Source organism: Malania oleifera, chromosome 12 (assembly GCF_029873635.1).
Source record: "Malania oleifera isolate guangnan ecotype guangnan chromosome 12, ASM2987363v1, whole genome shotgun sequence".
NCBI lineage: Eukaryota > Viridiplantae > Streptophyta > Magnoliopsida > Santalales > Ximeniaceae > Malania > Malania oleifera.
The window spans coordinates 79,617,190-79,761,368 of NC_080428.1; the positions used below are offsets into that span (position 1 = coordinate 79,617,190).

At 36.1% G+C, this 144,179-nt stretch overlaps 9 protein-coding genes across 18 annotated transcripts in view; 2 read left to right on the plus strand and 7 right to left on the minus strand.

Moving 5' to 3' along the window:
- Window positions 1-9,213: 9,213 nt before the first annotated feature.
- On the minus strand, window positions 9,214-13,740 carry LOC131144271 (GDSL esterase/lipase At3g26430-like). The gene is made up of 5 exons (XM_058092812.1): window positions 12,988-13,740; window positions 12,536-12,745; window positions 11,326-11,495; window positions 10,552-10,822; window positions 9,214-9,626 (listed from the first exon to the last, which is right to left on the minus strand). Exons 1-5 carry the CDS (start codon window positions 13,226-13,228, stop codon window positions 9,301-9,303), a joined length of 1,218 nt encoding a protein of 405 aa, XP_057948795.1. The 5' UTR covers window positions 13,229-13,740; the 3' UTR covers window positions 9,214-9,300.
- Window positions 13,741-13,777: 37 nt separating this feature from the next.
- LOC131144270 (GDSL esterase/lipase At5g14450-like) lies at window positions 13,778-20,460 on the minus strand. 4 transcript variants are annotated; one of them, XM_058092809.1, is made up of 6 exons: window positions 19,883-20,216; window positions 16,334-16,543; window positions 16,020-16,192; window positions 15,225-15,495; window positions 14,314-14,615; window positions 13,778-14,169 (listed from the first exon to the last, which is right to left on the minus strand). In XM_058092809.1, the coding sequence occupies exons 1-5, from the start codon at window positions 20,214-20,216 to the stop codon at window positions 14,356-14,358; spliced, it is 1,248 nt and encodes a 415-aa protein (XP_057948792.1). In that variant the 3' UTR covers window positions 13,778-14,169; window positions 14,314-14,355. The 4 variants fall into 4 exon arrangements, with proteins under 4 accessions (XP_057948792.1, XP_057948793.1, XP_057948791.1 ...); XM_058092810.1 differs by having other exon boundaries at window positions 13,778-14,199; XM_058092808.1 differs by having other exon boundaries at window positions 13,778-14,207.
- On the minus strand, window positions 13,778-31,067 carry LOC131144269 (eukaryotic translation initiation factor 4B2-like). 2 transcript variants are annotated; one of them, XM_058092807.1, is made up of 3 exons: window positions 29,730-31,067; window positions 23,809-24,246; window positions 22,377-22,912 (listed from the first exon to the last, which is right to left on the minus strand). In XM_058092807.1, exons 1-3 carry the CDS (start codon window positions 30,827-30,829, stop codon window positions 22,888-22,890), a joined length of 1,563 nt encoding a protein of 520 aa, XP_057948790.1. In that variant the 5' UTR covers window positions 30,830-31,067; the 3' UTR covers window positions 22,377-22,887. The 2 variants fall into 2 exon arrangements, with proteins under 2 accessions (XP_057948789.1, XP_057948790.1); XM_058092806.1 differs by having other exon boundaries at window positions 13,778-24,246; window positions 29,730-31,061.
- Window positions 31,068-48,583: 17,516 nt separating this feature from the next.
- Window positions 48,584-64,325, minus strand: LOC131144273 (sufE-like protein 2, chloroplastic). 2 transcript variants are annotated; one of them, XM_058092814.1, is made up of 3 exons: window positions 63,435-64,325; window positions 50,093-50,327; window positions 48,584-48,978 (listed from the first exon to the last, which is right to left on the minus strand). In XM_058092814.1, exon 1 carries the CDS (start codon window positions 64,157-64,159, stop codon window positions 63,464-63,466), a length of 696 nt encoding a protein of 231 aa, XP_057948797.1. In that variant the 5' UTR covers window positions 64,160-64,325; the 3' UTR covers window positions 48,584-48,978; window positions 50,093-50,327; window positions 63,435-63,463. The 2 variants fall into 2 exon arrangements, with proteins under 2 accessions (XP_057948797.1, XP_057948796.1); XM_058092813.1 differs by having other exon boundaries at window positions 48,584-48,943; window positions 63,435-64,322.
- A 9,628-nt stretch (window positions 64,326-73,953) lies between these two features.
- On the minus strand, window positions 73,954-81,053 carry LOC131144274 (uncharacterized). Its single transcript, XM_058092815.1, has 14 exons — window positions 80,590-81,053; window positions 79,439-79,598; window positions 79,062-79,319; window positions 78,221-78,395; window positions 77,771-77,832; window positions 77,482-77,645; window positions 77,205-77,302; window positions 76,390-76,448; window positions 76,168-76,302; window positions 75,835-76,082; window positions 75,559-75,718; window positions 74,958-75,033; window positions 74,802-74,852; window positions 73,954-74,456 (listed from the first exon to the last, which is right to left on the minus strand). The coding sequence occupies exons 1-14, from the start codon at window positions 80,643-80,645 to the stop codon at window positions 74,236-74,238; spliced, it is 1,923 nt and encodes a 640-aa protein (XP_057948798.1). The 5' UTR covers window positions 80,646-81,053; the 3' UTR covers window positions 73,954-74,235.
- A 660-nt stretch (window positions 81,054-81,713) lies between these two features.
- On the minus strand, window positions 81,714-91,884 carry LOC131144275 (protein PECTIC ARABINOGALACTAN SYNTHESIS-RELATED). 2 transcript variants are annotated; one of them, XM_058092817.1, is made up of 11 exons: window positions 91,452-91,884; window positions 90,434-90,484; window positions 90,240-90,339; window positions 88,608-88,684; window positions 87,552-87,640; window positions 86,713-86,832; window positions 83,781-83,897; window positions 83,530-83,673; window positions 83,309-83,432; window positions 83,001-83,192; window positions 81,714-82,551 (listed from the first exon to the last, which is right to left on the minus strand). In XM_058092817.1, exons 1-11 carry the CDS (start codon window positions 91,761-91,763, stop codon window positions 82,192-82,194), a joined length of 1,686 nt encoding a protein of 561 aa, XP_057948800.1. In that variant the 5' UTR covers window positions 91,764-91,884; the 3' UTR covers window positions 81,714-82,191. The 2 variants fall into 2 exon arrangements, with proteins under 2 accessions (XP_057948800.1, XP_057948801.1); XM_058092818.1 differs by having other exon boundaries at window positions 90,249-90,339; window positions 91,452-91,855.
- A 6,075-nt stretch (window positions 91,885-97,959) lies between these two features.
- Window positions 97,960-112,250, plus strand: LOC131144276 (uncharacterized). 4 transcript variants are annotated; one of them, XM_058092821.1, is made up of 3 exons: window positions 97,960-98,327; window positions 110,361-110,780; window positions 112,044-112,250. In XM_058092821.1, the coding sequence occupies exons 2-3, from the start codon at window positions 110,455-110,457 to the stop codon at window positions 112,069-112,071; spliced, it is 354 nt and encodes a 117-aa protein (XP_057948804.1). In that variant the 5' UTR covers window positions 97,960-98,327; window positions 110,361-110,454; the 3' UTR covers window positions 112,072-112,250. The 4 variants fall into 4 exon arrangements, with proteins under 4 accessions (XP_057948804.1, XP_057948805.1, XP_057948802.1 ...); XM_058092822.1 differs by having other exon boundaries at window positions 97,966-98,327; window positions 110,406-110,780; XM_058092819.1 differs by having other exon boundaries at window positions 97,976-98,327; window positions 111,036-112,250.
- Window positions 112,251-115,582: 3,332 nt separating this feature from the next.
- On the plus strand, window positions 115,583-139,767 carry LOC131144277 (coilin). The gene is made up of 13 exons (XM_058092823.1): window positions 115,583-115,936; window positions 116,270-116,334; window positions 116,444-116,719; window positions 117,249-117,449; window positions 118,325-118,394; window positions 118,888-118,965; window positions 119,150-119,330; window positions 135,296-135,327; window positions 136,913-137,116; window positions 137,388-137,459; window positions 137,885-138,034; window positions 138,947-139,229; window positions 139,338-139,767. The coding sequence occupies exons 1-13, from the start codon at window positions 115,739-115,741 to the stop codon at window positions 139,517-139,519; spliced, it is 1,992 nt and encodes a 663-aa protein (XP_057948806.1). The 5' UTR covers window positions 115,583-115,738; the 3' UTR covers window positions 139,520-139,767.
- A 333-nt stretch (window positions 139,768-140,100) lies between these two features.
- Window positions 140,101-144,179, minus strand: part of LOC131144278 (protein-tyrosine-phosphatase MKP1-like) — a 5,466-nt gene continuing 1,387 nt past the window's right edge. The window contains exons 1-2 of the mRNA XM_058092824.1: window positions 142,423-144,179; window positions 140,101-140,596 (exon numbers count right to left, since the gene is read on the minus strand). The exon at window positions 142,423-144,179 is cut by the window's right edge and continues 1,387 nt beyond it. Of these exons, the coding sequence (XP_057948807.1) occupies window positions 140,525-140,596; window positions 142,423-144,179 (1,829 nt within the window). The 3' untranslated portion in view covers window positions 140,101-140,524. The remainder of the gene's footprint in view (window positions 140,597-142,422) is intronic.

Genomic DNA, 144,179 nt, shown 5'->3' on the forward strand with positions numbered 1-144,179 from the left:
ATTTAATAAATTAAGTTGGACAAGTTGATCGGCTAATTATAATATATTTTGAAAATTAAACTTACAAGTGATTTGAACATTCATGGACTAAGTTGAATCATTTAGTTGACATAAGGTGTAATGATCCCAAAGAAAAATAATACTGAAATAAATAAATAAATAAATATATATATATATATATATATATATATATATATATATATATATATATATATATATATATTGAGAAGTAGACATGTGGAGGACACATGACACCTTGCATACTTTAAAAGATGATAAGGAAACATATGTCCCTTGGTTGAGGGATGGGAGACACATGCCCTCTCGTTAATGTGTCTTATTCTCTCATTAATGTGTATTATCCCTTCACCAATGTGCATTATTCCCTCATTAATGTGTCTTATCCCCTCAGTAATATGTCCTATCCCCTCAACAATGTGGCTTATCCCCTCAATAATATGTCTTATCCCCTCAGTACTATGTCCTATCCCCTCACCAATATGTGTAACGACCCAGAAAATATTCATATTCAAATATTAAAGAGAGAGGAAAATAGATACAGAAACAGAAGGAGGCCGTAGACTTAACATTGCATTTTGGAGATAATATTAAATAAAAATAATTTTAGAAAGTTGCTAAACTTCGTTGACAAACACAGGGTCTCGTCGACGAAGGTCTTCAGAATTTCGTCGACGAACACAAGGTTTTGTCGACGAGAAAATACCGAGAGCGGTTCTGAGGCAGCCTGAATTTCGTCGATGAATATAGCGTCTCGTCGACGAAATCCCCTATTATATATATAAACGGAATCCAGAATTCATTTCATTTTAAAAAGTCTTTCTCTCTCCTCTCTCTCTCCCTACGACTTTCTCTCCCTTCTCTCTTCGTTTCCGGCCCCACCAGTCACCAGATCGACGATCCGAGATTACCACGACGCTCCTGGTGAAATTCCCTACAAGTTTGCCAGAGCGGATCATCGAGAAAACGAAGTTGGATTTCATCCCAAATTCTAGGTAAGGTCTTTTGTTGAGTTTTTGGATTTATGGTAGTTATAAGAAATGGCGTAAGCAAAAAAATAATAATATTTTGTTCTAAGATATTGTGTTTTCAGGAGGTTGATCTAGGAATCCTGCGGGTATAGAGCCAGATTTTTATAGGGGCTTTTTAAAGTTGAGGTAAGGGAAATATGCTATGCTAGGAGTTTTAATAGAGTTAATAGAGATTTCATAAGCATATTTTTATGTCAGTTTATTATACTGTTTTTATAGAAAATGAGCATAAATGTTTGTGTGGCCTAAATAGACTTTTCATGTGAAGAATGAATTTATACAGTTGTTATGAAACATCATACTATACTAAATACAAAGATATAGATAATATATACATTTGATATGTTTTTCCAGCATATGAGATTATACAGAGATAGATTTATATTCGCAGAGAAATGTACATGCATATACAGTTTTATATGAATAGTTCATGAAACGGTTATATACATATATCCAAATACATGTATCCAGATGCTTAGATCAGTATTTTATATTACAGTTTATTACAGAACGGTATATACATATATATAGTGTTATAACATGCTATGTTTTTCCTATTACCATAACATACAGAACACAGATAGAGTATATATACAGAATACACAGATAGATATACAGAGGTAGCATCAAGATGTTTACAGTACAGAAAGACAGAGTTATAGTAATTTTGGGAACACGATGAAAACAGTAAAAGAGTATATATATGTATATAGTATCAGATCCCTAAGGAAAGTTACACAGACAGATATAGATTACAGAGCACGGTACCATTGCTAGATACAAATAGAGTGAACCACATAACTCAGATAGCATGTGGGTACCGTCAGCCGTGCTCAGAGAGTATACAGCTCCCCAGTACACTGGGTTGAGGAGGCCTGTTTGACGAGGTAGTAGCCAGTCCCGAGCTTAGGAGAGGATGCAGTTTGGCCGGGCTAAGGCAGTGTAGAGTATGATGACCTATCTGGAGGGCCGACCAGATAGAGTCCCGCCTACTGGCCGCACAACCCTGTTATGAGGGGTTAAATAATAACGTACAAAGTCCTAGGGATAAAGTACAGATATTTATATATTTACAATTTTACAGTATAGTATGATATTACCAGCATGAAAAGTAGAAAACAAATGATACAATATGTTTTAAATAAAGAAAGAAAGATATGCTTGAAAGATATGATTTATAGATGATTTATTGCATTACAGTTCAGTCATTATTTTAAAAGTATTCTTAACTTAGTTGCCACACACTAGTAATAGCATATTTCCACTTACTGAGCGTCAACTCACCCCTTTATTCTAACATTTTTCAGGTGAGCCAGATAGGTGAGCAGATCAGGCTCGCGGATAGAGAGAGTGTTTGGTCACCCTGGTTATAGGGTGAGTTTTTGGCAGAATTGTATATGTTTTTGGGATAAATGATACTAGAGTGGCATTTTTGTATGGTCTGTATATTCTAAAATCTGGTATTGTACAGTTTATGTATAAATGGTTTCATGATATATGTTTCCGCTGCGTAGGAATGTTTACTGTATATAATATATATATATGATAAGAATTTTGAGGTCGTTACAATATGTCTTATCCCCTCATTAATGTGTCTTATCCTCTCAGTAATGTGTCCTATCCCCTCACTAATATGTCTTATCCCCTTATTAATGTATCTTATTTCCTCAATAATGTGCCCTATCCCCTCACCAATAAGCATTATTCCCTCATTAATGTGTCTTAACCCCTTATTAATGTGTCTTATTCTCTCATTTATGTGCCATAACACATTTTTATATAAAGGGGAGAGGGAAGTCATATGTAGAAATTGCAAGAGGGAGAGAAGGAGAAGGAGAGAAAGTAAGGGAGAAAGAGAGGAAAAGAAGGAAAAAGTGAGAGAAAATAAGAGAGTCTAGAATTTTGAGGATTAGAATTTTGGGTCTCGAGAAATTGTAGCGTGAAGGGTTAAATCAAAGTATGTTTCTATATAAAATTTTAGTGGCATACTTTGATTTTTATTATGGTATAAGTGTTGGGGATCTAGAAGCAACAATCACACCACAAGCAAAAATAAACACTAAGATTTAACGTGGTTTGGTCTAAATTGACCTATGTCCATGGAGCACACCGAATTTCACTGAAATTGGGAGAAAAATACAAAAGAAAGAGGAGGCTCCTGCACTCCACTCAACTCAACTCACTATTTCTCACACCTCTCTCTCTCTCTCTCTCTCTCTCTCTCTCTCTCTCTCTCTCACCTTCAACTTAATTACACTCACATTTTATTTTACACACACACATCTGCATTTATACAGATGGATAGGGATGAATATAAATAGAAGCTGATAATGAGGTTCAATGAGGTAATTTAATGAGATGAGTTGAGATTAGCACCGACACTACAACACATCAAAGTTGGCTCTCCACAACTCATCAAAGTTGTCTCTCTACAACTCATCAAAACTGGCTCTCATTAAGGCTCTTGTTGACTCTATGAGTCTGATCCTGTTTTGCTTATGACAAAATCAATGTTTCTCACCTATGCACTGAACTAAGAGGGGAGGACTTACCAATTTGATCAAAAACTTCCTAGGTGGTCACCCATCCCAAGATTGCTCCAAGCCAAGCATACTTAACTATGGAGTTCTTATGGGAAAGCTCCCAAAAAGAAAGGTGCACTTTGTTGATATGAGTAGTAACATCTAATATTTTAAGTCTTTCATCCATGGGGTATCACATTCTTCCCCACTTATGGAACGCAACCTCCTCATTGCGAACCCACATTTCCAAACCCAGGCGATGTGAATCTCATCACACTTCCAGTTGGGTGTTGGCTCTGATACCATTTGTAACGCCCCAACTTGGGTCTATCAGGGACCACTGCATCTCTCCCCCTCCACTTGGACTAGACAACAGGGGGGCAGGCCTTATCGGACTAATGACTGGCCCCACAAACCAACACGTGTCCTTTTCAGTGTGTTTTGTCCTCACTCACACACTTCTTGAGAAAACTTCCCAGGTGGTTACCCATCCCAAGATTTCTCCAAGCCAAGCACGCTTAACTATGGAGTTCTTATGGGAAAGCTTCCAAAAAGAAAGGTGCACCTTGTTGATATAGGTAGTAACATCTAATTTTTTAAGTCTTTCATCCATAGGGTATCACATATGGTCTGTGATAATGCATTTGCATGCATAATAGGATTTAATGCTGAACAAGACCATAGGGACCGAATGACCTTAGGGCACCCTTTGGTCGACCGACGTTAGGTTTTTGGGCGCACTTGAAAAGATCTTAGGTCCCAACACATATGCACTAATAAATCTCTATTATCATTCAAAATCAGGGGATCAAAATTGAGATAAAATGGACTTAAATTGAAAAGGTTAAGAGGGTTCGGGTGATCGAACCCAAGCCGTGTAAAAAGGCTCGGGTGACCGAACAAATCAACATGTTGACTTGGATTCGGGCGGCCGAACATATTTGACCTCATCTTCCACGGGCAACTAAATCCCTGACCTAACACCTTTTCACCAATCCGGGCGATCGAATTGGCAAGTTTGGGCTACCGAACTTAGCTTCAGGCACCCAAACTGCGGGCAGAAACATTCTGTCTTTTGTTCAGCTGACCGACCCTTACTTCGGGCACCCGAACCTTTAAAAAGTGAATTTTTGAGTTTGTCTATTCGGGCACCCGAACCTCAGACTGGGCACCCGAATCTCGCGAGGTATATTAATTTTTACTAAAAAATTAAAGGCGTTAAACAAGGTTAAAATGTTAAATTTATTTAAAATCTTTTTAATAATGCCCATTGAGTCCCCAACGGTCATCATTTTGCTATTGCCTACATATATCTTCTCATTTGAAAAATTAAGGGTTGATTAGCAAGATCATTAAGGAAAAACTCTCAAATTTTTAAATCTCATTTAGCCCATACTACTTTCATACACTCTTTATTTTGCTATTCCCTTGATAGATCAAGTTCCCATGACTTTATTGAGTGTTTTACATTACTAAAACTATCCTTGCTTATTGATTGCTTATTTTCATTGAGAGTTCTTAGTTAGGGTTTTCCTCCCGATTTAAACAATAAATTTTTGAACGGGAATATCCTTATAGCTAGTGAGTCCTTGTATCTTGATTGCAAGATTCATCAAGCTTGTGAATTTTGATTTGTAAATATATTATTTTACACAAGCTTGCATATTATCTTTGATATTGTTTTTTCCAGTTTCAATCCAAAATATCTATTGTGCTATACATTTAGAATATCCTTGAGATATTTGATTTGGATTGTGTTAAACTTCCTTTGATTATTTGTGTGTTGAATATCTTATCTTGAATCAAAGGTTGAACTCTCACATATACATACACTCACACATCTTAGAGAATTTACATATTGGATCTCACATGAACATTGAATCCATATCATTTGTGAGTGCATATTTGTTTGTGTTGTATATTGAGTACATATCTGTTTTACATGAAAGCATAATCACTGTACCAATCTTATTAAGAAAAATACTGTTGTATTCCAAGCATGGCCTGAGGGGGCGGTAATCCAGTCCGGTAAGGATTGTTTGTAAAGGTTAAGGTCAGCCATGTGCTAATTGACCTGGTTGTTTAGGTGCCGCTCCACTCGTTAAGTGAGCCTTAATGTAATCCTTGTGCAGGTGTGCCAAGGCGGGGAGGTAGGCAGGATTAGCCAAAGCCCGATATCATATTCGGTGTCACTTCTACATTTCCTACATTATATTCTGTTGTCTGCTTGATTTAATTTCCTTACTGAATATACTGCGTATCTAATAGACACAAAATTGCATTGAGTTGAGAAATACTGAAATTGCGTTGTATGCTTTAAATATTGGTAAATATTTCATATCTGCAATTTCATATATATTTAGATTGTCCCTAAGTTGTGTAATTTTGCTGCTAGACTGATTGACTTAGGAAAGAATTTTTAAAATATCAATTTACCCCCGTCTTGGGATTACACCAAAGCTAACAGCTCCGTTTCCATTACAGCTCAATAATAAGCATTATCATAGTGTTCAATTTCTGAATTTTAGAGGTATCCTAAAATGATCTTTTATAATTTTCGAGATTTATATTTTGAACCTTATCGGAATATTGAGTGTCTAAAAGATGAGGATTTCTTTGGAGCCGAGGTTATACTAAAAAATTTTGAAACTTGGTGGACTGCTAGTTAATATATTAATATTCTTGAGAATTAAATTTCAGAATTTTCTAAAATCATTTGATATGGTTTTTGATTTTTTGAAACTACAATTGGTATGTTGTAAGTATGATGTTAGAGTTACAACCACACTTAGGTTCCAAATTTATTTTACAACTTCTACTTCAAATCTGACTACAAAATTTGGTAGGCTGAAATATAACATATATAGGAACGAATGGATTTAATTTGGTGATTTTTGAAACTTGAGAAGATGACTTTTTGATTTTTTAAAGTAAGTGTTGAATTCTGGTATGCCCAGTTCAATTAGCATAACTAAAAGTCAACTTCAAGAAAATCAAGTTTAGTGACCAAACGATGTTGTATGGATACAAAATTTGTCTCTAAATTCTAAGGATAAAAAGAAGATCATTTTGAGATAAGTCTCATACTTTTCTGAATAGCGGTTTATTAAATACAATCGATTTTAGAATTAGACCTTTGGGCAGGTTCAAAGCAAAATTATAATTCATTTTCTAAATCATGGATTTGTGGTTATTTTGCGATAAGTTAAAGATTTAATAGAAAGTTTTCAAATCCAGAGGAGATTAAGGTAAGTAGGTTTGATTATGTCAGTTTTTTATAAAATATACCTGAATTTATTTTTTAAAAAAATATTTTAATTCTTTCGGGTAATTTACAACATTATGATGTTCTATTAAAAATAAATACTTTCAGCACAAAAATCGTGTGACATGAGCTTATTTTTATTAAAGTGCATTACATGTTTTATGAAACAATGAACAATGATGATATTTTTATGATACTATTTTTATTACACGATTTATATATTAGTATATTTTAAAACACTTATGGCTTAGAGATTATAAAGTTACAAATGCTCAATACCGTAACTTACAGTTTACATTTAGAGAGAGTGCGCACACACTATTCTACAAAGTGATTTTCAGAGCAGTGGATTTCTCTCGAGTGCACGCCTGGTTCCGAACCAGAACTTAATAGGGAAAATCTCCCTTGCAGTTTACAGTTAAAGTTTGACTTAGTTTGGTTGGCCGTCGGCTAAGTTTGGTCTTCGGATTGCACAATCTTGTCATGGGGGGAAACATGATCCACATTTTACAGGCCTAAGAGATATTTTACAAAACAAGTATCTAAGAAAGTATATATATAAGTATTACAATTATATTTTATTGTTTTAAAAAGCAGTTACAGTTTACAGCTAATAGTACAGTATACAGTTACAAATGTTATAACTATAGCTTGATGGGAATAATTTCATGCATAAATTTATAAATATTTTAGAGCTTTACAAATGTAGTTTTAAAACTATAATATTAAATGTTAACTGTACAGTAAAATTCATCATAACTACACACTGATATAATCTTTCATACTTACTTATCGTTGTCTCACCCAATTATTCTCCTACCTTACGGAAACTTTGAGGAGCGTATTGAGAATTAAGTTTAGCAAGCACATGGGCGGGATTAGAAAGAGTAGTTTAGAATAAATACTAGTATAGTACTAGCTGGAAAGACTTTTATGTTTTGGTATTTTGGAGAATGTTAATTTTGACGTTGGAGATACTACTATAATGCAATTATTTAGTACTCTGGTATAAAAGTTTATAAGTTTTTATTTACTTCCGCTATTTCTATTTCTTATGTCACTTGTGCAATTATTATAGGAAGTCGCACCTTAGATTCTATAGGTTTGGGGTGTGACATAAGCATACCAATATAATTAAATTATTATTTTAAAAAAATTAAAAATTATGAAAAATAAATAATACAAATAATTCAAAAAATACTTAAATAACTATATTGTTACAAAATATTTGCTACATACATTTCATGAAAATAAAATGACTAAATATATCCTTAACAAACCAAACATAGTTTAAAAGGTTGATTTGCTATAATATAACAATTTGAATAAAATCATGAAAATTTAGGTAAATTGTCTCATACAATGGTCAACCAATCAATATAAATTTGAGTTTTTTTTTTTAATCCATTTAACATTCTTATTTTACACGTAAAAGAACTAACATCCCATTTTATTTATAAGGAATGAGTTTTGAAGTTTTATTTTATATTCTTTTAACACTATGTTTAATAAGTTACTTGAATTTAAAAATATTGAACTATGTTTTTTACTTATTTTACGATTTGTTTAATCATTAATTTTTTTTATAGAAATTACATCTAATAAATATTTTGTAACATTATAATTACTAGGTATTTTTATGATTTATTAGTAATTTTTATTTTTTCATATATTGTTTAAAAATTTAAAATAATGATTTTTTTTTTTTTTTACTATGATAATGTCAATTGGTTGATTTAAAGTGATTGGATTGGATATACCAGTTAATTTCAGAATCAATTAGGTATTCAAATCGTTTAGTTAGTTTTCAAGATATTATGCTGATCAATTTTTAAAAATTTAATTTATTGAATATGTTTCATTTTTAAAATATCATTTTATTGAGGTTAAAGTTATTTTTTTTCACATATAAATAACAGTTGACTAACAGATAACTAATAAAAGGTTCATTATGTCAATAAAATTAAATCTTAGGGGATTCTTTGATAGTTTGTGAAAACACAAGGGGCGGAGTGTCATTTTGAGAAAACTGGAAAGTTGTTGCTGGATTTTTCCTTATCTCAAATCATGAGATTTTTGGCATAAAATTATAAAATTCTATTAAACAAAATAAAAATATTTAAGTCTTTAAGATAAGGTATCAGCTCATTTTATAAATTCCGAGACGATTGTTAGTAATAAGTAAATCCTAAAATGGAATTGAGGCTAATGGTTAGGAAAATAAAATCATTAGATGTGGTGTGTTATTTAATTGACTGTGTATTTACTTATTGACAAAATGCGTATTAAATGGTGAAAAAAAATATCATAATGTGCAAATTTCTCAATGTGAAAGTTAAAATCATAGTAGTATTAAATGGATGACAACACAAAATTATTTTTAATAGAATTCAAGTGTTGAATTTTATTAGGAATGCTTTTACGGATCCATTAAATCAAACTTGAGGTTATTTTCTGAATTTGGTCAAACCCTAGACATGGTGGGTATGGGTTGGGTATGGGTATGGGTATGGGTATGGGTATGGGTATGGGAATGGGCATGGCAGGCCATGTTCAATGGGATTGGAGGGTCCGAATAGGAGCCGCCCGCTATTTGATGGAAGATCCATTTGTTGGCGGCCTGGGTGAAATGGACCCCATCCCAGATAATCTTGACGGACGGATCCTTGCAGGATTTACCCACCATCACTTCTTTCCCACGCACTTTCAACTTCCCGCCGCACCCCACGTGCCTGTTGTAATTGTACTTCCCCCCGTGCCCGCAACATGCCACCAAGGGTTCCTTAAACCCTGTTCCCAAACAATCCAACCAACCAACATATTATAGTTAATAAAATTAAGATTTATGTCTGCAGATTTTAAATCTTACATTGGAATTTCCACAGTAAATAAAGTCTGAACAAATATAAATTTAAAGTTTGATCTTTAAACTATAATAGTTATATTCAAACCTTTGAGAAGTGAATAAAAGGGTAGAAGGACGAACTAATTATTCTTGTGAATTAATCTATTGCACAAAGAACTTAGAACGCTATTATTTAAAAAATAATAATAATTGTATTGGAGAGTATGAGTTTCAAGTTTTAAATTTGTATTTTTATAGATTTTAAAAAAACTTAATACATTTATACAAAATTATGTAAATTTAAAGTTAAAATTTATAAGTTTGTACATCTAATGACCTCTATTAAGGTTTCAAAATATTCAAGAACCCGTTGACTTTCCCTCAGGCTTGGTAAAAAGACATTAATCACCTTCCTTAAGGTTTCAAGGATCTCTCCTTAGGTTTTGAGAATTTCAAGGACTTATTTTGAAGTTTGTCAAAAAGACACAAATCTTCTTTTGTATTTTTTTAAAAAATAATTTTTTTTTAGAAAAGGTCTATGTCTTTTTGACAAATTTCAAGGAAGGTATTGGACATTTTTGAAACCTCAGGAGTCTCTGTCTTTTTGTCAAATCTCAGAAGAGGTGAATGTTTTTTATCATTTGAATTTATACTATTTTAAACATAATAAAATGCGTATCAAATTTTTTATTTTAGAAAAATATAAGTATAATATTTAAATGTATAATTATTAAAATTATAATTACTTAAAAACTTTAATAAACACGGCATAATATAAGAAAATTTCCTAAGCATTTTGGAGTAATTTTCTAAAAAAAAAAAATAAGAAGGATTAATAAGGAGAAAGAGCCCAAGAGTAAGAGGGCATACCGAACTTCTTGGCTTTGCTAATGAGGGAGTACTTGACGGAATAAACATCGACGTACGTGATCGCAACCCGAGGGAGTTCCTTCCGCAGATGCTCCACTGTCTTCTTCAATCTACTGTTAAAGTATTGTGCCACATCATTGAATGGGCTCGCACATCCTACAGCATCCACTTGTCCTGCTGTGATTGGAAAACGGTCCAAAACATACGGTAGGCACCCGACAGGGCCCGTGTTGTGCATCCAGAAGAATCTACCTCCTTGATCATAGATGAACTGTTCCACCAACCAAACCCCGCGTGATTCTTTTAAGTGATTGAGTGATTAGGGTTAATAAAATTAATTGATTTCCCCAAATCTTGTATCAAGTATCCGGGAATCGACCCTAATGAGAAAAAAATTAAGTCCTCCGTCCTCCCATTCAATGAAAGTAAATTGAACACTAGGTCCTATCCCAGTATTTATGAGGCTTATCATATTACATATCATTATTTACTGTATTTTCATTATATGAGAGGATAAGACAACATTAGTTCTTATGGAAGGCCTATTTTTTTCTTGTCCCCAACATGCACATTTTTCTAAAATTAGGAGCTCCTCTTGGGATGCAAAATATCAAAATTTTAAGATATGTTTGATATATAAGAAAAAATAATAGAACAAAATCGTGCAAAATGAAATGAATTTAATCATTTAATTTTTTCAAATTCTTTATTTAAAATTTGATCTCATTATGTTTCGTTTTACAAATTAAATATGGTTTAGAATTAGTGCCTCACCTTAATGATGGTTGAGAACTGATCCAATACATCAGGGACGTATGCTTTAACTTCATTGGTCGACATGTTGAGTTTATACCCAGCTGTGAGATCGTTTTGGCCTATGTCAAAGGTGTATAAGGCACCAGAGAAATCTTCCTTCTTAGGCAAGAGTTCCCGAAACACTCCCCCTATCATTTAATTCCATGGAAAAAAGGAAAAAAATCAGAGCCGTTGATATGTAAGATCATGGTAGATGACGAAATGGGCTAAAATAGGTATATCGTAGGTCAATAATGTATATCAAACTTTAACATTCTTCTGCTGGACCTCCTATTAACCAGCTCTAATAACATGATAGTATGTATATCAAACTTTAATAACATTAATTGTTTGAAAAAATAATTTTATTTTTTTATTTAACTTTTAAAATAATTATAAAAAATATCAAAGGAGTGCACTCATTTAATGCATCCTCAATTTGGGTTTGAATTAAAGAAATATGTTAACTCTATAATCAGAGAGGTTTTGGACTTGGAGTTTTATTAAATTTGGATACAGATATAATATAAAGTTGTACTGAAATTTTTCTAAATTCATATAAATTTAAATTCAAAGTCAGAAATCATGCTCTGTAGTGTAATTTTTTTAAAATTTATTAAAAATTAAATTTTAAAAAAATAAAAAAAAATGTTCTAAAATTAAATGGACTTATGATGATATTTAAGTAAATTCCACACTAAAATTTAGATTTATATATAAAAAACGTAGTTTTAGTAATATTATTGTGTATTACAACTTTAAATATTAAATATAATATTTGATAAAAATAATTATCTTTTCTGAGATTTGACAAAAAGGTACGATCTTAATATTTTTTATAAAATTTCTTTAAAGTTTTAAAAGTTTATTTCTTTAAAAAAAATTGTTAAAAATATATAGACTATTTTTATATTTTATAAGAAGACAAATTTTTTAAGGAGGTGTAAGAATTTTAAAAATTAAATATTAAAAAAAAATTATGCGAAACTTAAAATTTCAAAAAAGCCTATAAAAATTTTAAAATCTTAACAAAGATTTTTTTTTGGGGGTCAAATCTCAAAAAGAAAGTAAATACCTTTTATACTTTTAATATTTTATAATTTGTAAATCCAAAATCTTACATTCCTTTTCAAATATTTCTCAGTGTAAAAAGTGAGATGAAATATTTGATAGGTGAGATGAATGTTACCTCGGGATCGGACGATCTGAGATCGGCGGTGGAAGTCGTTGAACTGGTTGAACTGGACGTTGAGGGAGATTGGGCTGAAACCGCTCTGAGAGAGGGTGGTGTTTTGGGGTCGGACGGTGGAGCCGGCGGTGGCGAAGTTGGCGCCGTGGCTGAAGTTGGAGCCCACCGCATCCAGGAACGCGCTCAGGTACGGCAGTCCTAGGTTTTCCGCTGATCAAATCAGAATCATTTTATCAATGGACGGTCAGATGAGGTTGTCGGTAAAGCGGGTCCACAGCGCAGCTGTGGTTGTTACTATAAAATTATTATTTCAAAATAAACAATATTATAATCTCCAATGATAATTAATATGGATAATTTTAGAAAACAGATATTTTTACTTCAACCAAAATATATAAAGCTGTCAATATATTTTAATTATTGAGAGGATCAATTAAGAGGGGAGGACTTACCAATGAAGTCAATAATGAGACGGCCATCGGAGTAGCGGCCGGCGGGCCCATGGAAGAAAGACTCTCCGTTGGGCGGAGGCGCCTGGCCGAAAGCCGCAGACAAGCCGCCAGTGTCGGAATTTGAGTCCCCGAAGTTGAATATCGCCGGAAATTCACACCGTCCGCCGCCTACTGTAGTACTCGTGGCTAAAGCTGCCGAAACTAATACCGTTAACGCCGTCAGAACCCACCGGGACTCCATGGTTAGCGTCAGACTCCAGAGAGCGAGAGAAAGAAACTGTGAAGAGAGAAGAGCGAGAGCCTTGGCGAGTTACGTTAGTAGGGGGAGAAGAAGCCCCAAAATGGTAATGTGACGTGGCAAGTCTACCTTAAAGCATGTGCTAGGAGTCTAAAATTCAAACTTCCAATTTCAATTTATTTGAATTTCAATCAAATATAAAAGTATAGTATAAAATATATACACTTTACCTTAAATTTGGGGGGAAAAAAAACTTGAAAATTGTACAGCCTGTCCTTAAATTTGGCAAAAAGACTTAATCTTATAATAAGGTTACATTAACATAGACAATTTACTTAAGGCGGAGAATGAAAATGGAAGTAAATTGTCAAAAGAAAATAATCAATTTTGTAATACTTAATCTAGTATAACAAAATTAGTGTTTTGCGAATCATAGGACATTATTTGTTGGATCCAAGGTCATGGATCATGGGGAATTCTTGGGCCTCACAGCCCAGTAGACAAGGCCTTAGTCGTTCTGTAATTTTGCTTACAAAATATTTATGCATGCAATTTTGGTAAGCACAGAATTCAAAAATATTTCCTAAGTTTTCAGAATGTGACATAGCAGTGTTTAAGTTTGTAACAATTACCAAAAAGGGAAAAATCCCCTAAATGATTCGTAATTGTGTATAGTGGAGGAGGGTTATTTTTGTTGATACATTATAATATTATAATAGTGGAGGATCTCCATCAATTTCTCTTCCTTCACAAAGACGTGATTCTTCCTAAAACCACACTAGTTTTGGCCATGTCTTGAACTCCAAGACAAGACCGCACTCTGAAATGTCCGCCACCAGTTAGTTCTTCATTTAGGCAACCACTCATTCTTCTTCTCTTCCTTCTCGCCCTTGCTCCATAAAAGTGTTTTCTGCCTTCAGCTATTACCGACTGGTACCCTTCCCCTGGTGTAGTCGTTCGAAGGATCAGAAATACTGTCCGTCTTAAAGGCGCAAAATAAATTTAAACAGAGTTGATTAGGGGAAAAAATAACTACTTGATCAGTGAATGCCAACCAAAATTAGATGACACAATAGTTAGTTACTAACACAAAAGAAGAATTCTTGTCTTTTGAGTTGATCTTTTTGAGGTCATGAGTGTGTATGAACAGAGATTTGACATGCTCTAGAGATGGAAACAGGAGGATCAGAGAGTGACCCATTCACGATGAGGTTGGCTACCCAGCGGTTTGCAGCCTCAGTGTAGTGAACGCCATCCCAGCTTATGTATTCCCCAGGATTACTGCAACCAGCCCCATAAACCTCACTGCCATTAACCATTGTCTTCTTCCCACAGTCCACGTTGTAGTCCCCATGGTGCCCACAACAGTACCCAAGAGGATCAACAAAACCTGAGAGAGAGAGAGAGAGAGTAAAAACACATCAGACAGAGATTCTAAATGAAGATAACATCCTGAATATTGAATTAGTCTACCACATTTTGCATTGCATCTAACCCTCACAGAGGTATTCCAGTGCTCCATTTAGGTCAATGTTTTGCAAGAGAGAAGGAAAGCAGAAAATAATGAGGAAATAACTTTTTCACTGTATTTTGTCTCCATCTCAATTGTATGAAGAATGCAAACGTATTCAAATATGACTAAAAAGTAAGAAGAGTTGAAAGTGACCGACATCATTGATTTACTATATATACAATCAAACAAAAAACAAAGTAGTCTCCTTTTTATTCTTCTTTCATTTCCTTTGTATTTTCTAATGTTCCAAATGGAGCCAAAATGAAGATATAATCATACATCCATAATCATACTACTGAAACCTATGCCACTTACTCAAATCCCATATGCCTGAAACACTGAATGAGACCAGAGAAAAGCAAATGCAGTCAATAACAGAAGGAATCCACTTCAGAAAGCTCTGAAAAACAATTGCCTTTCAAATGCATTCCTTAACCTTTCGTGCGCACCTTAAACAAGATGACAAGTGGTGGATGCAAAACTTACCATATTTCTTTGCATTGGAAATCAGAGAATATTTAGCCGAGAAGATGTCGACATAAGTAATCACCGCATCTTGTAGTTTGGTCCTCAGTTGGAACACCCTCTCCTTGAGTTGCCTGTTGAACTCCTGAGCCACCTCATTGTAGGACTTGATGCATCCACTTTGGTCCATATTGTCTGGCTTTGGAGGATCATTTACAATGCAGTAAGGCAAGCAGCCAATGGGACCGGTATTTTGTACCCAAAATGTTCTTGCTCCATGTTCGTAGAGTTGCTGAACCACCAACAAGGATCAAAAGCCAAAAAAGAAAAAGAAAAAAGAAGCAGTTAAAAGTATAAACTTGAACAAGAAGTACAAATATAGTGATGAGTTGTAACTCATGCTCAAAAAGAAAAAAAAAAATTTGTGGTACAATGATGCATTTGAAGTTCATAAATAAGTAGGAGGGTTTGTGTGGAGGGTGAGTAGCCCAAAAGGCCCTGAGAATGCAGATATTTTGTGTACTTTGGAGTTTTCACATAAGGCTAACATATAAACATACATCTACGAGTTGGGTTCCCTGAAAGTAGGCACACTGCAGAATCACAAACGTGTTGTATTCTTTTCATTTTTATTTTGTTCTCTTTCTTTTCAATTTGATTAATGTTAGTGCCTAACCCCTTGCCATATTCACATCACAGAGTGTAAGAGGACTCCTTAGGCAATTGCATGCATATGTCATAGTTGGGAGGAGTACAAACGAACTGAGGGTACAAGGTTGTTTACATAACATTAGGAAGAGAGGAGGTTGTAGCTACCTGCAGTGCCAGAGCCGACTGATTGATCAAGAGAGGAATTGAGGCCTTCATTTCGTCCTCAGCCATTGACAGAAACCCAGCATGGAGATCGTTCTGTCCAGCATCCATGGTGTAGAGGGCCTTTGAGAAGTCCTCTGGTCTTGGGAATGTGCTGCTTTTGGTTTGGGAGATTTCTGCGGAAAACCCAAATGAATCGAACCCATCAGAAAACTTCTCTTTTGCAAATTAGAAAAGAAAGATCACATTACTTTTAAAAATCTGTTCTGCCAGAATGATTTCTTTTGGGCGCTTGGAAGGAATGTTTCTAATCTAACCTCGGTTGTATAGCTCATGAGTGCGCTCCTTGAACTGTATGAACTGCAAGAGCTGTATGTTAAGCGAGATGGGGTTAAAACCATAGTCAAATAGTTTGCCATTTGCCGGCTGAATCGTAGATCCACTTGCTGCAAAGTTTGCTCCATGTTGGAAATTTGTTCCAATGGAGTCAAGATATGAACTCAAATGTGGTAATCCCAACTCCTCAGCTACACAAATTGCCAAGCAAAATGAGTACCTCCCAGAACAAAAGGCAACCAAGACCAACACCAGAGAGAGTGAGATGCTAAGAACTGAATTCAACTAAAAAATTTGAATATCAAACTTCAAACTTGACCTGCATTTGATTAACTGAATCCAAACTCAACTCAGAATTCTTAAAAAGAACTTTATTTGTTAAGGCGTGGCTTGAGTTTAAAAGGATTATTCCAGGTTTCGCACAAAACGCACCAAACTCATAAGAATTCTTAGTATCCTAAAATGATAATATTTTTTGTTGACAAATGGTGGAGATTTTGACCGAGGCTTGGTAAGTACTAAAAAAATATACACAGTTAAATTATGTAAATCACTCTATCCTTTTTTAAAAAAATTATTTTCAAAACACAACTGCATTTTGTTTAATTATAAAATATGAAATAATCCATATAAGGTACTATCTTGGGCATATGTGTGTGCTCTTTTTCCTTTGAATGTCTTCATATTTAGAACAGATGAAAATTTGTAAAGATTTTTTCCTCATGTTTGGAGTGGTCTTGAATTTGGAATTGAATTAGATTTCAATAAAGTGTAATATAAAATTGTACTGAAATTTATTTAAATCCATCCAAATCCAAGTTTAAGATATAAAATTCATACTCCCAACACAGTGTTTATGAATTCAAAATTTTATTTTATCAATACCTCATTTTTAGAATGGGAAAAGTGTATATAATTTGAAGAGTACTAAAGAAGAGTTTTTCAAAAATATTACTAATGAAAAATCATAACTAAATCTATATTAAAAATTTTAATTAATAATAGAAATAATTTTTTTACATAATATAAATATAACTTAACAAAAACTCGATTTAAAAAAAAAAAACAAATAGGCTTGTTTCTATATTACAATTTTTGCTTTGTATGCTTTATCATAGTGCTCATACTTTCAACAAGGAGAAATTAGCTCTCTTTTTGTCCAACAAGATCAACATTTTTAGAAGAAAGGGGCTTTTAAGATTGACAGGTTTCCGAAAGGAAATTTTCCAACGATGTACCTTGGGGCTCCTTTGATTTCTAGTCGCCTTACTGTTAGAATGCTTGATCTATTGGTCTCAAAAATTTGAAATAAGGTGGTGAGCTGGAAGATGAGGTTGCTGTCTCAGGGAAGTCGTCTCATCCTTATTCGGCATGTTTTATCATGCATGGCAACACATACGTTAGCAGTTCTCTCAATTCCTTTGGTAGTGATCAAAAATATTAACTCCATTCTCTCTTCTTATCTTTGGGGGAAGAGTAATGGTTGGGCGAAAATGAAATGGTGTGTTTGGTCAAAGGTTTGTTAACCCCTAGATCAAGGGGGCGTTGGCGTAAGGGACCGTAATGACGTTCAAAGATCTTTTCACATGAAGTTTGCTTGGAGATTGATGACGGTAAATAATCTTTGGACCCGATTCTTTAAGGCTAAATACGTTAAATCAGGTCACATGACTTCAATCAATTATACTCCTACGGACTCTTGGTTTTGGAAGACAATCTTAAAGGTCTTTCTAGAGGTCTATGAGAATGTTTATCTGAAGGTTAGAAAAGAAAAAGTTTCCTTTTGGTTTGATAAGTGCTTGAGCAGTGGTCCCCCCATGGAGTGTTCTTACACAATCCAGCATCCTGAGCTTAAAATTCAAGATTTCTGCGAGTCTAAGAATTGAGATATGGATATGCTGAAAGATTTGGTATGGGTCCCCAAAACGGATGAGATTTTTCTGTCGTCTATAAAGTACATATTGGGGCTTAATGTGTTTATTTGGAAGCTTTCCATTAATGGAAAAATTTTCAATTGCCTCGTCTTGGGAGGTGATAAGAATTAAAGGGGAGTAGTACCTGTGGATAGAGTGGATCTAACATAAACTATTACCTAAGAAAGTATCCATGTGTATGTGGAAAGCCATGTTCCAATGAGTTAATATGGTCTCATGTTGCAACTTTTGCGTGGATAAAAAAGAGGAATCTCTCAATCATGATCTAAGTACAGGAGCCATTGCAAGTATAGTTTGGAAGAGAGCAGAGTTTGTCTTGAGAATTCTAAATTTTGATGATGAACCTTGGAGGGTAAAAATTAGTAGATGGTTCAGATGTACCAAAAAGTCAACCCACAAAGGTATGTTCATCGGTTGGTTACCTACTATAATTTCTTGGAGACTATGGCTCAGACATTGTAAAGCCCGCATGGAAGATAAGTATTGAATCAGGGAATGCAGTTTGGTTATTAGTGAGGTTTTGGCTCGCAAAAATTGTAAAAGGCGTGAAGGGTTCCTTGCCTGCTATTGATGAGAATTTATTGGAAGAGTTCCAAGTGAAAACGATAACTTCCAAAGTTAGAACTTCTCAAAAAGTAGTTTGGGAAAAACCTCCTGTAGGTTGGTTGAAACTAAATATAGATGGCTCTTGTAAAGAAAATCTGGGTTCTTGTGGTGGTAGTGGTATCTTCCGTGACTCATCAGATGATATTAAGGTCGCTTTCTTTGAAAAATTTAAGTCAGGTACTAACAATGGAGTGGAGTTGCAGACTCTTACTAGTGGTGTTCGGTTCTATAAAGAGTTGGGATATAAAATATTTGTATTGAAACTTGAAAGCGACTCAAAATTGGTGGTGGGTTGGATCACATCTGGAATTTGCTCTTCTTGGTACTTATGAGACTTTTGGAAATTGTTAGAGGAGGAGCTACAAGGCCATCAATTTTCTATAAAGCACCAATTTAGAGAAGATAACCAGGTCGTGGATTACTTGGCTCAATGGCTCGTCAAGGCGAGGGAGGCAACAGGAGGAGATAATTTGTAGGTGATGAGATGCCGAGTAAAATGAGAGGTCTAATTTGTATGAATAAGATGAATATTCCAAGCATTTGTCTTTAATTGTCATAGTTTGGCTCTCCTATGTTTTCCTTGGATTTTTGTTTCGCAGTATTTGTCTTTAGTTTGCAAATAATTTGTTTTTGTTTGTGTTTCTTTGTCATGAATTCATTTGAGCATGTTTAGTTTGTTTTAGTTGGTTAATGATACGGGGTCTGATACGCTTGATTTGGTTTTGGTGCCTGGGCTGGTTTTGTTAATTATTTGTAAAGCCCTTGTGACATATTTGTAACTACAGTCCGCCATAAGTGAAAACAATCAATAAAGTTGGGTTTTTTTGTTAAAAAAAAAAAAGTACTTTCACAATAAATATCAAATTCAAATTGGATTAGTAAATAATTCAACTCAAGGAAACTCAATTAAGTTTCTAAGGTAAATATAAATTAAGTGGCCTCAATAAGAGGCGAGTGGATTCGACTTCTATTAATAAGTGCACAACATACCCATGAAGTCAATGATCAAACGGCCATCGCTGTACCGGCCGGAGGGTTTGCCGAAGAAGGTGTCGCCGTTGGGAGAAGGGACCCTACAGAACACCGCTGAATCGCTGCCGGTGTCGGAATTTGAATCGCCGAAGTTGAAAATCGCCCGGAAATCGCAATCGGAACCCATCGATTGACCGAGAGCCCGCCGTCGTCCAAAGGTCACGAAAATTGAGAACGAAACGCCCAAAAAAACCCCAATTGCCACTGCCTCCGTACACTTCCTCAGAGCCCAAGAACCACCCTTCCATCTCCGTCTAGTTAAGCTACTGGTACTGAGTCTTCCCCACTCCATAAGTTCAAGACCTTGGATGGCAATTGCTCATCAATTTCATGCAAATGAATCGATCAAGCTTGCCCTAGAACCCCGCAGTTTCTGAAAAAAATTCGAAATTGGCTGATTCTTTTTCCATTATCATCATAAATTTGAAAATGATACAGCGCGAGGGCCATTTCTTGCCCCATTCAAACTCAGAAGCTCTCCACCGGGTAATTTAATTTTTTAAAAGAAAAAAGAGAGCAGGTGAATGGTCCACATCATTGATGCTGAAAGCCCAATATTTATATTTGTAGTTAGTTTATTTTAATATTTTAATATTATTAATTTATATATTATGTTGAAAAAAAAACATCAACGACATGGAATTGAATTATTGATTGATGTCTTTAATAAATTCAGAATATTAATTATATGAGTGTATCTTGAATTTAGGAATTTATCTATTTTTTTTATAAATACATTCAATTATTAAGTACATATATAATAAAAGATTTTTTTTTAATGCAGCTTTGGACATTATTGTATATTTAAAATTGAACAGAATCATTTAAATTGAATTGTTGTATCCTAGGGTTGACAAGTCAAGTAGAATGTTGTTGTATCGACTAGTTCATGGATTAAGTCAAAAATCACAAAGGGCTTAAATATATTTAAAGAGAGTAGGATACTTGTATCTCGAACTAATTATAAATCATCTTTTTATTTTTGATTTGTGTTTAATTTTATTGTTATATTTGTACAAAATTTTCAACAATACATATATGTGTGTGTGTGTGTGTGTAATAATTAATCATGAATTTTGACCTAGTGAATAAACTCCTTTTAATATTGATTTTGGCTTGGCTGGAGGTTAGATTTGGAGTTGGAGAAAACTATGCATCACATCTTGGGAGAGGGTTGATCGAGAAAGGTTGATTCAACATTTTTCGAGTAGGAAGAGAAAATGTCATTTGCACAAATGACCTCTAATTAACTTTATCATAACTTATTGAACATTTATTACTACTATTTTATTGGTGAATCCGCCAATCCTTAGGCATTCAATCAATGAATAAAGGTAAGTATATATATTAATAGTGTGTTTTTTTTATCTCTTGTAGTCAAAATTGAAATAAGATCCAAAGGTCCATTCTATGAAATGATGAAGATTAAATGAGAGTATAGGACAAAGTAATAGAAATAACGATTCTTATTTCTTATATTGTCGAATGACTAATTTTGAAAAAGAGGGGAGATGACCAACGAGGGGCTGCAAATGCTTGGAGAACATTACCTTAATCCTTAACTAAATAAATAAATATGAATTATCATCATTATTAAGTGACAGAACAATGCATCTAATAATATCATCGGCCCACCAAGAATAAAATGTATATACTGTTTGTGATGGCTATGTCTAAATATGGCAAAATGGGTTTTAAGGATGTAGAGAATTTTTTGTTCATCCTACCGGCTTTATTGATCCTATCTACAAGAAAGAGATGCCCATTGCTTTCCAATTCCTCAATGAGGCGAGGAGGACAAACATAGTAAAGAATCATATCATATGGTAGAACATAATTGATTGCAAGAGTAGTTTAAAATGATTATAAAAAAAATAAATCCAATATAATTATAAGAGGATTTTGAATTATTATGAAAAATTACAAGAGTGTTTTAAAATAATTGTGTATAGATATAGAAATAAATTTGAAATTTGTGAACAAAAAGAGTAATTTTATGTTCTAAAATACCTTTGTTATACTTCTTGCTTTTTCTACTTGGGTAAAAGTTTAAAACATTTCCAAAATTGTTCCAAATAATTTTCCAAAAGATTTTTATTTTCATGTTTTTTAAGAATCAATTTAAATCAGGAAATTTGTTTCAAAATTACTCATTTTCATTATATTTCATAATTATATTAAATACAATTAAAACTAGTTTTTAATATAATTAAAAGTTTAAATTTTAAATATTTATAATATGCAACTTGATTGAGTTTTTATTTCCTAAACAAGAAGAATACAATATTATCACGTTCAGTATGATCTAATCTTACAAGATTCAAAGGCCCCAACTCATATTTCCATACACAAACTCAAAACAATTGCACTCTTCAAGTTCAAATGAAATTCAAAATACACAACAAAATATCAAGTTCAAGCCTTGTAAATCCACAGACCTCAACAACAGGAATACAAGCCACCAAAACAAGAAACGCTTTTATTTTTTTGGTGGGGGTTAAGATTTCACTCTCCACAAATGTTACAATACATTAATTGAAGGATTAACACATTCAACAAAAGCGTGCGATAAGAATAAAGCGAATAAAGCTAATGAGGGGGAAGGGAGAGGAGGTGGGGGGAGCCATAAGGTTCAAGATATGAATATGGGGAAGAAAGTACAATTAAAAAGGCATCTATCTGGCCTCAACACACCACCCAAAAAATTGCAATTTTACACAGTTCCAACCTTTCGGGATGTAACAATAAGATTAACACCAAAAGTTTTTCCCAATTCACCCCCTCCCCATCCCCTCCAATAATTCTAAGCTCCAACTTCTCAGACCAAATCAGAGATCAACAATTTAAAATTTCAAAAAAAAAACAAAAAAAGTGAGGAACACAAAAATATTATTTTGTGCTGGTTTTGTCAAAAGAAGAGAGATCTAATGAATGCCTTCTCCGCCTTCTCTGTCTCACCAGGTTCACCATCTGTCCCTTGACTGTGACCTGCCAATCCCCCCACCCAAAAAAAAAAAAAACGAGTGCACACATTTAAGTAACAGTTACACTAATAAACAGCAAATAATACAGGGATACCATGCAATGCACATAAAATCAGGAAAATGGGAGAGTGGTAGGGCATGATTTTATTGTTATTTATTAGTCTTTTCATATATATATTTATTTAAGGAAAGTCAAAAGTATGATGCAAGGATAATACAAATTTCGAAATCTTTTAAAGGCATTATCCAATTATTTAATTTTCTTTTTTTTCTATGTAGATGTTGCTTGCTGGCACCAACTACAAGCAGAACCACACCCCAAAATCAACTCTGAGAAAAAGGACATACACCCAACGGTGAGTATATCCAAACCTAAAGGAGGATCACTACCTGTTGCATATTCCACTCCAACTAGAAAGTTGGTGCAAAGACGTGCTTAATCCATGACCATGGGTATCAGTTTAGCAAACACCAAACTATGATTTTCATGACCTATTGGAGACGCATCCTTAAGCACAGGGGTTTTGATGAAGTGATTAACAGCTGCAATTAACCCAGCCCCAGTTCTTCCACCCAAGTTATGTGACAAGATTTTATAACGACAAGATTTCATAACATTCTTCCAAAGAGAGTGGTCAATTGTTGACAGCAAGCAACCACCTCTGAACATTTATGTTATGCAGACAGTTCCAGAATTTCAGCTCTAAATTGGTTCCAATATTTTCTACATATTCACGTATATTTGGAAGAATTTGAACTTCTAAAATTTTGTTTCTACCTATCCAGAATATACCAAAACTGATCCCAAAAGGCATGTTAAATTCTCTGATTTTGCCAAGAAAAGTCATGGAACAGAAAAACGGAAAGAAATAAAAGAGTGTAATTGAGATGCTTCTATACCTGTCTGTCCTGGCCATTTCTCTGTTGCCAAGGAATCCTCCATCCCTGCCACCTAGAAAAGTTCTTCTGTCGTCACTAGGCCTTGTCCACACATCTCCTGTACCACGTGACCGTGGCCTCTCCATGAACTCCATACTTCTTGATTCCTCAAATGACCCAGACTGGGAAGGAGGTCTCTCAGGAAATCCAGTAGACCTGCCTGCTCCAGAGCCAGGTCTTTCAGTGGTTTTTGAACCAAAACGAACTTTGTCATCCAAATCAAGAATCAGCTGTTCTAATTCCCTTTCTTTGCAAAGTAATATATCATGTATATTGCTTTGGTCTCCACCAGAACCTTGTAGAGATTGCTGGTTTGTATTTACCAAATTATTGTTTGCAATCTCCTTCTTCAGTTGCTCTATTTCCTCTTTCAAAATCTTCTCTGCCTCAGTCTCGGACCTGAAACATTTTTTCCCATTTTGGAAGTTAAGACATCTCTAGTTTACCTATAAGCATCAATAAGATATATGATGCAGGAAACTTACAAGCTGTGTATCAGAATGATAACAACAAACAAATCAACATGCAAGCAGGTGCATCAATTAAATCTTGCGGAGGCATCATGAATCGATCAATAGAACAAACACTACACAGACAACGCTGATGATACCCTTAATGAAAGCTCAGTTTTAGCCTTTCCTAAAAGTTTGTCGGTGAAGGACAACAATAAAATTAAAGAGCAATTGTTGAATAATGATCACACAGGAACTCAGCATCAGGCTGGGTGAATAATCCTAGATTTATCAAATACAATATTGATAGCAAAAGCTAAACAGGTTTAGCTGAAGTTGTTGCAGCCACATGGTATTTCCAAATAAGTAAGAAAATATAGATAATATAGATGGGTTACATCAGTTTTGATAAGGAAAAAAGAAAATGCCAAGGGACTACCAAATTAATAAAAGAGAAGTGTGGGTCCTCTTTGTTTGGAACACAGACTAAAAGGGCATAAGGGGGGTCCTCTTCACAACACCCTAAAATGGGACAACAAAAAAAAGGGGTTATGAAAGCAACTTAAGAGTAATGAAAATGTTGATGATTCACTATAATTTCGACCTTCTAAGCTCAGGGACCAAGTCAGATATTTCTTGTTCTGTATCTAATAGTGTGCTGTCAAAGCTTTCATAACAATCAAGCAGAGAATTTTTCCTCAAAAGGGCCTACACAAATGCACAAACCCACCACAAAAGTTGACAACCTCACTATTGCCCACATGCAGGTTGGATGGCTGTTCAAAGCCCTGCAGCGAAAGAATTCCCCACCAAAGACCAAGTCCAAGCAAGAAAAACACATCAATGCCATCCCAACAAGAGTAACAAGACATGTCAATAATTTGGGTCTAACTGCCTAAATATATCTTCAAGCCCATCTAAAAATCCATCTTCTAAACTCAGTAATATATCAAGTCAAATAGCTCCACCACATTCGAAGTAAATCAGCTTTTCCAAAACCCAAAGTGCCATCAGCCTTTTAGGAGGGCAGCCCCAAACAAAGCTACATTCAAAGCCTATGATCAGAACCAAGAGCTTATCTAGGCAGACCTTCCTACTCCAGTCCAAGTCACTCACATGAAAGAATAAAATCAATAAATCAATTACTTGCCAACACCAGTAACTCTCTCTCCTAGGGCTTATCTTGCCTTAAAGCCCCCCAAAAAAAACAGTAGGTGCACATTTAGTATCCCGATTGAACAAGTGAAGCATTTCAAAATCAATATCTCCTATTCAGGTTATGCCTCAATAATTCAATACTAAAATAATTAATGGTATGATAGACTTGGTATCCCACTAATAACAATCATACTAAGCAATGAATATCATGATATATTATGAAACTTAAAAACCTATTTAAACTACTCAAATCAAGACAAGTGTGACAGAAGTGCCAAGCAACATACTTCTAGCACATAGCATATTAACCAGTTAAATCAAAGAACAAAATTACATATGATTAAATTTAATATAAAACCATTCAAGTTGTAAAATCAAAAGCAATATAAGGTTTCAATTAGATGGAGGCATACATTCTCCACAAATATAGCTGCAGCTGTACCAAGCTAATATGTCTTAAGACATCCAGCGAGAGACTTCTTCAAAAAGTTAAATGAGAGCCTGGAAAATAGTCAGAGCTTGGACAAGCTGAAATATGAAATAATAAACAGAGACATGACTGGCTACAAATAAGTAAAATAAGAAAGAAAATCCCAAATTCATTGAACTTGTAGAGACTGCTATAAATAATGCAGCATGCACATTTTCATGACCAAGCTTATCAACCATATAATATTTTTAGAACTCTGCAACTTCCATATAAGTTGCAATACTACCCTGACCAACCTCCTGCTCTATTTATGCTTTATAAACTAATAGAAAATCACATTAAAATATAGTAGATGATGAAATTGGTATTAAGAAGGATTAAATTATTCTTTGGTGTTTTGTTCTAATGATGGTAATCAGTAGACACGCTGAATCAATGTGACACAACAGAATGACATGTTATGATAATCTCTCAAATTGGATGATTATTATTGTTTATTAATGGAATTTAAAATGGTAAATAATTCAGATGTGATGGTAGCAAAATCGTCTTTTATTTCATGCATCCACATTGCAATAGAATAAATTACAGCCATCTGGTGAGGTGTACATAATCATCCTAGTGCATAAAGTTTTGGGTCAAGAGGAATCTTTGTCAGTAGAATGCTACAATATTCCTTTGCTTACAATTAAAGAGGAGCGTGCGGAGCTAGACAGATAGTACGCCATAAACACCAGTAAATTAGAAACTTTTAGTCAAAATAAATTAGGGCAACATGATGCGTGATTTCCACAGGAAAAAATATGGTCTTAAACTTGATCTACACAACAAGATTTGTACTGATGATCAATGTTATTTACAAATGTGGAATGTTTCAGTTTGTGAAACAGGAATCAATCACAGTACAACACATGCTTTAAAATGCGGAACTTTGAGAGTCTGCCTAGTACCTACATAGATATATTGGTCAAAACTCAAAACCTTGTAACGGCATTTGTACATTTTGAAGAGGACGTTGAGGTGTTTTTAAATTTAGAGAGAGTTTCTTTTGTGAAATAGATTAATAACGACCGAAAACAAAATTACAATGCAATTAGACCCCACTTTATCAAATGAAAAAAAAAAAAAAAAAGCCACGTCAAAACATTGGATTAAAACTTTGGGTTGTTAGAATTAGCATTTTGGAATGAAAAGTTATGTTTCGAAACATTTTGGAGTGTTATCATTTTCTGATAACTATGGGACTGATACATCACACAGTATAGATGAAACACACCGCCAACATATTATATATAATATCCCAAATTAAGCAATATTAGCATTTGAATCTACATTCAACTCTGTGAATCTACTGTTTGAAAAATTATCAGATATAACAGCGACTGACTGACTGGGACTCCAGTACTCCACACCATAAAACTGAATTAAAAACTAGAATATCCCCCATCAAGAACTGATGCACTGATCAGGCATCCGTAACAGTAAAGGAAAGCAACCTGTCAACTAAACACCTACCCCAGAAAATCCTACTTAACCTACTCCGTCGACCGACTCAACTTCCCACCTGGGAAAGAATAATACTCAACATGCTGATATTGCTCCTTGATCCATCAAATAATCTGTAAAGGATTTCTTACCACATTTCTCAATTTGCTCCATAATCCATCCAATGATCCATAAAAGGTTTTCTCCCCTTAACTGGCTATGTTTATTATTAAATAATGCAACCGTGATTCTTAATTCAAAAAAGTACCACGCTTTTGGGTTGATAGACTTGGCAACCTTGCCAAACCTAAATTGGTTGCTTTCTTTGGCTTTTGTATGCACAAATGCATCCACATATGAAGAGTTCCCAAAAAATTAAAATTAGTAAAAATTTTAGAAAGTGAAGAAAAATAGAGAAAAAACATGGGCAAGAGAAATAAAAGAAACAAGAAAACCAAAAATCTACAAAGCCACATGAAGATGTGTTCTATTATGGAACATCCCAGGAAAAAATTGCTTCTTCAAAAGGAAAAAAAACCCACCACTGCCACAAACAACAAGAAGTGTAAGATTTTCTTTTCTCATGAGATAGCCACCAAAAATCCATCTTCAAATCTTTCACAAGCCCACCAATAGTGACGAAGACCCTGCTTTAGTAGGAGCCTCACTCATTGAGCTGTCATTTTTAACAATTTTATTTTACCAAGCCATCATGACTCAAAGCAAAAGGGAGAATTGAAAAGGAAAATGAAATCCAGCATTTTACAAGAAAAATAAATCAACTTCTTCCTAATTCAGTGGGTCACCAATGTAAATCAGTATCATTGATCTCGAATGGATATGTTCTATAAAGGCTGGGCTCACAAATTGGTGTAGGGCGCATGAGCCTTTTTCTTCTTCTTTTTCGTCTTCATTTAGACTTGTATTAAAAAGGAAAATGAAAAATAATTTTAAAATTTGAATTGATGACTCATTAGTGACATAAGAGCTGAATGACTTCGTCCATTTGAGAATTTAACAAGAGACAAGCCCTTAGAGAGAGGTTGATGAATATATAAATGCATACTAATCCTGGAAAAAAAATGGAAAAAACACATGCATGCATTTCTCATGTGCATGTGTGTGCGTGTGTTTGTATGGGCACAAAAATTATGCTAAGTACAATGTGCAGCATCCCTGTAAGAAAAATCCTCGATATTAGACTGGAAACAAAGAAATGTAGGGCAACTCCTCATTCCCTATCAGGTAGATTGTAGCATATCTGAGTATCATGACAGTGCAGACTCAGACTGACCAAACAGGTAGCCATCAGTCTCTTGAAAATGCCCATGAATTCTTTTCATTAAATTAATCAAATCTGAAATCCCTTCAAAACATAAAGTGCAAAGTAGCAACACAAACCCAACTTAGCCATAAACCTACACCCCTATAGTAATACTTTCAAACAGAGCTCCTGAAATAACATAAAGGGTGTAGGTAGCTATGAAACTGGAAAGGAGAAAAGGAAAGAAAATATCAAGAACAATGTTTAAAAGAGTGCACCTGCAAACCCATTGTGCTTCCAAAGCTACAACTAATGGTTCAAATTACCATCCCCCACACTCCCAAAACTTGAAACAAATAAATATTGCCACCAAGATATAGAAACAGACAAACTGGGAATCTGTTTCACAAAAAATAGAGCATAGAGGACATCACCATGTGTCTACATTTGTTGCCGCTTAGTTATATTGGACTCCAAATACGAACCATGGCAGCAAAATTTTAGTTTTCAAATGTCTTTGCCATTGTTTACACATTCAATATAAAGTGAGGAGAGGAGAGGAGACTAGCCATTTTTAGTAAAAGAATACGAATGCACTTTAACAGGCACATGTGATTTATGTAACCAAAATGAATACAAAATACAGTCCATCCGCAGCACTGGAATACAATTTCTGGAGTGTTCATGAACTGTAAAGCAGGTTTACAAGTTAAACGGTCAAGGCCATTTTGACATATCATAAATTAAAATGAAATTAAAATATTTTAACAGCCTCAAGGCCCTTCCATGAAATATGAATTAATGTTCCAACACATTCAACGAACATAACCCAAACCAAAAAGATCTAGAATTTAAGAAACCATCAAAGAAAGCCACAAGCAGGGGTAGATGTCATTAAAGCATTTGCTAACCCTCTATAGGCATAAAGCCATGAAGAAAACTTACCAAAATTGATTTTCTTTTTAATATACCACAATGAATTTCAAGTAGCTTCAATAGTATCAGCTACATTCATAATAAGATAAAGCCCAGTGCAGAAAACATAAACCCAAAATTGACTATTGCAAATAATAGAAACTGTTGGGATACAAACCTGTCCACAGCGCGATGCTCCAACTCCAAATCGATCTTCCGCCAATCCTTACCTTTCTCCTCCAGCAAAACCTCCCGAGGCTTCGCATCCCCAAAAGGGTTAACCTTTGGCCGTGGCTTTGCCCCTCCTTCTAGCCCCTCCGACCGGCTCGACTGCGCACTTGAAGGCCTGCTAGAGTGCGAGCTCGTTGGCCTACTAGTCTTCTTAGCCTCAATTTCTGAGTCCAGCTTCTTCCAGTCTAACCCCTTCCCGGCCAAAACCTCTTCCCTCGGCCTCGCTGCCCCAAATGGACTCGGCCTATTTGTCTTCAGTGGTTCATTCACAACGGGCTCACCTCGCGGCGGATCTAATACTAGTCGCGGCCGCTCACGCTCAATCTCACGCAATCCTCCTCCCCTAGTCCATCGATCGGGTTCCGGACCCGAATCACGGAACCCTGAACCAAAGGTGTTCGATTTCACAGGAAGATTCCTTTTCCCAACTGCCCAGTTATCTACCTCGTCAGCCCTAGACCCACCGCCAAGCGAACCGTACCGATTCTGCCGACCGGAATCGGGCGTAAGAGACGGAAGAGATTTCTTGCCCATCGCCCAATTGTCGACTTCGTCTGCCCTCGACGGCTGATCAAAATCTGAAACCCTAGGAGGAGCCCTACGATCCTCATCAAACCCGCCGTACGATCTCCTGCTCCCACCCCACGAAGAATCGTTATCCCCGTCGCGCATGCGCGGAGGACCCCCGGAGCGGCCGTACGACGAGAACCCGCCACCGAGCCGGGAGGACTGCATTTCCTCGGCGGTCCGCTCCTTGGGACCGGTGGGGAGCCGCAGCATCTCGTCGGGAGTGAGGCCCTTGTAGTCGAATGCCGAGTCGCGCCGGGCAGCACCTCCGGGACCGACGTAGGCGCCGGTGGTGAACTCCGACAAGGTCATCTTCTTCTTCTTAGTCTTGGTGCTGACGGCTTCCTTGAGGCTAGGGAAACTCTGGGACGCCGCGGCAGCGGACTCGTCGGCGGCAGCGGCGGCGGCCTCGCGCTCCTCGGCCTCCGCAGCCTCGGCCTCGGCGGCCCAGGCGCCTATTGTTCCCCAAGGCTTCGACATTTCTTTCGGCAGCAGAAGCAAATCAAATCAAAGCAAAGATCCGAACGCAGCGAATCGAAAAAAAGGAAAACAAATGGAAGTGTTCGTATTTTGAGGTGGTCGGGTAAAGAGAGCTAGGGCTCCGTTAAGGGGAGCCGGAGCTCCGAGAACATGCGGAGAAGATAGAGGGTTACAGTTGTTGTGTGTAGCTGTGTGGCGAAATGAGGCTAGACGAATGTACACATCGCCTCTCTTCCCCTCATATTGCTTCTCTCTTTTTCCTTTTTAAATTATAGAAAATGATAATAATTAAATAAGATCTATTTTATGAATTTTATTTTTCAGCCCACGCGCGAGCGAGGAGTTTGGGGCGACGCTCGCTTCACGGGAGGAAAACATGCATATGTAGTGGAGTGAGGCCCACCTGCCATGTCAGTCTTGGACTCGGTTGGACAACGGATGATGGCATGCTTCTTGGTTTTTCTTTTTCTTTTTTTCTTTTTTCGCGAAATGAAAATAGGGGGCGAGTTGTTTTCCTTAAAAAAAAAACTAGAAATTAAAATCACATGTCTATTATAAAATAATACATGAATTAATAATAAAAAAACAGAAATAAGTAGAAAGTAATGGAGACAAGCACAAAAATAAATAAGAAGTGAAACCAGATTTACATGATTCGACTTATACCTACTCCACGGATAGATAGAATTAGAAATCCACCATGTTAAGAGGAATTACAACATATACCTAACTTTTATACAAATATCTCACCTTCTAACCTTACAAAATATCTCACTTTCTCTTTTCTCTCCTACTTCTTTCTTCTCTATTTTCTGCACGTTCTTTTCTTTCTGCGTTTTACGCTCAGTATTCTACACTTCTTATTTTACACTCTACACTCTTAGTTTTTCCTCGCCTTATCTCAATCAATTGATTCCCTTTATATAATCGTGGGAGGAGCAAGTAATATATTTACTTATTCTTTTATAATTGAAAGGGCAAGTAGGTTTGTTTGATAATAATAATAATGAATTCACATGGGAAACATTAGGGAGATTGGAGATGGGGCACGTGTGTTGAAGACATTTATGGGGATGGTGACATCCACCATTTATTTTACAACACCCCCCATTGGATGTCACCCATATATTAACTTTTCTAGTTAAGATCTTTAAGATGTCTCATTTCGATAAGATGAACCAGTCTCTTGAATGTTGTAGTTGAAAAAACCTTGGTGAATAAATTTACTAGATTATCACTTGATCGGATCTGTTGTACATCTATATCACCATTCTTCTTTTGGAGAGATATGTTTTGTCCTGTCACCTTTTATGTATCCTCCTCTCAGTTGAGCTATACATGCCGCGTTGTCTTCATACAAAATTGTTGGAATATCCTTGATTGATTGAAGACTACAATTTTCTTAGATATGAGAAATCATTGATCTGAGCCACACGCATTCTCTACTAGCTTCATGAATAGCTAGTATTTCAAAATGATTGGAGGATGTTGTTGTAATCGTCTGCTTCACTGATTTCCAAGATGTAGTAGTTTTTCCAAAAAAAACATACATATCCAGTTTGAGATTTAGTATTGTGAGGATCAGATAGATATCCAGCATCTGCATATCCTACTAGTTGAGATTTTGAATCAAACGAGTAAAATAAACACAAATCAGATGTACCTCTCAAATAACGTAGAATGTATTTAATTTCATTCTAGTGTCGTTGAGTAGGAGCAGAGTTATATCTTGCTAGTAGATTCACAGTAAATGCAATGTCAGGTCTTGCACAATTTTTCAGATACATCAAAGAACCGATAATACTTAAATATGGTACTTCAAGATCAAATAATTCCTCCCCCTCATCACGATGTCGAAATGGATCTTTCTTAACATCAAGTGATCGCACCATCATTGGAGATCCCAGAGGATGAACTTTATCCATATAGAATTGCCTCAAGACTTTTTCGATATATTTAGATTAATGAACAAGAATTCCGCCATTTAAATGTTCAATTTGTAGACCAAGACAATATCTTGTCTTTACTAAATCTTTCATCTCAAATTCTATCATTAAATAATTAGCATCTTTAATGAGCTCTTCAAGAGTCCCAACTAAATTCAAATCATAAACATAAACAGCAATTATAACAAATCCGGATTCTGATCTTTTAATAAAAATGCATGGAAAAATTGGTTTGTTTATGAATCCTTTTTTTCACTAGGTACTCACTTAATCGATTGTACCACATGCGTCCAGATTACTTTAATTCATATAAGGAACGTTGGAGTTTGACTAAATATAAATTACTAGGTTTTGCTTCAGGCAATTCAAATCTTTCAGGAATTTTCATATAAATTTCACTATCCAACAATCCATATAGGTATGTTGTTACTACGTCCATAAGAGGCATGCTCAATCGTTCAACGACTGGTAGCCCAATTAGGAATCTAAAAAGTGATTTCATCCATTTCAAGAAAATATGTCTCCTTATAATCAATTCTGAGTTTTTGCGAGAAACCTTGTGCCACAAGCCTTACTTTATATATATCGAGTAATTTCATTATTTTCATTTCGCTTGCGCACAAATACCCATTTGTATCCAACGGATTGGACATCTTTTAGTGTCTGGATTACAGGTCCAAAAACTTTTCTTTTTAAAAGAGAGTTTATTTATTATGTGATAGCCTCTTTTCATTTTGATCAATCACTTCTATATCGACATTCATCCACAGATTTAGATTCATGATCCTCATTACTTCTAGTAATGTTAGTAGTTACTGCATATGCAAATGTGTTATTGACAATAACTTTATTTTTATCCCACATTTCTTCTGTGTAATGTATTGAAATCTCATTATTAGTTCCAAGTACCTGTCCCTTTTCAAGTTATGTCTTTTCAGGAGTTTTCTCTTCAAGAGGAGATTTCTCTTCAAAAGATTCTATGAAAGGGATTTCATTTTCAAGAGAAATGGGCTTGTGAATGTCAATTCAATTACTTACCTTTGTAACCTCTTCTGAAGCGTTTACAGATTTCAATTTTCTCGTTCTGGGAGTCTTATCTTTTGCACTAACAGGCCTTCCACGTTTAACCTGCGGCTTAGATTTATTAGCCGGCTGTTGTGCTTCAGGGACATCAATACGTGCTGAAATATTTGTAGCAGGTATTGCCTTGGTATCTGCAAAAGAATCAGGTAACTAATTTGCAATCCCTTGCAAATGTATAATCTTTTGAACTTCAAGTTCACATTGATTTGTATAAGAATCTAAATGAGATAAACTCATGGCATTTCATGTGATTTCATGTTGTGCTTCAGGTACTAATTTTGCTGCTCCTAATGCAAGGAATATCGTTTCATCAAAATGAAAATCTTGAAACTGTGCTTTAAACAAATCACCCGTTAAAGGTTCAAGATATCTAATAATAGAAGGAGAATCAAAATCAACATAAATACCAAGCTTACGTTGAGGACCCATTTTAGTTCTTTGAGGAGAGGCAATAGAAACATATATTGTACAACCAAAAATTCTTAAATAAGAAATATCAGGTTGTTGCCCAGAGACTAATTGCATAGGTGAAAGATTAGTGTAAGTAGTTGATCTAATACGAACTAAACATGCAGCATGAAGAATAGCATGTCCCCAAACAGATATGGGCAATTTGGTTCTTATAATCATAGGTCTAGCAATTAGTTGAAATTTCTTAATAAAATATTTGGCTAAACCATTTTGTGTATGGGTATGAGCAATAGAATATTCAACATCTATTCCAAGTGACATGCAATAGTTATCAAAAGTTTGGGATGTAAACTCACCAGCATTATCCATACGAATCGATTTAATTGGATAATTAGGAAAATGAGCTCGTAATCTAATCAGTTGAGAAAGAAGTCTAGTAAAAGCAACATTTCGAGTAGAAAGCAGAGAAACATGTGACCATCTAGTGGATGCATCAATTAAAACCATAAAATATCTAGATGGTCTAGATGATAGATGTATTGGTCCGCATATATCACTATGAATTCTTTGTAATAAACTGGGTGACTCAAAATTTACTTTCTAAACATATGGTTTGACAATTAATTTCCCTTGAGAGCAAGCAGTACACATGAAATCTCTAGACAAAAGAATCTTCTGGTTCTTTAGTGGATGACCATATGAGTTCTCAATGATTCTTCGCATCATTACATCTTCAGGATGTCCAAGACAATCATGCCAAAGTGTAAATAACTTTGGGTCATTGCACTTCTAGTGCAAGACATTATATGATTCAACTGCTTTAATCTTTGTATAATATAGTTCGGAAGATAAGGTTGACAGCTTTTCTAAAATTTGTTTCTTCCCATAAATAATGGAAGTAATGTAAAGAAATTCTTTACTACCTTCATTTGTGGTTTCAATATGATACTCATTGAGTCTTAAATCTTTAAAGCTTAACATATTTCTTCTAGATCTTCTAGAATATAAAGTTTCATTAATTTGTAATAAAGTACCAATGGGTAACTTTATATTAGCTCTTCCGGAGCCTTCAATCAAATTTGTAGACCCAGATATTGTATTAACATACGTTGATGATATTTTCAAATAATGGAAATATTTTCTATCTCGGAGAATTGTGTGTGTTTGTAGTGCCCCGACCCTTTACTCGAGCCCAGAGTGCTGCTAAAACATAACATACACCTTTCTCTGATACAATAAATAATACAACCCGCCCTAACAAGGGAAAATGGGTGTTCCATCCTGATCATCATATACATACACAGCGGAAAAATTTCTAATACATCAAACACTTACCAGAGTTTCTAACTGTTCCCAACTACATACCAAATCCATATCATAATATTACAAACCCCAAAAGTATAAAAACTACTATCTATGTCTCACCAACTCTGACAATATCTAACAATTGTCTATCACCAACCCGGCAGTACGCTAGACTCGATTCCTCGAAGGACCTGAAATATGATTTGTATGATAGGGTGAGACACCTCTCAGTAAGATGGATTATATTATTATCAGTGTGTGGCTAACATGAGTTGTCGTGTACACATATTACTGTTAACATTTAAATACATTTAACTGACATTTTACAACTGTACTGAACTGTATATCTATAAATACATAATTTATGAGTAATCTACTACTGGCTCAATATAGCCCATTATATAGTAAATATGCTCATATATGCCTAGAAGATACAACCTGAACTACTGAATTAGCATCGTCACACGTTCACATACTACTACGACATACTTCCCCCCATGACGGGTTGTGCGGTATGTAGGCTGGACCTAGCATATATTCGGCCAACTATACTTAAGTCAAACTAAGTAGTAAGTACGAATGAGCTTACCCTATACCCGAAATTCTGCATCGGAGGGTCACTCGAAATTGTACATCGAATGGGGCCCCAAAATTCTACATTGGGGAGTACTCCCCAGGACTCCAATCGACTATCCAATACCAACGCTCTCTCTAAGACGTGTGGTTACACTATCTCCCAACATATAGTTACGGTACCGTACTCATAACATAACATTATATTTATAGGGCTCTAAAATCATATATGACAATTTACCTCATAAAACTGAAATCATAATTCATTTTCATAAAACTGTATTAAACATAAACTATTTGTAATTCTGTGGAATATTTGTCATATGTTGTTTACTCACATTGGCCCCCGACCGTCAATCATAACCTGCCTCCCGGTCGTCATATCTAATTTCGGCTCATAGTCGTTACAATTCAATATTACACAAAACCTGTTCATTCATGCTAATTGAAACGTTACTCATGCCACACAACTTTTCACCTGGTAAATCATAAATAAAAAAACTGTTTGAGAAAATAGACACTGTGCTGAAAACAGGAGCATGAGTATCTCCAAGTTGTTATTTTACTAAAAATATAGATACGTAGGTAAGTACAGAAAAAACGGAGATAATCAACCCTACTGCCTTTGATTCGTATTAAAACACGCCCGAGGTTTGAAATCACAAATTCCAACTGATGAAAACGTTCAGAAAGCCCAGTACTTTAATCTAAAAATATCATATTCGAATTTAATCAGTTGGTTTTGAAAATAACATTGGTCAACCGAACCTGTAGCGCCCTGACCCTCTAGGCGGGCCCGGAGTGCTACTATACATACATAACATGCATATCTCTTATACCATATACATGCTACCTACTTAAATAAGGGAAATCGAGTGTTTCATACTGAACTTCACATTCATACACAGCAGAAAACATAAACATACATTATCTAATAAAACTTACCAGAGTTTCTAATTGTTTCCTCACATACATCCATACAAACTAAAAACATAACCTGCTATTTACAAACCCTAAAAGACATCTCGACCAAAGCCCAGTACATATACAAGAACTTACATAAACTAAAAAAAACTCTACGCTCCAGAGTCCCTCTAGAAGTCTAGGACCGGTTTCCTATAGGACCTTAAATAAGATTTGTATATTGTGGTGAGACACTTCTCAGTAAGGTAGATCATATTACATCAGTGTGTGACTACATGAGTTTATTCCAATAGAAAATAGTTACACATTTAAATCATTCACAAACCTATAATATAGAAGATATATATAATATAATATATATATATATATATATATATATACATATATATGTAATTCCTGCATAAGATAATTCGGCTCATTACAAGCGAAAGTCCCCGAGGTTGGGGTAGGGTACAGGCCTATACACTTACAATCCCTTGGCTCAGTACTCAAAGTTGTAACTTTACTCATTTTATTTTTAAATCATGTATATGCCTAATGAACTTATCTCAACTTTGAAACATCATATCAACACCATTTACTTCCCCCATGGTACGGGTTGTGCGTTTATAATGCTCTGATCTAGACCTAGGGGCACCAGGTTAGTCACGCTACTCTCTCCAGTCCGACTTGCCCTACACCACACTAGTCCGTGATCAACCAGTGGCCCTTCTTACCAAGTCAACTAGTTCGATACCCACACTTAAGAACTACGTGTGGTTGCACTGTATCTCTCATGCTAGCAACGGTACCGTGCTTTCCTTGTTAACAAGCTTTCTCAAGCGGTTCATATATCATATATACAATTTATATCGAAAGCACAGTAACTTGTTTTCATTCATAAAGCATTTAAGCAGTTCCAGTATTTTTCACAATTCATTCATTCGTTCAATCATTCATTCTTTCATTCATTGGTATAAACCGGAACGCAACTCTCGGTTTAACCCTGAAACATACATCTCTCGGTATTTAACCAACATCTCATTTCTTCATTTCCTGATAACAATTTGGAACTCCAGTTCCCATATCTCATAATCATATTTCTCAATTCAGTATATTTCCATTTAACATCTCATGATACACTCATTTGGTTTAAAAAGCATTAGCATAGCATATGGTTCGAAAACATAATTTAAATCGAAAACAAGGGTTTCAAGCACCTCCTACTTTAGGTTTAATACAAAGAAATGAGTTTTAGGAAAAATGAAGGTCATACCCCAAAACCCTAGTTTTTACCAAAATCGTAAAATCGAAAAACCGGCAATTCTATCCATTGAAATTTTCCAAATAAGTAGTCATATCATACATAATATCATAACCTATAGTTCTAACATTTTAGATTTTGAAAATAACTTATGTAAACAAAATTCCTTACCTATTTATGGAAAAATGAACCCGAGCGGCTCGAAATTGCAAAATCTTAGAACTTCTAATTGGTGAAAACACGTATATTTGCTAGACGATGGATAATAGAGACAACTGGGAAGCAAAGATGAGCTCGGAAAGGCTTCGTGAAAAAGTTCCAAAACCCTAGGAGAGAGAAGAGAGAGAATTGAGATTCTCTAAAAAAATGACCTTAAACTTATTTATAGATGAGCAAGCCCAGAGGAAAATCGACGCTGGTTTCCCCTGTATCCACAAAATCGTCGCCAGTTCTATGGTTGACTAGCCTAGCTAACCCAAAACCATGGTCGTTTTTCTTCGGACTCACAAAACCATCACCGGTTTGGGTCCCCACTTTTCAAATTTCTTCTTTTTCTTTTATTTTCTTTTATTTCTCTCTTTTGTATTCATTTTCTTTTATTTTTTGGGTTCGGGTTCCTATAGAACCCTAGGCTCGGAAACCCTAAAAAAAAAGGTCGTGACTATATACATATAAGCATATCCAGTATTTCAATCAGTTAAAACTTGTAAAAGTAACTGACATAATATAATTCCCTTACCTGTTTCCCGAAAAATGACCCGAAACGCTCGAAAATCGAAACCCTAACTTTTCCCAAATAGGTCGAAAACAAGCTCCTACGAGTCGGAATGAAAGAACCACGCCCGGAGCGTATGCACGTACTCTGAGTAGCCTAGTTGACTGAAAACTGTCGACGGTTTTTCTCACACTCTGTGAAACCGTCGACTGTTTGGGCTCTACCAAACCAAAATCCTTCCTTTTCTTTGATTTTCCTTTATTTCTTTATTTTGTATTTATTTCCTTTTATTTTTCGAGTTCGGGTTACTACAATCTCCCCTCCTTACAAAAATTTCGTCCTCGAAATTTTCTAACTGTTTCTATCACATCCACTATTCTATAACTTGAATGATTGAAAGTTATATCTTTATGTTTTATGTCTTGATCATATTGGACTGTTTAAGTTAAGTAGTTGTGGATAAACTATTAATTAAAAAAAAAAACTCAATCAGGTCATTTTTATACAGGTATTTTTAGGAAAATGTCCTATTTTCAAACGGCATATTGCCGAAATTTCTAAAAACTTTCCCAAATCTATCTTGTATCTAAATGTATCATACCCAATGTCTATGGCTACATGGTTCATATATTACATAACCTTTTTGCTGTTGCCAAAAGGGGGAGAAGAGGCAAAAATTGGGTACTTGAAAAATGTTTTGCATTGACAAATCTTTAACATTATGCATATTACCAAGGGGAGTCTTTCAAGCTTATACCCACCTTTTTTATGGTGTATTTGTCATCATCAAAAAAGGGGAGAATGTTGACCTCATAGGTCATACTCGGTTTTGATAATGACAAATACTCAAGTATTTGATGTTTATCGAGTTTGTGTGCAGTATATATAAACAGATTAATTAATGACACATAAAGACTCAAAGTATAAAGACCCTGGAGTTTTCTTTTGTTGTAATTTATATTATTGCTCAATTCGGGTCTGTAATAGTAAATATAGGAAAATGTCTATAACAATCTCTGCATGTCATGCATGTAGGTAATTGTAAACTCATAGACCTTAGAAAGTCCTTAGGTCCCCACACAAACACATAAAATAGTCTCCATAATCATTTGCATTATCGGGGGAATCAATTAAAATGAATAGGACTTAATAGGCAAAAATTGTGAGAGGTCGGACGACCGAACCCTTAGTGTTCAAAACACTTCGGGCGATCAAACCATTGACCGCTCACAATGTTGAATTGGTTTTGGGCGGCTGAACTTAAATGATCGCATCATCCTCGGGCAACCGAACCATAACTCTGACCTTTCCCACCAACTCGGCAGCCTGAACTTCACGTTCAAAATAGCATCGGGCGACCGAACACATGAGTTCGGTCAACCGAACTCTTGACTAGGCGACCAAAACGCGAATAGAATGGAAATCGCCTTGGTTCAACAAACCAAGCCTACTCGAGCACCCGAACGTCCAAAAATAACTTTTTGAACTAAGTCTGTTCGGGCTACTGAACCGTGGATCGGGCACCCGAAAACTCTCGGGTTGTTTTATTTGTACTACGGTTAAGCACAATTAATCAGGGTTAATTTTGTTAAATGATTTTAGAACAATTTTAATAATATCATAAATGTCCTTAACGGTTATAATTTGCCCTACTTCTATATATGGGGGCTCATTTGTGAAAATTAGCATAAGATTAGTAAGATCATTAGTGAAAAATCCTCTCAATTTTAAAAAGCCTATTTTGCCTATACTTCCTCCAAATACTCTCATATACTCATTTACTTGATCATTCAAGCATTGTGAGAGTTCCTAAATGTGCTAGTGCTTTACATTGTTTAAAACTCTCATCTTTATGGTTGTTAATTGCTTGATTTTTGAGAGTTAAGTAAGAGTGTTTCCCACAAATTTAACTTGATAAATCTTGTGTTGGGAAAAACTCATTAGCTTGAGGATCTTAACATTGTTATTGCAAGATTCCTTTAAGCAATAATTTTTGTGTGCAAAGTTTTTACAAGCTATATTTCAAACAACCCTTGTGCTTATTTCATTGAGGAAAATATTTTTGAATATTGTTAGCAGCATCTTTGAGACCCTAATTTAATATTGAGATTTGTTATATCTTGTTTCAAAGAAGTAGTTTGTTTGTACACTCTTGAGCATATTTGAGATTATACATTATTGAGTGTTGTTTGCTCAAAATCACATCATCGAGCTTACAATTCTTATACTGTTGATGTGTGGTTGATTATCATTGGTACATATTTGCTTGTTGAGAAGCATATTTCCTTGTGCGCAAAATTTATATACATTTGTTGTATTCTAGGCTTGGGCCTGAAGAGGGAGACTAGCCCCATGGAATAGTCCCGGATTGACTTAGACCCGATTAGGAAAGTTAGGTGCACCATCCTGGTAAGATGTAGGTTGAGGTCAGCCCCACTAATTGACCTGGTTGTAAATAGTATCGCTCCACCCATTAAGTGAGCCATAGTGAAATCTTTGTGCTAGTGAGCCAAGGCGGGGACATAGGCACTTTGGCTGAACCCCGATAACATATCTAGTGCCAATTTATTTTCCGCACTTTATTTTCTGCACCTGTATGTTTATGCTTATTAGTTAAATATCTATTTGAACTTGAAATTATTTATACTGCCCCTAAGTTGCGTAATACTGATTGTTGGATTAGATAAACTTAGGCATAAATTTTAAATCTCCAATTCACCCTCCTCTTGGGATTGCACCAAAGCTAATAGAAACATAAGGGAGATTGGAGATGGGGTAGTGTGTTGAAAACATTTATAGGGATGATGACATCCACCATTCATGTCACGCCCCGAACCCCGTAATGGGGCCCAGGGGTGAAAATGTAACATAACCTGTCCCTGTATCATACAAATCATCACAAATACAGTACAATGGATGAGGGTTCGACCCCGTGGGGTTCACAGACACCCTAAACATATCCAACCACAATCATATACGCAGTAAAAAAAGTCATTCTATATCAACATATGCAGTACCATACCAGAGTCTATACAAGAGCAGAACATGGCTCTAGCAAAACATACAAACTGGGTGCCCAAATACAACTCAAAATGGTAACCCAACAAACTACAGTCCTAGCACTTACCCAAGTGCTAACGCAGTACACCAGCCACTACACTCCCTACACCAGGACGCTAGTTCTGGTTACTCGAAGGACCTGTAAAAATGTACGTACAACAAGGGTGAGACACCTCTCAGTAAGGAAGAACATAGGTTATATCGGTGTATAACATTTGAGTGTTATCATGATACAACATACACGCAGTTGAATGCAATCCAGTACTAATTCACACAGTGCATACACGCACACATACGACGGCCATTTATACGCAGCCCCGTCACAATACACACACATGATCAGTAATACACAGTGTCATCACACTCATCGGCCCGAAGCCGGTCCGACATTCCGGCGTTGGCCTGTAGCCAACCCGCGAAGCACGACGCCACTGGTACATGGCTAGTCCTCGACTCCCATGGCATCATATCGGTGCTAACTGGTGGATCCACACCCTTTGGCCTGATCTGCCGGAATAGGCTCACCCCCTCGGATATAGAGCCAGACACTCTCAGTACATGGAATCATTTTGGAACCGCGTTCCTATAAGCAATTCCGCATATCACACACATATGCATGCTCATATAACCAAACAAACCACACTCATTTGGTAATCTAAATCATGGTTTTCCAAAAAAAAAATACAGTTTAAACAAAGTCAAAGCACGACCATCCCATTATCACAATATAAATCACATATATACTCAATTTTCAACAAAACCCAGGATTCAGCCCGTCGCCCCTTTTTTCCCAAAACTGCAATAATGAAAAACCCATAGTTTTCCCCGTTAGATCCCCCCAAATGAGTAAACAAAACACACACAGGACCGTGGACCACAGTTCCACCGAGTCCGATTTCGAAAAGAACCAATATAAACATAGTTCCCTTTACCTTAACCCCGTATACCAAATCCCGAACTCTAAGGCTCCTAAACAGCGAACCGAGTTCCAAAACCTACAATCAACAGTATAGAATATACTCACAAAACCATCCTCTACAAAACTACTAGATCAGAAATGAAAACCGAGCCTTACCTCGATTTTTCGCCAAAACCCGAAAACCTCCGAAACGAGATTCCGATCCATAGACGTTGTAGAGATTCCTTTCACGATCCTCGTGGTAACTTCTGTTTCCCAATTCTATCAACGATCGGCGAAGAAATCTAGAGAGAGAGAGAGTAGGGAGAGGTTTAGAGAGAGAGATAAGTTTGAGATTTCTTAATGAAGAAGTAATGAGAATTTCCTTTTATAGCCCTTTGACCCGGCGCAATTTCGTTGACAAAATGGTGCCTTCGTCGACGAATCTTTCACTGGCTTCGTTGACGAATCGGTGGCCTCGTCGACGAATCTGAGATCGTTGATTTTTTCGAGACCCCTCGGCTTCTCCTCGTCGACGAGTCTCTGAATTTTATTGACGAGAAGAACACAGGCTTCGTCGACAAAATCCGGCTTCATCGACGAATCTGCTCTTTTACCAAAATGTCCCTCTCTTTATATATATGAACCCATTATCACGGTTCGAGTTCTTACAATTCATTTCACAACAATGTCAATTAATTTAATTAATTAACAATAAAGTTGTGGCTCATGGAGGTGTGACATAAGAATTGAATATTGTTGTTGAATTTATTAAATATGACCATGGTATGATAGTTGTAGTAACCTTAAAAATGATTATGTAAGATTAGTGGAGTAATTTCAAAAAAATAAAAAAATAAAAAAAATAATTAATTAATTAATATTAATTTAATAATATAATTTAATATAATAATATATTAATATAATATTATATAATTTAATAATAATATAAGATTATTATATATATATATATAACATCTTTTGAAGCCTCTAAAATTCATGCAGAGAATGCCCCCCTTTGGCCTCTCACGCTCTCTTTCTCTTTCCTCGTTCTCTCTCCCTCTCAATTTTTTGGCAAATATTCGGCCAATCGAAAATCAAAAAATATCATTGAACTCTATTCTCGACCATCAACATTTCTACCGAAGCGGATTTATCGTAGGAGCGACGTAGGCATACCCCCTGGGATAAGGTAAATTCTCACTCTTACCTCAATTTTTCTTAAATCCTAAGACAAATGGACGATAGGACACCACCATGAGAATCTAGGAATGATTCTCTACAAGTCTAGCGGAGCGGATTTCTCGTGGGGTCGTCGTAGGCATAGCCTCAAAATTAGGATAAGGGGGTTATTTAGAGATTAATTGTTATTTAATTATTGTAGATTTGGAAATGCTAAAATATTGAGTATTCTGGGGTTAAACTGAGTAAGTAGAGTTTTTGGAATTCAGGATTCGAGTGAGCGCTGCAGGTAAATTTCAGGATCCCTGCAGGCGTAGTTCAGGAAACCATGTAAGGGGAATGAATTATTACAGTTATTTTGAGAACTACTGATCTAGTTAATACGTGAAAATGAGTATATGATATTTTGCCTAAAATTATTATGATATGAATATCAGATAAAGTTGTGTGGCATATGATTTATATTGAATTGTGGTGTTTTGGTTTTCGAAATACAAAAGGTGATAAAAAGTGATAAATATATTGATGAGTATTTTCTGAGAAATACTAATATGTGAAACATTGATATGTTTACGAGAAAATGATCATGAAATAAAGATATGCTTTATTGAGAAATGATGAAACACGTGAAACATGATATATATATATATATACTATTATGAGATGATGAAATGTGCACAGAATATGATGAGAGTTACGTAAATGTGAGTTTTGAAATGTGAATATGAAAATGCGTATATTGCAATATAAATTCTACAATATGAATATTGAAATATGTTTTCTGAAACATAAATACTGAATTAAGAATGATGAATGTAAATACTGGGAAATGTGAACATTGCAAAGTGCGAAAGCTACAATGGGATCATTGAAATGTAAATGATGAAATGCCAGTACTGTATAATGATTGCGGGTATGTGGTAATTATAACCCTGACGAACGTCTATGGAAACCCTAATGATGGGTTGTGATATTGAGCACAATACCGTTACTAGTGAGGTGTTAGTGCAACCACACGGTCTCATGGAGAGTGTGGTGTGGGCAGTCGACTGAACCGTTTAGTAGAGTTGTTGTGTTCCCTAAGTCCGGATCAAGACTATAGGCCGGTCAGTCATACTATAGACGCATGGATGAATTTCTATTTTGATCTAACCAGGTAGGCCAACTACGGTTAGATCCAGCCTTCAGGCCGCACAACTCTAACCATAGGGGGAAGCATGGCTTGGAAAAGAGACCCTCAAGGCAGCCATGAGTTATAGACACGATGTTGGTACTAGTACCAAGGATACTTATGTGCTGGATAGTGAAATGGAAATGGATATGTGTGAGTTAATAACATAAATAATTTAGGCGAAGTAAAACTCTTTGCCTGAGAGTTTACTGAGTAAGGTAAGTGCATTGATAAGTATGAGTTGTGGCCACACGCAAACTATTTGGGTAAGGTTACAAACGATATTAGGGCAGAGGGAAGCTACTTGTATGAGCGGGTAATCTTCCCTATTCTCGGGAACTTCATTGGTAAACATAGGATGCATGCGAATGAGTAGAAAATGAAATTAAAAGCTTATAAAAGTTTATGTTTTATATCTATATGATTATGAGCATATATATCAGTGTATTTTCTCAGATGAATTAATGATTTGAAAAGTAAAATGTGTTATAACTGAACTCATATTGTTACACACTATAAATAATTTATTTCGTCTTACTGAGATGTATCTCACCCAAATTATCTAAACTTTTCAGCGAACAGAATCAGACTAGGTGATAGAGCTCCGTGTTAGTAGGGAGCTGAGACCTTGATATATAGAGTGAGTTTTTTGGACTAGGGAGGTGTGATTTCCCTAGGGTTGTATTGTTGCTGAGTATGAGATAGAAATGTATGTATATGGATATTGATACTCTGGGTATTGTATTCTGGATGATATGTACATTATGTCTTCCGTTGTTAGGTTAATATAAATAAAATGTTTGTTTACTTGGTACCCAATGTGAGTCGGGTCATGTGAGTGGTATTAGAATAATTGACGTGGCCGATGTGATGTTTGATATGTATGATTTAATTATTATTGATGATTTATGGAAAAAAAAATTGTATGAAAAATCGAGGCATCATAATAGTGATTTATAAATTAAAATATATAAATAATTGATAAAAAAATTTTTAATTATTGTTTTTAGTTGTTATGTAGAAATATTAAAATTGTCTTGATTAATTTTTTTAAAGATTTAACTTATTAAATTTGTAACATTAATTCACTTATATATGATTTCAATAAATACTTTAATACCAAGGTATCGAATTTGAATCCATCATCCTCAATTGAGTTTACAAGGAGATAAATTTTTTAAAATTTCCTCCCTATGTTTACAACCATCCTTATACTTATTACTTTGATTCTATTTGCTGTTTTGAAGTTATTGTTGAGAATTTCACTTAAAAGTTTGTCCCATATTGAAAAAATTCAGTGGATAATGGGTGCAAATGCATGGCTTGGCTCAAGACCCAATAAACTTAAGTTTTTTGGTCAAGTTGATGTTCAACTTTGTGTATCAAGCTCACTCATAGACTCTTACATTGTTAACTGTTATTAATAAAATAAAGTAATCATTTTTGACTGATGCATCAATGTACTCCTTTGCTAATTTTAACTTGCAGATTTCAGCTTATGCAGCCCCATCCATCCAACCTCTCCCTCTACTACCCAATTCTATTTGGAATGTCCATTTAAATTGTGTTTTTTGGTATTGCACTAAGCAAAAAGGAAAAAACATAATTTAGTTAGTCTATTGAGTTTGTTAGCCTTCTCATTAGTTACGAGGAACATGGCTTATTTTTTTTTTCTAGGGAGTGTCCCTCCTACGACGAGCAAGATATTTGATTTGTTCATTGCATGAAAATATTTTTATTTGATTCATATTTAAGAATTTTAAGAATATTCGTAAGATGCATACGTCAATGTTTAGGAAATTAGAATCTTGATAAACATTTGTGGTGTGATTACCTATGTTATAACTTTGACCTACGTCTGGAACTATAAATAGCATATGAAGAATAGCCATATTTCAACAAAATAAAAAAAAATTAAAAATATTATTATTTCTATTTAAATTAGAATTTTTTTCTATTATTACAATAAATTATAATTATCGTGTGTAATAATACTATACTATGGAGCATTCTTCCCTAAGCACTCGTCATATAAGATTTGTCAAAAAAAAAAAAAATGGAAATTGAACACTAAGGACATTAGGTTCTCTAACAAAATTAGAGCATGTTTAATTGTGAAATACAATTTTTATTTTCCATTTTAGTATTGTAAGGAATTACAAAGAAAAAAAAATCTATATTTTTTTTCAATTTTAAATCATTTATATAAAATTAATGAACAACAATAAAAATAAAATTGACACTTTTGCTCATGGAAATAATTGTATTTTGCATTTATAATTTTTTAAATAATTACAAAAATATCACCTTATTTTTTAATATTTTAAATTTATTTAAGAAAATTTGGATAATATCTTTTTATTATTTTCTAGATTTTTAACTTCTTATTTTACGTATGGGAATATGGAAATTGAACATTAGACCTTAATTTGAAATCTAGAAATAAAAAATAAAAAATAAAAAAACATTTGCACATCAAAACGAACTTTTCATTAATAAAAGACTTTGAAAATTTAAAAATAAGTAAAATGTTGCATAATTTTTTAAAAATAAATAAATAAATAATTTTACAACTAAATGATCATTTACTTTTTGTTAAGAGAGTGCTAAAAGTTATTTGAAATAGGATTCTAACTTAGAAGTATCTTTGTAATCATAGTATTTGTTAATATTAGAAATCCTTCAAATATTAAAAAATAGTTAGAAATAAATGTTCAAATAATTAGAAAATTGGTTGGTTGGTTGGTTGTTTGGCAGCCTGTCAATTTCAGAGAAACCCCAAACCTTGCTTCAAAGTGCTAGTCAAAGCTTATTACAGCCTAGCCAAACACGGCTACTAAATTTTAAAAAAATTTAATGGCCTGACCACATTTACAATTTGTTGAAGAAATGTTTTTATAAAACTATATTAACTACGTTAAAACAGTATTTTAACCAGTTAATTATGATCTATTTAATATTTGTGTTAAATAACTTTAATAATGTCAAGCCTACCAAGCGAAATTCAGATAGACATTTCACATTCGAGTTGCAAAAAAATGAAATAAATTAATAAAAATTAAACTAATAATATTAAAAATAAGTAAAAAAATAATTTCATTTAATTCTTACGTACCACGTATAGACTTTATTCGATCAATAACAATCTTAATCTTACCTTCATATTGCAGGCTGGATATTCCTGTCTGCCAAGCAAGCAATTTATGAGCATTATGAGTCAGTTATTGGCATAAATGATCAATAATGTTAAGGCATTCCTAGAATGACTTGTAAAAATAACTATCATTATATAATTTGACTCAAAAATTTTTTACATTTTTAATAGTGTTATGTTTGTTTTAACTTACAGAGTTGGGAGTAATTAAAAAACCAAACATCCACAGCATGAGTAAACAGAACAGGTGCATAATGCACTCTCTTTCACTTCCAATGAGCCTATCCCGATCTGCGTCGAGTAAACTTGGCTCGCATCCAGAACTGCAAATGGGTATTTGAGATGGAGTTCGAACTTCAAAATGTGATGTTATGAATGTGTGAAAGTAAATTTCCTTTATCCTGTCCACAAATTTGGAATCGAAGAGGTCGTGCGGTGCACATGCCATCCTGATACGAGAAGTTCACACCATGAACAATTGCACCTGTGGAATACAAAAACACCCTAAACTTCAAATAGAAACAAGATAGCCTGTCATAGGCATAACATCCTAGTTTGTGTAGTGAATGCACCAACTAAAGTAAAATAGAAGAGGAGATCCCTAGCTAGGAAGTCAACCTAACTGGGAAAGGAGCAGATCATTTGTTGAAATGGCCACTAGTGAATCACTGCGCTGGAGCAAAAACAAGCTCAAGGTATCCCTCTTGCTTCCAATTCAGATGGTAACATACAGTGCCTCAAACCAAAGACTATTTTCATATTAACTGCTGTCTGTCAACACAAATTGTTTGATTTTTTTTTTAAAAAAACAACAGATTAAAAGAAATGCTGGCCGAGTGTGCTCGATCACTCGAAATGTGTGAAGTAACCAGACGCCATTCTGCATTCTCCAAGATCTGTGCTTAAACCACTCTCCCAGCAGTCGCTCCCTGCTTTGGAACCTTGATGGGTATCAAGACGGGGAAAAAATACAAAAGAGCAGCAATCGTCAATTCACCAAGAACTTGTATTGATCTTATTGATGTGAATATGATGGCTCGATCATGGTCAGTGAAAGTTCATAGATATTATCCATGATCTGCATGGACGTACTCCGCATAGCGTAAATAACACTTCCATGGCCCCTCTAAGATTTTATCCAACATAAAGAATGTAGAGGTTTTAATAATTGTCTTTGTATTAGCCATTTAAGGTTGCAACGTAGGCCATTTAGGACAAAACCATGCCCTACCTGCCCCATAAAATAAAAAAATTAGACATCTGCAAGGCCAATCATCAAAGAAACTCACAAAACCCACATAGATTATTATCACAAAAGTTGGGACCCGCAGTCCTGCTAATCTATTAAAAAACTTGAGTGCAATTGATGATTCCATCATGTAATTCAATTTCTTCTTGAGATTTGACTTTAGAAGACATAATGTCAAAATGCAAGACACCACTACAGGACAGTGCAACAGTTTGAATATAGGACGCCGAGGTGGAGATTTCAGCATCCAAGAATTAAAAGGTTGATTTGTCAAGCATTTCTATTTTCAAGCAGTAACCACATAAAAATAAATCTGAACGTGTTAGTAACGGCAGAGACATGGAAATACCTTTCCAAATCCAGCATGACCAAGTATTGTCTGAACATTTTCTGACATGAAACCATTCTTAGGAGAGTCATGAACCCGAATCCTGCTTTTGGCCATCCAAAGCTTCTATGAAGTTGCTAAAACACCCCGGCTGGACTTACGAATGCATACAAAAAAGGGCAACAGCGCCAATTTTCTTCTCCTTCAGTAAGCTGACTAGTTCTGATCCCACACTATCAGGGAGCAGGAACATAACCTGCAATAAGAACATGGAATTACCAGGAATTATGTGAAAAAAGAGGATAATTATGGTGGCTGCTTTCAATGAAGAGAAGAAAAAAGTAAGAGATATTTTCCTATTATATTGCATGGAAATTTTTTTAACATTTTGAAAAATCTATGAAAAGGCTGGTTTTTTTTTTTCATATTATGCTTTTGGAGGCATTTTTTAATTAAGAAGTACCGCATGGGGGCCATTTGGTATCACTGTCAAAAATTAGATAAGCAAAAACTAAAAATCAAAAATAGAAACTAAACTAGGTACCAACAACCTATTTGGTTAACATTTATAAAACTAATACAACTAAAAAACTTAATTAAAAATGCTCATTTTCATCTTTAAATCAAAATATTATAAAAATATGATTAAAATAATAAAATTACAGATAATACACATTAAAAATTACTATAATAAAAATAAAAATTATTACAATTATTTTACGTAATTGTTCTACTTTCAAAATTTACTTTACAATAAAAGTTTTATTGAACAAGATAATTGAAAAATAGTAAATGTATTTTGTAATTGGATTAATTATTATTTTTAAAATTTATGTATATTTTTATTTTAATTATATTTAAATCATATGATCGTTCAATTTTGATTTTAATTTAAAAGTGTATAAAATGATGAACTTAATCCAAAAATAATAATTCTGAATATTAAAATTCCTGGCAATAGGTGATAAAATAACTGAAAATCATAAAATATGATTTTCATTTTTTTGGCAAACAGTTGAAAACCGACAATAGAAATAGAAAACTGACAACAGAAACAAACGCGTTTTTATAATATATTTTTCCACTATAGAGAAACAAAAACAAAAAACAAAAAACCACAACGATACCAAATAGACCCTTAGAAAGTCTAAAAGCACTTTATATATATTTGCCTCCTTTTGTATCTTGGTTTGTTTTGGGCTCATAATGGATGTCCAAAACAACATACACATGCTTGTGTGCACAGTGCTGCACAGCTTTGGCAAGGTGGGGCTCGTGTGTGTGGTGCAGGTGTGCAACCTATTGACCTTCCTTTCTTTCCAAGCTGACTTATTGCAAGGATTTAAACATAACACAAGAATATATCCTCTTCTTCTAATATAATTTCCCATTATTATTTGCATCTCTTGATTTTGCCCTAACAAATATATCAATCCTCTTGTTCTCTGTGAATTACCACCACTCTACTGTTTTAGGAGACCGAACTGTTGTCTTCTTCCCTAGCAAGTGCAAGCTAACTGGAGTTGTTCAGTGTATGTTCAGTTTGCACATTGGTTATTAGGGCAGTGGATTCTTCAATCATGCCATGGTTATAGATCAGCTCATTCGTTCACTGTTCATATCCAATTCTATCTTTTATTTCAAACAAACTAAAAACCAATCATCATCTTTAAGCATGTATGTCAAGGCTGAAATGTCCAAATTGGAACCAAAATGTGGCAAGAACCATGGAAGAGTGGCAGAACCCATGTTGTTCTCCCTTGAAAAAATTGACAGGTAAACCCCCAAACAAACTAAGTTGTTCAATTACCAAAACAAACCCACCCTAATGAGCTTACAACACTTCTAAAGACACAATACTTTGTTAAAAATTAATAAGTGAAAAAAGATAAAGCAAATTAAACTAAAATTATAATCTTCATATAAATGAGGACCCTGACCTATCTGTCCTGACAGGCAGTAAGATTTTTGACAACGTGCTGTGGCATGCTTTCGCACCATATAAGTAAGTCCATGTTTGACTCATACTGTAAGTTTAAATCTGCTGGAAAATTTGGGGAAGCCCAAGAAAAAAAAATAGGACATGGATGATGCTGGCTTGAAAAAAATATGTTGTGAATAAATAGTTGGTTTTAAATGGTTGATGATCAACCAATTGTTGACCAACTGCATGAACATGAAAATTTAATGATTGATGATAAACCAATGTTGACCAAGTGCATGAAACTGAAAACTAGTCTCCCAAGTAATATATGAGGGTATTGATATGTGTGAATACTTGCAATCCAATGTCCTCATTAAAAGATTAGCAGTTTGGAAATAATAAAAAAATAAAAAGCATACAAAAAACATAACCAAAGATAAAGGTCTAAACCAGCCAGATTTTTCTGAAGCTAACTTTGGTGGAACAAAACCATTCATACAATTATAACATGTTCAAGAATCAAAGGAAGAAAGCAAGAGCATCCAACTGCAAACAAGACAATTGATTCCAGAGGCACAACAATATTAAAAAAAAAAAATACAAGGAACCATGCTTTGTCTGTGAGAAGAATGGAGGTTCAGATTTGAGAAGGAGAGATTGAAACAAGACACTAGACTTTAAGACAACCTTGCAGGAGTTGAGATCACTGTTTCTATGGTCTCAAAAAAATAAACTCGGTTGGAGACATTGTCAAGTGGTAGTTGCCGTTGGAGCCAAAAGGAATATATGCACAAACAAAGACATGTTTCAACATCCAAGAATACGAGATGGTGGCAAAGGAGAAATGTGTCTACATGGCAACTCCAATGCTGTCGTAGTCCTTGGTAAAGGGAAGATTCTTCTGAAGCTCACTTTTAGTTGAAAAGGGGGGGGGGGGGAGGGGTGCCTGGGTTACTTAGGAGCCTTTTTACAGGACATGGAAGATGAATACAACTCTGCAACACTCAAGAACCAAGATATATTGTGAATAACATTGCATAATACAAGAATCGATCACAAAAAAGAATCGCTTAAAGAAAAAATAAAACAGTAGAAGACAAGATGAATGCAATGCCTCAAGTTTTGGGGAAATTTGAGGAGAAGCCATCTTGTCTGCCTGCTACGTGATGAATAGATTCCCCGCTAGAAACTTGACAAAACCCCATGATCTCAGAAAGGGAAACACACCTAACCTAAAAAACCTAAAAGTGTGGGGATGCATAGCCAGATAAGGTTTATCAGACTTTAAAAGGAATAAGATTAGACCCAAAACAATCAATTCCATTTTTATTGGTTATGCTAGCAATAGTGCTGCTTATATATTTTTGCTCACAAATGAAAACAATTTGTAGCACTATTGAATGTATAGTCCTTGAACATATAACCTTTAAAAGCTTCCCATATACAGAACTCCCAATCCGTCTTTAGACCCACCTAACACTACTACGCTAGTACCAAGATAAAAAACCTAGGAGTAAGAAACCTAGGGTTGAGATTAGCTTGAACTTGACTTTGTTTTAGCTTTTAAAATTGGAAACTACTTAACTGTTGAAGAGTATATAAAATGGAATAAGATCCAAAAAGTCATGAAGAAGCTACAAGACCAGTTGATGCTAATTATGGAAAGAAACAGCGAATAGTGAACTTATATCAATTTTGTGCAACCACATATACAAGATTGTAGACTTACCAAGAAATTGCAAACCAAGAGGGTGTAAATAGTTGTTTAGGGAGTCACCAAGGCAGATGGAACCATCAGTTAATTCAAGGCAGGATTGGCAGCAAAGGGCCTCATACAAAAAAATAGCATCAATTACATTGACACAAATTCACCAGTAACGAAAATTACTGACGTTAGAGTGCTAATTGCACCTGGGTCACTCCACCCAGCATTGTTGTACATCAAATGGATGTCAAAATTTGCATTTCTCAAAAATTGAACTGTGTAAACTAATAAAATTGTTATACCATATGAAACAAGCTCCAATAGAGTGGCACAAAAAAAAATTGACAGCGCATTAGTCTCAATTGGTTTCTCAGTGAATGATGCGGATGAATTTGTGTGCTCTAAATTGATGCAAGTTGTCATGTTATTATTTGCTTATACGTAGATGATATTTCTTTTTCGGTCCCAAACCATGATGTCAACAACCACTACACTTCTTGTATTCCCATGTTGATGATAGAAAAGGTCCAGCTGAAGCAGATATATCTTATCAGTAAAATTAAAGAGACCTGAAAGCCTATCATAAAATCAGTTCCACTATGGAAATATTCTTAAAAGATTTAACCACTATGACGTAGACCTTGTAAGGACACCTTATCATCCCATCATACACCTAAGGGAAAAAATAAATGATCTTCCGTAGCAAATTTCATCAGTAGTGTGATGGATTTAACACATTATACAAAGAGCCAACGTTGCATATGCAGTTAATAGGTTGAGTAGATACAGACAGCCTCAACAAGAACATTGGAATGTTGTGAGTGACTTGTGTTTACCTTGATACCTTGAGGTACCACAAACTGGAGTTCATACTGATAAATTTCAAACTTGATAAATTTCTAGGTTTATTAGGACATTGTGATCTAACTGGTAATAGGCAATGATGTGTTGAGTTTGCAGGTGTAGAGTCGCCGACAGCCGCACCAGCCCAGCCGCCAACTTGGACGTTGAAGACCGGCGGCCACCTACTCTGCAGACATTGCTGAAACAGCAGCCACCTTCTCTGAATTTTGCTCCCCCATCCTGTATATATATATATGTGGGTTGTAGTGAGGTGAAGTGTGTGAGTGTATGGAACTGTGAGCTGGGTGAGTATTGTATTGCAGTGTGCTAAGAGTGCAGAGAGAAGTGCAGAGAGCAGAGAGTTGTGGTGAGAGAGAGTTGAGCAGTGGCTCCTCCTTGTATTATTTCTCTCAGTTTATAGTGCAGTGGTGTGTGCTCCCGTGGACGTAGGTCAGTTTGAACCGAACCACGTAAATCCGGTGTTCCAGTGTGGATGTGCTTGTATTTTTTCTTCGTGTGTGATTGTTGCTCCAGGATTATTCCCCAACAATTGGTATCAAAGCTTGGTTGGAGTAAAATCGCCAGATCAAGAAAAATTCCAGATTTTGACCCTCTGTCTAGTAGCTCGAAATTTGATTTTGAGGCTACCATCAAACTCCTCTCGATGAGACGAAGCCTACAACTGTAACCGAAGTTCGAACAGAGCTCGTAAACCCCCGCACGAGCCACCACGGGCCAAGCCGGAGAAAGACGCCTCCGCACGCGCCGATAACGCGCCGATGTCTACTTGTCACGCGCCGCACGCGCGCCCATGCGTCTTCCTCGCCCGGACAGACACAACTCGACCCGGACTCTACCCGACCCGACCCGAAGAAGCTCTCAGTCCGGATCAACCCAAACCATTCCAGACCCGGAGCCACGTCAGCGCCACGTCGCCAGTCCACGTCAGCGCCTAGCTAGACACCACGTCAGCACCACGTGGCGCCAAGTAAGCGGCCAGCAAGCTGCCGCGTCACCGCCACGTCAGCATCCGAGAAGGCCCCACGTCATCCGAGTCCCACGCCACGTCAACGCCACGTCATCAGTGGGCCCCACAGTCACTCGCCAGTGTGTGGGCCCCACGTGCCACGTCACAGACTGTCCCACTGCCACGTCAGCAGGGTTGACCAATTTTGACCAAGTTTGACCAAAAGTTTGACTAGGCTTTTCAAAGCCATTTCGGATCCGTTTTTCGAGCGACTTAAGCCATTTCTAGGCTTTTCGGCTGTTCCGGATCCAACCGTGCGGTCTGATTGAGCTAATTCCATCTCTAGATCAGCAAATCAAGATGTCGAACGAAAAGAGCTCTCACATCAAGATGTTTGACGGCACGAACTTCGGTTTCTGGAAAATGCAAATCGAGGACTTCTTGTTTGGTAAGGAGTTGCACTTACCACTGATGGAGAAGCCAGAATCCATGAAGGAGAGCGAGTGGGAGTTGCTTGACCGAAAAGCCCTCGGAGCCGTGAGGATGACGTTGGCAAAGTCTGTTGCCTTTAACATCAAGCACTTGACAACCACCAAGTCCCTTATGGATGCGCTATCTAACATGTACGAGCAGCCATCAGCCGCAAATAAGTTACATCTAATGAAGAGATTGTTTACCATGAGCATGTCAACAGGTGAAAGCTTTAGCAGACACTTAAATAATTTCAACGAGTCGTCGGATCAACTCGCCTCGGTCGGGATTACCTTTGACAGTGAGATCCGTGCCCTATTAATTCTCAATCAGCTGCCTGAGAGTTGGAAAGGTATTGTCACTGCGATTAGTAGCTCTGCAGGAAAATCGAAGCTGAAATACGACAAGGTTATCAGCATGATTTTGACAGAGGAGATCAGAATGCAGTCGAACAATGACTCCACTTCAAGTTCAGCTTTGAATGTGGAAAGCCGAGGAAAGGGAAGCGGGCATGGACGATCTAACAATCGTGGTAGATCCAGGACCAAGCGGTCCAAATCCAGAGATTCCAGAGATACTCATGACACAGGTTCTCAGAGCAGAAAAGTTATTGAGTGCTGGAACTGTGGAAAGACTGATCATTACAAGAACCAGTGTAGAAGTCAAAAAAAAGAGACGAGGGCAAAAACAGAAGCAAATATTGCTTCCGAAATTGATGATTTGTTGATCTGCTCTTTGGAGAGCAAAAAGGAGTCTTAGGTGTTAGACTCTGGAGCTTCATTCCACGCCACTTGTAGCAGAAATTGCCTGGAGGAGTATACATCAGGTAATTTCGGTAAAGTATATATGGGCAATGATCAAACTTGCGACATTGCCGGTAAGGGGACAGTGAAGATCAAAATGAACGGGTCAGTATGGAAGCTGAAGGATGTCAGACATATTCCAGACCTGAGGAAGAATTTGATCTCAGTCGGTCAATTGGCAGATGAAGGTTATAACACATCTTTCATTGGTGATGAATGGAAGATTTCGAAGGGTGCATTGACAATTGCTCGAGGTAAGAAAAGTGGTACTCTTTATGTAACTCCTGATACATGTATGTCTATTACAGTTACTACAAGAAATGATGATAGCAACCTATGGCATCAACGACTCGGACACCTGAGTGAGAAGGGACTCAGGGTGATGCACTCAAAGGGTAAGTTGAGTGATTTACAGTCAGTGAAGATCGACACATGTGAGGATTGCATATTTGGAAAACAGAAGAGAGTCAGTTTCTAGACAAACCTCAGTACCCCAAAGAAGGAGAGACTTGAGCTAGTCCATTCAGATGTATGGGAACCAACAACCATTTCGTCTACAGGAGGAAAACATTACTTCGTCACGTTTATCGATGATCATTCACGGAAGGTATGGGTTTACTTCCTGAAGTATAAATCTAATGTTTTTGATGCTTTTAAAAATTGGAAAGCGATGGTAGAAAACGAAACTGGTTTGAAAATCAAAAGGCTGAGAACTAATAACGGTGGAGAATATGTTGACACCGAGTTTAAGATATTCTGCTATGAGCATGGTATCAGAATGGAAAGGACTGTGCCAGGTACGCCTCAACACAACAGCGTAGCCGAGCGGATGAACAGAACGTTGACAGAAAAAGCCAGAAGCATGCGTATGCAGTCAGGCTTGCCAAAGATGTTTTGGGCAAATGCAGTCAACACAGCAGCTTATTTGATTAATAGAAGTCCTTCGGTACCATTGAACTATTGCCTACCAGAAGAAGTTTGGAGTAACAAAGAGGTAAGACTTTCACATTTGAAAGTTTTTGATTGTGTTGCATATGTACATATCAATGATCATGTCAGGGATAAGCTGGATCCGAAATCCCGGAAATGCACTTTCATCGGTTATGGTGGAGATGAATTTGGATACCGCATTTGGGATGATGAAAATAAAAAGGTGATCAGAAGCAGAGATGTGATTTTTGATGAAAAGGTGATGTACAAAGACAGGCACACAACAGAATTCACCAAACTAGTTCAGAGAGAATCAACCCATGTAAATATGGATGATGTCTCAGAATGTGTCGAGACACAACAACAGAATGCCGAGAATCCTCAGGCGGAGGAACCAGTGGAGCAGATTGTCGCACCACCACCTCCTACTCCAGCTCCGGAACCTAGGAGATCTACTCGGCCCCATGTACCAAACAGAAGGTATATAGATTATTTACTTCTTATAGATGGAGGAGAGCCCGAATGCTATGATGAAGCATGTCAGGCAGGAGATGCGAGCAAGTGGGAGCTTGGGATGAAGGACGAGATGAAGTCCCTCACCTCCAACAGAACGTGGGAACTAGCTGAGTTACCCAAAGGTAAGAAGGCCCTTCACAATAAGTGGGTATATAGAATCAAAGAGGAGCATGACGGCTCCAAGAGATACAAGGCTCGGTTGGTAGTTAAAGGCTTCGAGTAGAATGAAGGAATTGACTACACCGATATTTTTGCACCAGTTGTGAAATTGACAACCATCAGATCTGTTCTGAGTATTGTTGTCTCAGAGGGTTTACATCTTGAGCAATTAGATGTGAAGACGACGTTTCTTCACGGTGAACTTGATGAAAAAATCTACATGCATCAACCAGAAGAATTCTCAGAGAAATGTAAAGAGAATCTGGTGTGCAGGTTAAAGAAGAGCTTGTATGGTCTTAAACAAGCTCCCAGACAATGGTACCAAAAATTTGACGGCTTTATGCACAGGAATGATTTTATAAAGTGTAATGTCGACCACTGCTACTACTTCAAAAGGTATCAGTCTAGCTATATCATTCTGTTGTTATATGTGGATGACATGTTGATCGCAGGACCAAATATAGAAGAGATCAGGAAATTGAAGCAACAATTGTCAATGGAATTTGACATGAAGGACTTAGGCTCAGCGAAGCAGATACTTGGGATGCGGATCTCCAGAGATAAGCGACGGGGAACATTACAGTTATCTCAGTCGGAGTACATTAGTCGTGTTCTACAGAGGTTTAACATGAGCAACGCCAAAGCAGTAAATACACCTTTGGCAAGACACTTTCGCCTCTCCAAGGATCAGGTTCCCCAGACAGATGAAGAGAAGGACTTCATGGCTAAGGTACCTTACGCCTCAGCCATTAGAAGTCTCATGTACGCCATGGTTTGTACCAGACCAGATATTGGTCAGGCAGTGGGAGCAGTCAGTAGATTCATGTCTAATCCAGGAAAGACTCACTGGGAAGCAGTGAAGTGGATCTTCAGGTACCTCAGAGGCATTATTGATAAGTGCTTATGTTTCGGCAAAGAAGACTTGAAAGTCAAAGGGTATGTAGATGCTGATTTTGCTAGTGAAATTGATCACTGTAGGAGCACCACCGGATACGTGTTCACTGTTGGCACAACAGCTGTTAGTTGGATGTCGCAGATACAAAAGATTGTTGCCCTATCCACTACAGAAGCTGAGTATGTAGCAGTGATAGAAGCCAGCAAAGAGATGATTTGGCTTCAGGATTTGTTGACAGAGCTTGGGTTAAAGCAGAAGAGGAATGTTTTGTAAAGCGACAGTCAGAGTGCGATACATCTGGCAAAGAACTCTGCATTTCATTCTAGAACCAAACATATCGGATTGCGTTATCACTTCATCAGATTTCTACTAGAGGATGGAGTACTGACACTTGAAAAGATTCAAGGTAACAGAAATCCAGCTGACATGTTGACAAAGGTGGTGACTACAGAGAAGCTGAAGTTGTGCTCAACTTCAGTTGGTCTTCATCCTTGAAGACAGACATGAGCACATCATTTGCCTATATACTGGTTGAGATGCTGTCTTTGTCTCCAAGTGGGAGATTGTTGAGTTTGCAGGCGTGGAATCCCCGACAGCCGCACCAGCCCAGCCGCCAACTTGGACGTTAAAGACCGGCGACCACCTACTCTGCAGACATTGCTGAAACAGCAGCCACCTTCTCTGAATTTTGCTCCCCCCTCCTGTATATATATATGTGGGTTGTAGTGAAGTGAAGTGTGCGAGTGTATGGAGCTGTGAGCTGCATGAGTATTGTATTGCAATGTGCTGAGAGTGCAGAGAGAAGTGCAGAGAGCAGAGAGTTGTGGTGAGAGAGAGTTGAGTAGTGGCTCCTCCTTGTATTATTTCTTCCAATTTATAGTGCAGTGGTGTGCTCCCGTGGACGTAGGTCAGTTTGGACCGAACCACGTAAATCCGGTGTTCCAGTGTAGATGTGCTTGTATTTTTTCTTCGTGTGTGATTGTTGCTCCAGGATTATTCCCCAACATGATGAAATTAAGTTAATAAATGCAACTAGTGCCTTTGCATTCACCTCAACTAGCTGGAGGAACCATTTCTTCAAAATCGTCCCAAGCAGGCTTATATAGCAAAATCATAAATGGGATTTGAGTTCATTGCTCTTGAGTTGGGAGCTCATGCAGAAGAATGCTGAGAAATCTTGTCAAAGACATATCATTGTAGGGGAAGGAAAGGAAGTCTATTTGAATCTCAACATTGTCTCTCAAGTGAGACTCTCATGCAATGACAGCCACAAACGGAGTATACAACAAGTGAGACATATCCACGTGAGGCATAACATTTTGAAAGAGCTGTTAAAAAATGGAGTGATGTGACTGGTCTATTTGAACTCAGAGAGGAACTCTGCAGATCCTCTCACCCAAATGACTTTGCAGGAGAATAGTATTGAAAATATCAGAATGGATGGGACTAAAGCCTGCTTATGATGAATACCTATCCTGAATTTGCTCAAGTTCAACTGCTTCTAGTGGAACAATGCAGTGATTCTAAGTTTAGCAATACATGATCCATCCCTATGCTGTTAAGGCGATGAGGGGCATGGGCAGCACACACTTCATGAGTTCACCTACTTGGATGTGGAGGTAGAGCTGTCTCCAATGAAATTTTCACCAAGGGAGCATTTGGTTTGCAGCATCTTTAGACATTTCTAGAATGTGATGTCCATGGCATCATATTCCATGTTTGTTTTGGGTCTTAACCCCACTATTTCAGCTACTTGGAATTTGATGCCCATATAATATGTCATTATTACACGTTTTATTAAATTTTTTAATAAATTATTATAATAACAAAAATGGAAAACAATAAAAAAATAATGTTATTATGTTACAATAAAATTATAATATAATAATTGAAATTTCAAAACTATATCACCCCCAATTTCTGGATTAATTAGATTATTATGGGTTAAATTATTTTTATTTATGATGGTAGTAATTTTTAGGAGATGAATTTAGTTTGTAACGTATTCTCAATAGGTATTTGTGCTATAAACATGTTTTTTTTCATATATGGTTCATACGTAGGTCAAGGGTATAATGGTAATATTTTTTAAATGCAGGATTTCCTTATCTAATCAACACGTAACACAAACCAAACAAAAATATTCCCATTAATTGACATTCCATTCCCAGGATTGAGATTCCCAAGAATGTCAATCCATGGGAATATTTTTTACTCCATTAACCAAATGCCCCCAAAATTTCTGGAGTCTAGAGAACTCATAAGAGTCCAAGTGAGGCACATGGCCATAATGCACAAATTGCAGGATACGCCTTGGCGCTAAAGAAGTGCATGCAGTATCAATACCTCATGAACCCTTTTCAAGTTCAAGTTATTTTACTTACCAAATAAGTTATGAAGTACAAACCTGTGGTACTTAGTGTAGATTTAAGTGCACAAGACATCAACACTCATGCATTGATCTCCTCATCACCTAGAAAGTCCGCAGTCTCACTGTTCTCTTAATTTGATTTATACAGGGGATTGTTGTTGATTGAATCAAAATTTTTGTACACTTATCTTTTCTTGCCTTGTTCACCATCCCTCATTGAAAGAAACAAGCACCACATACAAAGCTTAGAGACTCTTGAAGCACTTTACATATGTTTTCCTCGTATATATAAGGCCCACATTGGGCCTAAGCTACACAATGAGAGGTAACCTATCTCCATTCCATACCCTTCTCACCCTCACAAGGTTAGAATCCTGCCTTGCATGTGGTGCGGCTTCGAGCTACTTTGTGCCTCCACAATATCCTTTCTGAAACTAAAATATCACTTTTCTTTCTATTACCCGATTTAATTTCTTTTTAGGCTAATTTTTGTTGAGAAGTCCACATGTAAATTTGTCCCATATTGGAAAAATATTGTGGAAGATGGATGATTATATGCATGGTTGGGCCCAAAATAAGCTTTTAAATCAAGTTATTGCTGACTCATGTATATCAAGCCTATACTAAGACTCCATCTATCCTAACAAGTGGTACAAGCGTCGATGGTTTGTAACTTTAGAAAATCGTATCAAGGTCTAATAATAAAGTCTCCTGATATGCTAATAGTTGGAGAATCAAGTGTATGACGAAGGCCAATAAAGATCATATTATTGGAGAAGCCAGCATACAGTTCAAATTGGGCTCAAGTGTTCATGCATGCATGTGTCTTGTGGATGTTGAACCCATAATAGAGGAGCGACAAATCCTATGGATGCTAAACCTATAGATGAGTGGACCATCATGGTTTTGTGCCTTTTCCTATAGTTGAGTTATGGCTCCTAGTTGATTTCATGACACTGAGTGAACAAGAATAACTTTTGTTTAGGGGGAAGTGGTTGGAACTTACAAGTGAGGGGGAGATTGTTGAGAAATCTACTTGCGAGTTTATCCTATATTGGAAAAATACAATGGAGGATGGGTGCTTATATGCATATTGGGCCCCCCAAATCTAATAGGCTTAACCTTTTCGGTCAAGTTATTGTTGACCCATGTGTATCAAGCCCGTACATCATGTGTAGATTTCTAGCATTAATTCCTTATCCTTTAATATAGTTTCCCATTATTTTTAAAGCATTTTTTGGCTTTGCTCTAATAAGTATCTTAATCCTCTATGTTCTCCCTTTGCCTTACCATCACTGCTCTACTGAGGTTTCCTACTCTCAGCTCACCAAGTGCACGCCAACCAGAGTTCCCATTTTTTCTTCAAACGTACTTGTAATACCCAGCTTGCACCAGTGTTGAGAATTCTTGATCTTTAGGGCAATGAATTTCATTACCATGCCCAGACTATCAGACAAGCCCTGATCCTGTTCCATTATTTCTACAACCAACAAGATTCAAAAAGAGGATCAAAAGAGGTTTATTTTCCCTCCATTTTTTTTATTTTGTCTACTTCCATTTTCAAACTAGTTATTTGGAAGAACAAACATTGATTTCTTTTCTTTCATCTCCAGCTTACCTAATTCAAAGGTAGTGTTATATGCGAAACACAGCATTGGAATCATCAACATCCTTGGTCAAAGGGAAACATTTCTTATTTGCACCAACAAGCATTGGAAAAATAAGAAACCCCACAACCCAAAGGAATTTGACATACAGAAAGAACAAGCTGTGACCAACCTGAGCTTCCTTCAGCACTTCTTGCATCATCAGAAGCGACTATCAGAGAAGGAAAAAGACTCTGGCTCGGCAGTGGCACCTTTCTCTGCAACCAAAGCTGTAGTCCTCTTCTGCATACTGACCAGAACATTATGCCAAGTGTTCACCCTGGAGTGAACTCTAGCGCCGCCGCCCAACCCGACATTCATCTCCGCCAAATCCTCCGTCGTCACAGCCAGCACCTCCTCCGGCGCCGCTCCGTCGAGCGCCCACACCAAACACGAACAAAACCCCTTCGTGATCTCCGAATCGCTGTCGGCCCCAAATCTCATCCGCCCCAAATCGTCCACGTGGGCCTCCACCCACACCTGCGCCGTGCACCCGGTGACCCTGTTAGCCGCCACGCGCGCCGACTCCTCCAGCGGCGGCAGAATCGCCGCGTACTGCAGCAGCCGCTTCACGCGGTCGATCGGCTCCGGCAGGGACCTGAACTCCGACGCTAAAGATTGAATCTTTAGGCTCGACGCACGGGCCGGAGCTTCCGGCGCCGCCGACAACGACGAATTGGGATTGAGAAGAGACCCCCTAACGCATTTCGAAGATTTGAACACAACAGATTTCTTCTCGAACTCGTTGCTGCGTTTAAACAGAGTGTGTGCGAGCTTAGAATTGTTGGACTGGGACAATGTTCTGATTCTTTTGAAACAAGGAGGAAAAGGGGTCGGAAACAGAGTAGTGAAGACCATGGCTGTTTGGAGAGCGAGAAAAAAAACGGGTAGGAAGGAAAGAGCAAGAAAATATTAACAATTAAAGGGAATGGGAGAGGATGGGATTTGAGTTTGGAAGTTGGAGCTGGTAAGAAGGGAGAGATCCTTAAACTGCGCCCCGCTCTTTGGTTGTGTCTGAAAGACCGAAAGATCGCAGCTTTCATGGCGTTTTATAATGCCGCAACGAAAGAAAGCGCCAAGAACAATAATTAATAGTAATTTTTTAAATTGAGATATCCAAACAAACTGGAAAAGGCTGAAAATAGTATTTTTATTTTTATTTTAGCATATCTTATTTTATGTCTATATTCACATATTTATATTATATACTTAAATTGTATAAGACTAAGAGGGTCTTTTTCAAAAACTATTTTTAACATTTTAAATTATTATTTAATACTAAACCTACTAGGCGGCTTGAAATTTTAATTTTAAATTCTCAAAATATGCATTCAATTTTTATATTTTTATATTTTTAATTTTAATTTTTTTCAACACTTCCATTAACATTTTATAAAAATATTAAATATCCTCTATTTTACACTTTAATTCTTTCCAGCTATGGCGCCATTCATATTCATAACATAATCTTTCATTAAATAAATAAATAAAAAGAGATCATTAAAGCTCGTGAGCATGCATTGATTTATTATTTATTATAATAATTTTTACAAAATTGATTGTAGTTTTATTAATATTATATTTTTCTCATTTCTTGTCAATTCTCATAACTTTCTTTTACATTTTAAAATTTGTAGAGAGTGATATTTTAGGAATAATGAGGAGAAAAATATAAGTTAAAATTTATCATTTCTTTCCTCAATTAACAATCTGACATATTTGCATGTGCAAAAAGATTTTTTTTTTTTTTCTTTCTAAATATAAACAATAAAAATAAAAGTATAATGTACTAAAAATAATTTTAATGAATACATATTTCGACTCACACATTAGTATCAAGATTTGGCGAAATATTTTAAGAACCATTTTATGTTTGAACTCATTCATTCAATATTAGACGATTCTTTGTTACCATGGTTAAATTTAAAATATTTTTAAAAAATTTAAAAGAATAAAAGACATTCATCTCCTTTTAAATTTGACAAAAAAGCAAATACCTTGCCTAAATTTTCAAAAATGATACGGACCTTTTTTAAGGTTTATCAAAAAGACACATACCTCCCCTAAAAAACTTGTTTCTTTACAAAAATATAAGACGAGATATGTAAATTTTTGGCAAACCTCAAGGATAGTCCTTGAAATTCTTGAAATCTCAGGTATGGTCCCTAAAATTTTAGAAATCTCAAAAAATATTATTGTCTTTTTATTAAATCTTAAGAAAAGTTAATGTCTTTTATCCAATTTAAAATCTTCAAATAAAAGTAAAATTAAGATACAGAAATTTTACTAACAAGTTAAAAATGTGAAGATTTTGAATTATGTTTTATAATCTCAACTATACCCTATACGAAAGGTTTTCAAACTCGGTGACACTTTTTTAAGTATTGACATGCTTCTGTAAAAACTAAAAATCATATGTTCTCACTTATAATTTATATATGTTGATAAGTATAGTGTGGATAGGTTGAGTTTCATTTCCTTTCGTTATTAGTTTAATTCTAGAGTTTTTCTGTTTAGACTTGTTTCTTAATTCTAGAGTTTTTCTGTTTGGATTTCTTGTATTGATTTAATTGGTTGTTAGTGTTGTTTTTTGGGAGGATTTTAATTCATTATCTGTATTCTCCATTTTGTTTACCTTATAACAACGGTTTTCTTCCGTCAAAATTGGGGCATATAAATAAAGAAATCGAGGTACCGTCCTCCTTCTTTTAAATAAAAAATTAAAAATAAATAAAAATAAGATCTAAATCGTAAGCTCTTATATCACCCCCACTCTCTGTCATTAATCATTTGAACCACTTGCACATGATTTTAAAAAAATAAAACAGAATAAAATAAATGATGCGGACTAAAGTGTTCATGCCTTTTTGGATTAAAATTATTTTCATGAAAAGTCTGAATTGGGGATGTTTAGTCAATACTGCCTTTTGAATATAATAAATCTGTGGGATTAAGCACCAATAATTCAAAATTGACGTGCGTGGCTTATGAATTTATCACTTGGCTGCCTTTGATAATGAAATCTTTTTGGATGAACAATGAAATCTGATTGTTTTTCTTAACTTACTATTCAATATTCCATCCTGTCCTTAAAGGTGACAAAACGGATTAATGGGTCGGGTTTAGACGAGTCATAAACGGGTTGAGATTAAATAGATTCGGGTTCGGATTCGGGTTCGGGTTCGGACTCGAATTGACTCATTTATTGACGAACGATTATTATATAAATCCAAACTTATCTGTTTAATAAACGGATCACCTATTTAAAAAATATAATTTATTTATTTTAAATTTTTTTAAATATTTCATATAAAATGATATTTTTATACTTTTAAAGTTAAGTGTTAAATATTTAACCATTTAGATGTTATAAAAATGTTATTTGATATATTAGAAAAATTAATTGAATAATTAATTAAATTAATATACTTAGTTGTGAATTGGGCATGTCTAATCCAACCAGTTGGATCCAGACCCTAGCCTACTCAAACTAGAGCCACAGCCCTTTGTTTTGGGGATGGTCCAAAGGTATCCCCCTATGCAATGAAAATGAAGGGTAAATAGTCCCAACTATGTCACAAAGAAGATGAAGATGGATAGGGTTTTGAAATAAACCCTAGTGCCCATCCATGCAGTTAGGACTTAACATCCCAATAAAGGGTACTCAGCCCCAAAAAGCCCTCGAGTTAGGCAGTGCTCCTTATATTGGAACCCCAACTCCCCTAAAAAAAAAAAACAATCGATGCACTTTAAAAAGGGACAAACCACGATGAATTTATAGTACCTAATTTTATTTTGTATTTTTATGAGAAATTGTTTTTACATTATTGGTCTAAAATATATGACTCAAAGTTATTTACACTTTGATATGATCGTCTTGAACATCTTTGAGATGTAATGATGCGAATAATCATTGAGAATTCACATGATCATCCACTAAAGAATCAGAAGATTCTTTTATCAAATGATTTCATGTGTACTGTTTGCTTTCAAGAGAAATTAATTGTTAATTTATTTGTTTCAAAAGTAAGTCTTGAATCTCTCAATTTCTTACAGAGAATTCATTGTGATATATGTGAACTAATACATCCACCATCTTGGCCATTTTGATATTTCATGGTCTTAATTGATACATTTACTAGATAGTCACATGTTTTTCTACTTTCTACTTATAATATTGCATTTGCTAGACTTTTTTCTCAACTGATTAGATTACGAGCTCATTTTTCCAATTATCCAATTAAATCAATTCATTTGGACAATGCTAGTGAATTTACATCACAAACTTTTAATAACTATTGCATTTCACTTGGAATAGATGTTGAACATCCTGTTGCTCATACTCATACACAAAATGGTTTAACTGAAACTTTTATTAAGAGACTTCAACTCATTGCTAGACCTATGATTATGAGAATCAAATTGCATTTATCTGTTTAGAGACATGCTATTTTTCATGCTGCATGTTTAGTTCGTATAAGACATATCATATCCCTGTTTCGGGCGTTGTCACTTAACCTAGTGGGCGTTGCGCCCGTGGCAACAACGAGTACCTATTAGAGCACTCACTGAGATTGAGGTGTTACGTATCGCCGTCCCTTAATTCAGCAAGCCCCCGGGCGAAAAGTCTTACTTTGCCACAATCATTCACAAGCGAGAGTTCCTGGGGATCGGGGGTAACTATCCCTTTGCTCTGATACCAACTTGTAACGCCCTAAACCTGAAACTGGGGTTTGGAGTGTTATTCTAAATAAATCTTTGATATCAAATAAATACTCAGCGGAAGATCTCCATAACAATTACCAGAGAAAATTGAGGAGAGATGGAGAGTTGGACGGAGAAGAGAGAGAGAGGCATGAGATAGGGGGTTCTCAAGAATTTTGAAGGATCCTTTAGTTACTTTAATATGATATAATAATATAATATTATAATATATATATATATAAGTAACTGAAGGATCCTTCAGAATTCTTGAGAACCCCCCTATCTCACGCCTCTCTCTCTCTCTCCTCCGTTCAACTCTCTCTCTCTCTCTCAATTTTCTCGGCAAAATGTGCACCAATTGAAAAATGAAAAATATCCCTGGGTTCCAATTTCTATCACGAACATTTTAACCATAGTAGATTCATCATTTGGACGTCATAGGCACTACTCCTGGGATAAGGTAATGAGAATAAATTATGTCAACTGTTTTCAAAGATTAATCGTTTAAATTGAAGAATATAATTATATGGATATTATGTTGATTTTAATATGAATATATGAGATTAATTAAAGTATGAATTAAATTTGAATTATTGTTTAAAATGTGTGACGTGAGGTTAATTTAGTTTATTGTATTTTATTAAACTTCTTGGGATTTTCATGGTATGATAGTGATTATAGTAAGATTATGTGGAGTGGTATTTTATGACATATCTAAGAGGTTATGTTTAGTGATATACTGGTTTTCTAGGAAATGTTGAAAAGGGATTGCAATATAACGTTGGAAGGAAATGAGGAGTTTGTTTATTGTCTATCCTGTAAATTATAATATAACGCTAGCAGTGAAATGAGGAGGTTGTTATATTACTTTTTACGTAAACATGACCTAGGAAATGAGAAGATAGTTATGTTATTTTTAATGTAAACATGACCCACAGGATTAAATGTTATTTATATATGATACACTAAAACTCATTGGTTACACACTGATAATAATTTATTCCTTCTTACTGAAAGGTGTCTCATCCCATCATGAATAATTATTTTTCAGATGCCATGAGGAGTATAACTGCAATTAAAGCACACAGTGGAAGTGTTGGTGGGGTAGAACGTCCTTGTTTAAAATTGTTATTATTTTATTTTTGTGTTTTATGAGTTCAGAACTTTATTGTGATACTGATATTTTTATTATAATAAAGGATGATTTTTAGTACTCTGATAATTGTTATGGAGATCTTCCGCTGTATATTTATTTGGTATCATAGATTTATTTAGAATAACTCTCTAGATGTAACGACCCGAAGAATAATGGTATTTAAATAATAATAAAAAAAAAGAAATGGAAACAGGAAATAGAAGGAGGCAGTCAACTTCATCGATGAACGCTTCGCGTTCGTCGACAACGTTGCATTTTGGAAAGGATAATCTCGAGAAATTTTTCAGCTCCTCGTCAACGAATACAGGGGACTCGTCGACGAGGGTATAACAGGAGCTTGTCGACGAGGATAAGATTCGTCGATGAACTTTCTATAGGACTCATCGATGAGGTGATGTGTCTCGTTGACAAGGAAATGCCGAGAGGGGTTCTGGGCAGTCTGAATTTCATCGACGAGGAGTGGGTTTCGTTGACGAAATTATTAAAGAACTCGTCGACGAGATGACGTGGCTTGTCGACGAATCCAGCCCTATAAATAGTGAAAAACTCAGATTTTTTACAGAAATTCAGTGCAGAACCCTCTTTTTCTCTCCCATTCAGTTCCCTCTCTTTCTCTCTTCGATTTCGGGCTGAATTTTCACCGGTTCGACTATCTAAAGCCACCACGATGCTCTTGGGAAAGTTCTCTACAAGTCTGCCAGAGCGGATCGTCAGTGGGGCTGAGTTGGAAACCATCCCAAATCCAAGATAAGGCTTTCTACTCAGCATTTGGTTATTTGACAGTTGTAGGAAGTGATATACATGTAGAAATACTGAACTTTAGTTATAAGGAATGTTGTTTCCAGAGTGTTGAGTTGAGAACCCTGCAGGTGCGGGACATATTTTCTTAGGGGCTTTTCAGGAATCAGGTAAAGAGCTAATGTGAAATACCGACGTATGGGCCGATGATTTTTCATGATTTACGTAAATATGCAAAATGAGATGATTGATCTGATAATTAATGATATGAGATATTCATGTATCACAGTTTCAGTATATGTTATATGATATCAGAATCTGGTTGCCTTAGTTTAGGCTAACACTTGCACGGTACTGTTGCTATGTGTCCATGTCTTCATGATCATGATATTTGTGTTAATGCTGCTGTACGAAGTGGCGTGAGATTGGATGGTTCATGTGGTTTTTAAGAAGTGTGTAAGTGCCCCTAGTGTACGGACCAGGTCTAGCAGACCCATCAGACTTACAAACTGTACTTTTGACTTGGCAATGGTCGGCCAATCATTGTCAGGTCCCGCCTTCGGGTCACACAACCCAGTCATATGGGAGTAATACATGACAACAGCCAGTTAACCTACCAGGAATGTTTTTGTATTATTATTATATGAGATGAAATATGTTTATGAAAATACAGTATGTTCTGCCATGTTTTGTCAATGTTTTGATGATATATATGTTTTCCCATATTTGACAAAACAGTTACTGAATATGTTCTGTATGGTGTATATATAACACAGAATACTTATGTTGTCACACACTAGTATTAGTTTATTTCCCTTACTGAGAGGTGTCTCACCCCAAAATTTTATAAACTTTTCAGGAGCCCCAGATAGGAGAACGGGAAAAGCCCCGCTGATCTAGTGTTGTTTTGTTTGCCCTCTTGAAGGGTAATTTTTAGTAGGGACAGTTGGATTTTGTGGGGAATGTCCCTAGATTTTGTTTTTGGAATACATATACTGAAATACAGTGGATATAGTGACTCTGGTATTTATGGTAATGTGATGGATGTTTTCGTATTCATAATATTGTGATTGTATGTTTCCTACTGTTTAGGCTTCCGTTATGTGTTCTGATGTATCCATGGTACCCACGGGTCTAGGTGAATTATGATCTGCTGAGTTAAGGGTTGTGATTTTGTAATATGAAAAAAAAAATGTGGAAATTAAGCCAGTCGTCACACTAAACCCCAGTTTCGGGTTCGAGGCGTTACAAGACCTACTTACAATAATCTTTGTCCATACAATTCTATATGGACAAAGTTCATCCTTTGGGATCTCCAATGATGGTGCGATCACTTGATATTAAGAATGATCCATTTTGACCTCATGATGAGGGAAGAATTACTTGGTCCTGAAGTACCATATTTAAGTGCAATCGACTCTCTTAATGTATCTAGCCAATTGTACAAGGCCTGACATTGTATTTGCTAGAATGGAATTAAACACATTCTACGCTATTTGAGAGGTACATATGATTTGGGTCTATTCTACTTATTTGATTTCAAATTTCAACTAATAGGATATATATGCAGATGTTGGATATCTATCTGATCCTCACAATGCTAAATCTCAAACTGAATATGTAATTCTTTACGGAAAAATTGTTATATCATGGAAATCAGTAAAATAAACGATTACAGCAACATCTTCCAATCATTCTAAAATACTAGCTATTCATGAAGTTAGTACAGAATGCGTGTGGCTCAGATCAATGATTTATCATATTCAAGCAAATTGTAGTTTTCAATCAATCAAGGATATTCCAATAATTTTATATGAAAAAAACGCTGCATGTATAGCTCAACTAAGAGTAGGATACATAAAGGGTGACATAACAAAACATATCTCTCCAAAATTCTTATATACACATGAACTCCAAAAGAATGGTGATATAGATGTTCAACAAATCCGATCAAGTGATAATTTAACAGATTTGTTCACCAAAACTTTGCTTATTACAATATTCAAGAAATTTGTTTATCTCATCAGAATGAGACATCTTAAAGATCTTAACAGAAGGAGTTAATATATGTGTGACATCCAATGGGGAGTGTTATGAAAAATATAAATGTCACCCCATCTTCCACCCCTTGGTTTTTCACCCCAATAAATGCTTAACTATCCTTATTGCCCTATAAAAGGGCACCCACTCATACTCATTTGAAAGACACACATTGCATGATTGTATACACATTTGCATGCTTGAAGTAAGTAGGTATATAGAAAGAAGAGGAGAGATAAAGAGAAAAGAGATATCTTGTACAAGACAGGAGATATTTGTACAAGGCCGATTCCAATATTTTGTACAAGGCTAGTTTCAAATCATTTTGTAATTTCGCCTGAAATAGTGAAGTTTTGATCTCATCCACTCGTGGAGTAGGCATAGCCGAACCACATAAATTTTTGTTTCATCTCTATTTATTTTCCTGTATCTTTTATAACAATATTAGATTTTGATTAAAAGATCTATAAACTTCAAATCAAACATTAGATTTCAAAGTTTTTAATTAGGCTTATAAAGTGTTTAGGAGCAAGGATTTCGGGATTTGTATTTGCATTTGTGGGAATTTGAAGGAAATTTAATACAATTTTGTAATTATATCTTATCCAAATGCATACAAATCCAAACCAAAGCCCCAAATTTGTACTTCCAAATATGTATTTAGGAAAAACTAAAAAGTCACCTAGACATCTGAAATGTAATGTATCTATAAATTCCACATATGGTGTTTCATTCTCACAAGACAGTCTAGGATTTTTGTACATAGAAGAAGAAAAAATATTGATGGAAGACTAGGAATTTGATCGTTGAAAACAATTTTTGTTTTTTATCTTTAAATTTTCAAAAATTATAAAAATACGACTTTATTTTTAAAATTTTCAACATCACATAGAAAACCCAAAAAACAAATAAAAAGTTGTTTTTAAATTTTTCTAAAAAAATCTCAAAAACTAAATAATAAAATAATATTTTTATAATTATTTAAAAACTTGAAAAAATAAATCATTTTTCACAAGGGAGCACCAAAATTTTACTAACTAGCTAAATTTAAAAGCCTTAAATTCTACCAATTGGTTGGATCTAAAAATTTTAATCAATTATATTTGACAACATAAAATTTATGTTTTGAATTTAGATATATATAACTTTAAAAAAAAAAATCAATATAACAAAAGTCATGTTAGTGATTTAGTGGTGAGCCTAGGGCTAGGAGGCTAGAAGAGACTTGTAGCCATTAATTTGTGGGGTGGAGTAGTCAAGGTAAGGCACCTCACCTGATAGGTACAGATTTTTTGGGTATGACTTCAGTGGTGACTTCAGCCATTATGGAGTCTTCAACACTTCTCTCTTTCATTTTTGGAAAGGTCAAAAGTTGGCAAGTATAGAAATGGTCTGAGAGGGAGAGGCAAGAGTGGCCGCAATCATAATTTGGATTAGTGATTACAGAATTCTCTTGGGTAATTTTTGGAATACAAATTTGGAGGTTCAAATTTAAATTTATAAAAACAAAAATTCATACCATGCTAAATTCAAACATGAAAGCCCAAGCTTCTGAACAGTTCACAACATAAAATTGCCTTCAGAATTCTAATTCTTGTATTGGGAAAGATGGGCGTTTCAAATCTCAATTTTGAATGTGTAAATTAAAACGGAACTCGATATAATTTTATGAAAATTTAAACAAGCCTGAATTGAAAGTTTGTGTTCTAAATTACCAAACACAAGATAACAATTTTGCATCAGTAACGATTTTTATTAGGAGCAAGGTAAGCTTTGTGTTCATAACAATTTGAGTTATTCTCATAAATGTCATATTTGATCATTGTCGTTTGATACCACTTACAAATAAGTACTTATATCGTAAAAAGCTTATAGTAGCAAATGGTCATTACAGTCTATGAAAATCTGCCTCGGAGACTATCAACCAAGGAATGAAGGAATTATAGCTCTCACCCACTGCCAAGCACTAAATCACAATCTGTACCCAGTAAAACAAAATACAACAGACAGCATATATGGCATCTAGACCCAAAAGAAAAAGTTTGAATGCTATATTCTGTCTCTATGCTATATAAGTACTTATAATAAGTACTTATATGATGCATAGAAAGTACTTGTAGTAACTAGTAAATGGTCACTGCAGTTGCCTGCAACAAAAACCATAAGCCAATGAATGAAGGAATTATAGCTTTCATCCACTGCCAGCTACTAAAACACAATCTGTGTCCAGTAAAACAAAATACAACACACAGCATTTGGCACCTAAAGCCGAAAAGAAGTTCAAATTTACTCTGCACTAGTTACAATTCAAAACAAATAGTGCGCACCCATGTATTTCTACTGCAATCGATATTAAACTTTGCGTTACGCCGAAGTCTTGTCCACTCCATACTTCGCTATGGTTACACGAAACCCCACTAAAGTTTCTACGAGGAAACACCTTTGCCAGGTCCGATATCTTTGCAGATATCACTGTCTTTTCTGCGTTCAGATTGAAAAAAGCAACATATATTTCTCCTGGATAAAGAAAAAACGAAGTTTATCATCAGTTTAAGAACAGTTCAAAACTTCATTTCTACACTGTCTGGTGAACAAGAAACCCCTATAATTTGCAAATACATGTTCATTTAAGAAATTGGAGAAAAGTATTTGGTAGAAAATATGTTGCCAGGCACAGTGCTTAGATCTTCTGGTTCCCTTATTTTTCTTCATTCTGTTCTCTCTAAACTTTGTAAAAACCTCTTAACAGGCCATAAACCATTCCATTGCCCTAGGAGCATCATTGAAATCATTCTACTCGCCCAAAAAACCAATAGATATATTATTTTCAGTCAATTAATGGGAAATATAAGGGATGTATACCTCTCTTTCCAGCTGCTACCCAAGAGCGAATTCCAGTTGGTCCGGCATTAGCTGAATGAACAATCAATTAATAATTTTAAAAAACGATACAAAATTTTTAACTATCTTTAAAAATACAAAGAAATATGTCTATGCAATCAATGCAAATTGTATCACCTTTAATTGTATGTACTGTTGCACACTGGCCAGAGTAACCGTTTGTGAGGGTCCCATTGGGGCCCAATTCCCACATCTGTAGATATTAGGAGAGTCAGCCTTCATTCTAAAACAAAACTAGGCAGTGTTTGGGAGCATGGATTTCAAAGTTTTGATTAGGATTTGTGGTGATTTGAAAGAAATTTAACACAATTTTGTTTACGTTTTATGCAAATCCGCACAAATCCAAATCTAAGGTCCAAATTTCATACTCCCAAATGCAGGTAAGAGCATTGAAATTTGGGCAAGTTCTGTACAGTTTTATATGAACTTTTGTTTGAAGTTCACTCACCATGAGTTTAGGAGCCTTAAATTCGGATCTTGAATTTAGATTTGTGCAGATTTGCATAAAATGCAGAGCAAAATTATACCGAGTAATATCCAAATCTACAAGAATCCAAATCCAACACTCAAAATTCATAGTCCCAAACACAACCTCAACTTCATATTCACAGCCTCACAATCATGTTCCCAAATGCACTCCTATATTAATTGGTAGAATTATCAAGCAATGAGTTCCTCATATTCCGTATCAATTTCATAAATTGGGACCAAAAGATACCTGGTTAGCAACCATTCTACAAGGCGAAAAAGAGTTTTCTCTGAACTCTTTCGAAGTAAGCTTCCGTCTTGGAGATGCATCCAAGCAGAACTCCCTGGTGTCAGTTGCTAATAAATGGAGCTTCCCTCGATATTGCTGCTTATAGATTAGTCCTTCATCTCTAAATTGGCATTCATACCAAGTGAAGAGTGATAATAATATCATAGATACAGTTATATTAGCAATAAGAAACAAATGCCTGAAAGAATTAATGGAAAGATCATGAAGCATTCTTACGATGCTAAAAGCATTTTTTTCTTATATAAGCAAAAAGGAGCCGGAAATTTGCTTCCTGAGTTCTCCTTCCAGCATACTTGTTCAAGATCTTGGTCAAGAGCTTCAACGGACCAACCTTTTGCTTTGTAGTTATTGCAATTAGTGAGACCCAAAACATGCGTGTTCATGGCAGTCACATCCAACTCATTTTTCGAATGCTCAGAGAAGTCCTGGATTTTGAGACCCTTTTCACCAGTAATATAAGGAAACTGCAAATGCAACAAAGTATAAATGTTACTCTGACTGAGCTTATTTTCCTACATAAAATATTTACAATTTGATGTGTTCACATGCCTCCTTGTTGCCTGAGCTGAAAGCGTCTATTTCAAGTGTTGTAGGATTTGTGATGATATTGTATGTAGCCACATCAAGATTTCTCAAATCCCCACCAAACATGATAGGAGACTTGGCCATAGACCACAAAGTCATCTGCCAAGATAAATTCGTAGGTGGAAAAAAGTGAGAATATATATATAAAGTAGATGAAGAATTACAATTGTAGATAAATTCACATACCTGAGTTCTTTGTTCATGTATATTAAGCCTACATTTTCTGTGTGGACCTTCATTTGAACCTAGTACAAAATAAAATAATTAAACTTAAACAGCGGGATCTCATTCATTTTTGAAACATTCATAAATCCAGATAGACTGAACTATACATGTATTGGTACTTTTTTCAGATAAATTTTCCAGCAAATAAAGCAACTCTTAATGCTCGATCACGAATTCATGAGAATAATGTCTTGTGGATTTTTGGGGACAACCAAACCATTATTCACAACATTGCTATTAAGGTAGAAGTTGCTAAATGGAACTGGTGATTGCTAAAAGCTTTTGACCTAATTGGATGCAAAGATCTACTATGACGATGCTCTCCACAAGCTTGTGCTCCAAGCATATCTAATCAACTCCTACAAAAAGCAACTAACAAGCATAGTATCATCCTGAAAATAGAAAAGCAATTGACTAATGTGTTGACTGGATGAACGGACCTAATCCTAAGAGCTCTATGCTCTCACTGTTAACTTGTGAGTTCATTTATGTTAGCAATCCCTGAAGAATTTGAAAGCATTTCCCCAAATATATAATGTTGAAAGATGGTGCACCATGCTACAACATTAAGACTGAGGGTTCATCCATGCTTTGCTCCTCAAAAGTAAAATCACTGAGCTAATTATGGTAATTGATTGGAAGAACCTTTCTGACTCTGCACTCTGATGCAACTTCTAGGATTTAGTTTATTCCATCTTAATAATGACCTCAATGTGAACAGATACTTTTAACACAAAAGAAAAACAACAGCCATGCCAAATGCCATCACTTATCACCTGGATCCGTAAGCCATCCCAATGGTAGCATATCCAAGTCCGGCCATGATTTCCCCAACAAACCCCTGGCCCCTATCATACTAGAATTGGAAAAGTCCCTGTTCAAGAAAAATGCATTAAATCAAATAAAGAAGAGCAACACTGATGGGTTATAAATATTCAAAAATTATATGAAAGGACAAGCAATTGAACTGCACCACGAGAATAAAGAATTGAAAACTAATTTGTCTCTAAACTGTAATGCTCCCAAACTGAAGTGAAGGGCACTTTTTTCTACCTCGCAATATTAAAATGGGCTGCAACATCTGCCCACGTATCCCAGTCATCCCCTGTTATCCTGTACATGTTCACTAGGCCACTTACAGCCTTAGCCATGGTTGGTGTCACACTGGTTCCAGGAGACAGAGAATACAAGATGGGGCGATTGAGTTTGCTCAGAACCTGCAGGCAGTTCATCTATCATTTCTTCTCTCTGCAGTCCCCTTAAGGACAATTTAATTCCTTCCACATAGATTACTTCAGTCAGCAATATTAATGAAGTTACATAAAAGGAGGTTGCTTTTTACCTCTGACACAAAGTTTATCTCATCTACATCCAAGTCATCACCAAATACGCAGTCATGCTTCACTGAAAAAACACAAAACAAAAATACGAAAAAAGCAAAATCAAAGGCAATTGAATGATCTGTTTAGTATAACATTTGGAGACAAAAATCCATTGGAATGACATCATTACTGAATGAAGTAATGAATACCCAACTATAAACTAAAAAAGTGATCTACATAATTTCATTATTTCCCATTTCCCAAACATAATAATATAGGTAGTAAGAAGTAAACTCATTACAAATGCTACGAAAACTAAATGAGCTAATCTCAAATGCAATATAAAAGTTGATTATATTCCTTGAACATCCAAACACAGTATAAATAAATGACATATAGCATGCATTTGTGATGATCATAGAGTCATAATTTAACTGAGATGAATTCCATTTAGACACTGTCATATTTACCAAAATCAACACCCCAGTCAGCATATTGTGTGTAGAGTGACCTGAGGAAAGCTCTGCCAGCACCCAACTTGGTGTTTACACTCATGAAACCATGAGGCATCCATGCGCAAGCCCTCTCTTTGATCCCCACATCTTTTGCAATCCACTTCTTCCCAGACTCTTCATATGCACGGCCCTTTTGAAAAATAAAGTTAGAGGCAGGAAATATTGGGCCTTACATTGCACATTTTTTGTGTTGATAGCTTTAAATTCCTTGAGGCTGTGTTTGGGAGTACAAATTTCGGGCCTTTGATTTGAATTTGCTTGGATTTGACCAAAATTCAACACTTTTTGTACTACATCTTTGGGAAAATCCGCACAAATCTGAATCAAAGCTCAAAATCCAAGCTCCCAAATAAGGTTGAGTGTTTTAAAACTCAACTTGTGTTTGAAACTTGGCATTCCAACCTTGGATTTGGACTGTGTGGATTTGGATAAAATATAATACAAAATTATACTCATTTTTGTCCACATACATACAAATCCAAATTCAGGGGCCTAAAATACATGCTCCAAAACACAACTTTACGCTGTGTTTGGGAGCATGGATTTTGGGCCTCGAATTTGGATTTGTATGGATTTGAACAAAATTCAAGATAATTTTGTATGGCATTTTGTCCAAATACACACAAATCCAAATCCAAGGCCTTTCCCAAACATAGGGTCAAGGAATTTCCTGATAACACATGCCCGCCCAAATTTGCACATAGTGTATTCTATAGTTAGTTGTTCCCCAAATCCTCAATGGATGTAGCCTAAACAAAGAGAACAAAGGAAGATTTATCACAAGGAAGATCAATACCGTGACGGTGTCTAAGATGGGAGTGCTTGCATTCACTGCCTGCAAGCTTATACCTCTCATAACATGAATCCCAAATTTCAAACCCATGCTATGCACTTTCTTGGCAACTTCGGTGAACCCTTTCCCACCTTTGGATGATGGCCATCTATCAGGGTCAGGAATCACCCTGCCCCATTGATCAATTACATCAAATCCAAGAGAATCAGTGTAAGCGCCTTCCACCTTTCTCCTATACCAAAGGTAATCCACCACAACATACTGTATGGATTTACAAGCCACAAACACAAAACACAAAAAAAATAATCATATTTCAAAGAGAAGAAGAAGATACTTTAAGAATAATCCGCGAAAACATGTTATAAGTAATAATTAGAGACCTTATATCCATGGATTTTCAACCGTTGTGCAACAATTTCTGCGTTTTGCAAGAATTCTTCTTCGGAGATGGTCCAACAAAAGGAATCGTATGAGTTCCAACCTCTCGGTGGGGAGTGAGCCCGTCTAAATTGTCTCACAGATTGAGTTTCCAGTAGTGCCCTGAAATTGGCACCCCTTTGCACAAGTCAGATGCCTGGTAAAACCAGTTAACCCCAAGAAAACCCAATATTTGTACAGGCACACTTAACAAACACGCATTGAAAAACTGTGACCGATATCATCAACTAGGTATATTTTTGGGTACCAAGCCATCGGGTCATTTAAACTAATGAATTTACAGAGCTGACGTCTTAGAAGCCTCAAGTACCAAAACTTGTAGCAAACATTGTGAAATCTTTTTCCCAATTGAAGTATGCTCTTTCCACATTGGTCTCGTGATTTAAAATTTTAGGAAGTTTTTCCCCTGCTGCTACACTGGAAACTCAAGTGTATGGCACTAAAAAAGAGGATCCGATTACTAGGAAAAAGAATGAATTAATTGAAGTTCCCTCCATTCATCCAATCACTGCATTGATTTCCTGAATTGAGTAATTTTCGCTGACACTACATTTGGGAGCATAGATTTTGAGCTTTAGATTTGGATTTTGGTGACTTTGATAAAAGTATAATACAATTTGTATTACATTTTCTCCAAATCTACCCAACTCCAAATCTAATACGTCTACCAAACATGGGATAAGTGCATAAAAATCTGTATATTCAGCTCCACAATGCCATTGCAATCAAATGCATTTCATCAAATATATGATACAAGTAAATGAACAATATAATTCAAATATATATGTAATTGTGTACATGTGTGTGTGTGTGTGTGCGCGCGCGCGCGCGTGTGGGTGTGTGTGTGTGTGTATAAATTGGTACTGAAAATGCATTAAAATTCAAGCAAGAGATCACTTCAAATCGGAATTTCTGTGAACCCGTCACTGGAAATCACAAAAATGTACAATCAAAAGCCCAGCCATCTTTGTATTGAAATGGGTATTTTTATTTAAATTTCTGAATCAATGCGTACAGTTAACAACTCAAAATATTCGCAGGAAAAAAAAAAAAGAAAAAGGATAATGAGAAGAACAAAGAAGGAGAGAAGCACCTGCAAAGGCATAAACAGAGGAAGAAGAAGGGAGAGCTTAAAACGACGGCGTTCATGGTTCCTAATCCTGAAGAAGAAACGACAGTGCGACGAACTACTAACACTGTTCTTTAAATTCTAAAAAAAAGGCTTCGAAGAGGATAAGGATAAATACGTGTACGGCGTTAACGTAGTTAACGGTGCTAATGAAGAACAGTGGCTCCGATGTTGAACCATTCTGTCAGGTTAAACGTCGTAAGTCGTAACAGTGTTGGTCCTGCCTGAGAAAGAGCAGAAGAAGAAGAGGAGTAATATTCCGCTGCGGAGAGGAATCCACTGCAATCGGCTTCTAAGGAGCGGGTCCCTATAAGCGTGCGGTAAATAGAACGTGGGCCGGCAAAGCTGGTCGATGCTCTAGGCGGTGGGGGGAGCATGGGGAACATTGCGCCGTCCGATCTATTAGGTACGAGAGGATGAGATCTCACGACATCATCAAAGCGATGACTGGGAACGTAGGGTCCGCTCACATGGTGGATCCACGAGTGCTGGGGAGTTGGGATGGGATAAAGCCGGCACCTAGTGGCTTTGATGATGAAACGCTGTCGTTTTGTTCTTAAGCAACACAAATCGGGCACTGCTATTTTTGGCAGCCATATCTCGTAGTGACTCCTTCCTCATGCTAATCCCAATCGTCTCTTTACGATTTTGTTTTTGTTCATGAATCAATTCTTTTCCATGATTTACATAATTCTTCAAGATTTTGGGACAAACAGCTCAAAAGTATTTATAAAACTCGTAATATTTTTTAATATTATATTTGAGAATTTAATATATATATTTAAAAAAAAGTATAATTTTGTATTACACTTATCTAAATTGACAGAAATAAAAATCTATACTAGCTCCCAACTACGAAACAATTTTTTTTTTTTTAAATACAAAATAATTTACTTTTTCATATACATGAAAAAAGAAATAGTTCAAACATGATTTAAAAATTAAAAGAAATTTAAAAATAAATAAAACTTTTTGCTCACTAATTTGATGTATATGTTATTTTATTTTATTTTCACTTTCCTAAACATGACAAATTGTGCAGGCTTGGGTGCCTACCATAGAGACATTAAGTAGCATCATAATTGAGATTGGAGTAAATAATTTTCTTGCTTGGGCATTGTCGATTTGAGCTTGTAACAAGGGGGAAATTTTCGTTTAAATACAAATCACATTACAACACAACTATAAAACTGGCACAATAATTGCAGCTGTAGTCTACATAATATCACTCAAAAAGGGTAAAGGAGAAGGTTCTCAGATGCCCAGAGTCGACCGCAATCGGTCTCCAGAAAGAAAGAGCTTCACACCAAATGATCAGTGAACAAGGGTCTCCTAGAAATCATGGTAAAGCACCTGCCATCATACACACTCGTGCCTAAAGCAATTTTCCCTTTTCTCCTCGCTGTCACCTTATGATTGTCCTAACTTTCTGTGTAAATTTTTTCCTTGCATACAAGAAGTACGAGAGCACGTTTCTCTTTTTCCCAGTGTTTGCGCACACGTTCCTTTCAAGAGTGTCAACAAAATTAATCTCATTGTTAATCATCATACGTGCAGTTGCCGCGGTCAGGCTCTACACATGCATGGAGTCAGAGGGTTCTCCCAGAGATCATAGTTAGGGAATGTTTCCTCTGGCAATCCAGTCCGTGTCTGGTGAGTGACGACAACATCTTCCACGAAGGGAGCCCAACCCATGTAGGGGTCTCCAAATGATTTAGACATGAGCCCTTTGTCTGGTTTTATGGACTTCTGCCGGTGACCCATGTACCTACGAGCACCAATTATCAGTTTTGCGAAGTTGCCCCCGTGGGTCATCACGAAGACATCGGACTTCAAGCAAACCAAGAAATCTAGGGCTGCCAAGCTCGTCACGTGCTTTCTGAAACCATCCAACTCCTCCTTGCTTGCCAGTTCCTCCTTCGTGACCTGCAATAGACCCTTAAGCTAAGTGCAAACCAAGAAACTGGATAACATATCAAAAAGAAATATTCAGAGAATTTGAAGGTAGTCTGGTCTGAGTGTTCCTGCCAATCAACCACCTTGGCTAACATGAGCATGGTGAGACAATATTGACATTCTGTTTTAAAATATGAAGTGCCTTAGTAATGTTTTCAAGTGATGGTTTATCGGCAGTAAGCAAATATAAATGGAACTCATAGTGAAACATTTGTTCATACTACTCCCTCTAAATCAAGATACAACACTTAACAGGCGAAACTAGGAAACGAAAGATCACACAAAAGCCCCCCGGTGAATCATCAAAATTTTTATCTCTCAAAGCCACCCAGTCTTCTAAACCAAACAAAGAAAGGGTGATATAATTTTAGTCAACCAGATTTTCTAGACTGGCAAACAATGAAGTTTACGAGGTTTACCAAATTTGGGAACATGTTCCTGAGTGGTGCCATCCGGTTCTGTCCACCGTAGACCTGCCCAGAAGCAACATAAATTTGTGTCTCTTTAGGATAGCCCATAGCCCTAAGAATCACTGCCACTTCCCCAGGCTCAAGAGGGCAGCGTCCTTCCTTCCGCTTCTGCAGGGCCAGTTGCCACAAATGTGACCCATTCTGCAAGCCAAAACACGACAAAGAGATAGCATATTATACTCATACATCAACTTCTCTAATCTTACGTTCTGAACAACCCCAATAAGCAACGGCAAAGAGCTAAAATTCTGAGTTACCTTGTACCGTCGAGGCCATTCCTTTTTCCTGTAGACAGCCATTTTAGCTTTCTCATCCCTTGTTCCCACAAAATCACAGAACGATAGACCCACCATACCTTTCTCAAATCTAAGATGAAGAGCCCTGCATAAAGGATTTGAAGTAGAATAGAGTGAGAAAGAACAGATCTAGGAAGCTGGTTTGGCCAACTTTCACAAAATAATATACCCACTTTACTTACATATAAGGATTTGAACTGCCTGTTCGATTTCTCATTCTTGATGCCAATTGATCAGCCATTTGCTCAATATCAGGGAGAAACTTCAGAGCATGATAGTTCACCCTACACCTAAGCCTGTTGATTTCTGGAGGAACATTATCATACCTGAACAAGAGAATGTTCACAGTGACTCCTCATAAGTCAATTTCAGTAAATGAGAACCAAAAATTAGGAGCCAACAAGTGTAATACTCTACAGCATCCATGGCTCACCCAAGTCGATCAACAAAAGGCTTCAGGGCCATTATTTTCTTCTCCTTGATCCGAGGCAAAACATTGTCAATGTAAAACTGTGCTGGAGCATATTTTGGAATGTTTTTCACTGTCCGTCTGTCACACATGACATAGAATGCCTTAGGGAATTTGTGTAATTTTCAATCAATAAAATTCAAGTAAAATTTGATACATTTGGAGTCCTGGGTGTCTATGCAAGACACAGCTGATAAAGTAGGAAATTTTACTAGGATCTCTAGAATTTCCGCACAAGAATAATTGAGCAACTGAATATCAGTGGCACTATGAATTGCCTCTTGGAAGTTAGATCCCACTACCCGCACAAGCTTTGAAAAGTCAGTTTCACACTTTCACATGATACCCAAATTCCTAAAGAGTTTTAAGGAAAAAAAAAAATCTAGAGGTAATATTGTTGATGCGAAAATTATAGACATAACTTCAGGAAGCGTTAAAACAATGTTTTAATTATTACAGAAAAAAAAAAAAACAACAACAACAACAACAACCTTGAAGTTTCAGGCAACTCTAATACTTGAGAGTTGTGATTTAAGAAAAAAAAAAACAACAGATCGACTTCTGAGGTTTTAAAAATGCAGCATATTAGGCTTAATTCAAGTCTTAAGGTTTGTATGGCCAGATTCTATGATGGACAAAGCATCTACTTAGAGAATATTCTGAGGTGACTAATGGTCCATTTGGATCAAGGATTTTGTTTGGGGAAAAGAAGAAAAAAAAAGGGGAAAATAGGAAGGAAACTCAGTTTCCATTATATTTTCCTTCTATATCAAATACTATAAAAAATAAAAAATTGTTCTAATATGCTTAAAATTTTTAAAACAAAGTAAATGTTAACAATGTGTAAAATTAAATTTTTGTTCATTGATTCGGTAATTTTTTTTTATTTTCTCTCTCCTATTTCATGATAACTAAACATGAAAATGTGGATTCTTTCATATTTTCCTTCCCTTTCCCTAATGTTTCTCCAAGTTTCAAATGGAGCCTAAGAGTCTTGGCCTGAAGGGAAAGTGAGTGAGGCAATCCAAAGGGCGCAAGTAGAAGACAAAAGGAGGATGGAGATATTGAGAAATAAATTCAATTTCCCTATCTTACAGGGCCATTTGGTTCACACTACTTTCCAACATTTTGGGAATGTGATGGCATGGAATCCCATTCCCATGTTTCTTTGGGGAACTAAATCTAACATCGTGGGTACTCTCACATCCCATGCTCCCACATGGATAAATTTTGTAGGTATCCTATTTTTGGGAGTCAATTGCCCCTGATATTTTGGACCTAGACATTAATGAGCCTATAATATAGTATTATTACACAACACTATTACATTTATAACAATAAATTTTTATGATGCAAAATAAAATGGAAGTATATTATTATAATGTCATAGTAAATTGAAGTTTTGAGACCATATTGCCACAATGGATAAGTTTCATCCATTTCCTATTTTTGGAACTAAATTGCCCCCATATTTTGTCCTTGGACATTAAAGACCCCATAATATAGTATTATTACACACCACTATTACATTCATAATAATAAATTTTTATTATGTAAAATAAAATGGAAGTAATACTATTATGTCATAATAATACTGAAATTTTTAGACCATATCACCCACAATGCCCCATTGTTTGGTTGTTTGGATTGTCATGTGCTGAATTTTTTTCAATTATGATGGTTGAAAATTTTAGGACATGGATTTAATTTCATAGACATTCTTAGTAGGCTTTTGCACTGAAAATAGGATTGCTTTCCAAGCGTTGCTCATAAACAGTCTAAGGTACAATGGTAATCTTTTTTTCATATACCTGACATGATTCCCATTTGAACAAAACATGGGCATTCTACATACATTCCTCAAAATCTTACAAAGCGAACCAAACAAAAATATTCCAAGGAGGCATTCCTGGAATGAGACTCCCAGGAATGTCATTCAAACTGTTTATGATCCGTGAACCAAGAGGCATCCAAGGGAATTTGACACAAGGATCCCTGACAGATATATGGATGCATTCTCACCCAGGCTGCCTGTATACTTTCTAAGCTGGCTTGTATATTAGACCAATAGTTTCTCACGGCATTGATCTATTCTAGAACAGATCATGCACCAACCCCTATAGGTTTTGAGAACAACAAACACATCTCGTTCAACCTTCAGAAGCCATAGTCACCTGGTCAAGCCCCTGTGAAATAGTCACATAGAAGTTGAAGGTCAAACCTCAATGAGCTACCATCACATTGATGAAGGCAGCATATTCTGCCCATGACTGATGCACATTCTGCTGCCAATAGTCCAACCCCTTTTGAGTGGCATCCTGGACAGCTGGGCCTCTCACCCTCCCAGGAAGCTTAGAGGCATCTCGATACCTTCCGTAATGTGTCATTCATTTCAGCATCAATCACTTTTACACATGGAGCCTATAGACCAGTCAATAGAGGAAGGGACCCACTATAGGTTGTAATAGACCACTTCAAACATCACTAACATATCTATATTAAAATCATTATGTATGCTTGGCAGAAAAAGAGTGCACTTAAAATCTATAATTCATTTAAGTAGATTTTTTAAAATGAAATAACTGTGAGAATTTCCACCAGCAAATTTTCTCCATCATTTTTTCCTTTAAAAACTTATAATTATCCTCCATCCTTTGCACACAAAGACTCTAATGTAGAGGACATATCTATATGGCATTTGTAGTGAATGGAAATCAAGTCTAAACTCCCAGTAGTGAGCATAAAAAGACTTTGCTCAACAATTGAGCCAGACAAGTCACAGGTGCCTGATTTTCATTTTCGTACATTCTTCAGTCTGTAGAAATTGAGCTAAGTTTGATTCATTCAATCAAGGCCCGATGTATTTGAATTTTACACTTTCAAGAAACCAACAAACCTTATACTTGTAAATAGCTCTGATTTATCAGAAAACCATTCAGGTATATCACGAACAATACGCACATCACCCTTCAAGTAGTCAATGAAATGGTCAACATCAAAGATGTCTTCAAATTTCCTGCAAACATTCAAAAAAATTGAAGGGAAATTCAGGCACTAGAGTTGCTGCAATCAGACGGTTGGAAGCAATGAATGACAACAATACCGTAAATTAAAGTGAATGGAAAATTTTCAGAAAGAAAAACCCACACATTAGTTAGCATTTGCAACTAATTATTAAGCTCAACACAACAGGAGGAATGCCATGCATATTGTAACAATAAGGATCCAATTGTTTCAAATAGGCAAATATTATGATGGTTGTGTTCACGGAAGGAGGTTCTACTGGTAGTTTCGAAGTGGTGGCAAAAGCAGTGACAACATCATGATCTGAGTGGTCCAATATGTTCAAGAGGCTGATGTGGTTGTGACCATACTGGAAGCAGAGGCAGGGTAGATGGAGGTTCAACACAGATTTGATTGTAATGGTGGCAGTGGCAGCAACAGTGATGCTATATAGATGGAACGGAGTAGCGGCAGATGGGATTACACAAGATGTGTTAAAAGTGTTGTCCAATATTGCAAATTCCAAACACCTATGCCACATATAGTATCCCAGATTGATTCCAGAAACATCTTTGAAGCCATAATTTCAAAAGATATATTATTTTTCTTCTTACTTGCTATAACAAAAAATGATAACCTATTACTTGATGTTTAGTTATGCAAGTATTAAAAACAGTCATACACAGCTTATAAAACAAAATATGCAATAATAATAGTGGTTAGATGTCTCACGTCTGATCTTTCCAGATCTGGTCCTGCTTCAACAATGGCAATATTAGTGTGGCATTCATGATTTTAGCCACCGCAACTGCATTGCAGATCTGCATGCATGCAAACGTACATAATAATAGTAAATTGTTGAGGAGCATTATGTAACTTCTGTTCGCCAATCAAAATATATATATAACAATTCAACAAATTTTCTGCACATCATTCAATGGAAGTTCATGCTATACAACAATGGAAAACTGTACGGGAACAAGCAAATGAAGCTAGCACCATGCCTCACAAAAGATAAAAACTTAAACAAAAGATCGAAGATTATTTCATTAGGAATACAATAACCACGATGCCTCTTTTAAGTCTGACTAGATGGGGTCAACTAGACAACTGCATGAATGATGAATCCTCTTCTCCATTCCGCATTGTTTATGGCAATATATGCCAAAAGTTGGGAGTTTGTCAAATCCTTACAAATATGTCTCCATCAGAGTTATCCTAGCTCTACCCCCTCCTCCTTTCCTTCCCCTCCTACTATCACTTACATTAACAAGTTCACTCATGGTTTGTTACTTAGCCTACATTGCAAGTGCTTAAACTCTTCTTTCAGGAATCATTGTCCAAAATCAAGCTGAATGCAGAAAAATATTGATGTCCCTAAATAAAGAAATGCATTGATTTTGGGTTTGTTAGTATAGGAGAAAGCCAACCCAGGACAGAAGAATCATGATTTATGGGCTCAACCAAAGCAGGCTGTTTAATTTTATCAGAATTTCCAGAAAAAAAAAACAACAAAAAATCTCCAAGTTGAAAAACTCTATATAACTTCCATATTAGCCCCCTTGCAATGAAACAGAAACTTTCTCAAGAGTCAGTGTGCAAGCGCGCACACCAAAGAATGTAATACAGTCAATCCACACACACATGCATACAGAGAATGTAATATATTAAGGATCAATTTGATGGAATACTAGGAAATCTGTAAAAACTGAAAACAGAAGCAGAGAGAGAGAGAGAGAGGGAGAGAGATCTAATATGGTTGACTCTTCAAAAGAACAGAAATCATACAGCAATTCTTTGCTGGTTTAGACCACCCTCAGCATGGATAAATATATAGCCATTTGTTTCATTCTCAGGAGGAGGATCTGCATAAAGTCCACAAAAAAAAAAAAATTAATGGGCAGAAAGAAAAAAATGACCAGGAAAAAAATGTAACTCAATAACTATGAATGAGAAATCCAACAAGGTAGTTTTGTCTCCTTTTTTTTTTTTTATGAGCAAATACCTAACATTGTTACAGGAATCATACCAGAGCACAAGAAGGTGTGTGGACTAAAACTTGTGTAAAATGGCTAGCTTCATTGGGGGTGGTTTTGGGTTTAGTTAAAGAAGAGTTATTGTTTTGCCCATCTCATTGCTCTTTTGGCCACTGTGTAGGGAGAGAAACAGATGAGCTTTTGCAGGGGACAAATCTATAGACACTAAGGTTTTGGTTTAGCACACAGAGGATAGTAAGCAGTAAATGTGCAGAGTGCAATTGATTTTATTGATTTTCAGTCTTCTAAATGATTTCTTTAGTTATTGGCATAGTCGTACATCTTTCCAACTTTCCAGCCAATCTGCTATCTAATAACTGTAACCAAAATCTATGAGATCATGATTAAATAATGAAATTTCAGTTGGTTTTAAAACAAAAAAAATAAGGAAGTTTTTTTTGTCAGGTGCCAAAGCACCAAATCATGAAACTCTTATTATTTTTTATTGGGAAAAAAAAAACTACGTTATGTCAAACAGAATATGCAACTCCTCTTGTTTTCACCAGCATCCATCTGTGGCACAATTAAAAAGCACACCTTTAATGGAACATAAGCCAATATCAATTCATGTGGTTTCAATAGCAAATTAATGTTTTAAACAACATAGATGTAATTGAAATTATTTTTTAAAAAAACAATATAGATTTAATAAATATTGAAATTTACTTTCACGAGCTAGTAAATATTGAAATTTACTTTCATGAGCCCCCGCCCCCAAGTATTTAAAAAAAAAAAAAAACCTAATAAGGAAGCATATTTACTCATTAATCAGGACAAAATGGTTTGTAAATTTTACAATATTGTCTTTACACGCTAATTTTGTATGACAAGGGCGATGAAAAATGAGCTAGGATCTCAAAAGGGAATTTAAAATTTATTTTAAGGAAAAAAAAAAAACTATAGAGCTCCATCTCACCACTGACCCCAACCCCACACAGCAAAAGACATTATGTTATAGGTCTTTGTAAGCAAACAAAGATTTATCCATTAACTGCAAAAATATGAAGGATGTTATGATATGTGAATTGCATAACTCATTTTGCAACTTCTATCTGTTGGTATGCAACATAAAAAATAAAAATAAAAAATCACATCAATACAAGTGCAGCCACATGGAATTATACATAGAAATATCTAGTGATGAATAATCACACAAACATGAGTAAACATTTTTTGACAAGTTGTCATATAAATTAATTAAGGCATGTCAAACCATTCAACAACAACAAAGGAGCCATAAATTTCCTTGATAAACAGAATGAACAATATTTCAGTTCTCTCACCTTTTTATACTAAATAAGATTATCCTAATTTTCTGCTTAATGAAATTACCCTTGTTTACATCTCTTAGAAAATACGGGATAATAGACTCTCAAACAAAAACCTGAGTTACTTGATATTCCACCAAGGCGGCGCTCAGCACAAGGCTTCCAAGATGTGGTAGCTGAATAAGGATTCTCCCAAAGTGAAGGAGGTTCCTTAACCTAATAAATGACAGTTGAAATGTGACAATGACACAAATCACAAAAACATTCCCAAACAGGGGAAGAAAATCTATGAAATCCTTTACAAACTTACACGAGGACAGTGAAGAACAATGCCATCTTTTTGACACAAGTATGCACCATTCTATAATAAATTGAAAGAGTAGTTAGTGAATCAAAAATACAATAGCAGTACTATAATTAAAATTCAAGACCAAATTACATATTTCACTGATATGATATTTCTCAGTAATTACAGCACAGATGGCCCTTTTACTAATGTAAAATTAACAATACCACCGGGCAATTGATTAAATTAAACTAGAGTCTAAAATGTAGTAAAAACACTTACTTGCAAATATGTATTCTTGCCTCAGAATTTACAACACATTTTCTTTTTTGAATAAAAACAAAGCTTTGAAACCAGTGAGAACTTTACCCAACAAATATGCATTGCGGGAGGTTAAGCATGGGTTTTTATTCGCTTGAATAGTTTAAAAGTTAAAATTTTAGGTTATGTTTGGTTCATAGAATGTCTATTCCTAACAATAGAATGATTATAATAGAAGAAAATCATTTAAACCAAAAAATAACCGTTATTACCAAAAGCCAACAATGTAATGAATTTTATGAATCCATAATGAGAATGACTTCAAATTCTATGCCATTGTTCCATTGAAATAACACAAAACTTCGCATCAGTGACTCCTCTCTGAATTATAACATCCAATGTACAATTTTCATTGCATTCGCATTGTTTTCCATTGTATTTCATAGTATTATCAGGAACAGACATTCTCAAGAACCAAAACATTAATTTTTTTCTTCTTTCCTCCCACCCCTTTTGTCAAATCTCGGCAAACAAGCAGGTCGCAAGCAGACGTACATTTGCAACCAACAAATTCCAAATATCAAAATAACGAATAAACAACATTCAATTATGGAAGGAACTAAGCAAGACCCCAAAATAAATAAGCAAATAAGTAAATTCTCTGGCGGAGCTTCACACAAAACAAAAGGCGAACTTCAGAACTCTGTTTTACTCCTTGGTGTGCTTTTCCTTAGCACCAAACGACACCAAATTGCAAAGCTAACAAAAGGGGAGGACTCACCAGCCGATTCACAATTGAGGAAACGGAGATTAATCCAGCGAGAATGACGATAAATATCACCAGGAGCGATATTTTGGAATTTTGTACCAGAGCCCTAGGCTCGTCAGCGACGAATGGGAACAGATTGGACCAGCATGGACGGTCACGATCTCGGGAGGAGTGGCGATCGTCATCGTCGTCCTGGTCGGGGTGGTTCTCCGGCATCAGCGGAGAGGAGTCTTCGTCTCGCTTCATAGGAGACGACGAGGCTCGGCTCCCGAGCGAGCTTGAGTGCCGGAGCTCCGCCGTCGCTCGCTTCGGACTGAAAGCCATCTCTCACTCTCTCTCTCTCTGAATGAACGTGTTCAGTGGCTCCGGTGCTTCCCGGTCAGTACACGTGACTTCTTCAGACAAGTTTTGCTTCTGTTCTGCCTCCTCCCCGTTGCTGTAATTTATACCATTTGTGCTTATTATTTTTACCTTTGATAGAATCTGAAACACGATTTTCGTTCTCTGTGGTTCGTTTCTTTGGTAAAATCGCGTCATTGAAATTGTATGTCACAGAGACGATTTCCTATCATCTAAACATGACTTTCCTGAGTTAGCTTAGAAATAGGACTTACTACTAATCATGAATCAATGCTGATTGTTTAGTTTAACTAATGATCGAGTTTAGAGGATTTATTTCTCAACTTTTTATTCGAGATTACTTGGCTTTATTGGGCACATATATAACATGGTAAAAAAAAAAGTGATTTTTGCTAATTAGAACATTTTAAGATTTGTGATCGATCCTATCATTGGTCGTAGTTTTGAATTAATCGTTGTGTGTTTAAAAAATAGGATTAGTTGACCATTTCACTTTTTGGTTTGACATATTAATTGGTGTAAGGAAATCAGTTTGCTATCATAATCTTTCAATTGACCATTTGACCGGTTTAAGGTTCAAGAATGTTCTGTGTAGAGTGTTTGTAACAATCTTCTCATTTTTGCCTTATTTTTTCATTTTATCTTTTTGTGTCATTTTAAAGATATTTTATGTGAGATTAACACAATTTACAACTTAGACAACTATAAAGAAGATCAAATACAATATGACTATGGTTTTAAAATGTTATTTAAGCTCACCTTACTAAATCATCTTGAAGTTTTTAATCCCTACTTTGCACAACTTAATATAATAAAAAATAAAAAATAAAAAATTAGTGCATAATTGTTTATTATCATTCAAACTTGACTAATAAAACCCTGGGGCTAATAGAGATTTAAGATAATGAATGAATTCCCCCGTACCAGCAAAAGCTAATCTTTATTGAAAAGCAAGTCGAGGATGGTAGAACTTTGAGGATTACAATATCAAGAAGGAATCAACTTTTCATATTATGCCAAAGTTTTTTAGGCGCCATGTAACGACCCGAATTTAAAATGGAATTTAAATGATAAAAAAAAGGGAATAGAAACAAAAATAAAGAAGGAAGCTGCCAAACTTCGTCGATGAACACTGGGTTTCGTCGACGAAGGCTTTAAGGATTTCGTCGACGAACACAGGACCTCGTCGATGAGAAAATACCAAGAGGGGGATTTTGAGCTGACTGAATTTCCTCGACAAAGACTGGATTTCATCGACGAAATTTGTGAATAACTCGTCGACGAGGGTCGGGCTTGTTGATGAATTCTGCTGTCTATAAATACTAAAAATCCAATTTTTATTTCATTTGAAGCTTCCTCTCCACTCTCTCTCCTCTTCGGCTCTCTCACTCTCTCTTTTCGATTTTGAGCTAGCTTTTTCTTTCTTTTCGATTTTGAGCTAGCTTTACGCCGGATCGAAAATTTGAGGCTACCATGATGCTCCTGGCGGAGTTCTCTACGAGTTTGCCGGAGCGGATCGTTGAGAAAATGAAGTTGGAAATCATCCTTGGGTTGAGGTAATGCTTTTTAAGCCAAATTATACTTTATGGTAGTTATAAAAATTGATGTACATATGAAAATGCTGATAATTTATACTAGGAGTTTTGAGTTTCAGGATATTAATTAGGAAATCATACGGGGGTTAGCTTAGGATATTTTTTGGGGCTTTCTCAGTAGCCAGGTAAGGGAATAAATAAAAGCAGATATTTTCCACGCCAGTTAAGATTAATTATGAGCACATTTATTTTCAGAAAAACCTATGCTATTTTTGTTTATCACATATGAAATGTATGTTTGGAAAATACTGCTATTATGATTAAAATGTATATGTATGTATGAGATGCCAGGAATGATGATTTTAGAATATGAAGCATGACTTTAAACGGCATATGTGTGGCATGAACATTATTTTTATGTTAAGTGAATCATAATATGAATGATTTTACGAGCAAATCATATTTTTTTTTCAAATATTTTGAAAAGTCGAGTTATGCTATAATGAGTTTGACGAATGTATGATAAATGAGTTATTTTCAGAATGTAAATACCTAAAACGTATCTGGCACGAGGCCATATTTATATTATCGGCACGAGGCCGTATTTACGATTTTGGCGCAAGGCCATGTATTTATGTTATCGGCACGAGACCGTATTTATGCTATCGGCACAAGGCCGTATTTATGATTTCAGCGCGAGGCCATATCTATGTTTTTGGCACGAGGTCGTGATGATGTTATGTATGTTCATGTATTATACGTTATTACAATCAGGATGTTAGTTTAGTTTAGTTCAGGACTCGGTACCGTAGCTATATTGTAGATCAGATATCTACGTCAGATTAGTGCTAACCATCCCACGAGGGGATGGGAGATGGATAGTCGATGTGGCTTTCAATAGAGTGTGAACGTCCACCTGGCAGTTTAGACCAGGGTGTGGCGGGCTCATCGTACTTACAGACATACTTGATTCGGCAGTGGTCGGCCAGCCATTGTCGGGTCCCGCCTTCGGGCTGCACAACCCATCATGGGGGGTAATATATGACATTAGCTAGCTATTCATCCTGGGTATATTTTCAGTATTACAGTTATAATAGATGCTTATGTATGCTATGATTTATTAACAAATGAGAAAGTACATGATTATCCAGTATGATATTATGATTATTTCCAGAGTTATGAAATATACTGTATATGTATAAGCACTTTAAATGTTCATGTTGTCATACGGCTGTATTTAGTTTATTTTCTCTTACTGAGAAGTGTCTCACCCCGAATATTAACACATTTTTCAGGAAACCCAAAGAAACCAGCGGGTCAAGGCCGCCGTTTAGTGAGTGGAGCTTTCCTACTAAAAGGGTAAGCGTTGAACTAGGATTAGGAGATTTTTGTTGTAAGATCTTAGTGTCATTTTTTACTTTTTGAAAGATTGTAAATAAATACAGTATTTTAAATGTAAATAACTCTGGTATTATGTTTTATGATTTGATGTTGAGATTTTATGTTTACTATTGCTAAGTTTTCCGCTGTGTTTGACAGATATCCTCGCTACCCACGGGTTCAGGTTGACTTTTGATTTATTATGTTATATTTTATTGAGGGTCGCTACACGCCATGCATATCTTCACTTGTACTACTCATTTTCAACCAGTCCACTCCTCATCTCCTCTCTCTCTCTCTCTCTCTCTCTCTCTGTATGTATATATCTACTGCATCATCATTCTCCCTTTATTTCCTACTATAGTCGGTGGTAAAATGTATTATTCTTACATAACATAGAGCAATAAAAGTTTAAGCTACAATGATGAGTAGAGGTCTAAGTTTGTTTTGGTATGAGTATGGTCTTTTTTTTTTTTATTACATATGAACTTCAACCACCAACGAGCCCTTTCAGACCTCTTGATGCAGCACCACACCTACAGATTAGCGTCCTCTGCCCCCAAGTCTCATTGATCAAGGAAAAGTTCAGATGCGGACACGACTTCTGTGCATCAGTTGGACGTTCGGCCAACCTAACACCCGGGACACATCTCCATTACCATCCACGGTCCCTGCTAGCTCATAGAGAACTCTCACCATCCACGGTCTCTACTAGCTCACACAGCGAACTCTCACAATCCACAGTCCCTGCTGGTTCACGAAGTAAATTCTTACCATCAACAGTTATCGCTGGCTCCGTGAGTGTATCTACCTAAAATTAAACCCCCGATACTCCTTCTTACTTGTTGATGCATTTCCACCGCGTCATGCCGTGGGGGCATGAGTCTGGTGTCTTTGTTTGGATTTTGGTTGGAGTACAACATGAAACAGACAATGATTGAAACCAACGATGGTCTCCTTAAAATCATGGTGTTTATAAGCTTAAATATGAGCAATCTCATCTTTTGGATTTTTAATATTGTGGTTGGTGTTAGCTGGTTTGCATACAGATGTTTCGATGCAAATTGTGGTTTTTTTAATATTAATTTCATTGTATGCTTCTTTTCTAACTCGTTGCATTTTCTTTGAAGTTACATGAGAAGACATTCATCTGAGGTGTATCTCTTTCTCATTCTCTCTAATTCGGAAAGTTGTGAAGTGCGATTCTAGTCAAAGTAGGGTACTATTAGGAAGTAGAACAAGGGATCTCCCTTTTAAATTATTGGTTCCTCTTCTCTATGCCTCGGTGGTCCCCTTAGTAAACTCTTACCTTCTCTCTTGTTAATTTAGCTATCTATTTTTTCTCCTCAATTTTATTTTCCTATATTGGTTATGCTCAATAAAATTATTCATTTTTTTGCATTAACGTAATTACTAAAGTTCCCAATTGTCGCTCTATCCTTGCTCATTTTATTGTCAAAATTTGTCTTGATTAATTTTGATTTTCTATTTGAGATTTGTACATTTCAACTATTAATATGTTAATTTCATTGTCATTATTTCCAGTTTGAATTTCATTGCGAAAAAAAATCCAATTGTAGAGGACTAAAAGTTCTAATAAATGTTACCCGAATTATTTTAAGTTAACTTCTAAATCAATTCTAAATTACCTCATAAATTGTGTTACGTTTTCTCAAAGCACTTTGAGCTACGATTGTCTTCATTGAATCATGGATACAAATTGACAATGTTAAACCCAATTTCTTTAAAATTTTACATTTGAGTATTTCAAATTGTTTTTTTAGTATTGAGTTGTCTTTTTTGAATCATTTTCTAACAAGAACCGTCATTCTAACTACTAAAAAATTGGCCTCGCATACTGTTGACATTTAATTATCATTTTTTTAAAAGTTTAATGGAAGATGAGTTATGTGATTATGATTGATAAATTTGAATTAATTATTGTGAACAAACAAAAAAAGAAAACAAAATAAAACCGAACACATCTAGGGTAAAGGATTAAAGTCAAAAGTCAAGCACAAGGCTACCATGTGCTCTCCATAATTAGTTATCATTTAAATCTAAACAAAAAAAGAAAAGGAGATTTTATGTTCTGAACATTTTAAAAAGAATCATAGAATAAACGTAGTATAAAGTTTCCTCCAATTATCTACAAAAGAGAGAATGCTTCATCACAACCATCTACAAGATCAAATAAGTATGTAGAAGATCTGCATGATGTGAAAGTAAACATCGTAAAAAGAAATGCCAAATCCTCTAAAATCAAATCAAAAAAATAAAAAATACAAATATTAAAAGACAGACACAAACAATATATAGTCGAGACTCCGATTGAACATGAAATACTTGCATAAATAACTTTTTTAGAAAAATCCACTTCTTTCTAATCCTCAATTATTTCAATATAATTTATCACAAGGCCCAACAAAAACATCATTCCTCGATCAATCAATAAAAGAACAATACATTTCAACATACGACAAAATTCTCTCACTATGAAAGTTTTATACTCAGTGAATTTGTCAAATCATTTAGAATATAAACGGATTAGTCCGAGCTATTGAATATCCATGGTTTGAGAAAATCCTAAATCCAAGATGAATAACAATAATTACCTTACACATGTATTTGAGAAAGCATGCCGATATATATGTTTTGTAACTAATCTAAAGCCACCCAACCCAAGAAAGCATTGCCAAAGACATGCCTGGCCCTTTTATTATAATTGATAATAATATATGGAGTAATATTTTTTAATTACTATCAATAATTAAGTTAATAAAATTCACATTGGCCAATAATAATAAATTTATGTAAGAGTGAAAATTAAATTTTAAAATATTATTTAATAATATAATTCGTAAAAAAACTACTAATCTCATTTTATAATTTATTTAAACATTTAAATATTTAATTTTATAATTAATATTATATAATTATAATTTTTTTAAAATATAATTTTTCAAAAATTTATAAATATAGCTGCGAAAATTGACAACGCCACACATGTGAATATTGGTTAGTAGGAGTGAGCATAATCGAATTAACTGACCTAATTCAGTCGATTTGATTCAAGTAATTTATACTTCAGTTCGGTTCGGTTTGGTTTTAGAGTAAGGTAATTTCGGATATTTGGTTTCCGATTTGATTATGGGTAATTTGTATATTGGTTTATCAAATTATCTGAAATTTTAATTAATTAATAATTAAATATAAATTATTAAATTGTATTATTTATGATTTTAATTCTTAGGCTAGGTTGGCCACTAGGGTTGCATTCGGGATTCAGCCATTCCTAAATCCCAATTTCCCATTTGCCTCTTCCAGTTTCTACCATCTTCTCTCTTTCCCAAGTTCGCAGTTCGCAAGTCGCAACTTAGCCGGCAGCCGGCACTCCCTGATTCCCAGTCCCAGTTCCCTTCAGCTTCACCTTCCCTTCCCAGTTCCCTTCCCAATTCGCAGTTCGCACACAGTCGGCGACGGCGAGTTCGAACCTTCTGTTCCAGATCGGAAGAGCCAGTCTTCCCCTTCGGACTTCGGCTTCCACCTTCCCAACTTCGCAGCTCGCACTCTCGCAGGCTCGCAGCACTCCTTCGGACCTTCTGTCCTTCAGGTTTTTCATCTTTCCGTTGTGTTCAAAACTCAAAAGTCTTTGCAGTGTGATGTTTATTGAATTTTTACAATATCCTAAGATGTGCACAATGTGTTTGATTAAATGTATGAGAGAATATTTCCTCCAAATTATTGTATTCATGTTGATCAGTCTCCCTCTTTAAAATGGGTTTCTTTGTGTTATTTGTTTATATTTGTTTGAATGTTCATTGAAATTGAGTTTTGTTCCTTTTTAATTTTTGTATATTTGCGTTTTCTTACTTTTGTCGTACCAAAGTCCAGTGCCCTGTTCTCTTCTTCTTTGGTTCTTCCGCTCTTACCAATAACCCTTGTTTGCGTATCATGGAAAAGTTTTTTTGCGTTGAGAATTTTTCTGATGAGTCGTCTTCATTAGTGGATGCAAAATTCTCTTTGAGTACGAAAGCATAAAATAAAGGACAGAAAGAAGATAAAAGGATGGAGGATGAAATTTTTTTGAGAATTACTTAGTTGTTTTAAGGGAGAATTACTCATAATTAATTTTATGAGCTTATTTATTAAATTTTTAATTGCATTTGAGCTCAAGCCTAAGTCTGAACTGAGTTCTAATATACTTGCTCTGTTATGAAAATGAACAGGCTGACAAACCCTTATCGAGCCGAGGGTCTTAGGGTTTTGTTAGGTGAAAAGGTAAATGAGGCTCTTGATCAATAAGACAATCAACAAATTTTTAAATTAGAGAGAGGAGAGAAGAATAAGAAAAGAAAGGAGAGGGAAATTGATGTTGCAAACAGAATGCAGGAACAAAACAGAGGACAGCAAGAGAATGGAGAATGGAGAGACATAATGAGAATTAGAGAACATTACATGAGAGAAGGGAAGAAGAAGAAGAATGAAGGAGGAAAAAAGAAGGAACCTGCACGAGAGAGGTGAACTGCAAATGCAATTCTGATTCAGAACACTAACTTCTAAGTAACTTACATTCTAGTATTTGTATCCAATACTAACATATATTTACATAAAAATCCCAATAAAACAAGAAATATTACAAAATATCTCCAAAGTACTCAAATATACAAAATGATCCGAAACTAACTAAATTTATAAAATAACTAGAAATTTTCCTGAACTAAAATAAAAAGTTACCATATGGAAATCTAAAATTTCCCATTGGTGGTTCTCAATTAAACTCCCCTTGCTAGCGAAAATTTGACGTCAAGTTTTGAAATGGCGTAACAGCTTTACTCCAAAAGTGGAAACAAGTTGAACTTGTAGGCTAATCAAGAGGAGGCACGCTCTACATTGCATTGTTACCATTGGAGAATATCTAGAATGTCTTCCAACTGCAAGTAGCATATAAGGTTGCAACGTCCTCTGAAAAAATAACAAGTCCTCCAAACAAGAAGTCAATTTAATATCCAAATTTATTGGCAATTGAAGCAAATATGCATTTGGTCCATATTCTAGGATGTTGGACAATGTTTCACTAGATTTGGTTAAGGAAAATGTGGAGCGAGAGGATTGGAAGGATGGATGCACAAGTTTACTGGATTGAGGAGAAAGAATCTCAAGAGATTTTCAATAATAGGTTCCATGATTGGAGAGTTTTCAACAACTCTAGAGTAGCCAATTGTTCCTCACTCGTTGGGTTAGAAATGGAAAATTGAGGTTGAAGAGTGAGGTCATTCACAAATGTATCTTTAGTAGTAGTTGGCAACTCATCTTGATGTTCATTGCAAGTCTCAACAACACAGTTTGGTGACAAGTCCAGGTCTATCTCTGGCCTAGAGGGTACAACCCCTCCAATAGTTTTTAGGGTTACTAAATATAAGTCTAAAGCCTTATTTTGTGAAGTTCATGACTTGTGACCATTGAAGAATAAAAAATTATGCACTAATAATGTGCAAATCATTTATGTAGTCACGATACTCTTATGGGCAACAATCTGCATGGGCACTTTTAATATTTAATTGTTTATCCTCTAACAAGTTAGGGTTTCTCTTGAACATCTTGAGTGGTTCTAGGACTACCTTGTGATCTTTGAGAAATTGATCTAGACTGATTAAGCTCTTCAAGATAGGAAATGGTGTTATGGGTTGGTAGCTGGAGAAATCTCACAACTGCCAAAGCCATGTGGTAAGTCTCAAATAGAACTCTAAGATGTTTTTGATTTTCAAAATCATGTGATGTCTTATTTCATCCCTCAACCCTTTCTTGAGCTTAATCTCCACTCTAGGTTAGAATTGAGAGCAGAGAGATACATGAGGTCTCTAAATTTAAGGTAAGAATCAGTGACACTACAAAAAAATTGTGGGGCCATACTTCTCTCTTAAAATATATCTCATTTTAGACCATTTGGTAACTAGAGGTTCTCTACTATAGTATTTGTCCTCTTCAACTTTTTGCCAATATTGCTTTGCTAAACCAAGAAGTTTTGATTTAGTTAAGTAGATAGTCTGGTGGTAAGACAACCCATACTGGTTAAAATAATTCTCCTTGTCATCCAACCACTAGGAAAGGCTGAGGACCTGAACAACCATCAGGATAAGGACACCTAAGTTTTGTGAATTGTTTTGAATTGCCAACTGGCTGGGATCTGCATATGTGAAATTGATTCATCATTTTCTTTCTTTAAGCCTAAGAGCAAATATGGACTGACCTGAATGACCATCAAAATAAGGACACCTTGGTTTTGCCAGTCGTTGAGAATCGCCAACTAGCTGGGATCTGGATATGTGGAATTGACTCATCATTTTCTTTCTTTAAACCTAAGAGCAAATATGAACTAATGCAAATATAAGCAAGTACCAATCAGGTAAGTGATATTAAATCAATTTCTATGGAGTCCAAGTTGTGTATGTTTATGCAACTTTACCAAAGGTCCTTAGATGTTCATAGATGCTCTACTAATAAACTTGAAGAATGGTCCTGTCACACTGAATTTTTCCTTCCAACAAAATGTATCCGCTGACCAAAACTGGATTTCTTTGGACCAACATCAAAATCTCTTGAAGGAAATCTAATTTATCGCAATGAATCTCAAAATACAGCACCTGGGCCCCAATCTAAATGCTGGCAGGCCTTCAAAACTCAGAAATTTGCATTGGCAGTCCAAGATCAGGTTGAATTTATCCTTGGAAAGGTGACCCAGACTGGCTTCAAATACCAATTAGTTTTCAATCAAACAGCTCCAAAATCTCAGAAGAAAATCCAAAGTATTGTGGGTGGAATCAATTTCTCGTAGTTCTGGAAGCAGGAGTAGACTTTGGCAGTTCCTCACTTGCTGGTCTCTGGTGCATGTGGTGCGTGCCCTGCCGGCAAGGTGCCTCTGGCGATTGTGTTCTGGCTGGTAACAAATTGAGGGATGGTGAGTCAAATGGTGGTGGTGGTGATGTGTCAAGTAAGCACCATCAACAGTGAGATTTTAATGGGTGGTCTGCTGGAAGACATTCAATCGTTCTCCAGGCATCAGACGATGATGGAACTTCAAGGAGGGGGGGGGGGTTGTGTTTTGGAGGGTTTTGATTCTGATGTTGAAGGAGGTGTTTTAAAAGTTTTGCTGGAAATTGGTGTTTGAATTTCAGGGGCATGACTGTAATTTCTGTGGAAGTTACAGATGAACAGTTGGAGGCTTTTCCTGCAGTTTCTGATCCTTGAGTGATTTGTAAGACTTGTATTTTGCAACAATTATTCACAGATATGGAGATTGAGTCAAAATAACTGTTAATTGTTCTGGTCTATGACAGCACAGTGCTCTGGTCCTTGGCTTTGATGGAAGGTGTCTGGTCTGCTTATGGTGTGGTAATCACGGTTGGGCTCTGATGCCAACTTGATGTAGGACAAGCAACAGAAGTTTAGAATAGAGGGTAATTTGACAGAATTATAGAAAAGGAACATAGAGAGGAGAGAAGAAGAGGAAAAGAGAGGAAAGGGAAGTAGATGCTGCTGACAGAATGTAGGTACAGAACAGGGGACATCAAGAGAGTGGAGAACTAAGAGACAGAAGAAGAAGAAGAAGAAGAAGGAGCCTGTACGAGGGAGAGGGCAACCGCATTTGCAATTCTGATGCAGAACATTAACTGCCCAAATAACTTAAGAGACTAGTGTTTATACCCACTACTACTAACACATATTTGGGAGAGGGCGACCACAATTAAAATTCTGATGCAGAACATTGACTGCCCTCGTGAGAACTGCAATTGCAATTCTGTTGCAGAACATTAACTGCCCAAATAACTTAAGAGACTAGTGTTTATACCCACTACTACTAACACATATTTGGGAGAGGGCAACCGCAATTGCAATTCTGATGCAGAACATTAACAGCCCTTGTGGCAACTGCAATTGCAATTCTGTTGCAGAACATTAACTGCCCAAATAACTTGAGAGACTAGTGTTTATACCCACTACTACTAACACATATTTGGGAGAGGGCAACCGCAATTGCAAATCTGATGCAGAACATTAACTGTCCAAATAACTTAAGAGGCTAGTGTTTATACCCACTACTACTAACACATATTTATATAATATAGAAACCTCAATACTTAAATACACAAAATAACCCTAAACTAGGGGGCCTTGGTGAAATTAAGTGTTAGGCACTGAACATTGAATTCAAATCTAATTTCATGAACTAGTTCTTAATTGAACTTGAATTAGTCACTTAATCTAAAATCTGAATTATTTTATTGTCTAGTATCTAAGATATAAATATGCGTTGTTTCTCAATTTTAACCTTCTCAATATTTAGGTGGATAAATATTTGATAAAATTAAAAGACTCAAATTTTTAACTTAATACAAATAATATTTTCCTGTCATATATTTAGTTAGGGGGCTGTTAGCTTTATCGTGATCCCAAGAGGGGAGGGTGAATTGGTATTTTTAAATTTAATCCCTAGGTGAATGTTCTAACACCAGTATGTTCACAACCTTAAGGACAATCTAGTGCAAGTAAAGTAAATATATCAGAATTTAAATAAAATAATTTAATTAATACCACATGCACTAGAAAGCAGTAAAGTAAAAGTGACAGACAGAGATGTTATTGAGGTTCGGCCAATTGCCTACGTCCTCGCCTTGGCTAACAAGCACAAAAATTATCACTATAACTTGCTCACTTAAACGGGTAGAGCGGCACCAATACAAACTAGGTCAATTAGCACTAGGTTGACCTCAATCTTTACACCAATCCTTACCGGACTGGATTACCGCCCCCTCAGGCCACGCCTAGAAACATTCAAATTTTACAATTAAATGGTACAGACAAAAAAAGTACTTTCACGTAAAGCAGATTTGTACTCAAATGCGTTCAATCACATACACCACAAATGATTTAATATGTAAGCTCAGTGTGGTCTAATATTTTACTCCTTAAGAATATTTTCTATTAGTGTAATGAGTACGTGAGAGTATCAACAAATAATCTGTGTATCTCAAAATATTCAATCAAACGTGTTCACACAAAATGTCAAATGAGTCTCAAGTATGTCAATCAGTAGGATGTCTCAATCACGAATGTAGTGTATATGCTTGGTTTGTAAAAGCTATGTAATCTTTGTATTCAGCAAATGATATGTGAGTGGATAAATATTTCAACAAAGATCAATATCACAAACACAAATATCTTCTCACAAATATATCAATGTAAATCCCACAAGATATTTGAGTAAGTTTTGAAAATGTTTTTGCAACCCAAAAACAAATACAAGCTTTCTAAGATATTGCAATGCAAATGCAATACTCAGAAGTTAGATACTAGTCTTCTTATGATGGGTTTATTAGCAAAAACCCCCTAAGAATACTTAGGTTTTGCTCTCGTAAAAAATTGATTCAATTACACAACAATGAGAGAGCAAACCTATGAAGATAAACACTCAATCAACTTACAAAGAGTATGAGCAATAGGAGAAGGTAAGTATGAGTGGTTTTAGTATGAAAATGAGTGGTAGAGAGTATTTTGCTTGAGAGAGAATAATTTATTTTTGTTTGCTAATTAAGTTGCAAATTTTCCCAAATGAAGGGGTATTTATAGACACCCCAAGAATTATAACCGTTGGGGACAAGATTGAGATTATTAGAAAAAATTAATAATGATTTTATTATTTTAACCCTGTTTTTTAAAAAATTAACCACGGTAAAAAAATTCAGGGCAACCCAAGAGACCCGGTCGACCGAAGTTCATATGGCTCGGTCGACCGGGCCATCTTTGAACTGCAGGGTCGGTCGACCGGGAGAGGCGATTTTCCCAACTTGCGCGATTCGGTTGACCAGGGATATTTGAACTGGGTGATTCAGTTGACCAAACAGTTGGGACATCTTTCGAGGACCCTTGGTCGACCAGAGCGTTGGAGTTCATTTTGTGTTCAGTCGACTAGGTAGTCAAAAAGTTGACTCCTAGGAGGTTCGGTCGATCGGGAGTATTTGAACTAAATTGATTCGGTCGACTGGGTTGTGGTCAACTGGTTGACCCAGACCGGGTTTGGTCGACCGGGGCAGAATGAACTGCATGGGCTGGTCGACCGAAAGTGCACAAAGTATGCATATCAGTCCTGCTTTGATTCACAAATACCCTATTCAATGTGCCTAACATATATGAGTGCAAGAGTGAGTGTCATAGGGTCATTTCTGGGTCTTTTGAAGACACTGAAAAAATCCGGTATCGGTCAATCGAAGGGTGTTCCCTAAGGTCTTTCTAAGGTCATTTTCATTTTGAGCTTACGTATTAAATCATGCAGGTGATGCATGCAATTATTACAAGTCATAGACCCTAATTACTATTAAAGACCAATTTCGTAAATGAAATATATATATTACAACACAATGGAATTTGGTCTTCAATCTTCACTTGCCTATGTGCATCTTGATCTTGACGATTGAGGTTCCTGCACATAATCTTGAACACCCATTAGATATAAGGAGTATTTGTCATAATCAAAACCGGACATGACCTATAAGGTCAACAGGGGCATTTGATAAAATTAGGTGTTAAATGCTGAACACTGAATTCAAATATGGTTTGTTGTACCAATTTTGAATTGAACTTGAATCAGTCACTAAATCTAAAATTTGAATTACTTTAACTGTTTGATATTTAATATCTAAATGTGTGTTGTTTTTCAATTTTAACCTTCTCAATACTTATGAGTACATAAGCTAAAGTTTTTAATTTAACATAAATAATATTTTCTTGTCATATGTTTAATTAATAATTATGAATAAAAATTATATAATTTATTGTTGCACAGAAATAAAATTTATTATTTTAATTTTAATCAATTGGATATTGAATTTTTTGTCATTTTCATTTTTTTATGAGGGTTAAAATTGGAAAAGAGACCTTAAACCCAAATTAGACATGTTTCCTTGTTAAGTTCTATGATAGGAATTTTAAGAAAATTCATAGTTGCCACCAAACGCTCTAATGTCTAATTGATTCACTTATTTGAATTAGTTCAGACTTCAGACATAACTTCTATTAGGGATAAAATTGGAGAAAAGACCTCTGAATTTCTCACTTACCATTACCAATCAAACATGTTTCCATGTTTGGTTCTATTAGAGGAATTTTAAGAAAATTTAGAATTACCACCAAACACTCAGTTTAACCAATTCATTTGTTTAGTGAACCTTATTCAAAGGTCATTTGGATCAAGCAACACCTCCGCCATCTTTACTAATAGCGAGAAATTTCTCAATCTAAAATAAAAATCCTAGCTACTATGTAAACGTGTAAAGTTCTCCATCATTAGTTATATTGAGTTTTATTGTCACCATCAAGCCAATCTATTGGCCTTGGACATTGGTCCTATCACTAAGTTCAGGTTATGAAATATAGGTTTTGACTAAGTTCAGGTTATGGAATATAGAGTTTGACCTAAACAAATCCATGCCCAAACAGTCCCTACTTTAAGCCCACACGATTAAGCCTAATTCAACTTTATTAAACGAGTTCAAAAATGATTTTTATCCAAGCCTATTGCATGAGCCCAACCAAGTCTGTAATCAAGCCGCTCACAAGCCGAAATGAGCCAAGACTGTTCATGTTCAGGTTTGAGTCATTTATATAATGAATGAGCCTGAATGAGCTCTTACCAAGCTGGGCTCTCAAGCCGCTCATGAGCGGCTTGGTTTGTTTGCAGCCCTATTTAAACTTTCATTGTAAAATGAAGGCCATTATAAGAAATAGTCGCGTAGTAGTGTAGACAATGATTATGTTGCTGAAACTTTCTTTCTTTTGGTCTTGGTTTTGATTATTATCATCGTAGAAGTGCTTTATGTTCAAGTCCAATTTTTCCTTATTTGGACAGTGGTTGGACATGTAATCATGGAGTTGGAAGTTGAAACATGTTTTTTCTTCCAGAATATTTTGTCATTTTTTTTGTTTTTTCATGTATAATTGTTTTTAATATTTTTCCTTATTTAAGTCTTTTTAGATTACAAAACAATTGCATTAAAGATTAAACAAGTACAAGAAAAGGAGGATAAGACGTCCTTTGCAAAGACTAAGCATAATTGCAATAGTGCTACCTTCTGATACCTTTGAAGTCAGATAATGGCAACTCCCCCCAAAACCCCAAAAGAATGTGCACAAAAAGAAGCAAAAAAGGAAAAAAAAAAAAAATTCTCCCAAAGCAAATTTGGGGATTTTTTTTTTATTTTTGAAAATTATTCTTTTTTTTTTTTAATCCAAGAAATCCACGAAATGGCATACATTGCACCGTCATTTTGAAAATAAAGCTACTGGACCTGTTGGACTGATGGGTTGGCCAGTGGATGAGCCAGTGAAGTCAGCATGATGCATATTATATATATAATTTTATATGAATATATATGTAAAACTAAAACCAGTTATGCATACTTTGTATTAACTTTAAAATATAAATAAATAAAACTAATCTAGAGATTCTGTAATTGTAGCAATTCTGAATAGGAAGTTAAAAATATAAATTTATTATTAATTATTGCATTCAGAAAATTAAATTTTGTGGAGAAGGAAGCTCATGTTTTTAAAAGAGAGAACTCTCACAAGCCCCACTCATTGCTCTCTTTTGAAAGCCAACTTAATAATAATTTAAAAAAATATTATAATACATTATATGCTTGTTATGGGAGTAGGTGGAGTATTCCCCAAGGAGGAACTCTCGCCCATTTTTCCATGCACAAAGCACTCTTTAATTTCCTTGTTTTGCCCCTCTCTCCCATTTGTTCAAAGATCATACCTTGCGAAAACCATGCTGTGGGACTGTGGGAGGAGGGAAGGGGCCATAGGAGTAGCAATGGGCTGGAGTGCTAGACAATGCCTTTAGAATTTCTTTTAAAAAATAAAAAATTATAGCTGGACTGCACAAGTCCATAAGGTCCTCTCTCTTTTACTCTTCCCAAGAACTCACCAACAAAAAAAAAAAAAACATATGCATTCTGTGGCACCACTCAATCCTTGCCATAACAAAGAAACAAATTGTTCCAAAGAGACCTTGGCACCTGGCGAAAAAGAAAAATATGAACATTATTTTCATTTGCCTCATGGCACAGCATACAAACATTTGGGCTTATAGGCTTATAGGATCTCGTTATATTGTTGTCATTCGTATTAATCCCAAGAACAGGAGTACTGATGAAAGCTGAATCTCAATAGGAACTTTTTCTTGCCAAATAGATTTATTCAATTAGAAAGGGCTAGGATTGCTAAAGAATTTCTTAGATGAGTAAGGAAAGACTCTGAAGAGAGAGACCCCGAACCCGAAGAACCCTCTCAGCCTTGCTTCCCTACCTGAAGTGGGAATAAAAGAATTCAGCACACTCAATGAGGAAGTAGCTTATTGACCTCTCTTTCATTGAAACACCTCAAGAAATGGAAATCCCAAGAAAAAGAACGCTCCTCTAAAAAGCTGAAATTGGTGCATCGTCAAAAGTAAGTCGTCTAAACAATTGCCGCACCAATAACTCCTGAAGTCTCTCCCACTCAAATATCTCACTGACTCACTCTAAAATGAGCAGCACAAGGGCTATCCCAAATATAGGAGTTATGTCGTGTAATAAGGCCAGATCGTCTTCTCAGGGAATGCAGATCGGTTTCAAACTTGCGTAAAACAGGAAGAAGAAAATGAGAAAATAGTTTACTGAACGTAGTTCAAATTTGATTTCTTGGGGTTTTTGAAAGTTTGTGATAGAATTAAGACAACATGAATCCTAACTAAAGATTTAACACGTATAAAACGAACCAAACAACTCACTAATTAAACATTCAAATAATAAAACAAGGATAAACTAAAATTAAACTTCAACAATGGCTTAAGAATAATAACCCAACTCAACACAATAATAACTTGAATGAAATAAATAGATCCAATAATATCTAAAAATAAATTGAATTTAACAATGGCTCAGCTAAATAAATAAACTAGACTTAACAATAAATAGGCTCAAACAAAGTCTCAAATAAACATAACTAAACTTAAACCAATAAAGAAAAATTCCAACAGAATATTTAAAATATCATTGAAATAAAATAAGACAACTAATTAAAAACAAGAGAAAGAGAGAGAACTTAATCAAAAATTTATCTAATAAAAAGAGTTCTTCAACAATGAAAAATACTTAGCATACTAATTAACTTAAACAAAAGTTTAATTTCAACAATTACTTTAAATGAAAATAAACTATATTCACAATAAAAATAACTCAAATAAAAATACCAAACTTCAATAATGGCTAAAAAGAAATAAACTTAAACAAAGCATTAAAATAATAAACAACTACAATGGCAAAAGAGTAAAAGAGAGAGAGAGAGAGAGGGGGGGAGAGGGAGAGAGAGAGTGAGAGTGGCTGTATGTGGAGTGGAGAAGAGAGATGCCCCTGCTGCTCATGGCTCCCAAAGGAGATCCACACTGTGTGGTGCAAACCCCCTTGCCTTCTCCTTACGGTTCCTTGGGAGAGAGACCCACAAAAAGAACCCTAAAGCCCCCTTTCTAGTCCAGCGTATGGCTTGGCTGAATGGGCCTTTCCTTATGGCTCCAGCTTAGTTGCATGGCCCATGCAAATGCATGAGCCTTTCCTTGTCCCCTACGGTAAGCTTTTTAATTAAAGCCCCCAGCTCCCCTTTTCCAGCGCATGGGCCCAAGACCAATTGCATGCATGCACACGGCCTTTCCTTGTTTTCAATTGCAAGCTACCAGCTGCCACTCTTCACATGCATGACCCGACCCCTTCATTTTGCATGTACACGGCCTCTTCGTTTTGCATGTACACGGCCATCTTTAACTTTCGAAAATTATCCTGCAATAATTAAACATAAATATTCGTAAATTTACGGCAAAAATAGGATAATTATCTCAAGATTATCAATTGAGCTCAATGATTAAAATATTGGACATAATTAAGTATTTAATTAAAATGGTAATACTTAATTAATGCATTTAAATACTTAATTACGCAATTTTGACGCGTAATCACTCACTGAGTCGAATTCTATTACCAACCCACTTTAAGCAGATTAAGAGGCAAGAAAAGACAAACTACCTAGGGAACGCACTTCTAATGGCTCGCATCGGCAAGTTAATTTGATATTGACAATTTTCCCACATTTCTTAGTGAATAATATTTTCTGAATGGCTTAATATTGGATGGGAAATGCCATTGGAAGTGAGCTTGAGCTCAAGTTGTGTTCTTGAGTCATACTTGAGTACGACTTGTTTACTAAATGTAAAATGAGCTCCAATTGAGGCAGGTTGGACCCCAGCCTGTGCCATGTGCATGCTAAACGAGCTGAGCTTGAACAGTCATGTCCTGGCTCAAGTTGAGCTTGAGCCATGTTCAAGCTTCCTTCAAATGATCGAGCAGATCATCTCATCAAAACTGAGCTTGGGTTGGCTTGGCTCGATTCATTTGCAGCTTGACTTGATTTAGAATCTACCTGCACTGATCATCATGTTATAAAAAAATAACTGTAATCAACATAGAACATGTTCAGACATGCGGTCTCCAGTTGAAGCTTTAACTTTGTGATCTTGTTTGTTATACTGAGAGCATAATTGTCATTTTATACAATACAGTCGGCCTTGAAAAAAGAATTTTCTTTGTGCATCATCTTCACGAAGATTCTCCTGCAAAGGCTTCATTCAGTTTTCTGGATCAGAACTCCTTGAAATGAGTTCAATCTTGAGGCATGCATCAGTTCTCTTTGGACGCCCCACCTGTGCAGTCAACTCACTGAGTTACAACTGTCTCCCTCAACAACTTCAGCAACAGCGAGGGATTCGAGTGAAGGTAATCAACGGGAACCTAGAGCAAGCTTTGGCTTTTATGCAGCGGAAGATGCAGTCCAGTGGGATTGAGCGGTTGATAAAGCGACCTGAAACTCGCCATATCAAGAACTCTGAAAAGCGTGTTCTGGCCCGCAAGAACCTGGAGCGTAAAATGCGATCGCAAAGTCTAGCTCACCAAATCAAGACCATCCTTATCAAGAAAGTCAGGTAACCATGCAGAAAACCTAAAAATTGATTGTTGATGAATATTATGCTTTGATTTTCTTTTTATCCCATTTCAATTTAATATTGGAGATTTTTTTAACACTACATGCACATATCTTTCAATTTAATTTTATTTTTTGTTGGATAATTAAAAGTCTAAATACTTATATTGGAAGATTGTTGCTGCTCGTCAGACTACAACTTTGCAAGCTATTAATTATATTTGACGAAGCCTTGCAAATATTATTCATTTTGCAGTTATTCCCCAAACCCCCAATACGGTGTGGGAGCATGTCCTGGTGAACTGGCATTAATGCAAGCTAGGGTGTTGCCTTTCAATCAATGAAATTCAGGGAGAAGTGTTTTATTTGACTTTCTAAATTATTTAAAATCCATAACCTGACATTATTTATTCATCTATAGCAGCTAGTAACCACCAGGATAACTATTTGCAGTGTGTCACAAGAGGCACTTCATAATGCAATTGCTAGCTGGCGAAGAAAATAATGGTGTGATGCTCTATATTGAATCAAGTTAGAATATTGATAAATATTTGAATTCTGAAATGGTGTGTATTGGGTGGGAGATTCAACAGTAATGCCATATGAAGCTGGCACTTGGTGCTTTCATTGAACAGATGAAACACAGTGTCTATCTTGCCATTCGTTTTAGATTGTTGGATGATGCCCTTCTTAAGTTTTTAGACATGTACTGGTGAGATGTGGGTCTACAACATCAATCTGCTTAGTGTTGAGCTTCTTGCCTTCGTCTGAGCTTTCTAGTTAAAATTGAAGAACATTTTTTTAGATGAGTTTAGAGATTGGAAAATTGTTGCTTTCTCAGGCTTATAAGACCTAGGGTTAATGCATATATGCGAGGCCCATCCTTTTGGGCTAATATAAAATAAACTTTTGTATTTCCTCATTTATTTTTAGTTATTTGTTGTTATTTCTGTATGCAAGTGTGCAATTACATGATTTGCTTGGAGCCTTGGACTCTGGAGATGGTTGCTTTTAAATTCATTCATGTGTTCGTTTTGTTGTTGTCGTCTTGTCTTGGTTGCCTTCTTTCTCATTTGATATTCTTGTTTTCATCTCCTCCTATATAATTTCCTCCTCTGGTTATGTTCCTCCATTTCCTTTCAATTAAATTGTTATTTTACACACCAGCATATACTTGTTTACATTATTTTGGTTGGATTTTAAGGCAATTGCTTACATGTACTGACATTATATTTGTGCGTGTAAAATTATTGGAATGCTGCAGGGAGTCTATGAGAGCAGCTTCAAGGTAATTCTGTCAAATTGCAGGTTGGTTCAATTTTTTCCCTGGGGAGTTTCCTACAGCTCTGTAGAAGTCATTAAAATTTGCAATGTCTTTTTGGATCATATATAGCCACTGCATGTAGAGGATAAATGTTACCAACCCTTACTTGGTGGAATAAAAGCTTAGGCTGTTTTTATTGCTTTCAAATGTTGTTTACTACAAGATTTTAGTTTATCAACACATCGTACTTCACATGTCCTATGTTTCTAATGATTGAGAAACAGCAGCACTAGTTATTTCATTTTATTTAATAAAGCAACAAACCTTAGTGCCACTGTTTTGCTAAATCTCTTGTTGATTTTGCGCTATACTTATCCACATACACCATCTGCATGAAGCTTTTTGTTCATGCAGGAGAAATGTCCAATGCTGTGAAAGTTTTTGAAGAAGTTTATGCTTAGCAAAATGCAGCCATGGACATTCCTCATGCTTTGTAAGGGTAAGGAGCGGCAAAATGTGTCAACTGGTCAAAATCAGGATCGGAGTTGGGGTCCTTAATTGGTAGGACATAATCCTTGCTGTGTTCGGGGTTGGAATCAGGTCCTTAATGGAACAGACTTAATCTCGAGTTGTGGTTCAAGTTGACTTGCTTATAACTGGGTGAGGAGAACAGAAATTGGAGTCAGCCCAATTAATTAACAGGCTATAAAGAGGTGTTCATTAATAAATACATGATAAATTTATTATTGTGGGAAATGAAAGCAATTGGTTGCTTGGGAGTAAGCAGTGGCAAGAAGTTTTTGTTTTGGTAGAGCCTGAAAACATCGAACCAGCCTTTTTCGGTTTTTATGCCAAACAATTTTTTCTTCTACCAAATCATTAAGCGTGTTAATTATTAAGCCATGCCAATTTCAACCATTTAAAATGGTTCAAAACACTGAACTTCTTTTTCCTAAGATATCCTTATTAGGTGTACCCTCGCATAAATGATGAATAACATTAAAGAGGCCTATAAAGATAGTTACCTTAATTCAACTTATAGGTGTCATATTTGTGAATCTTTTTTAATGTTATCATTATTATTGCATTTCTTAACATTTTTTTCAAGATAAATGCCCCCCCCCCCCTCTATTGCAATGAAAAAAAATGGAAAATCTTGAGCAAATAAATTTCCGGTGCAACCCCAATTGTGTTATATCTTTCTAAATGCTCAGGCTATTTGTTGTTACCCACTGATGAATTTTTGCCAATGGAAGGAATTGATTTGTGATAAAAATAACATGTAGATCTACTTTGTTAAATATTTTGAACTACAAATATTGATAAGAGAACTAACAAGTGATCTTCATCATTTCACTATTGACAGAATGTCATCTGTCATTTTAATGCCTGTTAAATGGTTAAAACTATATATATATCGGAATGTTTTCATGAGGTTTTGATTGACACGAGGCAAGAGAGTTCATGGTTTAGTCATATGTTATATATGTATGGGAGATTGATGACTACCACGGTTCCTCAAATAATGTTAATATATACAATTACACATGTATTATTGGCATAAGAGCATAGACATAGATACCTTATTTTATAAAGAGAGATTTAAGGCATTTAGTGCTGCTTTGTATACATAATCTATGGTATTCACAACTTTGGACTTAAAAAAGAAAAAACAAATTTTTTTATTGGAAAAACATATCTAGCACTGCACTAGGGATGCAAACCCCTAGCTAGACACTTAAAAACAATCCAAATTTTAGTCCTAGATGAAGGCCCGACTGATTCTAGGCTTTAATTAGGAGTGACAAAATGGGTTAATGAGTTGGGTTCGGATGGATGATAAGCGGTTCGGGATTAAACGGGTTCAGATTTGGATTGACTGTTTATTAACGGGTGATTGTTATGTAAACTAAAATCCGTCCATTTAATAAACAGGTCACCCATTTAAAAAATGTAATTTATTTATTTAAAATATTTTTAAGTTTTTCATATAAAATAATTTTTTTTTTTAAAAATCCACTCCTTCATTTTATTTTTAAATGAGTCATAAACGGGTCGGGTTCGAGTTGACCTGTTTATAAACGAGTCAGTTTGTATTAAATTCAGACCCGATTTAAACAGATAGATCACATGCCATTCTTCGGGCGTTGACCCATTTTGTCACCCCTAACCTTAACTATACATTTTTCATTTTGAGTTTAAAGCACCCTACAATTTTGTTGTATAAGTACAAACTATTGCTTGCAACATAAATGTTCATTCAAAATTGACATGACAAGACTATGAGCAGAATAACATTGCGTTAATATGAGGAAAGACTTTCTTTTCTAACAAAAAAAATATCCAAATAATTTAGAAGGTTGAAATAAAAATAAATAAGAATTATAACTTAACATTTAAACTCAAAGGCTAACTTTTCTTATATCCTCTTGCAAAAAAAAAGTAAGTCTTTGCAATTAGCCAAATAAGTTACGATCTTTTCGTGATGTATTTCAAAATTACCTAAATCTTATCTTCTTTCTCAATTGAGGAACACAAATTTTTAACATCCAACTTAAGGCCAATATACTCAAGTTTTAGTTAAAATCAAAAAATTAATAATATATTAAATTAATAATTCATTATTAGAACTTATTACTAAATTTACTGGGTAATTCGCTCTTTGATTTTTATTTGTCTTTTTAATTACATAAGTTTCACTAAGATTCACCATCTCCTTACTCGTTAAGGCTGTTTTTGAACCATGTTATCGATTTACAAAAAAAATTCAGTTGGATAGAGCAACCTATATGTTTTCAATTATCAAAACTTTCAAATTTGTTTTATTACATCTGGCAACATTTCCAACTGAGGAACATTTCCTTGTGATGAAAAAAAGGATATTGATACACTTTATTGGTTGTGTGACCTTATTGTAAAAATAAAAAGCATAGTACAAAATTTTGGGTTTGTTTAGTTATGAAAAATATTTTTTATTTTTAGAAAATTTATATAAAAAAATTAGCTAGTTTTTCATCTTTACAACATTTGCATAAAATAAATGAACAATAATAAATAGTTTTTGCATTCATTTTTTGTTTATAATTTTTTAAATTATTACAAAAAATGATCTTATTTTTTATTTTTTTAAATTTATATATACATATTAGAAAACATGTTTTTATTATTTTTCTAATTTCTAATTCTTACTTTAGATATAGGAGCATGGAATTCAAAATTTGGATTTTAATTTGTGTGAATATGTGTAGAGTTTCTTCTAAATGCACACAAATTTAAATTCAAACCCTAAAATTCATGATTTTAGATATTAGCTCACACAAAATTTAAATAAATTAAAAATAAGTTATTTTTTTTTTGTAATTATTTTGAAATCTAAAAATTTAAAATAATTTTTTTACACATTTAAACAAACTCTTTATTTTTTTATTTTTTAATACATATATTGAAAAAATTTAAAATAAATTAAAATTTTTATAATATTTTTTAAAAATAAAAATTAGGCCTTAATGATCAATGTATTTAGTCAATAATTCCATACCATATTTGCATTTTGGCCAATATTACCACTTTAATTTATGAGAAGTTTTGGAATAGTAGAATGGTTTCCGGTGCTTGGGTTACTCCATCGCTCCCTGTCTGGCATCAAGGGTTTAAGAGAGCCGAAAAGCTAACTGCCTCTCTCTCTCTCTCTGTGGATGATGGAGGACGCAGTGAGGCTTCGAGTGGTGTTCGAGGATCGTCATATGCTGAGCAAGTCGCAGAAGCTGGGGGGACTGAAGCGAAGCTGGTTTCTCCTTCAATCCCAACACTATGACACCATTTCCGATTTCGCTTCCCACCTTCTTCACGTTTTTGACCTCCATGACTCTTGCCCTAATGGCCTCCTCCTCTCTGTAATTCCCTCCTCCGCATGCCTTAGTTTCACTGTTATAGTTTCTGAAAGCAAATTTTGTGATGTAAATTGTTCTTCGGCGCATTTGTAACTTCAACACACGTTCTATATTTTTTTGGTAGTTAATGTCGATTCAGTTATAGTTATCCTTCGCGTACTTAGTAGTGCTCAGGTAGTATGTGAGTGTTAAAGTTTTCCCTAGGAGTTACAATATTATGAGTCAGGACCAAGTTGGTGCTAGGACTGCTCTGTCATCTTAGTTTTAGTTTGATGTGGATGCATTGTGGAAAATTGGATTGAGTACAATAAAACATCTTTTTCTTTTTCTTCGCAGATGGACGGCTTTATTTTCCCACCTTTTGAGTCGACTTGTATACTAAAAGATAAAGATGTTGTCTGGTTAGCTTCGATGGGCAATTTCTTATAAATATTAGTTTTCTATGTCATTCCCTTTGATGCTTTTATATGGACACTGCTATCGTTTAAACTTCATACAAAATTTTATCAGTGTGAAAAGGAAGCGGGGCACATTGTCTGATATTAGCAAGACAGCTCATGGGTCTAGCTCTTTTGAGGAAGATGAAATTGTGGAGAAGCAACCTGTGCTTACTGACACGAAGCTTCTAGCGAACGAGGAGTTTGAGAAGCAGAGTGGAGGGTACCAAAGTGAACCGGATGAAGATGAATGTGAGGGTCCAGGGCAGACGTCCCCTCTGGAAAATGCATTGGTTGGAAATAGAAATTCCAAGAAAAGAAAAGCACCAAAGAAACTTGAAAGCTCAAAGTATGTATTACGTAGTGTTTCATCAGTACCACCATCTATTGATCCCTATGATACCTGAATTTTTGGAGATAACAAGAATCTATAATGTGCTAGCTAGCATCACATGTAGTTTCTGTATTTGAGTGACAGCAGTGGAAAAGGAGGCTGATTAGGAGTCCTGTTGAGATGCCTTCATTTTTTTGTCGTTTTTTTTCATATTTTTTTAACATTTGCACTTTGTTTGGATGGTCAATAGAGGGAAAAAAGAAAGAAATGAATGATAGTAGTTTCTTTTAATGAAGATGAAAGAACTGAAAAATAGTACATCATTTTTTGTTTGGATGATTAGGGAGTAAATTGAGAAAAAGGAGAGTACATTTCTCTCCTATGTTGCAGTTCTGTGAGCACTTATTAAGTAATATTTTAATTGCTTTATTTCCAATTTATACATGCATTCCTACGATACTATTTTGCATCTCTTTTTCAATTGATTGTTTAGAATTATTGTTAGTGTTGTTTGGGCTTCTTTATCACTTTTATCAATTGTTAGGAGGAAGAAAATATGTCATGTACTTCCTGAAGATGCTGGAAAGGATCTCCACATAGAGCCAATTGGTCATCATGATGAAGTCCTTCCCAGGAAGAGTCCACGAAAGACACGGAAGTCATCTATTGTAAAGGGAAAAACAGATGCAGTGAGCATACCTGAAATTGCCAGAAACAGTATTGAGTGTATGCCTAGTCTGAAGATGTAAGTTCTATAGTCTTGTTATATTCTTCATTAGGTTTGTTGAAGATTTATAATTAATTCTCTTTTACTTTAGCTGTTTTTTCTTTGAGTAATATGGGATACACTTGCTATCTGATGGTTGGTGATGTGATTCATCAAATGATTGGGCTAGTTATCCTCATGTATTTCAAGGTGTCAAACGAGTTGTCCAATTCATCTATTCCTCTTTTGATACTCATAAAAATGTCATGTCTTCATTTGTAGTTATGGCTTCTTCTTATGAAGTTGGCTTCTGGTTGGTCAAGCTTCAAAAAAAGTTATTTTTCCATCTATTGCTAGTTATATAGTATATACTGCATATCTATTATACATTCATATAATGTCACACAATAATGTACACAAACACATATAGACGTTGTATAATTGTATCTGTTTTTTTTTTCTCTTCAGGATATTGTTATGCATACTTCAAAATATACAGATCAACCTGTGCTTTTTTATCAGAACCTTTTAGATCTATACAGTGCTCTGGTTGCCTTAAAAATCTTATTTTGGAATCTATAATTTTTTAAAAATTGTTATTTTTAATTGATCCTTATTTTTGTGGCGAAATTTATATGGAAGATTCTGTCTCGAAGCTTTCTACATTTAGTTGAGAGTCGAGGAACTTACTTTTAATTTTGTAAGCAAGTTGGTGCACTTCTTCTAGATGGACATTTTGGCTTTAATAAAATGTTTTTAGTTTATTTAAATAGCTTCTCTACACTAAGAAAAATTTAGGGTGGGGGAAGCCAATCATTTCTACCATGCTCTTGCACCCCAATTTTGATTACCTAAACTCTCTCTCTTTCTCTCTCTCTCTCTCTCTTACCTGATATCCTGGCATGCCATTGTAGGTCCGGAGAGATCCAAGAAAATGCCATGCAGTGTGTGGACGTATCCAATGTAACTGATGGTATTAAAAAGGTCTGTCATGATATCCCTGTTTTAGTTATGGTGTGTTTGTAATTTACCAGATTTGATGTATGAAATTGATCTCATGACTGCTATGGAGATTTTGGACGCATCCAATGTGACGGGTGGTATAAGAATGTTATGCAGTTGCATCAACATGTTAATTAGATGTGACCTAGTAGATCAAATGAACATTGTTGTAAGTATCATGCTACTTTAGGATTATCTATATGACTAAAGAATAAGACTTGAGGTCTTACATACTTGTGTTAATGATCCATTTTTTTTATGACTAGGTTTATAAGGACATTGTAATGAATTAACTAGAACATCTTAAGTGAGTGAATAAATGTTAAATTAGGTACCACTAAATTGTTTTAGAGTTTTACATGCTCAGATATTTTCATTTGCATGTTTTCTGGCATTGTGATTCCAAATGTATCATTTCATTTTTTTCTTATCCAATTGAAGATCCATCTCATGCATGGTTAACCTATTTTGTTAGGTCCCTAGTAGAAGTGCTCGACGTAAGAAGGCCAAGAGGAAATGGTTGCGAGAACGGGCTATAGTTGAAAAGAAAGACGTTAGTTTGCCTTCAGTCCTTTTTCCCCATATTTGTTGCAGCACTTGTGTTTTCTTGTTCATAAATCATTTTTGGTATTATAGCTAATTAGCTACCAATATAAACTCAAATAAGATTTGTTTCTCATCTTCCAAGCCGTCATCTTTAGAAATAGTTATTTGATTTTAAATTTCTCAATTCACAGGTATGCCAAGGAAATGAGGATCCTAGAATTCCTATGGAACATCAACATCAGGATCAAAATAATGAAATGGAAAATGATGTTGTTGAATATCAGCATCAGGATCAAAATAGTGATGTGGAAGATGATGTTGTTCCTGTAGTGATTAGGCCGGGACATATTCGCTTTGAGCCTTTGGGGAAAGGTTTGCTGCTCTCATTGCCATGATGTTCATGTGTTTTGTTCGGACTTTTGAGTTACCTGTGTTACTTGTTATATTGGTCATTTAGCATTATTACTGTGTTATTTACTTCGAGAACCCCTCCAGGTTTTGTGAAACCAACCCCATACATAGCCGCATAATGTGCTGATCTATAACTCTTTGAAACCTCATTGCCGAAGTAACACCCATGTGCCTCTATGTGCCAGCTGAAAGTTGGCAGCTCCCATGCGTCACCAGCGCATGAGAGCTATTTCTTATCAAATGCCTTAATACCTCCATTCTCTATATTATCAAGTTCTTAATCACGTCTTTTGTTCAACAATCCAAACTTTGTTGGTTGTTCACATGTGGCACTTTGTTAATGGTTGTTTGGTACCATTAGGGTTGTATGTTAGTGTTTTGGAGCTGTGGCAGTGTTGTGCTAGTTTGTTTGCAACTTGTTCATGGTCATTCCAATTCTTCACCTTGTTCTTGGTTGTACTAGCCATTGACCTTGTTCATTGTTGGTCTTATTTGTGAGAGTTGACATGGAGTCCATGAATCTAGAAAAAGTATTTTTTCTTCATCACTATTGCAAATGACAACCCTGAAGTTGGATGGAAAGAATTATGTGCAATGGTCTAAAGCTATCAAGATATATTTGATAGGCTTAGGAAAATCAGAACAATTGTTTCAATTCAGGCCCAATGATGACAGAAGGAAAGAAATATGGATTTAGGAAGATCCATTGATTGTATCCCTGATGTGGAAGTCAAACCCAAATTGCATGGATATGCATGCATCTAGATAAATGCAAGGAGATTTGAGATTATGTAAGCTCTTATATTCCTGTAACATTACACGTTTGTACGATCTATCGTTATAGTGTTTTCAGTTACAGCAAGGAGATAGGAGAGTTACGGAGTGCTTTGCAGATATGAAGGGCATCCATGAGGAGCTTAACATCGTGCAACCCTTACCATTGATGTTTGTGAGATGCAAAAGCAGAGGGAGTAGATAACAGTTATTTGGGTCCTAGTGGATTTTAAACCCAATTTTTGAGGTAGTCTGGTCCTAGCTTCTTGGTAATGCAGAGTTGCCATTCTTTGTTGATGTTTATTCTTGCACCCTTTGTGCTTCCTCCAAGTAGTTGAGAAAATTACTTTAGTTACACAAGGTGATTTTGATTTTCCAAAAAGTAGTTGCAGAAGTTCGTGGGGTGGTTTGAGCAGAGGTGGTGGAAGGGATGGACGTGGTAGAGGCCTCCCTCACAAGTGCACTAATTGTGAATGAGGAGGTTACAATTGAGTATTATTGGGATCTTCGTGGTAAATTGCCATGCATTGCCAATGCAGCCACCAAAGAATCCGCACTTTCAAGCTCAAATAGGAAGCAACGGTGCATATCTATGTCAAGGAAAGAGATTCCAGCACTATCAAGCATCCTAATGAGCTTTTCTTCCCATTTAATCTCTTGCTTAGACAGGTAATTCTACAGCATGCTTGTCATCTAGCATTTCTTGCAGTAGTGTTATAGATTTAGCTGTTATTTTTTTTTTATCGGTAAATGATAAATTATATTGATCAAATGGAATATGTACAGAAAACTCTGGACATACACTGAGCAGGGAGACCAAAGCTCCAATTCTAAACAAAGCAAGTAACAAAAGTTACACAGAACCTGGGCATACCCAGGGGCTCAAAGCCAATCCAAATAGGAAAGCATCAAAACAAGTAATGAAAGCTCCAAGGCCAATTCAAGCAAGAAGCATCAATTCAAGGAAAAACCAACCATAACATATACAAGGAAACCTTGTAAATTCCAAAAAGAACAACCTGCCACAATTATTCATTTCTGAAAACTCCATTGCAGCAAAATTGAAACAATCCAAAACTCAGCAGCTGCATGCAGCAACTGAACATTCAGCAAACTCAAAACCTGAGACCATGCATTATTGCCTCAACTACAAGTTGCAGCTGCAAAAACCAAGAATCCTGTGCCACAGCAAACTGAAGACCCAGAATTCAGAATTCAACAAAAACCAACAATAGACAACAGAACATGGACCAAGCAGCACACTGTTTTTGTCCATGTCACCGACTCACTAGTGACCTTTTGATTTTTTCTTACACTTCCCAGTTTTAGAAATGTCTCCTTTATTCTTGCCTTTCTCTGGAACAGCATGACCACATGATTCATTTGTATGGTCCTTAACAAACAGGACACACACGACCTGCAGTGCTCACTGAATCCACTGCAGGAACCATTGCACCAAGCTGAGTAATCTTCTTAGAGCTTGACTTAGTGGGGGCCAAGGGAGCTTTACCTTTATTCTTAGTAGAAGCTGGCTAGCAGCCCTTCTCTGCAACTGAGGTCTGTTGATTTTGGGCACGACTGCAAGAAGACCCATTCAAGGTTGCATCAGCATCATTGCCCTAGTACCCAGCCTTACTAACTGGATCCTTTGAAGTGTCCACACTCACTGCCACTCTCCCAGATTGATCATCTTCCTTGCAGAGCTGAGAAATAACAAGATCAGTGACCACCTTCTTTTTCTCAACGGCCAACTCCTTTTCCTTTTTTGTTTTGCAGAAACCCTCAATATGGCCAAGGGTTTTACAGAAGGTACAAAACTTGGGAACATTCTCATATGCAACTTCCTGAGTGATCATTCTGTTATTAGGAAGCCTTACCTCGATATTATCCATGAACTCCTTAGCAACATCAATCTCTACCAACACCCTAGCGTAGGAAAGCATTTCTCTGTTGGTGGTGAGCTTATCTGCAAATACAGGCTACCCAACACAGAACATATCTTCCCTAGAGTATTCAATGTCCAGAGCTCAATTGGGAGATTAGGCAGCTGAATCCAAACTGGTAAAGTGCTCAATTGTTCATCATTAAACGGGAACATGTCCAGTAGTCTTTTGAGAAGCAAAGGCCAGCCATATGCTAAATACGACCCCCCTTGCAGCACCCGCAACATGTCATCCTCCTTACTAAACTTGAAGATAATCCAACCACTTTTATGGTTGCTCACCTCAATCTTAGCAAACCAAGACTCAACAAGAGCATTTAGAGCTGCTTTGCCAGGGAATTTACCCGCAAAGTAGCCAACTAAGTAGTGCTTCCAATTCCCCTCTGGATCATCGACGTCCTCTTCTTCAACTTGAGCAACCTTACCATTAGGTACAAAGCAAGGAACCGCACCACAGCTCTGTTGGTGCCTATTTTTGGCAAAGAGATCCACCAACGAAACCTTCTTATTTCCTTTCATGAAGAACTTTTGCTCCCCTTCTTTTGTGGCATTTTGACAAACACCTGGAATACTAGCATTTTTTGTGTCCTTTGCTGCATTAAAACGAGCCCCTGCAGTGCCCTTTGCAGCAGTTGAGGCAGAACCCTTTGTAGCATTCTGTCAAACACCTGAAGCGCACCCTTCAGGAACAGCTTCTTTTGCAGCACCTTCAGGTGCACCTCCTTCGGATTCACAATCTGCATCAACAGTATCTTTTGTTCCAAGAATTTCCGAAGCATCAGAATCATCTTCCTCTTCGTACTCCCCATCAGTTCCTTCTTCCCCAGAATCATTTGAATCTGATTCACCATCTTCTTCATCATCAGATTCTTCCTCCGATGACTCACATCCAACCTCCTGCATTTGAACCTGGGGTTCACGGTTAGGTTGGGATTTTTCAGAACAACCTGTATATTCAAAGTTGTCTACAGTAGAATGTGCAGCAGACGACTCACATTCACCTTTCTCCTTCCCCATAGCTTTATGTAATTCCAGATCCGAGACGATTTGGGGTTTTTTTTGAACATCTTTAAGCCTCGCCACCTCCTCGCGAATCTGTGGCAAACTCTTCTTGACCCAAACACGTCGATTGCCCCCTTGATTCACGATGAACTTCTGTCCATCTTCACATTCATCCTCAGATTCTCGCAATGGTGAGAATTGATTTGCAGCGGCGGTGAGTCTCGCTACCTCTGTTGGAATTTGCTGCCTGTTCTTCCTTGCCCATTGACCTCGAAATCCTCCATTTTTCTCAATGAAATCCAGGGCCTCTTCATGTTCTCTAGCTAATTGAAATGGTGAGGTGTAGTTAATGCCCTTGTAGGCAGATTTACGCCCCAAGGCCGAACAAATCAAGCATTCAATGTGAGGTTAAATACATGGACGGGCTTCCCTCCTAGAGAGGGAAGAGAGCTTCTCTCTCTAACCCATCCATGACTTTTCTCATTAGATTTAGCTGTTATTGATCATATGACAAGCGTATCTGATAGCTTACCTTGTGTAGCCTTGTAGATGGGTCTCATTAAGGGATAAGAACAGTAAATCCCCTTCATTTTTTTGTCTTTCTTTTGTTTTGTTTATTCCCAAGTTTTCCTTAAATCCTTAGCAAGAGTACAAAATCTATGAATTGTTGAGCATTTAGTAATATTCTTTCCTTATTCAGTTGTCATTCAAGATTTGAAGATGAGGAAGAAGATTGGCGGAGACATGAGGTGGGTGGACTTTGCTTATTTGAGTTGCTATCTTCTTAGTCATCCTTCATTAGACAAGTTAAAAAACTAGTTCCTATTTCGAGTTTTGTGTCTATTCTTCAGTGTGAGTCTTGTTTGTTGGGAAAGCATCATTGTGTTCCATTTGCTTCCTGAGTCAAATGGGCAATAAACCCTCTCATGTTTGTTCGTTCTAATGTTTGGGGTCCTAGTCGGATTTTGTCAAAGTTAGGTTTCAAATATTTTATCTTCCATTGATAATTGTTCAAGGATGACTTGGCTATATTCAATGAAGGATCATTGCAAGTTATTTCATATCTTTTGTGCCTTTCGTTTTTGTTAAGATTTGGTTAAAATGAGTGACCTAACTTGAAGATAGGTCTCTTCCTTTAGTTATAATACAAATTAAATGCATGACAATAATACCCTTACTAACTCTCACTAATTAACATACAACACAATTATAATACTAAAAAACATAAATAACCTATAACACTCCCTTTTAGGTTGGAGCATAAATGTCATATGCCCGTAGCTTGTTACAAATGAATTTAACACGAGCACCCTCCAACACTTTCGTAAACAAATTAGCAAGCTGCATATCTGACTTCACATAAGTGGTAGTAATGAGCTTCTGCACAAGTTCCTCCTTAACAAAGTTGCAATTAATTTCAATGTGCTTTTTTTGCTCATCAAAGATTAGGTTGGAGGCAATATGAAGAGCAACTTGATTGTCACACATCAACTTCATAGGCTGAGAATGAGAAATACCTAATTCTTCCTACATGTTCTTCAACCAAATGAGTTCATAAGCAATGTGAGCCATAGCTCTATATTTTGATTAAGCACTTAACCTTGCTACCACAGTTTGTTTCTTACTCTTCCAAGAAACCAAATTACCACCAACTGGGGGTGGCAAAACGGGTCGAAATCCGAAGGGTGATTTGTGACCCACCTGTTTATAAATGGGTCAACCTGAACTCGACCCATTTATTAAACTGTTAGGCGGGTTTGGGTCGGGTACCCACCGGGTGACCCGTTTAACTTATTATATATATACAATGAAATGAAACCATAGGTCCCTACTCATCTGGAGTGGCCATCTCCCAAATCCTTGATTCTCCCTCACGCATGACCTCACTAGTCATGGCCTCACGCACGACCTTATAGCCACAGGTGACTAGGCGAGAAGTGGCGCTACGGAAATCGGCACTAGTAGAAGTCTCACTTCCTGCTACGGCCTATGGTGCTACCCAGACGGTGTCACGGCAGACACCCATATTAGATCTCATTCTCATTTCTCACCTACGTAGGTCGCAGGCACGCAACCGTCACCCATTGGCCCGTCGCAGTAGTGACAGTAACCGCCCAGGGCCCCCACGCGGCCACACCACTCTTCACGCGGCCACCCCACGCAGCCACGTCTGATCTGAAATCTCCCAATTCTCAATTCTCACCCAGTAGGGTAGTATGATTTGGGCATAAGTGATTTCCATAGCGTCTGCTTTTTCCAATGATTGGGGGGTGTCACCGCCATCCCTGCCTTTGGACTCCTCTTTTGTCTATCTTTTCCTTCAAAACAAACGTGTTGTATCGATCAATTTCGAAAAGAAGCAAATGGTTTTTGTTTTGTTGCACGCGAGAGAGAGAGAGGGGTATATGAAAAGAGGCATTCACGTGATCAAGGCAAGTGGCACAGGAAGTACCCAATAAAGTGCTTGATTGTGTAGAGCCTGGTTCTCTTTTTGTTTTTGATGTTATCAACTATATCAAGTGCTTGTTTTTTCGGCTTAGAGACTTTTTCAATTTTCAAGAACATGGCTGCCTTTGTTGCAGGGGCTAAACCTATCCAGCCACTTTTTTTTGGCTATGAGCTGCATCCATTGCTTTCTCTGCACTGCAATTTTCTACTCCATAGCGAGACCTTTCAATAAATATATATATGATATATCCCACTCCATATATCTATTCATCTCTCATCCTCTCCTTTCTCCTTAGGGAGTTGTTGTGATGTACCCTATGTTTTGATTGCTAGAATTTTAAGTTAATGAAGGTGTGTGTTTTTTTTTAATGTTATAAAATGTTTAAAATTTTTTAAAATAAATAAATTTTATTTTTTAAACAGAAGACTCGTTTATGACCCGTTTATTAAACGGGCGGGTTGGGGTTTACATAGTAGCGACCTGTTAATAAATAGGTCAACTCAAATTTGAACCCGCTTAACCTCGAACCGTTTACGACCTACCCGAACTTGGCTTGTGAACCCGTTTTGCCACCCCTACCACTAACCAAGATATAGTACCCAGTTGTGGATCTCTGGTCGGAAGGCGATCTAGTCCAATTTGCATCTGTATATCTATTGATATAAGTGTGACCTTGATCACGATACAAAAGACCTCTCTCTGGTGCACCTTTGAGATATCACAAGATGCGAATTATTGCGTCCCAATGACTTGTCTTCAGAGAATCTTCTAATTGACTTGCAACACTTGTTGCAAAAGATATATCCGGCTGAGTGACTATGAGATAATTCAACTTTTCCAATGAGTCTCTAAAATTGTCAAGGATTAGGTAGCAAATCACTCATATCCGACAGTAACTTGCTGTTAGGATCCATGGGTGTATCAACCGATTTAGATCCCAACAATCCAATTTCATCCAATAGATTAGGAACATACTTCTTTTGTGACAAAACAGTTCCAATACGAGATCTAGATACTTCTATACCCAAGAAGTATTTCAATGGGTCCCAAATCTTTGGGTTGAAACTTAGATTGCAAAAAAAGTTTGAGACTCTAAATATCTTTATTATCATCACTTGTAATAACAATATCATCCATATAAACAATTAGAAGGACAACCCGATGAAGTATGACGATAAAACATTGGAATGATTTATAGTGCACCATCGAAGACCAAACTCAAGTACTACAGCCCTAAAATGACCAATCCATACTCTGGGAGACTATTTTAAACCATATAGAGCCTCCTTGAGCCGACACACTAAGCTTGACTTCCCCTAAGCAACAAACCCAAGTGGTTGCTCCATATAAACCTCCTCTTCAAGGTCACCATACAAGAAGACATTTTTCACATCTAATTGATGCAGAGGACAACGACAAGTAGTAGCCAAGGAGATGAACAAACATACTGATGTAAGTTTGGCAACTGGAGAAAAAGTATCAAAATAATCCCTTAGCAATAAGACGGGCCTTTAGATGAGCCACAGAACCATTAGGATTGACTTTCATAGTGTAAACCTAGCAACAACTAACCATAGACTTGTCAGGGGGAAGAGGTTCCAAGTCCCAAGTATCATTGTCATGTAAAACATTCATCTTTTCGACCATTGCATCCCTCCACCTAGAATGGGTTAAGGTTTCCAAAATAGATTTAGGAAGGGTAGTAGATGATAAAGCAAAATAATAATAGGAGGGTGATAAGGAGTCATAACAAACATACATAGTTGGAAATTGGAAATGGGGTGTTGTGTACTTGTGTGCTTACTTTTCAAACAGCAATAGGATCAACATCACGGGAAGTATGATCATCAAACGAGGAGACCAAAGGCGTGGTAGTAGAAGCTAGAGGGGACTTTCTTCCTTGGAGTCGCCATCATGTATACACTTGCAAATTAGGATGATCAAGATGATGAGAAGGGCTCGAACTACATGGAGACTCAAATGGTTGGTTGGGCAAGGACAACGTAGAATCTGGAAGAATAGGCAAAGGAAGAGACTCATTGAGCTCAGAAGCACTCAATGATTGGGTGTGGTAATGTGTAGACTCAAAGAAGGTAACTTAGGAGGAAACAAAGAAGCGATGCGGCGCAAGAGTATAACAACGATATCCCTTTTGAGTATATGAGTAGCCTAGAAAGACACATTTTATAGTACAAGGATCCAACTTATCCACCCCAGGAATTAGTTGATGAACAAAGGACACACACCAAAATATACGAGGAGGAAGGGAAAATAAAGGTGAATTAGGAAAGGGAATGGAGTAGGGAATTTTACCACTAAGAATAGAGGATGGCATTATGTTGATCAGATAACAAGCAGTAAGTACAAAATCATTCCAAAACACTTAAGGTACATGCATTTGATAAATTAAGATGCAAGTGATTTCAAGAAGATGTCTATTTTTCCTCTCCGCAGCCCAATTTTATTGAGTGTGGGCACAGGATGATTGATGAACAATACCAAAGTGAGTCATATAAGTACTGAATTGTGTACTAAAATACTCTTTATCGTTATCACTTCGAAATATTCGAACTAGCAAAACAAATTGAGTCTTTATTTAAGAACAAAAGACATAAAATACATTAAATAACTCAGAACGATCTTTTATTAAATATAACCAAGTCATTCTTGAATAATCATCCACAAAAGGTTACAAAGTACCGAAAACCCAACTTGGACATAATCCGACTAGGACTCCAAGCATCAAAATGAACTAACATAAGAGGGCTTGCAACTCGTTTATTGACTCGGGAAGCTAAAGGAACGTGATGGTGCTTTCCCAACTGACAAGACTCACAATAGAGACTAGACACTGAACTCAACCTAGGAACAAGACATTTTAACTTTTCCAATGAAGAATGACCAAGGTGACAATGAATTTGGAAATGTGTGGCAGTAGCAGTGTGGGTGATAGAAGGAGATAGCGGCTCAAAGTGATAAAGTCCACCAGCTTCACCCCTAACGCAATTGTCTTCCTCATCATCAAATCTTGAACAACCACAGAATCAAGGAAGAATATCACTGAACAATTTATGGATTTAGTAATTTTGCTAACTAACATAAGATTGAAAGGAAATTTGGAATACTCTTCCTCTGAGAAGGAGACAGTATGTTGCCCCCCACTCGGCCATAAGGATGAGGAGTCGGTGGTGGCTGCATTGGCTGCCCCCAATTTCCAAGGTGTGAAGTTAGTGGTGGCTCCATTGGCAACATGTGAAGGTCTAATTTGAAGATCCCAACACTACTCAATAGCATGATTACTCTATCTACAAGGAGTGCACTTGTGAGGAGTACCTCTACCTCATCCGTCTCTACTATTACGACCACTCAAACCACCTTGAAAACTTTTGTGGTTGTTTGGTAGAGAACTAGAATCACCTTGTGTAGCAAAGGCTATCCTCTTAGAGCTAGATGCAAGAGCAAGAGAATGCATGCTAAAGGAAGCATGAAAGACACGAGAATAAACATCAACAAATGATGGCCACTCGACACTACTAAGGATTTGGGACCGGACTGCCTCAAGCTTGGGTGTCGAGCCTGTTAGAACATGAGAAACTGGCATCTACTCCCTCTGCTTCTGCATCTCATGAACTCAGCAGTTATAGGTTGCACAACCTTAAGCTCCCATGAATATGCTTCATCTCTCCAAAATAATCTGCAATATTCCTATCTCCTTGTTGTAACTTAAAGTACTCCTAGGATAAGTCATACATACATGTAATGTTACTAGAGTCTAGAAGTTTGACATAATCCCAAATCTCCTTGCATGTATCTAGATGCATACACATCTGTGCAATTTATGACTCCATCGAATTCCATAAGAGGAAAACAACAAGGCATCTTCTTGTGCCCACCCATCTTTTCTCTTCTCATCAGAAGGATCAGATTGGAGCAAGTGGTCAGATTTCCCTAATCCTGCTAAATAAATCCAAACAGGTTTAGATCATTGAACATAGTTCTTTCCATCCAACTTTTGAGTCGTTATTTGTGGCGGCGATGTAGGAAACAAATATTTGGGATTTATAGATTCCATTTGAACACTCAAAAATCGGAAACCACACCAAAACAAGAAACTGCCATGGCTCCTAAAAAACTCACAAAGAAACCTTCACAAACCCTTAACAGAGATTAATGGAATACCGTGAGTGCATGGTCAAAAAAGGTTGAATTTTTTAGCAAAAAACAGGCCCAACAACTTGATAATATAGTTTAGAGAAGGAATCAAAACATGGCATAGGAAAAAGAAAAAAAGTGGCCAAAACTTTACTCATGCGCCAATGCATGGGATTGGATCTATTGGCATTTGTCCGGCATCTGGGGGCACGTGGGGGCTCCTCGTGCGATGGGGTTTTGTGAGGTCAAGCTTTGGGGGATTTTGTTTATGGGTGTATGGTTGGTTTTGTGAAATGATGTGGTGTGGAGGTGGATCTGGGAAGGACAGCCGCAGGAATGGTGTTTTTCGACAACGGCTGAGAGGAATAGTGTTTAGGTTGGATCACACTTTGATACCATGTTAAGATTTGATTAAAATGAATGATCTAGCTTGAAGATGGGTCTCTCCCTCTATTTATAATACAATTTAAATGCATTTTAATGATAATGATACCCTGACTAACTCTCACTAATTAACATACTGAAGGATTTTTTAGAAGAAGAATAACCATTCTTATTCAATTTCAAGAGACACAATTACAAGATAAATAGTAAAGGAAGACCACCAAAATAGGAAGGCCACAAAATCAGCAAATCTAATTAGCAGATCTCTAGGCTTGAAAACAGGAAACTGAAACTACTAGAATCTGAAATAGTAATTTTAGATTTTATTCAAAAAATAAGAATTTCCTAATTTATTCCCTAGAAATCTGACGCCCCCCCTCAAGTTGGAGCGTAGATATCTATCATGGCCAACTTTCTGAAGAGCTCAAAACTAGGTTTGAAAAGTCCTTTGGTGAAGATATCGACTATTTGTTGAGTAGCAGGAACAAAATGCATGCAAACAACTCCAATATCAATCTTCTCTTTTATGAAGTGTTTGTCAATCGCCACATGCTTCATGCGATCATGTTGTACTGGATTTTGAGCTATGCTTATGGCAGCTTTGTTGTCACAATACAACTTCATTGGCATGTTAATCGGCATCTGCAGCTCTTTAAGTATTCTCTTCAGCCATAGCATCTCACAAACTCCATTAGCCATAGCCCTATATTTTGCCTCGACACTGCTCCTTGCAACCACATTCTGTTTCTTGTTTCGCCATGTGACCATATTTCCCCAGACATAACTATAGTATCCCAACGTGGATCTCCTGTCAATAACTGTGCTTGTCCAATCAACATTAGTGTATGCCTTTATGTTCTACTATGTAGTCTTCTGGAAGATTAAACCCTTGCCTGGTGTACTTTTCAAGTATTTGAGAATCCGATAAATTGCTTCAAGATGTTTCTCATACAGTGAATGCATAAAATGGCTTACCAAATTCACAACAAAAGCAATATCGGGCCGTGTATGTGATAAGTGAATTAACTTTCGCACCAACTTTTGATAGTGAGTTGTATTCACTGGATCACCTTCCTTGTCATCTCCAAGTTTCTGATTGGGATCTATTGGAGTGTCTGTTAGCCTACAAATCCCAGTCTCCTTAAGGAGGTCAAGGACATACTTCCGCTGGGAGACAACAATCCCTTTCTTCGACCGAGCAACCTCCATTCCAAGGAAATACCTCAAAGATCCTAAGTCCCTGATCGCAAATGTTGATGAGAGGGAAGTCTTCAATCAGTTCATCTCAAGTACGTCATCTCTAGTGAGAATTATTTCGTATACATACACAATCAGTATCGCTATCTTCCCATCCTGTGAATGTCTTATAAACATCGTATGATCGCCTTGCCCTCGAGTGTACCCCTGACTTTTAACAAACGGAGTGAATATCTCAAACTAGGCTCTTGGTGACTGTTTTAACCCATATAAGGACTTCTTCACACACCTTTGTGCCAAACTTTTCACCAAATCCTGGAGGTGCATCCATGTACACTTCTTCCCCCAAGTATCCATTAAGAAATGCATTTTTTACGTGCAATTGTTGCATAGGCCAGTCACGATTAGCTGCAAGTGATAAAAGAACTCTTACAAAGTTTAGCTTTGTGGCTGGGGCGAATGTCTCCAAGTAATCAATGCCATAGATCTAAGTGAATCCCTTGGCAACCAATCGAGCTTTATACCGTTCTAGAGAACCATCAAATTTATACTTGATTGTAAACACCCATTTGCTCCCTACAATTGTCTTTCCTCTTAGTAGATCAACTAAGTCCCACGTGCCATTTTTTTCAAGAGCTTTCATCTCCTTAAAGACAGCCTCCTTCCACTCAAGAACTTTCAAAGCATCTTGCACAGTATTAGGAATCTCTATACAAGACAATTGTGAGGTAAAAGCAAGAAAAACTGGTAAGAGATTTTCATATGACACTTAATTGGACAATGGATGTTGGGTGTAAGACCTCACACTCTTCTGGACAGCAATGGGAAGTTCAGAATCATCGAACTTAGGATTGGAACCGGACTTGGGTTCAGAACTAGGGGACTCAGAACTCGAAGATGAAATGGACTGAACATGAGGTAAAGGCTCGGTGAGGACATTACCCAGAGGGTTTACGGATTCTGGATAGTGTGAAGGATTGGAAGACCCTTTCTTTCGAGTTGTCCTCTGTCGCGAGTAGACAATGTGAAATAGTACCAACGATGTGGTGTTTTTTTATGTTTCTCCTTTGTTAGTCATTATAGGATCATAATTATCATTAGATGGCATTGTAGGATGAACTGCCTTTTCAGTATCTAAAAAACTCGACTCACTTTCTCCTGGTGTAATAAAACTTGGGTTTTCAGGTTGAATAATCAAAGTTGGAGAAGGATCATTTTGCAAGTCTTCAGTTTGGAAAAAATCATGAAACACAACCGAATCTTTGTTTTGGTCCCCCCTTGAAGATGAGGCGTAAAATAGGGATGTTATTCAAAGAATGTAACATCCATGGTAACAAACATTTTTGTGGAAATGGGTTAAAAACATTTATACCCCTTTTGAGTGGGAGCATAATCAACAAACACACATTTTGTGGCTCGGGGTTCAAGTTTTCCTTGATTATGACTATGAATATGAACAAAAGCGGTACGACCAAATATCTTTAGTGGTAAAGAAGAAGACAGCCAATTTGTTGGATAAAACTTATGAAAAACATCAAAAGGTGTTTCAAAGCTTAAAACCTTATTAGACGTTCTATTTATGAGATATGTAGCAGTAAGAACGGCTTCGTCCCAAAGATATTTAGGTACCTGATTGGTAAAAAGCAATACCCGAGCTACAATCAATAAGTGTTTGTTTTTTCTTTCAGCCAAACCATTTTGTTGCGGAGTGTCGACACAAGAGCTTTGATGAACAATTCCTTTTTCAAGAAAAAATTGGCTCAAAATGTTTTTGAAATATTCTCAACCATTATCACTCCGCAATATTTGAATATTTTTTTTTGAAATTGTGTTTGTACAATGGTGTAAAAAATTTTGAAATCCTTTATCAAATAAACCCAACTTAATCTTGTGCGATCATCAATAAAGGTCACAAACCATTTTTTGCCAAAATACGTAGATGTTCTACATGGGCCCCAGATATCACTCTAAATCACAGTAAATGGTGTAGTTGGTTTGTAGGGTTGGGTGGAAAAGGATGCACAATGATGTTTAGCAAATTGACAGACTTCACATTGAAAAGAAGATGGACTTTTATTCTGAAATAAATTGGGAAACAAGTATTTTAAATATTGAAAACTAGGATGGCCTAACCTATAATGCCATAACATGATATCATTATCTTTGAAAACAGAAACAGAATTTAAGCAAGTACTTTGCATTGTCTACTCGAGTTAGGTCCATCGTCAAAATAGTAGAGTCCATCTTTTTCCTTAGCACTGCCAATCATTCTCCCTGTGGTCAATTCCTGAAACTCACAATAAGAAGAGTAGAAATTAGCTTGACATTGATGATCAAAGGTAATTTTACTGATGGACAACAAATTGCAAGACAAATTTGGAGCGTGGAGCACATCATGGAGAGTTAACAACGAAGTGAGTTTGATAGTTCCCATCCCGAAAATTACCGAGAGTGAACCATCTTCAATTTTGACCATTTTATTGCCTGCACACGGACCATAGGATGAGAACAATTTGGAGCAACCAGTCATATGATCAGTTGCGCCAGAATCAATTATCCAAGAATGAACAAAATTAGGAATAACACCTAAAAACGCAGTAGCAAAAGAGTTACCCTTCTGTACCAAAGAACAAGACGGAGTTAAGGACAGTTCTAGAGATTGAAACAATTTGTACAGGTGCTCTAAGTGCTCCTTGGTAAAAGGGACTGCATCCGAGTTGGTAGAAGGCTCCTGAGTCTCTTCAGCAGTGGCTTGGTAGGCGTGACTGTCATGTTTGGATTTTGGCTTCCAATTTGTTGGTTTACCATGAAGCTTCCAACATGTCTCCTTCGTATGCCATTGTTTTTTGCAATGATCGCACCATGGTTTCTTACGCCCATTGAGTTTTGTAACCGCGAGATAAAGGGCTGAATTCTGGCAATAGTAATCAGCAGATACAGACTTGGGAGGAATAGTGGGATTGGGCGGAATGGTTTCGGAAATACCGAAAGAGCCGATAGGATTTCTTTGGGCGCCGGTCATCCGTCATCGGAAGAAAGAAAAAAATAGAAAAAGAGCACGAGGCTTTGATACCATGAAGGATTTTTTAGAATAAGAATAACCATTCTTATTGAATTTCAAGAGACACGATTACAAGATAAATAGTAGAGGAAGACCACCAAATTAGGGAGGCCACAAAATCTTTAAATCAAATCACCACAAAATCAGCAGATCTCTAGGCTAGAAAACAGGAAACTGAAACTACTAGAATCTGAAATAGTAATTTCAGATTTTATTCAAAAAATAGAATTTCCTAATTTATTCCCTAGAAATTTGACTCATACTAAGACACTTAATAATAATAATACCAAAAGACATAAGTAACCTTAACAGTTTTGAAATAAAGAATCAATTTGATGTGCTTGTTTAAATACTTAGTAGTGATTTGCTTGGTAGTTTGGTACTTATGGACAGTGGAATAAACATCAGGGCGGCGTTTGTTCATTATCCTGGAAATTTGTGAAATTGATTTTCTGTTTTTATCTATCTTGTATTTAATTTTAAACATACGTATTGATATAGGCAAAATTATCATACGATGTTATAGTTTGGACACAATTTTCATGATGATTTTTTATGCAATCTACTAAATAATAATTTTAGAATTTTATCTAGAATAAAATTGCTTTTCAATTTTCATGTAGCATGCAACTTCATTTTTTTTTTCCTTGAGGGAAGTGTGAGCCAATGCTAGTGTTCTTCCTCTGCTCAGATTTTGTGGAGTTTGCAGGTCCAAAAACTTGTTATATCATTTTCCATTACAATGACTGCATTGAAAAAATTAGTTTCAGTATCTTGAGAATGTTATTTGAGGGTCTTTTTATTTTGCTTTGTTTTGGAGTTGAGGGACTTGGGGTTGTTTTTTAAACTGTATATATCTGGGATCCAAAATCAGCAGTTAAACTTTACATGTTTAGAATTGGAAAATATGTGTATGCTCCTTTATTGCAGAGGCTCTGACATATGACTTGTTCTGGTGGATGCAGAGCAGGTTGCCCAGCAAAATCAAGTTCCAGCGGTATGTTGGATATGATTTTACTGTCTCAAGTTCTTTTGTCTGTAATAGTTCTCCCCTTTCATGTATTAAGTTATTAACTGTTTTTCTGAATTTGAATTCATACTTTGATCGAATTGTTGAAGGTCCAGCTATCTTGTGACTTCTTGATGGTTTTCAACAGAGTTGCCTCTGGGGGCTGCCTTTCATGTTTCTTTTTCCTCTTTCTGACTGATTTATGACCACATTGTGGACAGCTCAAAAGGATGTCCTGACAAGAGCCATTGCTTCTGAATTCATGACCATAGCGCCCCTTCTTAACTATATTCCCTTTAGTGGATAAATCATAAATATATAAAATTTACAACATAACATTTGCATTAATCTTCACACAGTCATCTTTTTAAGTTGCTGATACTCTATTGCTCTGTATCTCTGATCCTCCTCTGGAGCAAAGCTTGTGAAGATATTAGTTTCTTGTTAAAAGATTTTTTCAAATTATCATTTTCATGTAAGGCCTCTGGTTTTACAGATACATAAAAAGCTTGGGTTTGAGTGAACGTGTGTACTTTATATGTGCCCACCATTTATATTTTAAATTTTATGTCCTATTTCAATTCTAAAAATAATTGGTTCAAATGGTTTTAGCTATCGCATGAAAACCTGTATAATTCTTGTATAAAACTATAAATTTTATAAATCATTTATTACATTCATAAATATGTGTAGTCAAGCACAAATATGCACAGAAGATAATTTGTAGCATTGCAGCCTCATTGGCGTTCACCATTTACACACCTATTATTTTTCCCGGGCTCTTCTATATTTCATGCGTTAGCAATTTGAGGATTGATAAGACCAAATTCCATGCAATCTGAATATGTATAATATCATGGACTTTGCTTTTAATTTGAAGACTGAAAAGAGTATTATATATAGGTATCTAATATTCCAAAGTACATGCATCAGTTAGATAGGGTCATTTTGTTGATGCACTTTTTCACCAGCATGACTGTACAAGAAGCTTAGAAGCATGAAGTGTAGATGTGTTGGTTTGGCAAACTCACCTGACTGACCAGACTTGGTCAGTATGAAAATATTTCTGCTTTCCCCTCCTGAGTCCAAGATGGTGTGGGAGCCTAAGAGTCTAGTGCACAGGGTGTTACTTTTGGCTGGTCAATTATTTAAAAAACAGTTTTATTTAAGAAATTTTAAATATCACACATGTGCAAGCACACACAAAATTATATTCATATTTTTATATATTTATGTAAAAGTAGAGCTTGATGGAGTTACTTACGGAATTTAGAACTCAAAATTCTATCACTGGCCTCACTGGGCTGACTCTGGATTTTAATTGCTGACCGAAATAGCTGGTGGAGTTGGATAGGGTTTTGATTAAGTGAGTCAGGAGCACCTGTATAGTCAATCATGTGTGGAGGATGTCATAGTCCTGACAATGATCAATTGCCATTCGTTAATTTTGGTCATATGCAACTATAATATCTTAGGTCATTCTTTTTTAATTTCCTGTTGTTGGAGTTTGCAATATATCCTTCTATTTCATCTCATTTCATTTTTTGTCAAATCATCTTGAGTTATGCTTCAGGAAACCTTTTGCTGGAATGGAATCACCAGCAAGAAAAAGGGTCAGAAATGGGGCAGAGAGAAGTTCTCATCATGTGGAAGGAATGGTTATGCAGATTTCGGCCAAGAGCATCCAGATGTGCTGGCCTATGAAGAAGAGACACCAATACGTGATCCCAGCATCGTAGATTTTGATAAGCTTCCCCCCCTGGTTTCCATGCCTAAGGTGGGTAGGTTGTTTGTTTGGTTGGTTGGTCAGTTTTCTTAATTTTTTAATAATGTTCTTGATGTTTTCGTTTGCCTGCCTTTATATATTTTTATTTTTTGTTGCAATTAGCTCTTATGTAGAGCATTTTACTAGATAGTTTCTACTGTACTGTCATATAATACTTGCTTACTTCTTTTCGAGTAATATATTATGAAAAGTTTTGATGAGAGACTTCCCTCCAATTTTGTTTGGAACTAGTGGGCCTTTAATGTATTTAATTGCATTTCAGGAAGGTGATATTCTGGCATATCGTCTGATAGAGCTGTCATCATCCTGGACCCCTGAGCTTTCTTCCTTCCGGGTAATACTTTATGTTTGGTTTGCAGAATCTTGGTTCCTAAGAATAGGGTGGCTATATTAGAAGAATTTAATAGTGAGCACAAAAAAATTGTGTTAGTATCATAAAGCAAGTAATTATACATTTTTTTAAAAATGAATTCATAAAATAAAATAAAATAAAAATTGGTAGGAATAACTATTTGCAAATTTCACCATGTAAATGTCTATTCTTTTCCTATTCGTTGGATGAACGTACACTTTTACATGAGTGACTTATTTCTAAATTATTACACCCCTACGCAATTTTCATTACATTCTCACTGTATTCCATCCTATTCCTAAGAATAGGTATTCCATGAACCAAACATAACCTTTGTTTTCTTTTTAATGATTATGGGATTCACAGTTTGCTGCTTGTATTCCACTAAACATTTTCTGTTTCTGTAGGTTGGAGAGGTATCGTCCTATGACACAGACTGCAATAAGATCATACTGCTACCAGTCCCAGAATATCCTATTGTTTCTGAGAACTTAGATGAAGATGGATCTGCACTGCCTCCAGATACCTCCCTTTACAGGGAAGATGGAACATTGGAGGTACTGTGCACATATTATGCTTGCACACACAAATGATTTTTTTCTTTTAAAAAAAAAATGCCAGCAGGTGAATGTATTTGAGTTCACATGAATCAGATGGCGCCCTCATTTCTTGTTTTTTTTTTTTAATTATTCTATATGTTGCAATGTGGTCCGGTCATTAAAATGAAATGGTCATTGACCTGATTTGAGGAGGCTAGTCCAAGCTCCAATCGGGGTTCAAATGGTTTATTAAACCACTTGCAAGAAACTACATTGAAAATTATAACTTCCCTAGAATCCATACACTCTTAGAAGCATGTGTCCTTGATCATATACTGTGTTGTGGTGTGCTTTGTTCAATTTATCTGACTTTCTTGTATTTCAAACTGTTTCAATGTGTTTTCAATTGAAGAAACACCTAAAGTTAAAATTCAAAATGGTATGCTTGGTTAATAGAACAATGGATGCGATGATGGTCTTGTGTAGGAAGAAATTAGCATATGTGAAACGAGTAATGCTGAGCAAATGGTATGCTTGGTTGATGAAACAATGGATGTGATGACGGTATTAAGATTCCAAACCTGTCATTGTTAAAATGGACTTAATACTTATCTGCAGCTCACATCATTTAAATCCATTTTCTCCTTGGTGTTTCTATGTTGAATGCAATTTTAAAGCTTTTACATGCAAAATGTAGAATGGATTATCTTGTTTAATGCTTGGATGTATTGGTTTTGATTACTTTTATGGGTTAAGCTGGCTTTGAACCCATACCCTAATCAGATGTTTGGTGAATGGTAATGAACTAGAATGGAATTAATCTCCTTTAATTTTGCATGTTTTTAGTGACATTCCACTTTTTCTCCATCCCAGAAACTTTTTCAGATAGATTTTTAACTGATGGTGCTGCTGATTGTAAATCTTTTTCAGATAGACTTTAGATCCCTTGTTGATATTCGAATTGTCAACTCGCATCCTGTAAAAGCAGTTGCTGGAAAAGTCAATGGAGCTACTGCAGGCAACCAAGAAGCTGCATCAGGTGCTGCACCCAGTGTTGAAAACAAAGAAACGCATACTCCTAGTACAGGTACATACATTAGTAGTTCTTTTAGAGTTGCTGATAAAGTCAATGGAGCTCCTGTGGGAAATCAAGAAGCTACATCAGATGTCACACCCAAAGTTGACAATAAAGAAACCTGTACTCCTTGTACAGGTATACACAATTGCGCGTTTCAATGCTTTGATGTAGTTCAAATGGACTGCCAACATCAGATCAAAACTAGTTGGATGAGATCTAACCATGCATATTCTCTGCTTACAGAAAATGGAGAAGCAAGTACTTGGGATGAAATCAGCGAGGCTTTAAGGGAAAAGAAGGCACAGCTTTCTCAGGGAGATGGACATAAGGAGAGTTCAGGAAGGCGCCCCGGGTCATACAGAGCATTGAGAAGCAGCGCACTAGGCCCAACAATGGCACTTTTGAGAGCAAAAAATGACTTGTAATGACTGCTTGAACTAGCACGAGGGCACTTCCCGTTAATGGCTTCCTTCAGTGTTCCATATCCCCTAATGTGTTCCATGGTTTAACCTTGGATCCGAAATTTAATCTTCAGAGCAAATTGCCACTTTGGGATGAGCTTATTTAAAAGATAGCCTTTGAAAGTTACCTTCCATGCCAAAAAGGTTTTTGAAAAAACTGTTTGTAAGTTAATATTGACAAGATGAAACAAGATGTTGATCATTTGCCTTCCCAATGTTGTCAGCGTAATAAGAAAACGTACCAGACCTTATTCTAGTCCCAAGAATTTGGCCTCATTATGATTGTGAATCCTAAAATGCTGTCGATTGCATTTGGGAGCAAAGCTGCCATCAATATCAGTAACGTTTAACATCAGAATCAAACTGTTCCCTAGTTACTTGGTTCTGCCTATAGAAGTCACAGGCTGTACTTGCATTGAGGTGTCACGACTTCACATATATGTTATGTTTACCACAAGATTTAAGTCCCAGTTTTGTAAGGAGCGAAATCATGGGATCCAATGGGTCAAAGCATGCAATGCATTATCAGAGCTAAAAACCAAGACTTCTAAACAAACTCTTATTATTTCATATGAAACAAGATTACAAGAATCTGCCCTGTAACATTCATGATTCTGCATGGAAGTGAGAGATATGCCAAATTAAGACGGAAAATTTAGAGTTTCACCTAAAATTTTAAATCAGAGAACCTAGTGTTACTCCTCAGAAAAGGTGCCCTAGCTTCTCACGTCAAAAAGCAACACCTTTGGTGCTGGATGCAGGCAGAACCTGGAGAGGCTGAACCTGTTTGGTGAAAAAATTGCTTACAATTCATTTATTTCATGTTCATATTTACTTTAACCCCCTAACAGTAGAGAGAAGCAGGCTTATTTCTGTACAAATTTTGTACGATGCCAACCCAAAGCCTCTCCGTGGACCATGCAGGCAGTGGAAAATCACTTGTGTAGCATCTTAAATCAGTTGTGAAAATCATCCAGCTCCTGAAATGAGAGACTTGAGATGGTTCAGGAACTGCTCTGGCTCTTTACCTTGCCTCACTATCTGCACATTCCCATAGAAGTTTATTGTTTTGAGGAGGTTTAACACATTATGACAAATCTTAACAAACAGGGAGTCGCTGAATATAAATTTCTGAGGAGAAACTGTTATTGACAGATGATGCGTGTCAAATCAAAATAAAACATTCCAATAGTAATGAACTTCAGAAGTAAAATTGAAGTGTGACTAAGTATTTAAGGATTGTCCATGAAAAAATAAATAAATAAATAAGGTGCAGCTAGTCTACCACAGCAATTACCCTTCTCCTCTTTTTTGATTTAGCAAAGGGAAGCATTTTTGATAAAGTGCTTTTTCAAAAAAAAAGTGCTGATCAATAAGTGATGCTAATGAGTGCCGAATTGCTGAAAAGTTTTAAGTGTTTTTAGTTGTGACCAGAAATAAGTCTTGATTATAAGTGTTGATTGAGTAAGTAGTGTTTGGATACTTAATTTATTGTAATTGCGTAAGAATCAATAATAATAATAATATTGTCACTATATTTCAACATATGATTAATATATATATGCCATATATTAAAGTATATTAATAATATTATTAATTAAACATTTTTAATATTTTCTATAAAATGAAATAATATATAAATTTCATTTTCTAATAAACAATAATACTATTATTAATTTTTGTTAATAATATCATTAATTTTATAATAATTTTTATAATTCATCATTAATTTCAAATTGACAATAAAAATTCATTGTAGAGAGAGAGGGGCAGCGACAACATATAAAAATTATGATATTGCCAGTGACTATGAACCGTTGGCGCACTTGTAAGAGGCCAAAAAGCCATCCCCTATTGTTTCTCAAATTCCCTAAAAAAAAAAAATCTTTAAATAGTGGCTCTAAAAAAGAACTTTCTCCACTAAGCAATTATTTTTGTGCAAAACAAACACAACTACTATGCTCAAGTACAAATGTTAAGTGATAAGTGCTACAAGCACTTTATTTTGGTCTAAGGTGCTGCCAAGTAGTATCCAAAGCAATTTAAAGGGACAGGGATAAATGTAATCACCTCATGTGGTTGGATAAAGGCTTGGGTGTGTTGCTTCTTCTTTTTTTTTTTTTGTAGTTGCTTTCAAAATGCAACATAAAATAGTATTGGTGCTCTGACTGCTTATTTAACAGCAAGTACCATTACACCATCTTTTTGTTTCATCTCAAATGGAAGAAAAAGCAGAACAACTAGTTATTTTAATTCATTCAATGATAAACCAACTGTAATGTAATTGCTCCCCCCTATCTGAAACATATATGCACTCATTGCTAAGATACTCACAGGTGCAAATAACGCTCCTACATAAGTTAAAAATAGATACCCAAATACCCAAATAACCACATCAATTGTTCTGCTTTATATTCACAGTTTGGAGTTTGGATCAAATAAAGCTCAAAGTTTAATTTTTGTCAAAATAACCACCCACAGACTAGTGTCATGACAGATTTGAATCATAAACTAAACTAGTCCACACAATTGGGAGGTGGTAGGGGGTAGGGGGGAGGGGGGGGTTTGAGATTATTTCTCTAAAGCAGCCAGATTTGCAAAAGCCCCCATTTTCCACAAGTTTCTCTTTATGGAGTTACTGGTGTGCAACTCGAGTCATGCTCACACGATAAGAATGTGAAATCAGTTCAATCCCACACATAGTAAACAGGACAATGACTCAGATGAACACATAAATGAGGATAAAATTTTATTTTCTTACATGTTAGTTATATATAAGCTATGCTCCAAAATGGGGCAATAAAGAAGCAACTAACTTCAAATGCTATAATTACTCAGTAAAGAAAAAGAAAACATGCAGAACTAACCTGTACAGAGGCATTCATTGGCAATCCCATTTGATTGAGAAACTTGTGGCCAACAGATTCCCAGTGGACACGAGAGCGCTCATATGAACCACCATGGTCAACCGCTTGACCCAACCTTTCTTCACCTGATACATCATGCCCCAGCCAGACGTAGATAACATCAGGATTATCTTTGCCAATATTCATATTTGGAGCAAACATAAAATACACAGATCTAGAATCAAGGCTGCTAGAGCAATGAATCTCCACTTTATCAATGGTAGGCCACTGGTACAGAACTGGGATGTCTGTTGCTGCAACTCTACTGGTTGTCTCACTTGATGGAAAGTGAACATCACTCTCTTTCTTATCTTTAAGTCCACTTAGAAAACTATTGTTGGCACAAAAGATGCTAGAGTCTAACATTGGTTCTTCTCTATTCACTTCATGAAAATCTTCACGCTCAAACTGGATGCAATCAACATCCTCCATAACATCATCATGTAATTCAGGTAGTGAAAACGACCACGATCTTGCCATATTCCTGTGAGCTTGAGATGCTTCATCTATTGAAGGCAACAACATCCGAGCTGGAGGATTACTCCCTCTGCGCTCCGCAATAGAGGGTGGCGGTCCTTTACATGACCAACAAGTATTTGTTGCTCTCAAACCATTATTAGCTGCAAAGGCCTCAATATATGAAGGTGGGTTTGGTTTACAAGTCATGCAAGCATTTTCAGCTAATGAAGCATTCTTGGCAGAAAATAAATCTGCAGATTCCAAGCCAGATGGCGAAGGTTGTGAAGATAGGTATGAAGGGTCAGACCAATTAGAAGAAGAGGGTGAAAATGTAAATGAACTGGAGTAATCAGAAGTTGAAGGTGATAGCGAAGGGGACTTGGAGCTACACTTTGGGCTGCTGGCCGGAAAATAAGAGAAAAAATTTGGTGAATCACAAGCAGGCTTGGGCGACAAAAATGGGTCAGAAAAAGGAGCAGAGTGTTCCACTACTTTACAAGCATCTGTGGGGCTATTTGGGAAACAGGTGGAGGAATCTGGTGAACCATGGGAAACTGTTGATCGCAATGGAGGATCAGTGGGAGAAACAGGGTTTACAACTTTGTCACAAGTATCTGCAATCCTATCTGGTGTATGACTGGTTTGAGTGGTGCAAAGGCTCAGTTTGGATGACATAACAAATTCTTTCATGCTGCCGTTAGCAAACTTCCGTCTCAGTCGACCCCACCCATTTTCCCTGGCAGGTAGACAAGTTTCAGATCCAGTTCCGGATAATGGAAAAGGTGGAACAACTCCACCAGCTAATGCCTTGTGGAATACTTCAAAATCAAGATCATATTTATCAACCTTCCTTGCACTAATCATCAGAGGAATTGGCACAGCATTCTTATCAGTTCTAGAAGACAAACTTTCCTCTTTGTCATCTGCCTTTTCAGAATTACCTGCTAAGATTTGTGCATTGGCAAGAGCATCCCAAAATTCTGATGGTTCTTCACCTTCATTAATGCTCACAATTGGACCTTGAGCCCTTTCGTACCGGATAACCTGAAATGCTGCAGCCCTTGCATTATTTGACATAACTGGGTTACATTTCTTCCCAACCCATACATATATAGCGGACGGAACATGTACAATGAATGAACCACGAGAGTCAAGACTAGCCACAGTTGGATGATTTAGCATTTTTGGCACAAGATGGAGAGGATCATAAGAAGAGTGTGGGGCCATTCGATACATCCTAAGAACAGAACTTGGGCTTG

What these genes read in the sequence shown, in the direction of transcription:
- LOC131144271 (XM_058092812.1), bottom strand. Translation starts at nt 13,228, where the DNA reads ATGGAGTCCCGGTGGGTTCTGACGGCGTTAACGGTATTAGTTTCGGCA. An exon ending in TCAGATCGTCCGATCCCGAG is followed by an intron (nt 11,496 to 12,535) that starts GTAACATTCATC and finishes ATTAAATGATAG; the next exon opens with GGGGAGTGTTTCGGGAACTC. An exon ending in TAGCAAAGCCAAGAAGTTCG is followed by an intron (nt 9,627 to 10,551) that starts GTATGCCCTCTT and finishes GTTTGGGAACAG; the next exon opens with GGTTTAAGGAACCCTTGGTG.
- LOC131144270 (XM_058092811.1), bottom strand. Translation starts at nt 20,216, where the DNA reads ATGGAGTGGGGAAGACTCAGTACCAGTAGCTTAACTAGACGGAGATGG. An exon ending in AGTCGGCTCTGGCACTGCAG is followed by an intron (nt 15,496 to 16,019) that starts GTAGCTACAACC and finishes TTGGTGGTTCAG; the next exon opens with CAACTCTACGAACATGGAGC. An exon ending in TTCCAATGCAAAGAAATATG is followed by an intron (nt 14,616 to 15,224) that starts GTAAGTTTTGCA and finishes TCTCTCTCTCAG; the next exon opens with GTTTTGTTGATCCTCTTGGG.
- LOC131144269 (XM_058092806.1), bottom strand. Translation starts at nt 30,829, where the DNA reads ATGTCGAAGCCTTGGGGAACAATAGGCGCCTGGGCCGCCGAGGCCGAG. An exon ending in GAGCATCGCGCTGTGGACAG is followed by an intron (nt 24,247 to 29,729) that starts GTTTGTATCCCA and finishes AAAATGTTTCAG; the next exon opens with GTCCGAGACTGAGGCAGAGA.
- LOC131144273 (XM_058092814.1), bottom strand. Translation starts at nt 64,159, where the DNA reads ATGGTCTTCACTACTCTGTTTCCGACCCCTTTTCCTCCTTGTTTCAAA.
- LOC131144274 (XM_058092815.1), bottom strand. Translation starts at nt 80,645, where the DNA reads ATGAACGCCGTCGTTTTAAGCTCTCCCTTCTTCTTCCTCTGTTTATGC. An exon ending in CTCTGTTTATGCCTTTGCAG is followed by an intron (nt 79,599 to 80,589) that starts GTGCTTCTCTCC and finishes TGCCAATTTCAG; the next exon opens with GGCACTACTGGAAACTCAAT. An exon ending in AACAGTACATACAATTAAAG is followed by an intron (nt 74,853 to 74,957) that starts GTGATACAATTT and finishes TTGTTCATTCAG; the next exon opens with CTAATGCCGGACCAACTGGA.
- LOC131144275 (XM_058092817.1), bottom strand. Translation starts at nt 91,763, where the DNA reads ATGGCTTTCAGTCCGAAGCGAGCGACGGCGGAGCTCCGGCACTCAAGC. An exon ending in TTGTTCTTCACTGTCCTCGT is followed by an intron (nt 90,340 to 90,433) that starts GTAAGTTTGTAA and finishes GTCATTTATTAG; the next exon opens with GTTAAGGAACCTCCTTCACT. An exon ending in TGGAATATCAAGTAACTCAG is followed by an intron (nt 88,685 to 90,239) that starts GTTTTTGTTTGA and finishes GACTTTATGCAG; the next exon opens with ATCCTCCTCCTGAGAATGAA.
- LOC131144276 (XM_058092819.1), top strand. Translation starts at nt 110,455, where the DNA reads ATGAGTTCAATCTTGAGGCATGCATCAGTTCTCTTTGGACGCCCCACC. An exon ending in ATCCTTATCAAGAAAGTCAG is followed by an intron (nt 110,781 to 111,035) that starts GTAACCATGCAG and finishes TTCATTTTGCAG; the next exon opens with TTATTCCCCAAACCCCCAAT.
- LOC131144277 (XM_058092823.1), top strand. Translation starts at nt 115,739, where the DNA reads ATGATGGAGGACGCAGTGAGGCTTCGAGTGGTGTTCGAGGATCGTCAT. An exon ending in CTAATGGCCTCCTCCTCTCT is followed by an intron (nt 115,937 to 116,269) that starts GTAATTCCCTCC and finishes TTTTCTTCGCAG; the next exon opens with ATGGACGGCTTTATTTTCCC. An exon ending in AACCTGTACTCCTTGTACAG is followed by an intron (nt 139,230 to 139,337) that starts GTATACACAATT and finishes CTCTGCTTACAG; the next exon opens with AAAATGGAGAAGCAAGTACT.